Raw genomic sequence first — 125,547 nt, 5'->3', positions numbered from 1 at the left:
AGCCTGGGCGATATCCCGGAGCCGGGGGACCTGCAGCTGCTCCAGCCCGGGCCCCCAGAAAGAGCAGCGCTATCGGAAAGTGGTGCGGGACCAGCCTCAACACCGCGGCGGTGTGCAGCTGTTCGTGCTGCAGAGACCACCTGTATGAAACACTCCCGGTGTGTAACCGCTTTCACAAATCTTACCCAACACTTGCCAGAGGAATTTGCCAATATTGATCCTGTTCCTAGCCATGCCTAACCTACAGTGCTTGCTGCGCATTTAGCATTGAAAGATGCAATATTTCTATCGGTATTACCAAACTTACTTCCTCCCCACCTCCCCCGCCTTACTTCTCTTTTTTTTTTTTTAGCTTTCTTTGAATTATGGTGTAGTTGTGTCAGGCAAAAAAAAAAAAAATGAAGAGAGAACATTTTTTTGATTACAGGAAAAAATATCCTTGGAATGATATCCTTAATGGAAACAGTTCTTTGAAAATACTTTGAAAAGTCTCCAAAGGGTTCCACAGGGCAGGCTGGCTACACCTTGTGTCTGCTGCATGTTTTTAAGGAAGAATACTAAAGTCAGCAACTCAGAAATTTGGATCCAAAGATTTGCTGTCTTGAAAGCAGGCAAATTTTGTTTGTTGTGATTTTGCTCACTCTCACCTCACTATTTTTTCCCCAATAATTTTAAGGATACTGGATGACTGTATCAAATTATGTCTTAAATATAAATAGGTGAAAGTAGCAAAGTTGCTCCAATTTCTGATTTGAGTGTGTAAAAATGATTTAATTTTTGTGACGGATAGGAGCCCTCCTAGCTTCCCAAAAAAGGCACTTATCTGACAAAAAAAGATTTTAAAATTTAAGTCTTGCAAACCGCTATAAAACTCCAATGCAATACATAGAAACTAGTTTAAGATAAATGAGTACTTTGCCAGAGCAGGCTGTGCTGATACAATCTACCAATTAAAACAACATTAATGTAACCCTCTTTCAAGTTTGTGAAAACTGATCTCATTGTCAGGCTGCAGCTATTTCTCCAAGTCCTAAGAGCCTGTAGCCAGACCAAAGGCTCAGTTAATAATGATGATTATCATGGTTATGTGTAAAACACAAATTTGCAGAAATTTCTGCATGAGCACCAGACACACTTTCTAAGATATGCTGGTGACAAAATGCAGCCTTTCTTCGTTGCTGGTGGATTCTTTGAATAAAGCAAAGCCAGCACATGCAGTAAGTTTCTACTTAGAGGAGTGCAAGATAGCACACTCCCTCCCTGGTTGGTGTCTGGGGTACATCACCCAGCACTGCCAGATTAGACATGTGCTTCAGTGAAGAGTACTTCATCGGGGCTGCTTTAGGACTGACAGAGTGTTTCTTAACTAAATCACTGGAGGTTTTGTGTGCATATAGTGAACATGCTATTTTCGCAAAAGGTACGTAATGATTGTATGGTCTCAGTAGTGCTCAGCTGGATAATGACTGAGTAGGAGTGCTCTCTGACCCTGGAATGTAAATTGCAGCTTAGAACATTCCAAAACCCGATTTATGCTCAAAAAAAACCATGACCCTGCTCTTCTCATCATCTTGTCTCCAGTAGCTTTTGGGTTGCTATTAGAATTCCTAAATAGAGCTGGGTTCATACCACAGACTTTTTCATGATTACTGCCTGAATCAGAAGGCTTGGTTGCTGCATTGTAAACACTAAGAAATATAGGCAAGAAATACAGACTAATGCATTCAGAAAATGGGTTGTATAGATACAGATGTTTGCTTGACATTTATTTTCAATATTAGAAGAGACTGATTTTTGTGATCTGGTGAACTGGACAAGCACTACCTATAAGAAAGCATCAAATGTTTAAGAATTTGCATCTAAAGAATATGAGTATATTCTTCATATGGTGAGTCCTGAGCAGCAGGCCTAAGCTAGGACTGACTTACGATCCTGGGCACTGTGTGACTAATACCATCAGTATAATTTAGCTAAAAATAGATGACCAAGATGCTTATGCCAGCTGTTTAACACCAAACGGGCTGCTTTAGAAACTTTCCCATAATCTTGCGTAGTTATCTGCAAGAAATGTATCATTTTAAGAAACTTTCCCAACTGACATGAATAGAGGTTTGTTTATATGATATTTTAGGGAAAATCCAACCAGCTGAAACCTGGGCTCTGGCCCAGTGTGCCATCAGGTCCAGGTGTTTCTGCGCTAAAAATATAAACAAGTGACTTTGACTGGCTGATTTGGGCCCATAAAAACTGGACTCCCTTTCATGGCAAACTCAGAAACCTCACCTGTGGGTAGATGCATCGTGTAGGATTTTCCCAATTGTCAGGAAGAGTTCTCCAGGTCCTCTCTGCGAAATGGGGCTCACCAGCAATTGAAATTGCAGACTCTTTAGGTACTTGGTGATATATCTTTCTCAATCACTATTCTCTTTCTTGTATAGTAATGATTAAGTGCATTAGTTGCTTATTTTTGCTTGTTGTTAAAGCCAAGTTGTAAGCTTTTTGTTTTATTAAATGTATAATTTTACTTTTGTCTTGCCTTGCTATTCATAGTGAAATAAGACCATTCTCTCCATTGGTTTCTGTGTTCTTTAAGTTGCCCCTTCAACTGGCAAAACAGTTCTGCGTGAAGTGTTGAATCTGAAAGGAAAGATTCTTATCTCTGCATCGCCTCTCTTAGTTTTGCAGAACTAGGTGCTAAGTGGTTTCGTGCATTTTCAAAGATCAAGCAGCCAGGTGACCATGACAATGACCATGCTGGAAACAGGCACATAATGGCAGACCTCGAGCTGTCCCATGTTTTGTCCCACTATAGTAAAGGTAAGAGGGATGAGAATTGGGACCAGAATCTGAACACCCTTGCCACAGACACATATATATGATATATATGCATCTATTTCTCATACGTTTGCATTACTCCACTCGTTCTGTTAATCCTCTCCTCTTCCTCCATCATATGAAAAAATATAGGAATATAAGAAATCCCATCAATAGTCTTCTCTTTGGTAGCTAGGATATAGTCCCAGTTTGGGACTATTATTGTCAGTAATCCTGATAGCCTGTAGCTTTATGTCAATAAACTCCACTGCAGTGATTTAGTGGAGTTAGTATCATCCTTTATTTCTGAAGATTGCAGTCCTTGCAATGAACTTGCAGAATTGCATGTCTGCCTGCTGTGAGTACTAGGTGAGGAGTGAGAAAACATGATCATAGGTCGATTTTTTCCACTCTCTTTCCAAATAGTATTTGTGGGGAGGAAAACAAAAACAACGATGGCAAATTGCAAAAATAGGGCAAGAGGTACAGTAGCAGCAGTGATGTGAATCTACTTTGAGACTGTTACAAATTTAAAAGATCCAGTAGATTTTCTTACCAAGAAATTCACTGAGCAGCAATAAAATGGTATGAATGTGGTACAAACTGAGTATCATGGGTTTGGATAAACACAATATGATTTGCTGGAGATGCAGTGCTCTACTGCTGCTTCTTCACCTTAGAGGTATTAACATCATCTTCACTTCAGCATTATCTTCACTGAAAAAAATCCCATTTGCTATTAAATAACTAATGTGCTTGCCTATTCTACTGTGAAATCACATTGGAAACAAGACATTGCAGTTTATGTGGAAACTAAGAGCAAACGTGGGCAAAATCATCACCACTTTTCCCAGCTAATGCCTTGCCTTTAACTGAGACTGACAGATAAAAGTCTAGGTGTTTAAGAACAATATGTGTTATCTCTTTTTATTTTCCAGTCCTTTTAAAAACGAAAAGTAGCACTTTGGAGAAGCTAAAGCAGTGCCTCAGGGGCTGACCTTCAGGTGACTGTTTTGTCAACTGATACAACAGCCCAGAGTTGGCAGGATGAATATTCAGAGAATATTCCCATTGAATGCAAGATAAGGTAGAGATGAGTTTGTCTCTTTTTGTTGTTTGTAAAAATATCGGATTTTTGTACTTCCTGTGCCTATGTCTTTGGGGTTTTTTTCTTAAATGCTATTAAAAAAAAAACCAAAAAACAAACAACTTTTAAATGAATCAAGCTTTTGCTTTTTTCTTTTATATATCGATTATACCAATTTTTGACTGAAGATCCAGTGACTTGCATGACTTAAAACTAATTAACAAATCTATTTGAATAAGTGGTTTTAAATAATACAACAAGAGACAGAACAAGACACTTCCATGCCTGATCTTCTTGATGAGCCAATACAGAACCAGATGTTGAAAACTATGCATTGGAAAACAAAAGCTTGAAGTCCACCTATGGCTTGAGGGCTCAATTTCAACCTTACATCCACTGGCAAATATGCAAAATGTCATTCAAAAATGCAGACTATGTTGTTTTTTTTTTCACCAGACAGATTTCTGTAAAAAAATTATTTGAAACGTAAGCTGTTCAGTTCTACTAATATTTTGGTTTATTGCAATTTAAAAAAATACGTTGGAATTATTGTCTTATATAAGAGCTACAAATAGCAATTATCACCTGGTTTAAAAATTGTAAACGAGAGTTTAGCATGGAGAAGGAAATACCACTGGGACAAAAGTAAGTCTCATTTGAGAAAAGCCTTAATGTGAAAAAAGCTTCAGTATTTGGTTACTCAACTCTTTGAATTGACCAGACAAAACACTCAAAAGGTTTTCTGTTAGCATTGTGCAAAAAAAGGTTTATTTAAGCCGGTGTGTTAGTCACAAAGTCAAAGTCACATAGTATCGACTATTCAGGAACAATTATTTCCTAAACGAAGCGCAACAGCAAATATGCTAACAACTTGTTTTGCCACTGTATGTTCTAGCTAAGTGCTTAGTAATGATGAGAAAAGATCATGCATGCAGATAGTGTCTGTGGCTTCTACTATATTGTTTCTAAGTGAATTAGAGACCTAAGTGAAACAGAGTACTCCCTATTTGCATGGAACCGTGTAAATATTTCCTATGGAAACCTGAAATCACATGAAACTCCGGCGGTTTCACTTTGAAATAAACCAGTTCCATGTAAACAAATAAAGATAAATATTGGGATAGAGAATACACAGAAGTCTTACCTGTTAAGGGCAGGAATCTCTGAAGACCGTGTTTTAATTTATTTTCAAGGGTTTCAGAGAAACTGATGATATTTTAAAAAGTTGTGGGCTGAATCTTCAGCGCAAATCGCAGTGTTTGGTTTTGGGGTTTTTTGGTGGGGGGAGGAAGGTAACACTGGAAACCAAAATCCAAATTTAGAGCACTCGGGTCCTACTGGTGACTACTGGTCTGTGTAGAAAGTACATTTAGTAAATGTTTCTCTCTCGATAGAGGAGTTGCCAAGGAGGTACAGAGATACCTGAAAGCGTTCAGGGATTAAGCTCTTTTGAGGGAAGAACTGAACGCCGAGACTTCTGTGTAAGTTCTTCTTGAACAGCACGTAAGACAACGTGGCAAAGCAAATTTTCCCATGTATTTGCTTAAGTGTACAACGAAATTCGCAACTCTGTTGATTTTGATTCAGGGTGGAGTCCGCTTTACACCTGGATTTAGATAAAATCTGTTTGTCAGAGTCATTGCTGCCCTTTTCCCAGCCCTGAGTCTGAGGGGCCTGCCCTGCTGCACTCGATCCGAGGGAGTTACCGCACGGCTACTGATGACCGAGAGTCTGACATTATGGTGTGCTGGTGATTTTTAAAGACACCAGCCAACGTTTGGGAGTGTTGATGTGGAGCTGAGTGTTGATGCTCACGGCATGCAGAGCTCCCGGACCGCCGGTGCTGAGGGCTTTTCATTCACCCACGGTAGCGCTGGAGGCAGCCGTGCCCCCGGCCCATGCCGGGCCTTTAGCGCTGCTGCCCGCAGGACCTCGCTGTGCCCGGCGGGCACCCCAATGCCGCGGTGAGGCCGAGAGGCGCTGGGCTCCCGGGGCTCACGGTGCTGGCTCCCCGCAGCCGCCGCTCCCGGAGGAGGGAGGCCCGGGCGGGGCCGGCAGCTCCGCCTCCGTCCCGTGACGCGGCCGGGTCCTGCGCGGCCACCGTCGGGTAAGATGGCGGCGGAGAGCAGCGACAGCGAGGAGGAGGACTTGGTGAGCTATGGCAGCCCGCTGCAGCCGCTGCAGGAGGGTAAGGGACCCCCGGGAGGTTCGTCTGCTCTCCTCCGTCACTGTCCGTGCGTTGTGGCCAGCGCTGAAGAGCGGCCCGGCGTGAGGCGCTGGGGCCGGGGTATCCCGAAGGGCCTGCGCGGTCCGGTCCGGTTCGCGTCTGAACGCCGTCCAGCCTTTACTTTGGGGAGCTGTGGCGTGTGGGCGCACCTCAGACCTCCTTCCCCTTCCTCCTGCTGCCGCGGGGCCTTTCTCGGCAGTGCTGTGCTCGCCCAGCCCGGGGCGAGCCGCCTGGGAGCGGAGCGGGGAAAGGCCTTGGCGCTGCACCGGGTGGCGGCTGTGGCTGCGATATCCCGCGGGTTGCGGCGGCAGCTCTGCGTGCAAAGAATAAACTACCTGCTAATCTTTGCTTCTGTCCTTTCCCCTGTCCCCCAAAACACGTACAGCTCAAGTAGAACAGTTCAAGTGTACGCAGTCGTGCTAATCGCACCGCCCCATGCTTGTATTGATGAGATGGGCATCATTGAAGGGCTAATCTACAGTCGTGACTTCCAAATCTGTGCCACTTTATTCAAGAAATATTGTTAGAAGAGGGTAAATGTTTGTGTCAAAGTCTGTGTTTTTTGTGTTTTTTTTCAGTTTAGACACTTTCGATGTGTAATTTCTCAAGCAATTACTGAAGTGAAGAAATCCTGGCAGAGGTCTTACATACTTAAAAACTAAAAGTTTCACGAGAAAAAAATCCAGTGTTCTCAGAACTCAGTAGAATTAAGGATTCTGATGTGAACACTTCATGCTTTACCGATGTGCATCAGTGGTGTATCCAAATAGTTGCAATGAAGTGAAATAAATGTAACCTGCTGCTGCTGTCCACGGCAAGGGTGGCCAGTGTTTGATCCTGTTCTTACGTGCAAGGAAGAAACAGCTTCTGGAGAAAGTGGGAAGTCGCTTTTTCATGTCAAATTGTGTCTTACTTTCTGATTTATTTGATTGTAGGTGAACGAATTAAGAAGCCAGTTCCTCTTCAAGAACAGACTGTTAAAGATGCAAAGGGACGATACCAGCGTTTCCATGGCGCATTTACTGGTGGCTTTTCTGCTGGTTACTTTAACACTGTTGGTACAAAGGAAGGTTAGATATTTTGCTGTCTTCTGGGAATGGTTGAATTGAGAACTCTATTGTCATGTTAGTGACATTGTCATTAAGCATTTTTGTTCCTGCTATTCCTTATACTGTGAATAGTTGAAATAGTATTGCTGAAGTTATTTCTCCTTGGGTTTTTTTACTGTAATTTTACAAATATTCCGTTGATATATCCTTAAGATGTAAGGTTGAAATGTTTGAATTGTTTTTGACTACTATGTTGCCTTAAGTACCTTACTTAAATATCTATTTTCTTCAAAGGATGGACACCTTCAGCCTTTGTATCATCACGGCAGAAGAGAGCAGGTAGAACCGTTCTTGGACCAGAAGACTTCATGGATGAAGAGGTAAATTTAGAAAGGAATTTAAACCTTATGTAAATAGCTGTCATGACAGCAGAAATTGAAGTAACTTGAAATTACTTCTTGTATACAATGTTATCCTACTAGGTTCTAAAGACTATTTCGTAGGTTGACTTAAGAAGCTCCTGTATGTCAGTATTAAAAAATAAAACCAAACTCAACCTTTTCACTTTATCAGAAAAAGCAAGTACTTCTGAAACTGTTTTAGATATTTCCACTAAGGTTACTGCAAAAACAGCTGTATAAGTGGCTTCAGAAAATTAGCAAATACAAAGGTCATATGCCATTTTCATTACTTTACTATTACAGTAAGTAAGAATTTGAAAGATGTTTAAACGTTTTCATTTTGTGTATATTTCCAGGATCTTAGTGAATTTGGGATAGCACCAAAAGATATTACAACTACAGATGATTTTGCATCTAAAAGTAAAGACAGAATAAAGGAGAAGGCTAGACAGATTGCAGGAGTGGTTGCTCCCATTCCAGGAACCACTGCATTTGATGATTTAATAGGACCATCTAAGTAAGTAAATTTACATAAAACTTTGCCAAACCATTCCTTTCACTTAGAAGTGTTGTATTGCTTGGAAAAGTGATTTTTGACCACTGTAATTGTAAGACTGGGAGATCCTGCAGTGTTACATTTCCTAAGTGGCCTGCACCTGGATTTTGTTCTGAGTGTGCAGGCTTGTTCCAACCTGTATGTTTATAAACATTTATAAACTGGAAGGTAGTGTGTATGCAAATATTAGCACATTCAGATTCGATTTTAAAGTTGGATATAAAAACAGAAGTTCAAATATTATATATGTACATTATTTATCAACAAAACAAAAGGTGTGGTTTGAAGTAATTTTGGGTTTTGTTTCCTTTTGTTTTCTTTTTAGAATAACAATTGGGGTTGAACTGTTACGAAAAATGGGCTGGAAAGAAGGACAAGGAATTGGACCACGAGTCAAAAGAAAGCCATGCAGGCAGAAACCTGGTAAGTTCAGGGGAGTTCCTGAGCTAATCAACTTTCTTATTAGTAGGAAGTTAACATTCATAGACTGATTAGAAAGTTGATTTTAAACCCTCTTTTTATTAATGTAATACAATGTTATGATGTCTCTTACAGATCCTACAGTGAAAATATATGGCTGTGCATTACCACCTGGACTGTCCGAGGGTTCTGAGGTATTGAACAGGGGCAAAAGGGGTCTCTTATGTAAGAAAATGTGATAACAGATCAAAAAAACCAGAACAATTTCTTTAATGTCCTCAAACAGTATTTTAAAATGCAGTTTCAAATCTTAAAAGTGTTTATAAATACTTTCTATGCTTAATGTGAAGAAAGGTTTTAATATCTAAATTTATTCTTTTGCTACATAAGCAGGTATAGTTCATACAAATTCAAGAAATGCAAACTTGACTAGGCTCCTGTTAACTGGATGTTGTAAAAGATCAACATACAGAACTTTTAGTCATATTTGCTCTTAAATTTTTATTTTGTACAAGGATGAAGAGGATGAATACCAGCCAGAGAATGTGACATTTGCACCCAAAGATGTAATGCCTGTAGACTTAACTCCAAAAGAGAATGTCCATGGACTTGGCTATAAGGGTTTGGACCCCTCACAAGCTTTGTTTGGTGTATCTGGAAGAGAACACCTGAATCTTTTCACAGGTGGTTCTGAAGAAACAAGCAATTTACTTGGTGATCTGAGACACAGTAAAGGAAGAAAACTAGGTATTACAGGTCAGGTAAGGACAATTTTTAATAGTTTTATGATTAGTGCAGTAAAATCCACATAAGTTTTGTTTTTGCTTAAGTGAAAAGGTCCTAGTCATTGTAGTATTATTGTAAGAAATCTTTAAGTGAGGTTCGAGAATAGGATTATTTTAAAACTCATTTTGAAGATGTGGAAAAATCCTTAGAACTCTCAAGTGCTTTCACTTACTGAAAATGTAAAACACAGTTATAAAATCTACCTGACTCTGAGTAGTTAGATGGAAAAATGTCCCATGTTACTTTGATCCTGTGTTACTTTGAGATAAAGTTAATACTCAGTATGTTTTTACTTTGTATTTTTTGTCTATTGTACTTTATCTGTCAGCTAGGGAGGTTTTGTGTTGCTCCAGGGTATTTGTAATTCTTATCTAGAAGCACTGTCAGTTTATATTTTCTGGGAATTCCACTTGTTTAATTTCCCTGTTAACTGACATATTTTTCTCCTTTTGAGAACTTAACCTGCTCTTAGTCAGATTGCACATGTTACTTTGGTGGATCTAATCTGCTGTCCTTGTCTTGTACACACCAAACTTGCTGTCCCTTGCTTTTGTAATCACTGAGGTGTGGGGTTTTGTCCCACCTCAGTTTTTGTGGTGAAACTGTAGATTTTTCCCAGTGTGTATATATTTGTACTGTAGATTTTATATAGATTAATAGATATCTGTGTAGATGTGTTCTGATATGTGACTTAAAAGTATTTTTACACTTTCGAGCTCTCATTTAAAATATATTTTAGGCTTTTGGTGTAGGAGCTTTAGAGGAAGAAGATGATGATATTTATGCAACCGACACACTGTCAAAATATGATACAGTTCTAAAGGATGAGGAACCTGGAGATGGCTTGTATGGCTGGACAGCACCAAAACAGTATAAATCCAAACAAAGTAAGAACTGTGGCTCTCTTTAAAGAGTGAGTGTAATACAGGGGGAAAAAATAAGAAATGTAGTCTTTATTTGCTGTAAATTTTAATTTGCAGCCTTGATATCTGAAAATTCAACTAGTCCTCCTTCTATATTGAAGTGTTCAATTACAGAAATAATTTCCAAAGTCCTCCACTAATTGATCAGTGTAGCTAAAACCCTCAGAGTGTATTTTCAAGAGGACAATATGTGCAGCTTTGTGAGATACAGTGTTCAGTTTCATTGAAGAAAACAAATGATTGTGAATCATGGTTACAAAATATGACCCAGCACTTAAAAAGAGAACTTTTGTTTTAGATGAACTTCTGTTTTTTCAGATCATTTTTGTAAATTGTATCTTGGTACCCCACTTGATTTTTACTGCACTGTGTAAGTGCATGAAATACTGTCGTAATTTTGAGTACATGTTTATGTTGGTTGTACACATGAAGGGCACTGATGGTGTTAGCTGTGCACAGTACGGATACTGTTGCTTCACTATAAGCCATATTCAACCTGCAGCAATCAGTCTGGCAGTCTGGTATAATACTAATCCAGAATCAGAACCCTCTATTTTAAATGAAAGGTGGTGAAGATGAACTACAATTGTGGCTCATAATAGATAGTGATATATGGAAAATATTCAGGGGAAAAAAAAAATTTTGCCTAAACTGCATGTTTTAAATATTGACCAGCTCTGTGATCATTTTGTAGGGTCTGAAAGAGAATTTAAATATATAGGCAAAATCCTGGCTGGTTTTTCCTTGGCATCAAAATCATCAGCTCCAATCAAGGTAAGCAGATAGCAATATTTTATGTCTTAAGAATTAACATCATTCATCACATGAATTGTGCGGACTCTGCTGCTTCTTGGTGTTTTTCTCTTCTTAGAAATAAATGTTGTGGTCAGCAGGAAAAATTGCTGAATGAACAAAATTATAGCACTGGGAGTTGTTCGATAGAAACCTAAAATTTATTAGACTCCTGAAGGTATTTAAACTCTACCTGAGTACTGGCTTTGAAAAAATGCCTTCCACACTATTCACTGCTACTTGCCATTAAGTTGGGGGAATGGTTTAATTTAACTTAAAAAGAAAAAAACACCATATTTTGGTTCTAGATCTTTCATATGTACCCTTCAGTTTTCTGCAAAAGTCAAGTCTCATGCTTTATTCACTTTATTATTTTGGTGACCATTTAATTTCTTAGTCCTGTCTTCAGGTTTACATATTTAATGCCATATACGTTTGCATAAATGAGAATGACAAACAATAGTATGACAGGGTCCTCTTTCTAAGGAAGAATATTTTTGAGGTATATAAAATTGCATTGTATAGGGAGAACACACAAGATAACCTTTTAAGCCTTTTAAGTAACAGCTTGAATGAAGAACATGGGGAAAAGCACTTTGAAAGATGTTAAAATATGATAAGCACAGAGGTACTCAGTAGTCCAATTAATTGTTTAAATAATTTGACTTCAGTTTAAAAAAAATAGTAAGCAATATTAAGAGGTATTTTCTGAAATAAAAGCAGTGCATCCTAAGACTCTTGTTAATTTTTCTGTCACTTAATATGCATGTTTTCATATTTTTTCACAGTTGTAAATATATTATCAGTATATTTGTTCCCAGATTTTGTATTACAATTCCATTTACTGACTGGGTCTAAAGGAGTTGGTAGCTTGTACTATCTGTTTCTACTGGTAAGATGTAAATGGAGGAATTCTTAGGCTGAGCTGACTTTTTCTGAAACACATTTTTAAGTGTTGCATTCAAAGTTGTCTCTCTCTCTCAGTGGGCTTTTTGTTTTGTTGTCTCTTTCCCCTTCAGGTTTATCCACCACCTAGCCTGCCACGAAATTACAGACCAGTCCATTACTTTCGACCTGTGATAACAGCAGGGAATGAAAACTGCCACTTACAGAAGGCATTGGAGGAGTCAACTGGGAAACTTGAGAGTGATGCAGCACACCAAAGCAGGCATGCTTTGAATGCAGCTCAGAGGAGGGAGCAGCTAGGAGAGACTGAGCTGAAAGGTATTAAGATATTTGATCATATCTTTGCTTCTGTTTCAAGCATGTTTGTATGTTTATTTATAGAACAGTAAGAATTTGGTTGGGCCTTGAGTGTTTATTTTCTAACATAAATACATCAAATCTAGTTACCATTCCTAGTTACCATTTCATTGTTCAGTTTCATCTCAGCTGTTGAATTGTTGACATAACTGTCTGTATTTTCATTTACTTAAATATTTTAAAGACAAAAGGTATGTGTTGGATTGTTGGGGAGGTTTGTAGCTTTTTATAAATACAGTAGGCTGGGATGATTTTTTCTGTAAAATGATGTTTCACTGAAACACATTCAAATTACTAAAAAGATATTTGTAACTGTGGCTCACATTTGTATCTACAGTAGTAAACTTTATCAAGTTATAGATAAATAGCATAAAAGATGTAATAGTGGCCAAATTTTTATTTGCCATGTATGCCATTTTATTGTTAATTTTTGCTTAAGAGCGTTTTATCTCAATGTATGCACATGTGGTAGGGATTTTTCCTCTACTAAAGTGGAAGAAGTAGTTCTAGTAATTTTTCATTTCTCTTTATCTTTTACTGCATTTTTTTTCTGCTTTAGGTCCAGCTCCTTCTATTTTGGAATATCTGTCTGAAAAAGATAGAGAAAGACTCAAAGAAGTGAAACAAGCATCTGAACAAAAAATGAAAGCAAAAATAGTGTCTCAGCAGCCACCAAATAGCAGGTTCCAGTCAGCCTCCCCAGAAAATGCTGCTCACAAATGGCAAATGCTGCTGGGGGGCCAGTTAGCAAGTGCTGGAGAGCAGTTAGCAAATGCTGGTTCTAGTGACTTCAAACCATTTGCAAAAAATCCAGAAAAACAAAAAAGATATGAAAAATTTGTGAAAAGTCTTAAACAAGGAGAAAAAGGTAAAATACTTCTTGATTAATTTTTTTCTTCCCCTCTCCTCCCCCCCCCCTTTTTTTTTTATCCCAATTCATTTTATATTCACTATGAGTTTTCTTCCTGAATTCCACAGCATTTCTCCTTTTACTTCTTTCCAGGACCAATATTAAGAGAAATCTTTACTGATACTTAATCATGTTGGTTTCAGGAAAACTGCTCAGTTATTGAGTTTTCAGCAAGTCTTGATTCTAGGCATTGCTATGATGTAGCAGAAGTTCTACTTCATTTCCTGGATATCCCTTATTACATTTGCCAAGGTACACTTCAGCATTGGTCAGTGGAACAAGCCTTTTAATTTAGTTTGTTTCTCTTCAAGGATTTAAACTGACAGATCATATAAAGGCAGAAAGATGACTGGGTAACAGTAGAATCAAAAGAATCCCCATACCCTCTGCACCAGGGGAAGATAAGAACCCTAAATTGAGTGAAGTATTTCACACTTGCCAAAGCTTGTATTGTATGTCCTTTGGATACTCAAACTTCTGCTGTCAAGGTCTCCTCAGAAAAATTTATGACTGTAAAAACATAGCATTACATGCACAGCTCTTAGTCAAAAACAAGAAAAAAATCCAACCTCCTTCATCATCTATTTTCATGCTGTTTCAGTCTCTTTCCATTTTGTTTAGGTTTTTGCTATTAAATGATACTGTGGTGTATCTTAGATTAAACTAGGTACTTGCAATGCCCTGTGGTGAGTTCTCCTGTACTGTGATTTTTCTGTAAGGCTTAAAAAGCTGAAATTGATCTAGGGAGTTCATCATCAGCCCATGACTTTAAATTACCTTGAAATAAACTTAAAAAAAAAGTTGGGTTTTTTTCAAATTTTGAAGTACACAGGGACTATTGGATAAGAAGAAAATGGGCACCAGGGAAATTTGATAGAGGAAAGCATAAAGTGACAGGTAGAAAACTTGGGTTTGTTGTTTTAGTTGTGGTTTGGTTTTTTTTTAATTTTATTTTTTAAAGTCATTTTCATTATATAAAATAAATATTTTCTGGTCAGTAGCCTATTCTGGTTACCACGTTGGGACAGACTACTTGGGCTTTGAACCCATAGTTCCTCTGTTCAGGACTGGGGTTTTCCCTGGATGAAATTGAGTACTCTCAATTATGACTTTATTATGATTGTGTGTGTCTCCCTCATCATAATGATGGAAACATAGAAATGTATAAGTAACTGGAATGGTTAAAGGTCTGTTTTACTGTAAGTGTATTTGCTTGGCTGGTGTTATTTCCTCTTCCTTCTGGGAGAAAAAGTGAACCTGTTCCTGTAAACCTGTGTGCAAACTCTATTTATCAGTGGGCACTTTATAGACCATAAAGCAAGTTCCCAAAGCCTAGCCAGGCTTAAACTAATTCATTCTCTGTTTTAGTTATTTGATAAAACTTTGGGTTATACTTTTTGTTTAAATCACCTGTTAAATCCATTAAATATTTTGAACATTCTTTAAGAGGCAATGAGTAAAGAATTGGCTTTACAAGTAAAATTATTTAAAATACCAGTTTTGCATTTGGCAAATGCTGTCATTCTTGCTGTCTTGAAAAACTACTCCCATTTATCAGGGATTAACACAGTTGAGATTAATACTACCCTTAAACTAAATATTCATTAAATATTTGCAAGAACGTTTGCTTATTACCTTACTTGTTGTTTGATAAGTGTTGACCCAAAGTAAGCTGTCATCTCTGCTAAGCATTTCTCTCCTTCTCTTACAGCAGAGACATTGGAGCGTTTTTTAGACCCAAATATGACAGAATGGGAGCGGGGCAGAGAACAGGAGGAGTTCTTCCGTGCAGCAATGTTCTACAGATCCTCAAATTCAACGCTCTCATCCAGATTTACCCGGGCCAAGTACGAAGATGATGTTGACAAAGTTGAAGTTCCTCGAGACCAAGAGGTATATGCTGCCTACAGTCTTTTAATACATTGGTGCTGCAGTTGTTGCCTTAGCCCTGATTTTCTCTTTCTTTCAAACTCTTATGAAAATATGTCACCTTTTTGTTGCCCTTTTGTTTAGCAGCTTCTGAAAACACTCCATACATACAGAGTAGTGATTGGTTAAACAGCATTTAAATATTGATGGATTTGTCCTGTTCATGAATCTTACAGCAGTTCAATAAGTTGTTACTTATTTATCAGTTATAAATGTTTGACTTTTTCAGAATGATATTGATGATAAGGAAACAGCTGTGAAAATGAAGATGTTTGGCAAACTCACAAGAGACAACTTTGAATGGCATCCTGATAAGCTGCTGTGCAAAAGATTTAATGTTCGCGATCCATATCCTGAGTAAGATAATTGATACTTATATTTTTTAAAACTTTTTATACCTGAATTTTACATTTGCTTGTGGAAAATCTGGCTTGATGTTTTCTTGTGCCATAAGGTAATACAGAACTGCCCAAAGTTTTTATTTGCTTCATGAAATATGGTGACCTCTGATAAAATAGCATGCATTTGAAGGACTACTGTAGCTAATTTGAAGACTTTTCTGTGTTGAAAACAATAATCAGCAAACAATTTTATTTCCCTCTAGTTCTTCAATAGTGGGTTTACCTAAAGTGAAACGAGACAAGTATTCTGTTTTTAATTTCTTAACTGTGGCTGAGCCTACCACATCTGCATCTCAAGCAACAAATGAAAAGATTCAAGAGAGTAAGTGTCTCAACAGTAAGTTTGTTGTTACTTTATTAGTTTAACTATACATGAGATAATAGTACAGAGGAGGCATCTTTTTCATTGAGAACCTAGCCACATGATTTTTTTTTTAATTAAAAAAACCCAAACAAAGGAATTGAAAATAAAAATTCAGTGACATAAAAACCAAAGTGAGTGATATAATGCTAATTTCTTCCACCTAAAAGACATTTATAGGTCAAGTATTCATTAGATTTAAAAAATGTCAAACTGAAGAAGCAGAGTAGGCCATGAAATGCAGAACAATCTGGCACGTAGGTGATTTGAATATTTTGGATGTTTTAGAACCAAAGAAATCTTCAAGGTGGGATGTGTCAGATAAAGAGAAGGAGAAGAAAGATTCAATCAGTGAATTCATTAGTCTTGCTAGATCAAAAGCTGATGTTCAGAAGCAGCCACCACTTCCAGCAAAAGAAGAATGTGCAACTGGGACAACTGAAACTCTTCCCACTGTGGTGAGTTTACAACAGGGTTTCAACTTGAAGGGAATAGCTGTAAACCCTGACAACCCAGAAACAAGATGGGTTAATCCCTGAATTGTTGTAATACAGATCAGTTTGCACAAGAGCCAACTCAGGATGAGCAAAGGCATGAGATGGCACTTTGAAGAATTTTGAGGTTATAAGTCTGGGATGCAAGATGATTGCAGCTTAGCTCTGATTATACTTGAAGTAGAGCTCAAGAGAAGAAAAAATGTAGCTCAATAGTCTTGGAACTAAATTCAGTAATTTTACCACCACTCTGCTCACAGGCACAGAATATATTTATTTCTCCTTTCCATAGAAGAGAGTGCATATTTTGGGGAAAAAGGTGATGTTTTCCTTTTGGTTAAATTTAATATTATATAATTGAAGTTTCAATTAATGAATTAGAATTTATAATATCTGGGGATCTGTTTTCACAAACTGCACTACTCTTCATAGGACACTGGCTTAGCTCCTCAGTGTTTCAGAGCTTTACTGTTTGGGACTAAGATTGTTCATTTCACAGCTAGTGTGCTATCCAAATGTTTTGTAAATACCTGTCAGCTTGCTTGAAGTTACTCCTTACCAGAGAGAGATTGTTAGTTTTTTTAGTGTTTAAATATGGTTTGTTATGATGCCATTTAGGAGGTAGCTGATGAAGATAAGAATCAGGAGGAAGAAAGCAGACGACCACCCATGGACTTATTTAAAGCCATCTTTGTGAGCTCCTCAGATGAAAAATCATCTTCCTCTGAAGAAGAGAGTGATGAAGAACAGCAACCAACTACTTCAGAAAGAGAGTCAGAAACCACCAAGCAAGTTGATGTACCAGACAGTTCTTCCTCTAATTTACAAGGTAGTACTTAACGGAGGTTCATTTTTATGCAACATAAAATAAATACCTTGTAAAAGTTTAATTTTTGAATCACACATTTTTGGACTGTTAGGACAATGCTATGCTCCTGTGCAGATCATCTGAGGTTGGTGAAGCTGGTCATGTAAATGCAAATAATAGAAAAAGAAAAGCAAATGCAAATAATACAGCACTGAATAAGGCCTTGCATGTTACAGTGTCATTAGCATTGCCATTTACCTTTTGTGTAGATTTTACAAGCAAACTGCTGTATGGAGTATGTCTCTTATACAGTGAGGTGGAACAAAACATTTAGTGTAAGAACATACTTAAAATGAAAATACTTTGTTCACTTACTGTCACAGTTGGTTCTATTAACATTTAACTTTTAGTGTTTATTAACCTTATACATCTCATGGAGTTTTTTGTTCATTGTGAGTAATGGAAAAATAGTACTGATAGTACTGATGCACAAATGCACTGATAGTAATTTAATTAATAATTTTATAGTTTAAAAGGTGAATTTTGATTTAAAAGAAAAAAACCCCACAATATGTTGACACATTTCAGAATGTCAGCTACCCATTTGGCCAAAGCAGTTCATAAAGATGGAGGATGCTGATCAGTTTGCTTTCTTAAAGGTTTTTAGAAAGCCTCTTTGAACTTTCTTCAAAACTTCTTGGAAAACATATTGTCTTATTTTCCTTTCAAATATAGCAACTTTTGTTTTATTTTCATAGAGAGTGTGACTGCTACAACTGATTCTGCCATTTCTTCATTGCCTACTTCAAAGCAGGAGGTGGATACAGCAGAGGAATTTGGACCAAAGTTGCCACCATCTTTTTCTCCTGGTAGGTTCTGTAAGCATCTAGAGTGTAAATTCTGCATAGTGAAATTTTATATAAAATACATGATACCTCTCTTTTAAAAAAGCCTTTGTGAATAGGCCATCTATCTCTTAAATGTGTGGTATGTAAACACACAGGCATCAGCAAATGTTTTGTTGCCATGCTATGACCCACCAACAGGAACCTCTTTGCTTGTGTATCAGTTTTGTTTTAAGTCTATAGAGGTAATGATAAAAAATGGATGTGAAAATATAGGACAGCCTTGCAATTTCATTTTTTAACAGATTGCAAAGGCATTTAATTACAATAGGGATGTTGCAGGTATGAGTTTTAGACATGTAATTTCCTCTTCAAATTTAGGGGTTTTGTTTGTTTAACTATCAGGTTAAAAGTAATACAAAATGTAATAACCAAATGACCTTATTTTTGTTGGTTTTTTTTAATTCTTTATGCATTTGCTTTGTACTTCAGGCACTAATAGGCAACAACAAACAGTGGTGCCAGCAACTTTTCCTGGGCCTAGCAGGAAAGAAAAACATAGGAAAATCAGAGAGAGGCACAAGACTAAGAAAGAACGCAAACGCAAAAAGGAAAAGGTATTAAATATAAATACTGATTTTTTTACTTATTGATTCTTTGATCTGCCTTTCAAAATGTTTTATTATTTATGCTTGGTTGTCAAAAAAAATATATATACAGGGACTAGAATCTAAGCAACAGAATTTCTCTGATGTTTTGGAACAAGAAAATTATCCTGCTATGATGTTGCTTATTCCATATACATATATGTGACAACATCTACAATATTGTGGGTAATTTCATGTCCTATGTGGAAGATGTCAGACACATTCTGGGAATTGCATTCATGGCTTATATACAAATAACTGTAATGAAACGTCTATTTTAGGAAAACTGAGTGCTTGGATTAAATGAATTTTGGTTTATAATTTTTTTTAACCTTAGTCTGAGTAGTGGAAAAGAGCAAGTGATAAGTGTTCTGTTTCAGTTAAGCTTTGAGTCCATACTGGAATTAACTTTTTTCTTTTGTTGACATTCAGAAAAATCCAAGTCTGTCAAAAGGAGATAAAAGATTATGTTCTTTCTACAGAAAAAGAAGCATAAGAAGCAGAAAAACAAAGGAAAACACAAGAATAAAAAATCAGAAAAGGACAGCAGCAGCTCAGACACTACAGATAGCAGTGACAGCCTTAGTGATATGGATACCACAGGCTTGTCCCCTAAAGAACTTCTAAGAAGGTAAGCAGAAAGGTTACTTATGCCCTTGCACATTTTACAGTGAATAACTAAAACATCAATTTATGAGTTGTCATTCTAGTGAACCTACTTGCAGCAAATGTGAATAAGCCAGTTTCTTTATGAAGACAAAATATTTCCTCACTTTGGTGAGGAAAGAGTACAAATATTAGCGCTTTTAATCTAGTGGGTAATTAATTCTAGGATAGAAACCTATTAAGGTAAAGGTCACTAAACACACAGGCCTAGCAGGGCTAATGGACATTATAGTTAAAGATGACTGATATTTTTGGAAGGTATTTTGAATTGCAATTAAAAATTTAACTAGTGCAGGTGGAAATTCACATTTTCATTTATCTACTTCTCTTTATTTGGGAACATTGGAAGAAACATTGTCTGCCTGCTAAGACTGGAATGGGCAGGTATCAATTGGCATTTGAAAGGACTCTGCCTCCCATTCCTTTGGAACTGAGTGGCAGTTAAGTATTGGTGTTTTCATATTTAAAAAAACAAACTACTACTTGGATTTCTGAATAGCTAAAATGTTTTACGCATTGTGCACAAAATCGATTTCTTTGTACAAGCAGTTGTTTTGGAATCTTCACATTTTCATGTCTCTCATCATTGAGAAAATGTTTTTATCTAATACAACTCAGATCTCTCTCTGAAATGAAGGTTTAAGAAACTGCTCAAGTAATGAAATGTTCCAAATGTGGTATGTGACTGTTCAGTGTGACCTTTCTCCTTTTTTTTCTCCCTTTTAGATTAAAACAACTTCAGTATTGAAGAGCTCTCTTGCGTTCTTCAGTATTGTGTGACTTGATCTCAAATTTTTGATCTCCTCCATGATGGTAGATCAGTGGTGTATAATGTGAAGCACTATAGATACAGTATTCATATTGAATTTCTTTGAAAGTGAATGTGCATATGTTTATTTTATGATGGTTCATGAGTTCAAAATGTATAGATTATAGAACATTGAAAAGACCCCTTTCTGGGCATAATAAGCTGAAATACTGCAGGTTCTGTTGTAATTAATTAAACAAAACATTTTAATAAACTTTATTATTACAAATAAGTTTTGTATAGTGACAATTTTTTTATTCTTAGGACCTCTAAAACGCTGGAGAGTAAGTTTCAGTCTGAGTTAAGTTAGGAAGTTAAAACTAAAGCAATCTAAAATTTTTATTTGGTGCAAGTCTTTTTACTGAATCTAATGCAGAAATTCATATCTCAGTTTTCAAGTATCTGGCTGTTATTTTTGCCTGTCCAAATTGCATAACATTTACTACAGCAGCTCTAAACCAATAACCTTTGATAGAATCACAGAATATGCTGAGTTGGAAGGGACCCATCAGGATCAAGCCCAAGTCCTGGCCCTGCAGAGTTCATTTCACATAAATTATTCTGGCTAATGAGCTAAAAGATTATATATGATTTTAAACTGCCTCATTTTATGTAGTTACAAAGAAAACTGTTCATGCTTTTTGTCTGCAGTTGTCATATTGTAGAATAATTTAAATATGAGCAATGAAATAATACTGAGCTGCCTGGAGGTGGCGGGGGGCAGCTCTGGGGGCAGCTTGGAGCAGTCTGGGAAAGGCAAACAGGCTGGGCTGGGGGACTTATGGCAGCTGGTGTTAGCTCTGTTCACACAAACAAATGCTTGACAGTCATGAGCAAACTCCCAGATGAGGGAAGAAAAGACTTTTCAAAATATCTTTGCCAAAATTTGTGACAGTCTTGCTAAAACCTGTGGCCTAAGACCTGCATTTTGATGGGCCAAAATCAAAGAAACAAGTGTTTGAAAGACTTGGGAGACTTCATGAGATTTAAAGGTTTTTTTGAGAGAAAGAAGTTTGAAAATAAACCTCCAGAAAAATAAAAACACAATCCCCATCCATCAGCATCTGTTTTTTTTTTCAACCAGATTTGGTAAATCTGCTCCAAGGTAGTATGAAGGATGTGAACTTTGCTCAGTCAAGTGGAAGTGTGGAATTTAGGATACATTCTCCTGTGGTTCTTGCTTTGATAGTCCCCCTTGTGGACTAAACTGTCAGCTCATGTGAGCCCGTGAGAGCTTTGCAAGCAAATGACTGTTTCTGTGCTAAGCAGATTGCAGGCATTGAGATCTGGCATACATTGAGCTGTCCTGACTTAATGTAAGAATTGGTAATGAGTAGTAGTGCATTAATGTCATATTAATTCAGATGAAATAATTTAATAAAGTGTCTAAAATTTGATTTCCTGCTGTTCAGTGCTAGTTTTCTGCCACAACCAGAAGCTTTTCCAGGCATACTGAAAAGGCCCAAGAAGCCCAAAAGCATCAAAAGTCCAGACAAGGTTCAGCTTAGCAGCATTATGTTAGCCAGGAGCTGTGGATGGCTAGCTCAAAGAAACCAGGAAATGTAGAAGGAGAACTTCACATCTTGTAATGATGAGTAAATAAACACATAGCAACTGTAAGCATGTATTGTGGATTGGAGATATAAAAATAAGTGTCTCAGTGTGTTAGTCATGACATGTACAGTTTAATAACTGTCAGACTGACAGTTCCAAACTTTCCTGCTTTGTCTGAACTTGGAACTGGAATTTTTTCTGTCTGCAGCAAAATGCTATTCAGCTCTCTTACATATAAGTAAACTGAAATCAGGTCCAGAAAATAAGATAATCCATTAATTTTTTTTTTAAATATAGTAAATCTTTGAACATTCTTTCTACTGAAAAGGCTATATTGTGCCAATTGCCCAAAGTGTCTAATTTCTGTTTAAAAAAATTATCTCTGAAATTTTAATCTAAGTATTCTTTAACACTTGTAGAGCAATACTTATTTTTCAGAATCCATCTAAAAGTATTTGCCTGAGTATTGGGAACTTTCTGACAGCAATGTATAGGCAAGATTATATAACATATATTAAGATAAGCCTAATTTCCTCCCCTACAGGAACAGCTGAAGCAATTAGAATTCAGGAGAGTGTGGTGGATTTGGATCATGGGGGTCTGGGCCAGCCCTGACAATTTTCACTCAGGCATTTTCTTTCTTTCCCTCTGAAAAAGTAGATACCAAATGCCTAGCTGTACTGAGAAAGCATTTGAAGTTCTTCCTGACAGCAAACAGCATCTATGACCTGACAGTCCACATATCTTTTGGAAAACAAAGATTAATAGTGCATGCAGCAGACGAAGACTGGGTAAGTCTAGAAGGGCAGTTTTGACTGCAAGACTTTTTTGACTCGATAGAACAAGAACACACAGTAGCTTTGATCTTTTTTTTTCTTTGATCTTAGAGACATTCCTAATCATTCTGGTGTCAGTACATTGACATACACTGAGAAAATAAGTGAAAAAATAAAATATAAATTTACTTTCAAGTTTTGTCTGTTATCAAGAGCTGCCAAGTTAGCAGGATAGCTCTTTCCAGTGAAAGTCCTTGTGAGAGAGCAGCTCTAGATCTGACACTTGGTGGCATAAAGGGCAGTTATAGTCAGAGGTACAAGATTTTATTCTCATATTGAAGACAAACAATAGAACACATCATGAAGGGGGTTTATGTTCCCTATTTTGACTGATTCTAAAATCTCTTTGTACTTACACAAACAAAAATCTGATTGAAGTAACTGGGTTAATCATGGAAATGGAAGATGTTTTACCTCGGTGAAGGCATGATGACTGATCCTGTGGTACTCTGAAATGTGAGTTACTCTGCGTGTCAGCAGTCCTTATGGGTTTTTGTGGTAGATGCTTACAGTCAGGCAGGCACCATAACCCATTTGTAAATTTTGATTAATATTTGTATTTGTTTTACTAAAGAACTTCATAGGAACATAGAATTGTTTGGGTTGGAAGGAACCTTAAAGATCATCCGGTTCCAACCCCCCTGCCATGGGCAGGAACACCTTCCTCTATCCCAGGTTGCTCCAAGTGCTGTCCAGCCTGGCCTTGGACACTTCCAGGGATGTGGCAGCCACAGCTGCTCTGGGCAGCCTGTAAAAGCCTACAACTTTTACATCTCATTAATGCTGCTCTTGATTTTTAAAAAAACTTCTTATTAAAAAAAATAAAATTTTTGTTGTCTGTTTAATTCTATTTAGTTTGAAGATCCTTACTTGAGATAGGCAAAGAGACTCATCTATAAGACATTAAACCTACCATTCTTCAGCATACACTTATAAAAATGAGATAATGGGCCAAAGTTACACCAACAGTGATTGTTTTTTGAACAATAATTTTCCTTTTGAGGTAATTTTGCTACTGAGACCTCAGTTCTGTGAGGCTTCCACTCAGGTCAGTGAATTTGACATTCCTTAACAATTGGCTTCAGAATATATAAGCAGCCCTACAAATGTAGTTAGCTCCAGTGAATCAGAGCCTGATGATAATTCATTTAGATTTAAAAATAACAAGTGTTTCAAATGGATTGTACCAATTAGAATTCAGTGAGGTGAGTTCTTTTTTCCATATCATTTTTCCTCATGTGCTTTTGAAGAAAGCCATTCCCAGTGCCAGAAGCCTTGCTCAGTATGATCTCCTGAGCCTTCACCCAATAAGCTCACTTTGAAGTCAGCAACACAGGAAAACCATTATGTCAATTTAGGGCATTATTACCATTTTAAGAAGGAAGGATGCAACAACAGAGATGCCAAATCAACTGTTAAAAATATTGATGGCATTAAATAAACTCACCCAATTTAGCTTTGCATTCTTAAAGCAATAATCACAGAGAGTCTGCTACTAGACACGGTAATAAAATTGTCTTTAAGGAATTAGGAATTACTTTGGATGGGAAATTCAATCTGAAACACCACAAGGTTTCTTTTAAATTGCAGTGACTACAGCATTGTTTCCTGTAAGAGATGATCATAATCTTCCCCATCTGTAGATTTCAGGAAGCACTAGAGTTCTGGAACTTAGATTTCTTTTCTGACTGCTTGGAGAATTGGACTTTAATCTAGACATTTTTAATCTTTCCCCTCTGAATATTTGAGCTGAAGTTTATGCATAGAGATAGATGGATGTTTTTTATTTATGGGTAGGATTTTTTTTGCTTTTTATTTTTTTTTTTTAATCGTGTATTAAAATGCAGGTGGGTTGTAACTGCTGAACAATTTCCCATTAAGCTGCTTTTAACAGAGAAACCACCTGGTCATTTGTTCCTTAGTAACTTGGGCTGTCATGCAAAACGACCTCTCAATAAGGCTTTTAAGCCTGTACTGGCTATGGGATTGTAAGCAGCTCCAGAGAGTTCACAGAACTCTTTGTGTGATTAAAATTCAGAATATGCTTCTGATGCCTTGCTGGATGGAGACAGAGATGTCCAAGCTGCAGGATCCTCTTTGAGAGATTTGTAATGGTTACAAAAGCTCACTCTTGCTGTGTTCTTCATCTGTGTGTCAGGGGGCAGCAATGCTGTATCAGATTGCTGCTTTGCTGCTGATAGTCAGTACTTGTGCACAGCAACCTGGGACAAAAACTTAAAAATATGGGATATAAAGACAGGAGAATTTTAATGTTATAAACCTGTTTCCTCGAACCAAGCATTTGAGGCTTCTGCCAGTTCCTCTCTTTTTTGCCAAGATGGACAGGTATCTCTGTACTTGTGGGTGATGTATCTCAGCACCTATCTGGACATCTCAGATACACCATGAGTGACCACTCTAATCATGTAGGTAATTAATTCATCATTTTCAGGAAAACATATTTAATTATGAGACATTTCTGTCCCTCTAAATAAGTAAATTGAAGATGATGGTTTAGGTTCTGTCTTAATGAGGCAAGTTGAACACTTGCTTAATTGATACATCCATCAAGAAGTATACTAAGAGGAACATAATGGAGTAAAAGCACAGCACGTTAAAAGATTAATTTAGCACTCACAGGTATCCTCCTAATATTAATTGGTTAAAAAAACCTTCTCCTTCAGTAAATACTGTACTGATCTGTAATAATTAGGAAAATGTGTATGCATTTGTTAGTACCTATAGCCCAGACCACACATGGCAGTAATACATGCCTGAAAAATTTCACAGATATTCTCAGCTGCTTTGATGCAGCACATGAATATTTGAAGCAGACAATACTTAGGATTCTATAAGTACACAATGCAGCATCTGTAGCTTCATGTCTCTTTGATGCTTGGATGAATAAAGAGAAATAATCAGATTTCCCGGTTTACCTGTGTCTGAGTGGAAATAGTGGGGAGCTATTTCTTACTGCCCAGTGATTTCTTAATGCATCAGAGACAACTCTTGGTGCCTCCACAACATGAAATAAGTGTTCCTGCAGACCACTGCTGTTCTGGAACAGCTCCTCTTCACTGCGAGGGGCTCACATGAATTCTTACAATGTGATGTAGTTGGCTGTTTTCTTTTGCACCTTCAGATCTGAATGCTGTAATGAAGATGAATCCTGTACTGCTGCCACCAGATCAGTCTGGGGTCACACCCTCATGGTGCCTGTCGAGTTAGGTAACTCAAGTAACTAAATAGAATTTCTATGGGGAAAAAGGTACCTGTGGCTTGGAGACATACACAGATAGGCTTATGAGTATTCAACCTGAAAGTATGTTTTATTCTCCTTTGCTTTTATTCACAGTTGAACTAACAATTCTGCAAGTACCTGTATTTTAATTTTTAAACAACGCCTTAATTTTTTAAGTCAATAAAATTTTAATGTATTTTTTTCCTCTTTAGTTGTGTTGGAGCTTAGGATTTTTCCTGTACATTTTTTTTTCTCCTTTCATGGAATTTTCTCCCATTTGCTGCCTAAGAGATAAGAATGATACTTGGGAGACAAAAGATGTGGCTGGAAGGAGAAGGAGGAGGAGGAGGAGGAGGAGGAGGAAGGGCGCAGCTGAATGCAGTCTCTCGGCTGGGGATTTTCTTTGGCAAGTGCAGAGACACTGCGAGGTTTTGCCCGGGCCGGGCTCAGCTCCTCATCCTCTCGGGATCGGAGTGTCTGGGGGTGTTTTTGGTGCCGCTGCGGGTTTTTCATCCTGCCCCGATTCTCTTGCTGTGGGTGAGCCTCTGCTGGCAAGAGCAGCTGCTCAGCTGGGACCTTCTCCAGCCCCGGCCTCACCGAGCCCCAGCCCCTTCCCGGAGGGAGCGGCTGCGGCCTGCGGCAGCCCGGCTGCTCTTCTGCCGCTGCTTCTGGATTTCCGCTACATTTTAACGGGGCCCCCGCACGGCTCCGGAGCTTTTACCACATTTTAAAGCCGCCCGCGCCTTTCCGGCCGCGGCCATTTGGAGCCCGGAGCGGCGGGGCCCGGCTGCCCCTGCGGGTGTGCGGGGGCAGCCCCGTGTCCCGCCCGGCTGCCCCTGCGGGTGTGGGAGGGCAGCCCCGTGTCCCGCCCGGCTGCCCCTGCGGGTGTGCGGGGGCAGCCCCGTGTCCCTGTGGCGCGCCACAGCGCCCCCCGGCGGCGCGGGCGGAGCCGCAGCCGCAGCGGTGAAGGCCGGGGCAGTGTGGCCCGGGCCGGTTCTGCTCGCTGCCGCTGCCCTGCTGTGTTATAGATACATGTTCTGATAAAGAACTGCTGCTCCTGTCCCCGTATCTCTGCCTGAAAGCTCAGCGCTTTCACAGTTATAATAATTCGGAGGGAAGGGGGTCGTATTTTCCATTCCAAGGCAGCTCCCCACCTTCCCTCGCAGACACCCGTCTTTCAAACTGAGACACTGTGTCTGCTAAACGTATGTGTTAATATTTACAAAACTAAGAATATTAATAAGTATCTGAAAGCAACAACTGCTGTGTTGATAGGGCATGATTAATAGCTCGTGATTTAATTATTTTTTTTTATAAATTCTTGACTTCCTGTTGGAAGAACCCTTTTTTATTAGTCTGACAAATCAAAGCTAAAACATGGTGTTCAGAGTTTACATGTAAACATCACTTGTATCTGGCATATATGACAAAATCATAGCTTTTACATGGGATACAAATGCAGCAGGTTGTAAAAAGTTAACCTCAGAAGTACTGAGCTCTTACTTGGTCACTAGTTTGATGAAGAGATGCATAATGTATTGCTAGTTTTTAGAGCATTTCATTATCTTTTTAGATATAGCCAGGAATACATCCTGGATTTGTGTGATTTAATTTCCTAGAACAGTATATTCTTTGGCAATTAGCTATAAAGATATTATCATTATCAAGTCAGTTGTTAATAAGTTTTTACATGACTCTTTTGAGGAAGAAGTTCATTTAAGGATTCCATTGGATGGAATTGTAGCTATGTTTTAGGAGAGAGTTTCTATTCAGCAAGTAAAAAGAGCCTGGATAACACATGTATTCACTTTGCAATGCTAAACTGGTGTATCTGTATGTTTCCATCCTTCCTTCTCTCCACAGAAACAGAACATTAAAAAGCAAGCATGCAAAGAAAAAGGAAATACTGGTGTTGAAGTTGTCCAGCTTAGCCCAGTTCCCTAGGTTACCCTAGTGCTTTAAGTGACAGGGACATGGTACAGCACTTTCTCAGGTGGACAGTTCTGGAAATGAAGAAGTTACATTTAGTTATCCCTCTTTAGAGCTAGGCCTTCTCATTTCTTCTATAGCCATAGTAACACCACCCAGAATTTGAGATGGTAAGTAATACATACATTTAAAAAAGTCTGTGCTTCTCATGTTTTTTGGGTTTTTTTGAAGCAGATCACATAAAATATGCATGTTTCATAGATTAATTAATTTGGCTTTATTGTAGTTAGTAATACAGAAGTAATTTCTGTATGTTAGAAAAGATTATCCTAAATAATTCTCCTAAAATAATAATTAAATTAATAAATAAAATAATTTCTCTTGTATCAGAATTGGAAGTGTTGTTTCTTTCTTTATTCTTTTCAGATAAAAAAATTGGAGTTCCATTTTTCCCATTGAAACAGGAAAAAAAGCAGTATCTTTTTAGAGGTTTGGTTCATTTTGAATCAATGGTGGGACCAGTTTGAATGAATTCTCTATTTCCCAAATTGAGAAAAAACAGAGAAACGTTAATTCTTACATTCTGGTTTTAATAAAAGCAGGAAGTTTTATTTATTGCTGTTTTCTGTCCATTACCATCACCTGTTTAATGCCTGGGTGCTATATGAGTTTCTTTCAGCCCTCTCACCTGCAGCAGTGACCTCACATCTGTGTGCAGTGTAGGTTTGCTGCAGAATGTGATAATTATGCACAATTCATAAGATGGAGATTTATCTGCATTTCTTGCTGGCTTTTGTACCACTGTAGTTTGAATAATGAGAAAGCTGTAAGGCTGTTCTGGACTAAGCCAGGATGGCTGCTCTGCCCCTAGGAGTTATTTGGAGAATAACACCTCTAATTTGGCTATAATATGTCTTGGATGCCTGTTAAATTGCCACAGCAATCTGCACTTTGCAGGTTCTGATTACACTCCAAGTGAGTAATCACAGAATCACAGAATGGTTTGGGTTGGGAGGGACCTTAAAGCTCATCCCATTCCCACCCCAGCCATGGCAGGGACAGCTCCCAGTGTCCCAGGTGCTCCAGCCCCAATGTCCAGCCTGGCCTTGGGCACTGCCAGGGATCCAGGGGCAGCCCCAGCTGCTCTGGGCACCCTGTGCCAGGGCCTGCCCACCCTGCCAGGAAACAAGCTCTCCCTAATATCCAACCTAAATCTCTTTCAGATTGAAGGCATTACCCTCACCCTGTCACTACGTGCTGTTGTAAATTGTCTGTCTTTATTGCAGGCTCCCCTCAGGCACTGGAAAGCCACAGGTCTATTCCCGGCAGGATCCTTTCCCGATTCCCTGGGGTTGTGGCTGCCCCACCAGCTCTGAAGGAACAACCAATGCACATTTTCTGGGTATTTAGCTTGTATGAAGCTAAATAAGCTTGTACAAACGCACACTGTGCTGGTGTGTGCACACAGATTGTGAAAAACAAAGTTCACTCTCTAGAATTTTTAAAAGTTTAATAAAGGAATAAAAAGGGACAGCAGCAGATTAAAGTGTTATCTATATACTGTTACATTACTGAGGTACATGCATATTCATCTATTTCATACATTATTCAAACATTTTTGTGAGCTTTTTGATGTTTCAGGAGCTCTTTTCTTTGGTTTTACACTCTGACTTATCTACATGACATCCTGTGGGTTAAGTCCATATATTTTATTTCTTCTGGTGTTTTCATCCTGTTGCTTCACACTCCCTGATAAGGGGTTAGCAAGTTCTTCTCCAGCTCTTCTCTGGTGTTCTGGTTTGTGTCACTGTTATCACTTGGAAAGGTTTGTCACCAGATATGGGGGAAAACAACATAATTACACCATTCCCTTAGTTACATAGGAGCATTTCAACATTTTGTGTTTTGCCAAGGCATACATAGATATAAAATATTCATCACACCACTATTTCTACAAGCTATACGGTGCAAAACGAATAGATTGTGTTATACTAACAAACAGCTAAAAGGAGTTACAAATTGTACCATATCCAAATACTTACCATCGATAACAACATGTAAAAGCTAATACATAAATGCAAAAGCCAGTATTGTCATTTTTAACGCAGATCACGAAGCACATGGCAGGGTGTGCATGTTTTATATCGTGGTTTAATGTTTCATCATCACAGATGACTGCACAGTCTGAGACCCGACCTTCCCTTTGTATCCTGTGCTGTGAACCGCGGCCAGCCGAGGCACTGCGGGATGAGGCAGGCTATTAGTTTCACCTAGAAATGTCCGATTTTTCGGGCATATTTTCGTGTTTTCCTCCTCTCTCCAGGTGCGTTGTGCCGAGGCGGGTGTGTGTGTGCGGGGCAGGGCGGCGCTCGCTGCTCGCTTAATGGCGCTGTGCGGGGCCTGCTCCCGCACGGCGCCGTGGCTTAGTTGGTTAAAGCGCCTGTCTAGTAAACAGGAGATCCTGGGTTCGAATCCCAGCGGTGCCTGCGCCAGCGGGGCGTTCTTTTATCCCCGCGCTCTTTTACCGCCCGGGGATGCGGCCGAGGCTCGGGGAAGGAGCCGCTCCTGGGGTCCTTCCCGGAGCAGCGATACCGGCACACGACAGCACCCGGCAGCTGCGGGGGAGCGCTGCCCCCTGCTCCCCGGCCGGGGAAGCGTTTTCCCAGCAGCTTTTATTCGCACAGAGTCAGGAAAATGCCTCTCACTTCTTTTTTTTCTTCTTATTGCCACATCTTCAATAGCCCCTAGGGTAAACAAAGCTATTATTGCCTGTTTTCCTTCCTCTGCCTGCTGACGCAGTGTTTGCTGCTGTGGATTTTTGTTGTCCATCAGCACTGAGACCTGCCTTTCACCTCTGATCTGCTGCTGTCACATTAAGCCTGGCTTTTCCAAGTGAAAGTTGCAATAAGCACGTCATGAGTGACACAACAGAGGGACAAAGGGTTTTCCTAGAAATCCTGAAGAATCAAAAGCCAAACCTTGCTCTGTTAGGCTTGGGAATTAGGTTCAGCAAAAATATTCCAAATTTGTGTTACTCTAAAGAAAGGCAGAATCCATCCCTAAACCTAAAGATAAAAAAGGCTTTAAATCCATTAGTACGAGTTCCAACCTAAAACCGTATCCTCAAGTGCTTTTTTGGTGCTCACACAGCAGTGATGGGAGTAAATGGATTGACAGCCACATTTGGGGGTCAGGTTTTCAGGACTCAGATCAGCACCCAAATCACAGTTGTTGGTAGCCTCAAATGTAATGTATAAAGCTTAATGTGTAGGATGAACATTTTGGTTTACCTGCAGGAATAATTTCTTTGAGTAGCAGTTACTGTAAAAATGCAGGCTAGGTAGTATCTGATATGTCATAAATAAAAGTAAACCATAATTGCAAACTGTTATATATATCTTTTTAAAAAATAGAAGTAGCTTGGGACTAACCTCCCATAGATTGATAGTATCAAAAAGCAAACAAGAAGAGCTAGACAAATGGAAAGTGAAAATTAAAGAAGATTTGGGAAAAGAAAGTGGATGCAACCAATGAAACAGACTTGTTCTCAGCTCTTGCGCAGAAGAGAGAGAGTTTACTTAGGCATCTTTTACTTTGAATATTTGTACCTGCTGTTACTCTGCTAGTTTCCAGCTAGGTTCTGTTCTTTGGCTTGCAGATGAGAACCACCAATATAAGGATTTCTAGGCATTTGTATAAAAATTGTTAATGCTCTTTAGTAATGCATCAGCAGGAATGGCATGATGAGCCAGCCAAGATGGCACTGGAAGGGGCTTGTCTCTTTCTGTGTTAACACAGCCACCCTAAAACAAGCCTGAAAGCTCAAACTTGACTCCCTTGAGGGAGACCTCAACAAATTAGAGGAATTAGAGAGCAATCCCCAGCGTGTGAAGCTGAGCAGGGCAGTGCTGGATTCTGCACCTGGCACGGGGCAGCCCTGGCTGTGGCCATGGGCTGGGCAATGAGAGGCTGGAGAGCAGCTGCAGGAAGGGGCCTGGGGGTCCTGCTCAGTGGAGCTGGATCTGAGCCAGCAGGGCCCCGGCAGCCAGGAGGGACATCCCTGTCCTGGGGATGGCACTGCCAGCAGGGCCCTGGCAGCCAGGAGGGACATCCCTGTCCTGGGGCATCAGGGGAAGGGTCACAGTTCCAAACCTGTCATGGCTCAAGAAGTGTTTGGACAATCCTCTCAAGCACAGGGTGGGATTGTTGGGGTGTCTGTGCAGGGCCAAAACTTGGAGTCAGTGGTCCTGATGGGTCCTTTCCAGCTCAGCATATTCTATGATTCTATGATTCTATGATTCTATGATCCTATGATTCTATGATTCTATGATTCTATTATTATGTTTGAAGAAGAAGGGCAAAGTCAGAATCTAAATTGGCTTATGAGCACAGACCTGATTTTTCTGGATTTTGCAAGACTCTGTTTTTATAGATTAGTCAGAAATATGTAGCCCCAGCTTCTGTGAAGCCCCAACTTCTGAAATCCCCAAATTTCAAAGATGATATCTATACCTACATGGGAATTAATCCTATAAGACAATATTAAAGTAAATTGAATAAACTGAGGCATATATTTCTTTTTTTTCCCCTAGATTGAAGGATGTATAAAAACATCATCCAGTTGCTTGTTTTGGCTCAACCTTGGAAGATTTAAGTATGTATTTATGAAATCCCTTTATCTGAGCACTGAGCTTTTTCTGCCTGCCCAGAGTGTGTGGTCAAAGGCCTGCTGGGCTGAGCGATTTGCTGTATCTCTTATTTAGCAATCAACACTAATAAGAAATGTGACACTCACTTCACTGTGCCTGTTCTGCTGTAACAACATTTCTGTGTGCAGTTATTGCTGAGATTCATTACCAGCCTTTTCCTTGGAGGCAGAAAGGATCATTTCAAACTGCAATATGTCTGCCTAAAAAGGTGTGAGTCCATCTGCTTTTTCATTCATCTTTTCCAGTGTTTTACACTGCCTTTGTGCAAATGGTGAGGAGGAAGGGTAAGTGCTGTCTAATGAATGGCAAAATTCCATTCTCTCCAAGAAGGTTGGGTGTTTTTGAGTATTCTGAAATGGGAAATATGGGCAGATTGCAATTTGCAAATGGAAACTGTGTCTATGCTTATTGAACTTGGTCTTGATTTTAGCTGACACTACACCACTCACTCATTCTCCTTGCCAAAGCAGGCAACTGGACTATTCAGTCCATCCAGCCAACCTCAGTGAAACTATTCCCTGACAGATTTTTTTCTTTTTCCCCAGGATTAAAGCATCAGGTGTCCTTCTGTTACAGGTAATATTTAGTTGCTAAGATGAGAGTAGAGGGAGCAACCCAAGGCAAATACTCACCAATGGGATTGTGTAAAGTGCTTTAATGCATATGATAAAAAAAAAAAAAAACTCTGTTAAAACATCAAAATACTAATCATGCCAAAAATATTTGGTATTGTTTATCCTTTGACTTTTTACAAATTTTTTTAAGGTACAACTGCTAAACAAATCACTGACTCTTAAGCTAAATGTATATGTTGAGTGTATATGGGGATTTTTGTTTCTTTTGCATTTATATTTGGGAATAGACCAGAAGAGGGCTGCTTAACTCTAAAGTGGGATTGTAGTAACAAATTTGTGAATATTGTAAAAACTGTGTTAAAGCTTGTACATGGTGTGCCAGGTAGCAGGCAGTAACAGCTGTCTGCATAAATATTTGCTTTTTCATTTTTAATGTGAGCTGAATAAGCTTCCTTCTCCCACTCCTCACCCAAATGCTTTGTCAACACATCAATATCCAGTGAGGTAAAGCAGTTGTACTCTCTATATAATTATATTATCAATTGCTCTAAAACACAGCATGTTATAGGCCCCCTGGTCCTTATGCTACTGGTATTTTGCAAAGTTTGTATTTGAAAATCCATATATCCTCAACTGTGATCTATTTAATTTCCAAAGAGCAGGAGCCCCTGGTCAGAGTAGCCCTGTCCTTGCTCCTCAGCTGTTCTTTGGCTCTGCACACACTGCTCTTAATTTTTCATCTCTTTTGCCATCTGCAAAATTACAATAATACCTCCTGCTCTCACAGAGTTGCTGGGAGAGTTAATGAATGTAGTATGAAGCACTCTGAGCTTTCAGATAAAATCAGTGTTATTAAAATAATGTTTTTGTTTTTCTCCTCAGTGACTTCAGGTCATGCTGGGACGAAGCCTTTTCAATAATGCTGGCAGCATTCACAGATGCATTTAGACTGTTTCTGAGAAATTCTCATTGATGAGATAGAAAATCAACTTGCAAATAAAACTTTTGAAATTATTAAACAGGGGAGTTAATTGGAAACATAGCATGTAGGAGTGTTTTAGCATTCTTGTTGAAGGTGCTTATTAACTGTTAAGATTATTTCATGTTTATCCACTGAAATATATGTAATGCATGTTTTTACAGGCCAGTATTTTTCTGATGAAATTCTTCTCCTACTTTAATCTCTCAAACATTTTACATGAAGATGTGTGATTATGGCATCAATATATGATTGATATTACCTGAGAAGGGTTAAGTGTAACATGCAGGTTATGATGAATATTTAAGAAATATTTTAGAATCTTTCCAATTGTAACTTTTATTGATGCCAAATGTAAACCACATGGCCACATTTGAAAGAAAGTAGGGTGAACACCCAATTTCTTATGACATGTTCCCATTATGACTGCCTCCTTCAAATGGAAGCTTAAAATGCTCTCCATTATCCATTAGTTGTGGCTCCCCAGGGAGGTCCCAGAGGACTGGAGGTGCCCGTGTGATGCCAATCCAACAAGAAGGGCTGGAGGGAGGCTCTGGGAAACTCCAGACCTGTCAGCCAGACCTCAGTGCCCTGCAGGATCATGGAATGGATCATCCTGAGTGTGATCAGAACCTGCAGGATGGTCAGGGGATCAGAATCCTGCAGGACTCCTGCAGCATCTTTCCATTTCCAGTGCATCTCTGACACAGCAGTGAAGAGATCACTTCTCCTTTTCTGGTAGCTGATTGTATGGTGGGGCCTCCTCAGCACGTCACCTTCTCCTCCTCTCATGATGGTCTTGTCCTGAATTAGTCTAATAAAATATTTTCTATCTGGAATAGAAAACACCACAATTCCAATCGTTCATGAAACCCATACAAATTAACTTGGGAAGAATAAATAAAAGTTATTTTTAAGTATGTAATTGGAAGAGAATTTTGTGTTCTAGCAGCTTTTCATTTATCCTAATGGTGGCAAATTTATTGAGATGAGAAAGAGAGAAGCAAGGAATCTGCCTGCCTATACATTTCCTCTTGTTGTCCAACAGCAGCTGCTTCACTGGAAAATGTGTTCTAATGAGAATATTTATTTTTTCAATAGGAGACTAAACTGCTTTATAGAGTTCTGGATTGAGCCAAATGACTTTTAAAGCCCAGAAATTAAATTATGCAATGTGTCAATTTATATTCTAGCTTTGTTTCCAGCTGCTTCTGGTTTTCTCTTTTGGTGTCTAACTGACACACCATGTGAACATTTAATAAATAAGTTGCACATAAGGTGATGGAAAAAGATTATATATTGCCATATTTTCTTTGACTTAACCACAGCCTATGCAGTACCTCTAAGGATCTGTAGGGAATAAACTTAAGTTATCCTGATAGGTATATTTTTAATAAGCTTTTACCCTAGACAGTTGCCAGAATGGGATCTGTATCTGTTCCTGGTTAATAGCTGAATTAGGAGCACAAAACTAACTGTTCTTGAGAATCAGCTCCTGGGACTCTAGCAAGCTGCTATGGAAGAATAACATGTGAAATAATATATTAGCAGCTTAGTATTTATATAAAAATATGAAGTGGTGAAATAGAAAGCCAGCATCTGGAAATTTAGAGAATTCTTAAAGTGCCAGAATTGCTGCAGAAGAAATTCTGCAGAAGAAATTCTGCAGATCTCTCCTGTGCTGTTGTGCTTAATAATTTTCTTAGGCATTTCATAGCCAGCTTGCTCTGTGAAATTGTATCCAGAACTCACCGCAATAACAGTTTAATTGTTACTTAACCTAAGAAAATATCCAGGCTCAAATGAATCAGACTGACAGTGTATCTGGCCCAGTGTCCTCTCTAATAACCGTGGCCACAGCACATGTCTAGGGCAGAACATAAGCACAGGGCAAACAGGCAGCAATATTTTGCCAGAATACTCTACCAGCCTCTGGTGATTTCCAGCTTGGGGTCTTGAACTTTCAAATACAGACCTGATCAAACTGAATTTTTCATTCCTCCATGTCTGTGAATAGGAAGAAGTGAAGTGACTCCTGAAGGCAGATTTGCTTACTGGAGATATCTTTTATCAAAGTGGCAGTTGCCTAAAGAAGGGAAGTATTAGAGGCTGCCAAATGTTTAGTGGCTGTTTATTGCAACACTGACTGTAGGCTTGGGGGAAGATATTTCCAGTTTGCCTGGGAGCTGGCATTGCTGCCTGCACATTATTCACAAAGATTTGGGTGAGAACATTTGATAAAAACATCAAGTGATGCCACATTGCCTGTTAACCCCAGTTTGTTGGAGTGCTTTGTTGTCTTTCCTGACATGCTGTGCTGTGATGTGTCATTCTTCAGTAGGCATGTTCAGCTACACAGTGTCATGGCTGTAAAATGTGATGTATGTATCTTGGAAGGATTTGCCACAGTGTCAGCTCTGAATTTTGGGGGAGATGGAGGGGGAGAACTGTTTGGGATACTGAAGTCTGCATATTGGAAAACAAAGACATTTCCCAGTTATACCTTTGCAGCTTGTAGAAAATATTGATATGGATGGTTTAATTTATAAGCAATTTGCAGAACTTATACATGTTGCTTGTAGGGTCATTTTAAGGTTTTCATTATCTGTTCTTACAAAGTAAGCAATGACATCAGAGTGTCCTATTGAGAAAAAAGTGATTTGCCTCCATCACCCAGCAAGCTAGCAAAAACAAACAAAAAAAAATAAACCAAAAAAGGGAACAAGCTAGCAAAAAACTGAATCCAACAAATTGAACAATGTAGTGTCCCAGTCCGTGCCTCTGGAGTACCCGGAGAGAGGATTTGAGCAGAGCCTGCCCTGGGGTCTCAGGCTCCAGCCCTGTACCCTGGTTCTCCTTGAAGCTGCAGCAGCCCTTCTGGGCATAAAGCAGATGCTTGGGGAATAGAGTTCCATCATAAAGTCACCCCAAAACAAGGGGACACACCGTGAGGTGACCTGTGGTTTTACTTGGATGATCACGGAGAGGACTGAGGAAGTGGGATGGAAACACAACCTCTGCCCTGGAGCACAGGTGTGGGAGTTGAGAGGAGGAACAACCACCACAGGAAATTCAAGGATGCTGTAGGAGCAGAATCCATCTGTTTCTGGGCTGGCAGGGGTGTCCCCACAGTGACTGGACTGGAAACTCAAGTGAGCCTGACTGGGAACAAATGGCAAAACCCCCCATCATGACTGGTCCAGAGGCCCTGTGCGTATCCTTGGTGTGGATTTCCTCAGGAGAGGACATTTCAAGGACACAAAAGGACATCACTGGGCTTTGGGAGAGCTGCTGTGGAGACAGAGGAAATTAAACAGCTGAATGCTTTGAGTGCTACGGGACTGCTGAGGCTGGAAAAGCAGCAGGTACCGATGGGCACCCCAAGAGTGCCCTGTCAGCAATTGGCACTGAGCGGGATTTTGGGACACCACACGTGGGGTGATCCATGAACTGGAGAGCTGGGAGTGCTCAGCAAGACCTGCTCACCCTTCAGCAGCCCCACTGGCCTGTGCATGAGCCCAGTGGAGACTGGCAGTGGGCTGTGGTGGCCACAATGAGGTCACACCGTGGCTGAGAGCTGCAGGGCTGGACATGCTGGAGTTTCAGTATGAGCTGGGGTCAGAGGCAGCCAAGTGGTGTCACCATCAGTGTCACCAAGGTGGCTGTTCCATTCCCCTGGCAGCAGAGTGCAGCCACACTTTGCTCTCACCTGGAGGGTGTGCAGTGCACCTGGAGCTGAGTGCCCCAGGGGTGGGAACACAGCCCCACTGTTTGCCACAGACTGATTCCCACTGCACTGGAAAAGGGCTCCAGAACATCTGAAGTACAGTGATGACATCATTGTATGGGGAACACGGCACAGGAGCTTTTTGGGAAAGGAGAAAAGACAATTCAAATCCTCCTGAAGGCTGGTTTTGCCATAAACCAAAGTGAGGTTAAGGAACCTGGCCAGGAAATTCAGTTTCTAGGAATGAAGGGGCGAGATGGACGTCATCAGATTCCAATGGACACGATTAACAAAATATCAGTTATGTCCCCACAAAGCAGCAGGAAGGAAATGCAGGCTGTCCTGGGTGCTGTGGGATTTTGGAGGATGCATATTCCAGGTTACAGTCAGATTGTCAGCCCTCTTCTCTGCCATGAGACCTGGAAGAAGAATGCTTTCAAGGGAGGTCCTGAATATCAACAAGCTTTTGAACAAATTAAACAGGAGATTGTTCATGCAATAGCCCTTGGGCTGGTCAGGACAGGACAGGGGAAATCTTGCTGTGCACTGCAGCCAAGGAGAATGGTCCTTCCTGCAGCCTCTGGCCAAAAGTACCTGGGGAGACTCGAGAATGATCTCTGGGGTTCTGGAGCTGGGGATACAAAGGCTCTGAGACCTGCTACACTCCAGCTGAGAAGGAGATCCTGGCACCTTTTGAAGGGCCGATCAGAAGGGACTGGCACTGAGGCACAGCCTCTCCTGGCACCCTGACTGCCTGTGCTGGGCTGGATGTTCAGAGGAGAAGTCCCTTCCACACATCCTGGCCCCGAGGCCGTGGGGAGTAAGGGGATCACTCTGATCACACAGCAACCTTGAACAGGAAACCCCAATGCCCAGGGAGCTTGAAAGTTACCACAAACTGGCCTGAAGGTGAAAATTTCAGATTACCATGATGAGAGGAGGAGAAGGTGATGTGCTGAGGAAGCCCCACCATACAATCAGCCACCAGAAGAGGAAAAGCGATGTGCTCTCTTCACTGCTGTGTCAGAGATACTCTGAAAATGGAAAGCTGCTGCATGGAGCACCATGGGTCACAAAAGCTCCTGAGGGACAAGGTGGATCAAGTCAGCTTGCAGAGCTGAAAGGCTCTTGGATGTGGCTGAAAGAGAGAAATGGCCAACACCAGCTCTGCAGTGCCCTGTGGATGGTGGCAAATGCCCTGTGGGGGTGGCTGGAGGGATGGGAAAGGAGCAGTCGGCAGCACAGAGGGGAAACCCAGCAGGGCTGCTGAGCTGTGGCAAAACATCCGTGCCTGCTCGAGAACGTGGCTGTCAAAGTCCTTCATGTGGGGCTGCCAAAGGACATCCCAACAACAGACAGCTGGATTGGGCTGCCAGATTAAAGTGTCTCAGCTGGATCTGCACTGCCAACACTGGGCTGAGTTATTCCTGGCTTGATGGGCCCATGACACTTCAGGTCATCAGGGAAAAGATGCAACATGCAGATGGGTGTGTGATAGAGGGGTGGCTTTAACCACAGGTACCATCTCCTGGGTTATCTGTGACTGAAACATGCACCACAGTCCAGCAGGGCCAAATGGGTAAAGCCTCTGTGCTGTGGGGGCAGTGGTGGAAATATAAATAAGGGGAGGCCTGGCAAATTGATGATGTCAAGCTCCTGCCAGACCTGCCAAGGCAGTGCTGACAATGGTGGAAACAACCCTGGCTGGAGATGAATCCTTTGTCTCACACCACTGTCTGAGGCACAGCCTTGAGAAACAAGTCCCGTGGTGACATGGCACCCCAGAAAGAGCTGAGTGAGACAGTAGGACTGATTTCTGAAATAGACTCATGGAGACCTTGGCCAGAGAGCACAGGACTGAGTGGGTGTTTCACATTCCCTGTCATGGACCTGCCTCTGGGAAAGCTGAACGCTGCAATGGACTGTTAAAAACCACATTGAAAGCAATGGGTGGTGGGACCTTTGGACATTGGGATCTACACTGAGCAAAGGCCAGCTGGTTTGTTTTCACTAGAGGCTCTGCTGATGGAGCTGGCCCTGGTCAGTCAAAAGCTCCATGGGGAACAGCAGGGGATAAAGTCCCTGTGATGTGTATGAGAAATGTGTTAGGAAAGGCAGTGTGGATTCATCCCACCCCAGGGAAAGGCAAACCCATGTGTGGGATTGCTTTTGCTCAGGGACCTGGGTACACTTGGTGGGTGATGCAGAGGGATGGGGAACCATGATATTCACCTTGAGGGGATTTGATTTTTGAGTGAGAACAGTTTGTAATGTTGAAATGTATAATAATGGTTGCTGAATGATGCTGATCAATACCACAGACAGTGAGTCTGGATTGCAGCACACTCCAGCTGTGAGCTCCGGGTGCAAGTGGCAACCACTGGACAGCACATATTCTCCCCCCCTTCTCTCCTTCCCACTCTCCTTCTCCCCACATATATATGCATGTAAATATATAACTGCACACACACACACACACACATATATGCAGTTGGAAGGTGGAGCATCTGGGCATGATGTAGATGCTGTAGAAAATGTCCTGGCTCCAGGCAGGATGGCTCAACATCTTGCAGCAGCCAGGAGGAGCATGGCCAGGACCCTGGGGTTATCCAATACCACCTCACACCGTCTGCAGTGGTGTTGTGTCTTTCTGGTTTTCTGGAGGGTGTGGTTGGGTGGCACAAGGTTCTGCATGGTAACTGCATGTGAACAGTTCATCTGCTTGCTACATGCTCTTATTGGTATTCTTGTTTCTGTACATTTTCTTATGTCATTGCTTTTTCCAGTAAATAGTTCTTGTGATCTTTACATTTCTGTGCCTCCAGTTCTCCTCACTGTCCCACTGCAGGGGGAGGGAGAAGTGAGGGAGTGCCATGTAGTTTGGGGTGTTTCATTTGGAACATTAAATCACTCCCAAACCATGACATAGGGCCTCCTACATGTGGCATTACTGTTTGGCCAAATAACCTTTCAATCCACAGATGAGTTTAAATTTAGTATATTTTGAAGGCATTTATTAATGGCTACAATCTCTCTGCAGTCTCTGTACATTTATTTCATTATGACAGAGAGGTGCAGACTAGACTTGTGGAACCTGCAGCACAACTCTTGCAGGTTTAGGGCTCTTTTCTAACCCTGGAGATGTGAGATTGCACAGATTGCATGGGTGTACATGTGCTGCTAGAGTGGTTGTGGGGAGCTGTTTCACATCCTGTAAGGACCAGGGTGCATTTACCATGCATTCAGCAGCGATCAGCAAGCCAGCAGCTCCTCTCTGTTTTACATCATTTCAAACATGACACCTGGGGGAGACATCTGGCTTTTTTTTCTTTTTGCAACTTTTCTTTCTCTCAAAAAACTAATTGATGATTAAGGTTTAAATATACAAGGTTATTTTTAATATTATTTGGAGAGGTAATCAAGCAGTGACCTCACTTGACGTCGATGGCAAAATTCCCACTGACTGTGCTGTAGTGAGGTTTTCATTCAATAAAAAAGCAATAAAGAATCTGATTCATAATGAAGGGAGGAAAAGATGAATCAATTCAAGCTGAGTGGGTAGTTCTTTCCTGTGCTGTTAACTGTGCAGTGCCATCAAAACAACAAGGTCTGTCCTTATCTCCTGTTGTATTTATGGTTATTCTTTAGTTACAAATGACTAAACACAATTAGCCCCTATAATTAGCTGTTTGTTGTCTATGGAAACTGTTGAGTGATGGCTTTTTCTGAAAAAGCCCTTGTTAATACTTTAACATGAGAAATATTTTGAAATTGTCTGAATTGCAGCCTTTTAAAAATGATGTAAGGGTTGACCAGCTATTTTTTGTAGACATTTTTTTAAAATAAATGTGGGTTTTAGTATGTATACTATATACATCTGAAGTCTTTCTCTATTTTTGTCCAGTGATAAAATAAGTTAAAAATATCGTAATAGTTATAACTATCAGAAGAGCAAATAATATGACCATTTATACATATTATTTCATTTGACATATCTTGCTGCATGAATATGCTAGAAGGTCATAGCTCAGAAAGAATTTATTATAGTGTCCCTAATTACTATGAGTATGGTTTAATACTTGAAAAAATTATTGATATCAACTATTCAATGAACTCTGAATGTTTATTTCTGATTAATTATACTATGTATAATTAAAATAAATTTAATTACATTAATTTATTTAATTTATTTAATTAATTATTAAATTATTAAAATATTTTAATTCTATTAAAATAAATACTTACTGTCAGTAACAAAAATTGTCAAATAATATGCTGACTCAGGTCTGTTTGGCCAGCCCTGAGTGGTTATTTTTTTCAGTACTAGACTTAAATTTTTCTTAATTTAACATTTTAATTTGCATGTCATTTTCAGGCAGAACAGAATCACTGGGGTTTTTTTCCTTCTTATGGGTTATGCTCTTTTATTTTGTGCTTCTCCAGGTCATTTGAGTTATCTTTATGTAATAAACATAACATTTTATTTATTGATGCACTATCTTAGTTGATCAGGGTACCAATATCCTATTATTTCCCTACCTTTAAAGCAAAGCAAACCAAATCCTTATTCTGTGTTATCTACACTGGCTGAGTATATAAAGTTTGTATATTGAATGAAAAAAAAACCCTCAAGACTTTTACTTCTTGACTCTAACCAGCTGAAAAGATATGCAGATCTCTGGTCTGCAGTTCTTTGACTGCAATTTTTGAAAACTAAAGCATGAGGTGACTATTTAATGGGGGACACCTGATTAAAATGAGTAAACTGCCTTGGTTGCCATGGCCAGAACCTAAGAACAGGATGAGCTTCATGTGCTCCTCAGCATTATTCCCCATGAGGTCAGTTGTGATTTCTTCTGGCATTCTCTCTGGCTGTGTTCTGTGGAAACAAAACCCAGAAGATTCAGGGAGAATTAATGAATTAGTAGTTGCAAACACAAACTGCAATTATTGGAGCCCAAGGCTGTTATGAGACAGCACATCTCTCAAAGAAGGTGCTAGTAAGACCCATAATGTTGTTGTTTAGATATTGTGGTCCAAATTCAGTGTCACTTGTCACTATAATTAAGAGAAGGATTTAGTCACTTCTTTTGATACTGTCTTGTTGAATGCCTGACTTAATAGTTTCCAAATGTTTTCACATAAACTGATTATGCAGCTGCTGCTGGTTTCTATATTTCAGCAGTTTTCAATATGAGGCCCTTAGGAGAGAACAGAAATAAATTTGGGGCTGCCTTGGCACTATTGTTTTTAGGCCTGCCTGACAGTGATGGTATCTAATGTGGCTGCAGAGCTCGTGGGTGGTACTGTACAATCTGAAATTGATCCACATATATTCCATATATTTGCTCTGCATCTGCTCCTCCCTGTGAAGAACTTTAGGAAGAATATTAGTAATCACCATGGGAGTGGAAATTGCCCAAAAGGAAGAAGAGCATACGTTATGCAGTAAATGCAAATATTTCTGAAACAAAGTTACATTGTGGGAATATTAAGATGGCAAATGCTTGCACATCAAGGTTTACACATCACTGATGGGTTTTGTGTTAACTTTTTGTGCCCTGGACTATGGACAGAGCTTTGCAGAAATCTGAGCCCTTCTGTGCTGGGATGCATCAAGTAAATTACCAGCAAAAACAGTGAGGTTGGTGCCAAGCTAAATGTGGGCACTGCAATGAATATTTGTAATTGTTTCCAACTGGGATTAATTTCAGTAGATGTATAGACACAGGATGAAATATTTAAAATTGCTTGGCAGTTAAATATTTGCTAGGGTCTTGCTTTTGAGAAGTAGGAAGCCTTTGTGATTTTTCCTTTTGTAATCAATGGACACTGCTTTGGCATTGACTTCAGCAAATGTAGGACTGAGAATGAATTAACTCATCACTATACACCAGTTCTTTACAATAGGGGAAGCAAGAAGAGTTGAATTTGTGATTGCTGCACCTGTGGCCATGGAAATGGATCAATGCCATGTTGGCTAATGAAATAATGGTATTAAATATTATCTCTTGGAATCACTATCTTTGTCTGAGTTAGTACAATGCCATTTTTATGGACGTAATTACTATTATTTTTTCGTAGTTAGAGCAGAAGAGCATGGAATAAGTAAGATTAAAAAATAACAACTGTTGTAATTACTGTCATTTATGAAAGCTGGCAAATTACTATAGTAAAGGAATATCTTAAAAAGAGTAGGTTTTCCTAAGTTACATGACAATTATACGTGAGCTGCCATATTTTTGGTAGTCAAAAAGACAAATGCATACACATATTTTTGTTCATTTGTTCCAAGAGGGTCTGTGAATAATGATAGATTCATAAAAGCTAATTATGGTTAACTCCCAAAACAACTGGTTGTGTGAGATAGCAACTGAAAAATCTATAAACATCTCAAAGGTCTATAAGCGAGTCTGACAATGTGAATACAAATTAAAGTATAAATGAATGCTTGGGTATTTTATTCAGATAGGTTTTAAAACTGGTTTAATCTTTACAGCACCTCCCCTGACATGGACAAAATAAACACTGTGCTGCCATGGGAAAAAGTGTTCTGATGAAGGGTATTTGAACACTGATAGCTGTAGATGTATACACCAGTCTGGGGATCAGGGGATTTTCTGTGCTATGTGTACTGCTTTACCCTGGCATCCTATCAAATCTGTACAACATCAAAGAACTTTTCTGTTAGCTACTTCTAATTTAGAATTTGTGACCCCATTGGTTCTATCAGCTTGACTGCTTTCTGTTTAAAAGAATTCATAAATGTATAATATATATATAGAGCAACATATGGAAGAATGCATGTATAAATTGATTTTATTATTGTTGCCTGCTGCAGGATTCTCCCCTATGCCCTCTGAAATACGATTGGCTCTGAGATTTCCCAGAGTGAGAACTCTGTACAGAAATTACTTCTTTAGAAAAGTTGTAGTTACCTTCACGTAATTCTGATTTTAAGAAGGTGCCCTTTTGCTACATTCCTGTTCATCTGCCACTACAGGCCCTGGTGGATATTAATAAGTGGTTCTACTGCAGTTTTCTTTATTTCCTAATTTTTATTAAAATAATATTTTTCATTAATTTAGTTAGTTTCCTATCTGGCACCTTTACCAGAGGAGATAATTGGATTGACAGGCACATGGATATTCTGGGAGGGGATGGCCTCTTAGGGAGTACTGCACACAGCCATCTCCTGCTGCCCTCAAGGATAAATGAATGAATGAGTGAATGTCGGCTCAGAGGAGCACCACTGATCCCATGTGAGAGGTTGATGTGGATGAAGGAGGATCTCAGATGACTCAACCTCCAAAAAACATCAAAGTGCAAGAGCAGAAATTTTCTTGATTTTGTCTTTCAGTTTTTGACAAGTATCTCACTGCCTCAGGCATTTGGTTTACATATGATGTTGTATCCTAACAATATGTATGGTTAAAGCTTTGTGAAAACAAAGTGCTCTCCTAAAACAGTTTTGATCATCTAAATCACTGATTATCCTCATAGTCACCTTTTTTTTTTGCCCCTTCTCTCTAGGCATACTTACAGCCTATGTGTGTATGAATCCACAGTGCTGCCAGTCTCGTTCAATTGTTAAAATTAATTTCCCTTCTTCTTCAACCCATATATCACAGGCTCTCCTTTTATTTTCATGCTTTGGTTGGAATGTACAACTAGGATCCACAGCTCTGCTGCACAGACTGTGTCATAGTTAAAGGGTATATTGGATTACAGGGTTTTCTTTATGCATAAGAAAATTTGACTTTTCATGGGTTTAAACTCCATTGAATGTTGAAGCAGCTCTGATTATTCTACAAATCTCTGACAGTAGTTTTGTCCCTGGTTTATGCTTATCCTTTTTTTTTCCCCCTTACTGTAATGTGGTCTGAATTAGCATGCTGATTTGTGAAAATATTACTGGGTTTTCTATTAAACAGACTTCACTTAAACACTTTAGACAGATTTTACTTTTTAGAAATTAAATTTTAGAAATATTGTACAATGTGCAATAATAAAAACAGCCCAAGCAGCATGGAACAGATGAAAACATTAAACCTTCAGGGTAGGTATAATTTCCTATCCCTAGCTTCCCACCATCCTTGATGACATGCTACCAGGTTTTTACCATTCTAGCTGTTACTGTCAATAGCTGGCAGGATCATTGACAATCCAGAAACACAGTGTTTGTTTATCCAGTGTGACACACCAACGAAAGCAGAGCTTTCTGTGTCATGGAAATCCACCTCATGACTTAGTAGTGATGGACTTGACATGTTCTGTGTCCCCCTCCTGGTTGGCTCAGAGCCTCTGTACAGGTCTGACACCCACACTAGCACAGGTTACATTTTGTCTTTCCTAGTGCTTTAAACTTATTTTGTCTTTAGTGAAATTAGCTAAACAGATTATTGTCCTGATGCACCAATACATCGTAATTGTTGTCCTTTTCAATACAATACAATACAATTTCAATACAATACTAAGAGTAATACTAAGGACTTTTTTAGGCAAGTTATGTGTTCATTTTTCACTCTTTCTGTGGAACAGTTTCACTGAGACACAGTTCCAAATTCTTGCTGTGTTATCAGTCTACTCATGTTAAGAAGAGCTTTGGAAAATAAGCTGTAATTTGCTCTTTTATGAACACAAAAACCACTGTGCAATGAATATGTATTGAGAACATCGAGAAGAAAATTTAGAATTGTCAGTAATAACTATTCTAGTTGATTTTGAGCATACTTTCATACTGTAAAATCATTAGGACTTTTAAAACTATGTGAGGTATTGCAGTGAATAAGAAGTGCAACACTTCATGCAGAATGAGTGTAAGAGAAATTTATACTCTAAAACATACCATTGGAATTTTAAAAATATAACTATAGTAGACAAATAAGGGAAACAAAGCCATACATCAATCTTAGTGACAATCCTTGACAAAAATTACATTTTCTAGAACCAAATAAAACCCTTAAGGAAGTATCTGGGCCAAATTTTAATGAAGACTAGCAAGAGATGCTACATTTTAGTTATTGGTAACACAAGTAGTAGGAAATAAAAAAAAGAAAAAATATTTAATTGTTGATGAATCAGGAGAAGCCTGGTTATCCTTACCCTCTACTGTGCTTTTCCTGCTGAACTGGCAATTGGGTGCAAGTATATAATATATGTATATACTGTGTAGTATATAGACTATTACAGACTGTAACTATTATTCAGTTTACAGTGGAATTGCTGCAGTGCATGCAGTCTGGTTCAGAAGTGTACTGTCAGTATTGCTGTGATTTTTAACCCAGTGCTTTTTGGTGAAATGGCAGAACACCAGCTCGGAGTTACTTGCTGCACCATTCCTCAGCTTGCTGAACAGCGTGCTCTGGCTAACTTGTCTTTGCACAAGTTTCCCAGTTGTAAGAATGGATGGAAGACAGCTCTAAAAATTATTATTGTTCCCGTGGAATGGGTAACATTACACTAGAGAGCATTTTCTGGGCTGGTAGGGGGAACACTACAGGGCAGTGTGACAGGGGAGCTGCTCTGCAGCCTCTGCATCTGCACTGCAGTAGTTTACAACCCTTCTCCACAGTGCAAAAACCAGTCACTGAACTAATTTGAAGGTGTCTCTTCAGTCCTAATTACATGTTTTGCTTTTCTGTGCATGCTCCATTTCAGATAAGCCTGATTGTATGTAACACTTTAATTAATTTCTAATTTTTTCCCCTTCTTTTTAACAGAATTGGAGGCTGGGAGCACATTGCTGAGCAACCTCAGGTGGCTATTTTCATCTGCTCTGATAACAATATGCATTCCCAGCAAAGATATTTGTTCTCTCCCTTGGAGATAGCCTTAATGCGCATTCACTCTGTTCATTCTGTGTTAGAGAAGCTTTCATGCTTCTAATTCCAATCTGTTTGATCTCCTACTTAAATTCTAAAATAAGTCTAGTAACTCATGCAGCTAGTATAAATTGACTAAGAATGTATTGATAGTTTGTTCCATTTCCTTCTGTAGAAAAGAAGTAAAGTAATAAAGACAACCTCAGGCCCCGCTGAGCCTGTTATTTCTCAGAATTTTTGCAGGTGAAGTAGAATCTGAAAACAGATTAATTCACCTAAAATATGATCCAGCCTTATTTTGGTACTGCTCTTCTATCATTTACAAGCAGAAGAGACTTCCTGAGTTACTTTAGCCCTCATTTACCAAACATTTTGTATGTCAAGGAGAATAGCAAATCCTTTAAGACTCTAGCTACCAGAGAGAGCCCTTAATATAACCAAAGCACAAAAGGATTTATCATAAACTAAATGAAATCATCCAAACTCATCTCATCAAAAGATTTGAAGGAACAGGCAGAAGAGAGAAATCAGTTTAGCATCTTAGTAGATACGAAGTCTCACTATTGTCTCACAGTGCTTTTCTACTGTGTAGATAATAAAACCCAGCATCACCACAGTTTAAATCAATCCAGATACAGTTATTAAAAGATAAAGTCACCAGGGAGGTAGGAGATGTGGTGTGGTGTTGAAATAGCCTTTCACTGTGGCGTCACAAGTGAAATCAACGTGCAGGAGCTGCTGTCCTTGTGTAAACTGCAGAATCCCTGCGCTGTGCAGTGGGACTGGGAAGGTGCTCAGAAGATTCCAGGGCACAAGAGCTGAGGAGAGTGCTGCAGGGAATGAGTGTGTGTGTGTTGGCCTGTGATGGATGGCAGCCTCCTGAAACAGCTGACATAACTGCTGACATAAAGCACCAACTTGAGATTATACTTTAAAGACCAATTCACACTAAAAATATTTAAAGCCAAAAAGAAGAGAGAAATAAAACAGTGCTGCTTGTGGCCTGGCTTTTTCTTTCAGGTGTCTGGAATAACTTGTGGAGCTCATTGATAAAGTGCAGCTTAAAAAATTTGTTAAGGAACCCTGGTAAACTTTGTCCAATTATTTCTGTAAGTACTTGAAATGCAGACAGTTCTAAACATCTTCTGTAATTATGCTGCATATTTCAAAAATCTGATCTCAATAACACAATTAAACAAAAACGAGACATAATTTACTTAATGGAGCAGGTCGTGTGGACCTTCATTTTTGTTAAGAGAGCTAAGTCACAAGTATAAAAAAACCTAATATGCAATTAATGCTGCCTTGATAGTACTTACAAAGACAACTGCACCCTTTCAAGAGAGAATAATTTTATTTTGTTTTTCAAGCAATTACCCTAATGTAATTGCTGCTCAAAATCTGGTCTGCTTGATACAAACTCAGGATTTCATACAACGTTCAGAGTGTCATAGAGGGATATCACAGCTTTGCACTCTCTTTGGAAAAATGCTTATACATTGATGATGTTCTTATAGTATTTCTCCATCAAACAATTTGAATTTGCCTTGCTGTAATACCAAATTGTTCATATTTATTCTCATCACATTTCATAAAATGAATGTGAAATACAACAGGGTTTTTTCAGCACTGCACAGAACTCATGAATAACAAATTCCTAAAGAAGAGGAAGGAAAACAGATCACTGTGAAGTTTAGTAATGATCTATAATGGATCAAGGCAGAAATAGTCTTGAAGTTGGCGCAGCGAAGTACCCTTGAGAATTTTCTTCTCTTTCAGGGAGAGTGTAGTTGTCACTAAATGTAAACCTTATTAAATGCAGCTAGATAGTGCTGTGCAGTGATGCAATAAAACTAGAGATGAACAGTGTGAGGCTGAGACAAATAATGTCTTACCACACCTAGTATTTTCTACCCAACTTTTCTTTAATGCTGGCTGTCAAAAGAGAACAATGGGAGTTATATGGGATCGCAGTCTTGCAGATTTGCACAAATCTGTACATGCACTGAAACTGATACATGCTGAAAAGGAGATAAATGCACATAAATTACTTGTGAAACTGTTAAAATTATAGTCTTAGTCTAAAGAAGTCTCAACCAAATTAATCCATAGATAGAGAGGCTCATAACAGAAGCATAAGCTTTTTATAGTTAAAAAAATTGGTTACAGGGGGAACTGATGTGAATAAATAAAATGACATGTAATCAGAATGAGACAGGTATTACACACATGGACAGGCTAAGGTTCCAAGTTATTTCAATATTTTTAGTACTAATATTGACAGAATCCATAATCTTTGTCAACATTCCTGTATCATTCTACGTTTTCATTTTTCTACTGCATATTTAAAAAAAATGTAGTATCATTTCATTACACTCAGTAAAAAAAAACTTTATCAAAACTTTATTTTGGTGGTGTTCCATGACTTTTTTGTGATCTAGTTCTGTCAAAAGCATTAAAATTAATGAAAGAACCTATATAGCTCCAGTATATATAATGTATAATGTCTACTCCTAGAGCTGTATTACAGGTTTTGAAATGGAATATGAAGGCTTGACACTTGGCTTGAGCAATGGTTTAGTTTGGCTTTTAAAGTGATTTTAAAATAATCTGCAAATCACCCTGAAGTAGAGCACTTAGGATGGGTTCTGCTGGTTATGTTTTCAAAGTGGATGTTGTGATAATTAATTCCCCATGGTCAATAGATGCTGGAGCATACACATATGCACCTTCATATACAGTTTTCTAATATATACATATATTTATGTGAACACAAAAGTGTGTGACTGAAAATCAGGTCTCAAAATTTTAAGTTAGTCCTACATGAACATCAAAGTATAACTCCAAACTGAGTGGATTTTATTTTATTTATGTTAGTGGCACAGACACAATCTGTTAAAAAAAGAGTCTCCATCCATCATTTTGCTTTCAACCTTATAAAGTCTACTGTTTTGGTGAGATGCAAGGGTGTTATTTAATGGAAATGAGGGATGTAATTTACTCATAATTATCATAAAATGGGTTAATGCAGAATATAGAGGTGACTAGACATGTTTTTTAAATTACAATAATAGACTCACCGAGGAAAAATTATTTTATGAAACATTTCATTATTGCTTTCACAGACCCATAATTTGAGGATTACTGCTCAAAAACCCAGATGAAGTGATTTTACAATCATGGGTCCATTAAAGGTTTAAGAATTGTCTGGTTAGATTAAAAAATGGTGAAGAAATGTTGTGTGATTTATTATGCTGTTTAAAATTGCATAGATACATGTGAAATAGACTCTGTCTGCAGAACAGGCATGTCACCACTGTGCTGATCTCACCTACAGGTAAACTTTGTTTGTACTGACCCACTTATCTCTGCATCTTTAGCAGAGTAGAAGTATTTGTCTCCATTTCTCTCATTCCAAGCATCCCCAACATGATACTATTGCTCCTCAGGCCAATCATCCATTAGGCATTCATTAAGAGGCAGTGATAGGCAAATGCGAATTGCAATTATAATAATTCCAACAAAGAAATTGATAAGAAAAAGATAAGGCACAGGTCTGTAGCTGAGTGAGGGTAGGGATCTCCTCAACCCCTGAAGTAATACTACAGCCACACCTTATACTGTTGAAATAAAAAGGCCTAAAGCACTGGTTCTGGTTCTCAGGGGCAGTATTGGAGCATCTCCAAATGGCAAAACAAGGAAAAGTTCAGCAAACATATGAAGTAGAACTGGTTCACTGCAGCTGTTTAGGGCAGCCTGAGCAGGGGTACCTGTCACCTTGCACTGTTTTGCAATTCTCTTCATGAAGTTCCCAGTTAACTTCTGTCGTCTTGCTGCTTGTAAACACATTGAACTTTGTCCATTTTCAGTGAGACAGGATGGGTTTACGTCGTTAACTAAAAATATATTTGCGAATCGGCTGCCTTGCTGTGGATACATCACCTGTTTGATGACCGGATGACTTGTTTCACAGTCGGCAGGGCCTGGAAGCGTCCGGGCCTGGGTCCCAACACTTGCTAGGGGTGAAGGGGCTGTGAGCTCTGAGGGCAATCGGGTTCCTGGGGAGGCCTTTCTCCCTGCGCCCATCACCGATCACAGCGTTCGCTCTCGGGAGCTGCAGCGGAGCCAACTCAGCGTAGCTCCGGAGGAAACTGCAGGGAAAAGGCATCCGGGTGACCCGCCGGGCCGAGGCAGCTCCCGGCTGGGGGGCCGGCGGCGGCAGCGCTGGGCGCGGCCTCCCGCCGTGGGGCCGCGGCTCCCGCAGCCGGCCGGCAGCGGGGCGGCCCCCGCGGGGCGCTGCGCCGGGCCCGGCCCGCCGGGCTGCGCCATGGCCGCGGGCGCAGGGGCGCGGCGAGAGCGGGGAGAGCCGTGCCTGACAGGAAGCCCGGCAGCCGCCGCTGCGCGGGCGGGCTCGGCCCTCGCCTTCCCTTCCGTCCCCGGCCGCGCTCCGCCCGCCCGCTGGCGGCGGCCCCTCAGGTGTGCGCGGAGCGGAGCGGGGCGGCGCTGCGCTCCCCTCGCCGTCTGGCCCGGCCGCCGCAGCCGCTCGGCGGGCCTGTCACGTGGGGCCGCGGCGCTGCGGTCTGTTCTCTGCCACCTGCCCCGGAGCGGGAGCCCGGGCCGGCCATGGGGCCGCCGCGGCCGCCCGCGCCACTCCCGGCTCCCCGGCGGGCGGGGGCACCGCGGGCCGGCGGCGCCGCAGGCTGCTGCGGCTCGGCGTAGCGGCTCGGCGGGTGCGGAGCCGCCGCGGTTCCCCCCGCGCTGAAGGGCAGGCGACAGCGACCCGCCATGGAGAAGGCAGCGGCCGCGGAGCTCCGTCAGGGCGCGCTGGCGCCGCTCACTGCCATCTGCCTGGGTGAGTGCGGCCCGGCCGCTCCCTGGCGGCGGGGCACGTCCGGGCACGGCGGGCATCGCCTGTGGGGACTGCTGGGCCCCCTCCTCCCCTGCGGGAAGTGACCGTGGGCGGGGGACGCGGGATGGGACGAGGCTGCAACACACTGAATGGTGCCGGCGGAGCCCCCTCCCGTCAGCCCGCTTCCGAACGGGGCGCGGGGCGGCGCGGCCGCGGGGCGCTCCGGCACCTTCCCGGGCTGCCGTGCCCGGCGGTGCGGGGCCGCGCACAGCGCTGCCGGATCCAGCGGAACCCATCGCCTTGTCCTTGGCTCTGGAAGAGCCGCTATAACCTTGCGTAACCCTGAAAAAAAAAGTTCAGGAGGCATCAGCGGCTCTTCCCTGGGCTGTGAGCTCGTGCGGGGCGCGGTGCGGGCAGCGGCGCCGGGGCTCACTTAGGGACTGCCCGGCGCTTCTCATGAGCGGCAGCGGCAAGAAGCGTTTTGTCTCCCTCCACATCTCTGCCATGTTCTGCTCTCTTCCTTCCCTTCTGCTTGAAGCCGTTGCTCTCCGCTCTGCTTCCCAGCAGGTGTTGAGTTATGGCAACGAGATGAAGCGTATTGCTGGTTTCCAGCCTGTCAGCCCGTTCAGCCGGGGGAGATGGTTTTTGTTAGGGAGAAGCGCTGGCGCCCAGCTGTGACTGGAACGAGCGAACGACAGGCCCCGCGTATTTAGCAGGGACACATGGAGAAGTTAGGAGCTCCCAGAGCTGAGGGCTCCCTCCCTCTGCCCTGCCAGAGGGTTCTGCTGGGGCTGCACTGAGCCCTCCACACACTTAACTTGGTAAACTGTCACAGCTCCTTCATCCAGAATGGTTTAACCCACATCTCTTTGCTAATGAAGTGGATTACAGTTAATATTTAATAATCCTAAGTGACAGTTACTGTTCGTTATGTAAACAATCAGAAAGGGATATCTGTGGTTAAACTGCTTGTTTTGTTTTTGTAACAGTGCTTCCTTAACATCAGTGCTTACCTAGAAAAATGTAGAAAGTTGAAGTTGAAACGTTGCTGTGGTTATTACAAATGTGTCTATTTTAATTAATGTAACTACAGTACTAAAAGCTAGCTGAACTACAAAACAGTTTGAACATCCAGGTCATACAACTCTTGTTTTTTGCAGAGTCTTAACAGGATTTCAGTGATGTGCACAGCATGAGGACAATGCCTGTTTATTTAAAATTAGAGAAAGATACATATTTTCCCTGTATTTCTAAATTTCTTACTGTATTTTTGGGAGGGGTGTTTTGGGTTTTTTAGTTTTGTTTAGGGGTTTTGTTTTTTGTTTTGTTTTGTGGCCCATTCAGATCTTTGTTAAATCTTTTATTAGTTGACATGAATAGTATGGTTATTGTTAAAATGAGTAATGAGATAATAAAAGATTATGTAAACTCCAGAGCTGAAGTGAGAACACTCCTTGTGTTTAGGTGTGGGTGATGTCAGGTTGAAAGTTTAGTAGATTTCTGCTTTCTATGACTTCTAGAATTTCACTGTCTGGCTCTTCTTTTCAGCTGGAATGTTTTATTCCTATTCCTTGCACAACTGACAGTAGTGGAAGTTGAGAAACATGAGAGGTGGGAAGCTTGTAAGGTATTTTGCTTCAGTGAACCCATAAGAATATAATGCTGCTTCTTTAACTATTTTTGTGTTTTACTTCCTGCTTGTCCTTTCCTTTCATCCTTCTTTTTGCCATTCTTTTCTTGTTTTCCCATGGCCTGTGTGTGGGTGTTTGGTGTCTGTATCAATGTACTGCCACTGACCATTGCTGTGTGACCTCATCTGTAAATTGCTGCTCCAAAGACTGGAATTGGGTTTGTTTCAACTGTTCTTTTGTGAAGCCATTTTGTTTATCATTCTTAAGAAATTCTGGAGGACATAGAAAGTTATTAAATAAGAAGGGATCTGTGAAGCTGATGTCTCTCCTTCTGGCTGTGGGGAAAGCCTGGTAGCTGTCATTTGGTTTGGAGGTGCCAAGATGTAAATTTCCCTTTTGATCCAAATAGCCACTTTCCAAGCTGAAAACCTCACCCTGAGCATTATTTAGCAATCCAAATGAGTGGCACAGTAAGTTTCCTACATGGAGTTCAAGCCAACTGAACCACTTCTGGGATTTCTTTCTGGCTTTCCCATAGCTGCTCAACAGTTAAGAAAAAAGGCATCTAGAAAACTTTCTGATACTCTAGTCTCTCACCTCTTTTTATTTTGACAAGGTTTTGATTTGACAAGACAAGAAAATCTGCAGGGAATGACTATTCTTTCTTATGGGCCTTTGACAGTTTAGAGAGCAGGGTGCTGGTTTAACAGTGCTCTTGTGGTTTGATGGGTTTGAGTGAGTGAAGTGGATATTGGAAACTATATGCTTATTCAGTTGCTTGGGAAAGTATCTGGTGTGAGACTTAGGTTTTATTTTAAAGAACTATTTTTGCTGACTTCTTGGTGTGAAAGGGTTTGAAAATGAGAACGAAGAATTTGCAACTGCAGCTGATAGAAGTTTTTTGCAGAGATAAATATTTTTGGGGGTTCTCTTTCTTAGGTATCTGCCAGGTGAGGTGTGCAAGGCTGCCTATAACTGCACTTGTGGTAGTAAACCAGGGCTCTCTGTTTAACAGTCCTCAGTAATGTCCCTCTGAGTTGGCTGATTCCACTCTATTATGCCCCTTGTCTTTACCCTACTTATTTCCATTTAAAGGGCATGGGGGGCTTCTTATAAGCCATGTGAAACAATCTCTGTTTTAGAGCTTGTTTCTCTTACGGCTGTTGGGACTATTCAGATAGGAAACATAAAGAAAGATTACAATGGTAGTACAGACCCAGACTCTTCCATACAATGTATCTTCAAACACTGCTTTCAGTTGTGCTGATACTAGTTAGGCATGTACTTTCTTTGGAGCAAAACCAAGTATTTTAATTCTCATGAATATAAATTTGTGACATAATCACAGATTAATTTAATCTCAGTCTTTAGGGCTGTATTACTATGGTTACAGAAATAGTGGCACTTTAATGTTGTATGAGGAAATGTTGTGTTGCTGTTACTGCTGTGATCCAGAGTTTGTCACAAACGGATGTGCTGCTTTGCCAGAGTTAACAGAGCCATGTTGTTTCCTGGTACAGGGTTGTTGCTCCTAGGTAGGCTTACTCACCTAACGGAGCAAGCCAGCAAAGAAGAAATAATTACATGGCACACTGTTATTATCGTATAACAAATGTTACTAATCATAGCTAATTATATAATAAAATCAGTGCTGTTAGGGTCCTTTGAACATCATAATAATGCTTATTGACACAAATATTTCAAATGCAATTTAACACAAATTCTTCTCAAGCTGTAGCATTACATATACAGCCATTTAGTTGCTCTCCTTGTTTTGTGTATTCCTGAAAGCTCAGTCCCAAGACTACTTAGAAGGAGGGGAGGTCACTGCCCCTGTCCCTATGGTAGAGCCCTGAAGTCTGTGAGGAGTGAGGCCATGAGCAGTCTTTGTCTCTGTTTTGCAGGGCCTGCCCTCAGCCTGAGGTCTGTAGCAGTCCTCCCAAAAGGAGAAAATCCAGCTGTGGATAGCCAGGTATAAGTCAGGGAGGGACAGCTGTAGGCAGCTGGGCTGCTGCAGTGTGACAGCTGAAAAACCTGACTGGGCCTGAGCTGGGAAGCTAAAGGATTGTTTTTTATTTCAGCCCCCTTTAGTATCTAGTTCTTTTTGTGCCTCTTGTGCTGGCTGAAGTTATAACAGAAGGTAGTCAGGGAAAGGGTCATTGTTTTGTGATGTGTTTAGACAGTGTAGAAGACAATGGGGGCCCACACTCTGAGCCATAAATAGTGTTAATTGCCAGCTGCTTCCTAAGACTGTTGGGAACAGGGATGGTTTCTCTTCCTCTCTTCTCCTATTGTTGATTTTTTAAATGATGTTTTTCATTTTTGCAAGAGGTTACCCATTAAAAGATTTAGGACTTAACATATGTAAAATAAAGCCTAAGTGAGTGCTTGGCTGGCATGTTGTAAATCAAGTTTTTGATAATATTTTAAACCTTTCTAATTCTTTAAAACATTTGTCATTTTACTAACAGGTTATCTTTGTAGATTACAGATTACTGTTGAAATGAGAGCAGTCAGTGGAACATGCTGTAATTTTTAAATAAGTGACTTAAAGAATGTGTGGGGAAACTAATAGGGAGCTGCATGTTAATGCTGACTTCTGGAGCAACAATGACACAGGACAAATTTTCTTTGGCAATAACTTCTCTTTCCAGATTACTTTAATAGTATACACTGTGAGAGGAGACTTTTGAGAAAGTGAAGAGTCTTTGGAACTTAATTTGCAAGTCAGATATATATTGCAAGTACTGCCTCATCCTGTTTTGATTGTATTAGTGGACCTTGTTGAAAACTTCAATGCTTGTGCTTAGTCAAGGCAATCATGTTAGCTTTAGCAGCTGATTTTCAAGGTGACATTTACCTGAGGGGAACAAACTTTGCTTTATTAAGAGGAGAAGTATTTAAGAATAATAATCACATTAGTTATCCAGCATTTAAGTGGGTACAGTCAGTAGCCATGATGATAAATGTTTTAGTGTGATTGTTCTTCTGTGTTCCTCAATTAAAATTAATCCTATGGAAGATAATTTAGAATAGATTGGCAGTTGTTTCTTTTGGTAGTGTGTTTCAGAGATACTGAACTTACATTGTGTATTGACTTGTTTTAGCTACAGTGAAGGACAGTAGTTGATTACATGACTTGCCTGTGCAGATAAGCAAAGTTCTTGTTGGAAAACTGTAATGCATTTATGCTAACACCCCAGCAAACACCTAGGAATGGTTAACTATTGACTTCCACCCTGTACCGCTAGAACTTGTCTGAACATTATCTTTCTGTCTTTACACAGTGAATCTCTTCCTGACTGGGAAAATAGAAAGTGCTGTTACCTCATTAGGTAAGACAAACTTTTCTTACCTGTATTTACTGTTCATTTAAACTGTTACTGTTTCTTCCCCATACAAAAAGATGCTCTAATGAAAGAGTAACTTTTGTAATGATGCTTGTTTGAGACAGACTAACAATGACATCTTAGGAAGTTTAGGACTTTTAAGTCTTCCTGAGCTTTGTCCTGGTGCCAGCCAAGGCCAGAGATTGCTGTCCCCAAGCCAGGAGGAGCTGGGGCTGGAGCTGTGTGGGCACAGCGGTGGGGACAGGATGAAGGTGCTGTGTGAAGGTCGTGCCACCATTTCTGTCCCTTCTGGTCCTGTCCTGGGGCAGGATGAACAGAGCCATTTCTGTCCCTTCTGGTCCTGTCCTGGGGCAGGATGAACAGAGCCATTTCTGTCCCTTCTGGTCCTGTCCTGGGGCAGGATGAACAGAGCCATTTCTGTCCCTTCTGGTCCTGTCCCAGGGCAGGATGAACAGAGCCATTTCTGTCCCTTCTGGTCCTGTCCTGGGGCAGGATGAACAGAGCCATTTCTGTCCCTTCTGGTCCTGTCCTGGGGCAGGATGAACAGAGCCATTTCTGTCCCTTCTGGTCCTGTTCCACTCTGTTGTCATTGGTGTTGCTGCTGTCACTGTTTATTTTCTTAGCTGGTTGCTGTTAAATTGTAAATTGTTACAGTAACAGTAAATTGTTATCTCAACCTGTAATCTGTATTTTGTCTCTCTCAGCTGAGGGGGGGTGGGGGGACAGGACTGGCTGCATTTGTCTTATTTTCCAGTTGAGTTTAAACCACAACAGGATTATGGACTGCATCATTGTCATTGTGATAGATAAAAATTGTCAGCTTGAGGCTAAGGTCGTAGTGCATGCTGATATGTTTAGGGGAAAACTGTGTTTAGGAAGTGTGCCTGGCAGCATCAAGTCAGGGAGAGTGGCTCATTCCTGAAGAAGTTAAAACAAGAATATTAAAAATGTCTCATGAATGTCAGCCTGGAAATGCAACCAGAATTGCAGCACTTAGTGTAATTTCTTTCTCTCTAGCAGTGCTGTGACTTACTGACATTGTGGGAATATTGCAGTCAGGGTTCTCCTAGTGATAAGGACCCTCTTGTGGCTGTCAATCCACCATCATATGTATAGATGTACTTTACTCCCAAAGAGGTTGCAATTTATGTTAAAACCAGAAATGGCAAATAAGGGAGATGGGAGGAAACTGGAAAACAGAAAAATAATTCTAGGACAGTGGATCAAATAATGTGGGAGCTTGAGTGTTCAAGTCAAAATTAAGGGTTGAGAAGGTTTAAATCAGGAGAAAGTAGTAATTTTATGATTAGGTAACCTGCTTAAATTAAGCTTAGAGGAAGTGTGGATAAACAATGTGTTGTTTGCAGCAGACTATTTTCCATTCTTTCATTGGAAAAAATACAGAGTGTCATTTATGACCTAATATGTTCTGCCTGGATGGTTCTTTAGTTTTTGATGGAGTTTGGCAGCTGTTTGGTGTATGATATGTGAGTTTACAAACTGTAAATGCAGTAATTACACAGTTGCTTACTTAGACTGGTGATACTGCCTCATCCTAAAATATATAGAGCTTCTTCAGTTGGCTCTGCTGCTTTCTAACACATTTTTTTACTAGCAATAGAGTTGTAACACCCAGCTTTTATTCCACAAGCATGCTGAAAACCTCAGAGTATCGTAGCCTTCATGTTTTCTTGTCTTCATACAGTTTTGAGTTACCTTGTCCCCCAGTAGTGTAACTGGAGCTGGGACAAAAACGATTATCAAAGGTTATTTCAACAGAGGGATCCATGTATAGCTTCTCTTACCTGTGCTTGCAGAAAGTTAGCTTGGCTGTTGATCAAGCAGCACGAGCTGAGATTTGGCACATCTGTAAGTGCAACCCTTGGACTGTGCCTTTGCTGGTTCTGATTGGAGCCAGAAGCCAGCTGGAGCCTGGGCAAAGCAAAGGGGAGCCTTAAGTTTTCTTTTACCACAGGCATGAGGGATCTGCATTAAAAAATGGGTGCAGGCCCTCCTTGAGGGAGCATTGTGAGAACTTGGGGAGAGTTTCCTGCTGACTATGAGACAGCTACTTGAGGAAATGTATATTGCCAAGCATTTGGTTTTGAGAGGAGGTTCCTTGTTGCAAGTGCAAAACGTCTTTTATCCTGGAGCAGATGGTTGGGATCAGTTCCTTGTGACTGGGACAGGCCCTGGTGCAGAAGAATGTGAAGCTCCAGGATTAATTTTCATCTGGGATTGTTTGAAAATTTATTCCAGCACAGCATAGTACCCTTAGTGCTGTCCTTTTGTGAAGCTCAATGTCTGTTTTATTACAGTTGCTCTTGCAAAAATAAGAGTAACATTATTCATGTAAAGTTTTTGGAAATGTCATTTGTGTATTTGTGGCGTATTTAACAGGCAGAGGGAATCTACTGCTATTTACAGTAGAAGAAATCCATTTGATTGTCACAGAAAGCCTCATTAAGATTTATGCCCTCTTGACAGAAACTCTCTGAACTCAAATATCTTCTGGCATTTGTTTAAAGTTTGGGGTTTTATTTTTCTCTGCTTATTTCTTTGTTGTTTAGGGTTTTCTTTTTAACTGTGGAAGATTTATTATGGTGTCTTTATAATTTATCTTTTCTTTAAAAGCACCATCTCAGTAAGATTTTTGGTGGGTTGGTTTGCCAATCCAGGAACTGGTAATTTGATGTTTTTTCAGTAATGCTAAATGTGGGAAACTGAAGCAGTTTGGAGTTTTTAGTGAATTAGGATTTCACTTTTTTCCTAGGTTTGTGCAGAAAAGTTGTGGAAAGACACAGAATTGTTGAAAACGTTATCGCTGCTATTGTTAAGTGTTGTCACTGATGATAAGGTCTTCAGAATTCAGGACTGTACCTTTCTATTTAGGAACTTCCGTTTCCTTGAGATGCTTTGGCAATTTGAACAGGCTTTTGTTTATTTTCCTTAAGGAATCACAGTGTCATGCTGTACTCAACTTAATAGCACAGTACTTAGGCATGTGTGCAATTCTGCAGACTTCATGGCCAGGAGCTGAGGAGAGAAGTGGGACCCTTTTATTGATATTGAAGCTGCAACAGTATAAAATTCTGCCCTTGTGTGGTTTTACCGTTTTGTTGTCAGCACTGAAGGCTGTGTTTAGTCAAGGTTTTTCTTTCAAGATTTATGTGTGTGAAAATAGAGCTGCTGGAAGCTGTGCTTGGGTACTTCACCTTTTCTGCCTTGCAGTAATCAGTGGCAAGGAGTGGAGAGGCAGGCGGCTGCTCTGGGAACGAGGTCCATTGATGTTTGAAAAATTCTGTAATAAATTCTATCATAATGAGTGTTGGTTGGGAAAAAATAAAAAAGACATCAAAAACACGAGGCAGCTAAGTGAGGCTTTTTGTTTGGGGTCTCTTTGTTTCTGACTGTTGCTATTCTGCTTGTTAGTAAAGGGTTATTTTTTCCCTTATCTACTCACACTCATTACTTCCTTGGACCCCTGAAGGAGATGGCTAGACCTAGAGGCTTCTGCTTTAAATTGTCTTATACCAGAGTAAATATTAATTCAGATTTGTGGTTCATTCAAAGCAGGACCCTTTGCAGGAGGCAAACAGTTGTCCATTTGATTCTGAGTAGGACAAGTCTGAAATGCTTGAAGTGTGTCAGAGTGGATAAGGCCATGGTAAAGTATTGGCAACAACAGCCATTGTCAGATGAACTGCCAAAAATGGCATAGAGTGTCAGTGCAGCCCTTACCTCACCATGTCCTTAGATTTGCACAGCTACAGTTCTTCTGGTTAGAAGAAAAAAATCTGTTTCTTTTGTTGCTTGTTTTTTCTTGCCTCACATTTATATCAGATGTGCAGTGTTAATAAGAAAAAGCATTTCTCATTGAAGACCTGAACTGTGATGTTACAGCAGATCCTCTACATTATGAAATTACATTATTCCAAAAGGGAAAAATGTAGTGATATTACTTCTAAAAAGCTGGGATACTTAAGTAACTATTGCTCAGTCTTTGTAATTACTTCCTAAAACTGAGAAACAAGTATTTGGGAGAATAATAGCTCTGCTAACAACACTGATGAATGTGTGAATGGAAGTGCTGATGTGGAGCCATGAGCCTGTCAGTGGGACTTCCTCAGGACGGAAAGGAAATAAGTTCTGTTCTATTGCAAATACTATAAATAAGGGATATTAATCTAGAACATAATTTGGTACAAGGGCAGCAGAAACAGGTGTTAGTGGAAGCCTCTGGATAGTGCTGTCTGCTGTATTTATTCTTTCACTTAGTGCATTGTTTCCTTCCCATTTTGAAGTGTTATTAACCTGACAGTTAGGAAATGCATCCTTTGCTGCTCCTTTATGTGTTTGCTAGGTCTTGCTCCACTTGTGCTGCTGTGATACGTTGGTGCAGTAATAGGTATGTGGAGGAGCACAGTTATAAACCTAAAGAAACTGAGAATTGGAGTTGAAAAGTCCTGTGGATCTTACATTTCCTTTTATAATTCTGTAATTGCAACTGCGTCTCAGTATTTTCCAGCATCTGTCTTGAAGCCCCGCACTGGTTTTAGAAATATGATAACAAAAATGTTCTTGTAACTTTATTACTGCAAAATATTTGTTTGGAAACAGATGTTTTTATGTATTTATGTATTCTGTATGTTTTTGTGGCCTTTGAAACTAGTAGGAATTATATAGATGTATTTCAGTGGAATGTTCTACCTGGAGAGTGAAAATAATAGTATTTTTATGTTTTGCCTCAGGTAAGTTACTCACCTTATGCTTTTTGTATTCCTGTGGCTCTCACTTCAAAAGTGCTCACTGTGAACAAACAGAATAGTGCCAGGCCTGGGTCCCCTGGAGGGGACGTGCTGCAGCCCAGCCCCAAGCAGGAGCTCTTGACTGCAGCCAAGTAGCTTTGCTGGTACTCCTTCCATCCTTCCATCCCTCCAGTATCCTGACTGGGAATTGAAAATGGTGTATTTATGTGGCTGGATTTCAAGCCATACTGTAAATCTCTCATTTCTAGTGCAGTGTATTTGGATGCATATGTGTATGAGGTTGACAAGGTATAGTCAACCTTTCTTTTCCTTTGCTTCGTTTTTCAGCTACAGGAATGTAAGCTTATGTCAAAAACTGAAATATTCAGCTGCAGTCCACAAGTCATGCTCTAAATAGTAATTTGTTTTAAAAATAGTTTAAATAATATTTTTGGAGAATGTTCAGAATAGCTATTGCATTACAGAGAATTTTCCCTCTTGTACTCTGCTTGGAGTATGTTTTTCTATCAGAACAGCTTTTCAACTTGTCCTTGGAACATTTAATTTTCATTTTTGAATTGCTTAATTACAAATTATAAGTATTTGATGTAGCCTGCTGTCTTCCATAGGAAGAACTAAATGTACTTTGAAAATTCTGAGCCTTATTTGGTGGCCTTGCTTGCTCCTTTCCCTGTCTTGAAAATTTTTCCCACCTATGTGGGTTCAGAGGGAATTTGGAGTACTTCAGTAATGTCCAGTGAAAATATTTAACATTGATCTTCAGTTTACTTTTTTGTGGGAGGGGTGGGGGTGTGGTGGGTGGTGGTATTCTTTTAACCCTTACAGACTCTTCATATGGTTAAGAGAATAAACAACATATCCAGGAACATGCTACAGCAAAATGAACTACTAGCTACTTTACAGTTAATACAGATCTCCTTTTGCTGGGTGACCTACCTAGGCTTTGGGAAGCTGGTAAGAAGGATTCCTGTATTACATCCTCTTGGCAGATCCATGCAGTAATATTGATTGTAGCCTGTGGTAGATTCATACAAGATTATTGATTGGTCCTGCATTGAAATGCAGGTTATGCTTACCTACACTTGGTGTGGGTGTCTTAATTAAAAAACAGGGCAGGGAAGAAAGCAGTAAGAGGATAAAACTGTTGACTCTTGTATGTCTGCAGTCTCCAGGAACTGATGAAAGCTCTTGAAGCTATTATGAACTGTTATGAGGCAAAGCATTAACACTATTGTTTTTGTCCCCTTATTAACAGCTGCTTGCAGTGGGGAGCTGGAACAGCACACAGAGAGACGGGGAGTCATCTACAGTCCTTCTTGGCCATCAAACTATCCTCCAGCCATAAACTGCAGCTGGTACATACAGGGAGATCATGGAGATATGATAACAATTAGGTATGGTTTGTTATTTGTGGAGGTAAAGGATTGCTTTGCTGAAATAAAACAAAATGTGAGTTTACCTTATACACCAATGTGAGGCTGTCTTCAGAGAAAGCCAATATTGGTGACACTGGAACATGGTTCCAGGTTGGGCACCTCTCTCTTTTTAAAAATGCTTCACTGTGTCTTGCTTCTGTAGGCTGCTTCTGACATCCATTATTACAGAAGTCAGTTGTGGTCCTGTATTGTATTTATCTTCACAATGCCTGCATGATATTTTGTATACCCTTGACAGACGAGGCAGTGGGAAACAGCAATATATTTACTCACATTAAATAGTCCCCTTTCCCTTCATTGCTTATAAATAAGGGTTGGTGAAGGCTATAAAACCTGGAACAGCTTCAGTGGGCATGTAAAATTCTTAGAGCAAAAACAGCATTTTCAGTAATGTCTTGAAATGGTGCTATGTTTAATAGACAGTTGAAGATAATTATTGGTTATTGTTACTTGTTTACCAAGAGATACATGCTTTTCTGCTTAGTATTTATTTCCAACAAATCAAATAATAGTTAGCATTTGTGGTACAATTTCAGCTCAATTCTAGAAAAATGTTGTTCAATAAAGACTAAAATATACTGGAAATGGTTTGTTAAGAATGTTTAGGGTACAATATGAACATACTTGAATGTGCTTAATTTGTCTTGGCTAATGGTAGGATCCTTCACGAACCAAGAATTTCTTACTTAAAAAATAAAACATAGGAAAAGTTTTTTTTTTGGGAGGGGGTTTGGTACTGTTACATTTGACACCATCTGCTCATTCTTTGCTCAGCTGCTTAAAAGGACTGCAAAAAAAACTGCAAAAACCTCTTCAACTGCAGATGCTCAGAAATTGAAAACAAATCTGCCACAGATGGAATAATAGGAAGGCTCCATCATCCATACTTCAAAATAGGAACTACTCACCAAAAGTAGTGAAGTAAATACCTGCCAACATTTGAAATTCATAAATAGAAACATGCTTTTAAACCCCATTACATTACATTGGACGTGGGGAATTTGTCTCAAAGCAGAGATTGTTGGAAGCTGAGAAAGCATACAAATGAGACACAGACTTGACTCTGGAGAATAATCCTGCAGTTTATGCTATGGAAATGTCTCAGAGCTCCAGCTAGAGTTAGGACTCTCTTCTGCAAGTGTGAGTGTAACAGAGGCTAAAGAAGCAGAGGAACATGAGGTGTGGCAACTGGTAATAATGTGTGTACAGTTTAGATGCATGCACTGCAATATGACTTGAAAAATTTCTTCTTAATGGGTTTGTTTTCTATCACTGAATACACAACCATATCCTGCCCTCCTCTGCAGATGCAAACAATAGAAACTATGTGTTTACATCCCAGGGACTAGTGTTGTGGTGTTATGTTTCTGACTATAAATGTACTTGGAATGACTCACTCCACTGTGTGAATGCAAAATGTTACAGCATCTGAGGATTTCTTTACAAGGTTGTTGCCCTTGCAGTGCCAAGGATGTGAAAGAAGGAGCTGACTTGCCTAGGCTAGGAGGTTTCAAATGCAAACATGTTTTCTGCTTTCCAGCTGGATATGCTGCTTCTTCTAACAATGTGTTGGTAAGGGCATAAGAGTAGCTTTTAAAATTTTCCTAGGAAAATCAAACACAGTTCTTGCGCTAACATCTGGAGTTTGAAAGGTTTCAAAAAACTCCATCTCCTTTGTGTTGTGTTACACAGTATGCACTTCCTTTGATCTTGCATTCTCATTGATAATAAGACAGCAGTGTTATGTAAGAGATCTATATATAATGAGATACAGCAGGAATCATTAAGGGATAGAATTGCAATTGAAAGTATTTTTTATTTCTAAACTGTTTGCACTTGGTGGTTATTTTTTATAAACCTAATTTTCAGCAGCTTACTTGTAGAGCTGTGACCAGGTAAGGAAGATGTTGGCTTCTGTGGCCATCTCCTTAAGAAGCTATATCCTAATGTCTGTCTTTCATGTGTATATTGATTTTCTTCATATCCTCACATTTCCATGCTAATTGTTTTGTTTTATAGTTTACTTTTTAGAAATCCTTGAGGGGGCTTTCCATGAACAGGAAATATGTGTTCTTTGTGCTTATACCACTCTATATGCATATTTCAGTACTTTCTTTCAAGTTTGTGTGTCTGATGGAATGGTTCTATTGAGACCTGTGAACAAGTCTGTAGTCACTGTTTTCCAGGACTCAGTTATGTCTCTTTAAATTCAGGTAATCAGTTGCTAGTTATTGTTTTGGAAACTACTTGATTTGTCCATCCATTTTCTCTATTTTTATGCTTCTTCTCAGAGAGGATTGCGTAAAATCATGTAAGATCAGACAAGGATGTCATATGCAGTAACTGCCTTTGTACCATTTTTTATGGGCTTTATAGGTTTATGTTTCCTCATATCTAAGAAAAAGATGAAAAAAAATTTTGTTTACCAGTTGCTGTTACTTGATGGTTGTAATTAACCCTGGTGTGGGTGGAGTATAAATTTACTATTTTATTGTTGGAATTTAGGGGACTGTGAGTAAAATGTTCTCCATGTTCAGAATTCAAGCTAAGGGTATTGGAAAGAGATCTACTTAGTGACCCACTCAAGCTTTCTCTTACTAATTGAGGTGGGGGGATCACCTTCATTGGCTTTCACTTCGGTGATTCATAACATTAGCTTTGAAAAAATAAATTGTCAGGTACCATTTGAGTTTCAATTTCTGCATAAGATTACTATAAAATTAGGGTCTGCTCATATATTCTTGCTGGTCTGTAATTGTGTGAGGAGTTAAAGGAACTGCTTCAGTTTATTTTCCAAACTCATTGTATTTCAGAACTTGACATTAATTGGAAAAAACCTCAAAATAGCCATTTAGTTGCTCAGCTTTTGAAGAAATAGTCCCAATGTCTCTTGCCCAAGGTTATGCAGTTAGCTGGTGCTTGGGAGCTGGGAGTAGAATAGAGCTTTCCTGACTTCAGGTCCTTGTGCTTCAGTGGTTAAGCAGAAGTTTTTAATGAGCCAATTAAGTCATCAGTTGTTCACAGTCTACACTTTCTGTGAGAAGTTGGCAAATAGAAGTAACTTTCCTTGCTTAATTGGTCGGTTGGTTTTATTTTGGGACTGTGCTTTACTGACCTATCCATAATATTTATTCTGCAATTTTTAAAATCAGTTTAGAGAGCCAAATTGGACATTTACTTTCTTATTTATTTACTAATAGCTTTCATTCAGATTTTGCATCCCATGTTTGTCCTTTTGCAGTTACTAAGAAAGCTTTCTTTTTCTTTAATCAGTAGTCCCTCGTGCCTAAATTACTGAAAGGGTTGTAGAGAGTTCCCCACGTTATTTATAGAAGTACTTTTATTTCCTAGCTGCTACTGTTCCTTTCAGTACAGATGGCAAAAAACAGAGCTCTGCTAAGCATTAGTTTTGCAGGAAGCACATTTTTCCTCATATATATAGAGTATTAATGTGTGTTTATGATAGTCTGGTTTAATGAAGCAACATGAAAATACTTGTCAGATAATAGAAAGAAGCCATTGTAGGCTGTTACTTCATGTGAGTACATAGGTGAGAACTGATATATATGACTAACCCTGTGATGTTCTGTAAACTCCTGGAGTTCTGCTCACCATTGGAGGTAACCTCTTTTTTCAGTATCATGCCACTGGAAGAGGAATCAGATGAGTTTACTGATTTCTACAGAATTCAGTAAAAACAAGACTTAGTGCTGCATTTCTCAGTTCACATTGAGTTGTTCTGGTTTTAAATTCTGAATACTTTCAGTGTTTAATAGGCTATTGATGTAAATTTTCTGTAAAAATTTGGAAAAGACATTCCAAGAGCAAGACAATAGCATCTTTCAGGAGAAAGAAAACCTGCAAAACTTGGTCCAATGGTTTTGATCTTGTACACCAGTCTTGTTCCATATTCCTGTATTGTTTTGGAGATCCACAGGTAGCAGTGAGAACAGCCTAAGGGCCAGGCCATCTTATAGGTTGTTCTGTGATGGGTGTTGTATTTTGTTGACATTGTAGTTCTAGTGTTGGAAATACCAATGTCTGACTGCTCTTCCTCTCCCTGCCCTGTGAGCTAGGGCTGTGTGCTCTGGTTGTGGAGAGGAAAAAGCCTGGAGGAAAGCCAGGTTCTCCTTCCCTTTATCACAAAGTGCCAAGATGCCAAAGCAGGGGAGCATTGCTGTGGGAGTGAAGCTCTTGGGGGAAGGAGGATGTCTGGAGCAGGTGGGGTGCAGGGGATAAGGAGTGCAAGGGCTGGAGTTTAGCACCTGTGTACTGCAGCTTACGTGGTAGGATGGATCTCTGGGTCCCATTCCACTCCTGCAGAACTGTCAGAGGGCTTTGCTGGAGAGGATTAGTGACTGAGCAAACCTGTCTTTTACTTTTCCTCTCAAATCCTGTGCTTCCCTCCCCAAGATGTTTAAAAGTACCACAGTACTGTCTGGTGCTTCATGAGATATGGATGACATTATACAGGAGTATTCTCTCTTTCACTATGGCTCCTCTTTCTTGTTTTAGTCACAAAAAATGATGTAGTTTTCTGATACAAAAGGTCTGAGACTTCCCTCAAGAAGAGTAACTACAGACTTCAGTGCTTTTCCAAAGACTGTAAAGTGTCTGTGTAATCCTACAAGCAGTACAAGCATAAATCTTTGTCCCATATTTTCACTGTGTACCAATACTCATTCAATCACTGGACTTATCCTTTTGGTAGAAAAATTTGCATTCCAGTTTGAGAAAGCTCAGCTGAATAAATAAATGTTTTGTGGGTAGCAGGATTAAGTTATTCTTCAGAGGACTATAACAGAGCAGCTCTAGATCAAATTAGAGATGATGAAGGAAGTAAAGCAGTAGAGGCTGACTTCACTATCCAGGACTCTTGGCTAAAATAAATCAGTTGGTCACTTAATGTCAGAGTAGAATGGCAGAAACTTATAACACATAACCTTGTTGTCACAAATGCATTATAAAGTGAAGCCAGATTTTATATACTTACAAGTGCAAACATATGGGTTCATATTGTTTCCATGTTTCTTTAGAAGGTAGTGGTTTTTGTGATGAGGGCTTGCTCAAGTGTATCATCCTTCTGGTCTTGTGTAAAATCACCATCATTGTAAATAAGGTAAAATTTGCTTCTAGTAGGGGCAATATAACTTAAAAGGTTGCTGAAATAGAGTGGCAATGCCTTAATCAAAGGAAAATTTGTTGAAAATACATCTGATTAGTTTGCATAAGGGGGAACATAATTGTTTTGACTTGGCTTTGGCTCTTAGCCAAAGAAATTTTATAACTGCTGTGGTATCTATTACACATAAAACTTCACATTAGAACTAGAACATACACAGGAAAATTGTGTTTGAAACTTCTAGGCACTTGGGATTAAGATGTTTGTTTCTGTAAAACAGTTTGTTCTTGTGAATACCCTGTATTGCCCTTTTTGAATACCAAGGCATTTTTTTCAGTAGCTTGTGTATCTCCAAGAGTGTTTTTAGGGAATCTATTAAACTCAGTATTTCCTTGCAAGTCTGTTCTGCCTCATCATCCTTGTACTCTGTGCCTGAAGTTTGGATTTATTAGTGAAGAGGTATGGGATTCTACTCTGAATCTGTCTGAGATCCACAAGTGACACTCAGGAAAATCAGCCTCTGTATGCCTGGGCTTCTGCATTGGAAGCTGGAACTAAAGGTTCTTTCTCTTCCACAACCAAAAAAAATTGGTTATTAGCAGTGTACAACACTAGACTTTCAAGGTGCAAGTAAAAGATACTAATTGTACACAAATGCAGGCTCTTGAGAGGTATTGCTGTCATCTGCAAAGGAGTTTGTAAACAAGGTATCTGCATGTAGCTGATATTTCTGTACTCTTCCTTTTATGAATCTTAAAAGTGTTAAATGTTTTTCTATTTTTTTTTTTCTAGAAAGAAACACACTTTAAAGTGAGTTATAGACAGCTTATTGTATAGGCAAATACTCCCCAGAGTTTGTGCAGTCTGTGTTGTGTAACCATGTTATGGCTGAATTATTTATTTGATAGATAAAAGTAGCTCTTTTCAGCAGAGTGAGGAAAATGACTGGCTGTGGGACCCAGTTGGAGCAGTGGGAGTGCTGGGAGCTGGGTAAGAGAGGAGAACAATTTGTTTGCCTCTTTAAGGTTGATCCTGGTACATCTAAAATAATTACAAAATATCAAAAGATTTAGTAAATTAACTTGTTTGTATCATACAAACACATTTTTTTTAGTCATTCCCACCCCCCATCCCAGTTTTGAATTTCCTTTTCTTGATTTAGTGACTGTTCCCTTTTCTTAAAACCTGTTGTTGTTGGGCAGATAGTTATTTCTAACACTTAGCCAAAAAGTTTTCATTAAAAAATTCCTATGAACAATCCTCCAAGTAGATGATAGAAACCCTACATGATGTGTTGTGCCAAAATGAGTTACAGAGAGCAAAACTGATGTGCAAGCTCAGTAATGCTGTCTCACATCTGATGTAACCAACAAGCTTTATGTGAGTACCTGTAGCTTCCCTGATACTTTGGATAATTCCTTTCCATGATGCAGTGGCTGTTTACTTTCTTGGTCATTAAAACATTTTATGCAGAATACCTGTAGCAGAAATACTTTGAATGGCTGAGTACTTAAATCTTTTTATTTTGGCTGCATAGTCATCTAAAACTTCCTTGGCAAAACATGCTAGTTTCAGAAGCTTGATGAGATTCCTTAGAGCAAAGAATTGAGTGCTGTGGGAATATTTCTTCACAGCTGGGAAGATACACAGAGGTTGGTGGGAGAAGAAGAGTTAGAAGAGGAAGGACATTTCTGGGTGGATTGTCCTTGCACATATGTTGTCATCTCTTAATTTCCATTTTAACTTATCACTTTCAGTGCTCTCTTACATCTCATGCTCTTGATGATAAATTTATTTTGGAGAGTTATTTAAGCCAATGTGTTTGACAGAACCTACAGGTGTGGGTAGGCTGAGTCTCCTATTTAAATTAATTAGCTAGTTTACATAGTTGCTGTTCTTTCCCTTTCAACTTCAAAGGTCAAGATCTGGCAGACATTGACAGCCTCTTGTAAATACACACTGATACCAGAAAATTTATCTTTCCATTTATCTTTTTCAAAGAGTTTGTCTTTGCTGTTTGTGAAAAATCCTTTAGAGAAAGAGTTGTGTATTTTGCAGGAGCTTTCTGAAAATTCTGTCTAGAGAATTTTGCACAACTTCTACCAAGTTAATTTGGTGTCGCTGAGTTACATAAAAAAAGGACCAAAATTAATTTCTAAGTGTTCTGAACAGTGTGCCCTTTCCTAATGAGTATGCTTTTCTGTGCAGTCTGCAATCTGCTATTGTCATTGCAGATGGCTGAATACAAGTGCAATCTGTTTCATCAGAGAACAAATGCCACATATGGTTCCTGAGCCCAGGTTAGGGAGCATTATCCAGTTGTGTTCAGAGTTCTGCAAACAGGGAACCTCTCTGCACTAGATAAGCTACTACTGAATAATCACTTGGCTTGTGTCAGCAGAAGGGCTAGAAATTTGTAAAAGGTTATAGTCTTGTTTGCTCTGCATTTGCACTCCCAGAAAGGGACTATTTTAATCTTTGAATTAAAAGATAATGGTGTTAGATTTTAGGTCCATTTCCACCCCTATTCTCTTCTTGATCTCTCCTTGCCCATCCATGGCTCCAAGAGTGGATTTGTGTCTGTCATACTTAGCCCTTTAGGGTTCTTTGTACCACATCCTATTATTCTTTTTCCAAGACAGTAGTCAACCCTGTCATCCCTAGTTTCATAGCTTTTATGGTTGGAAATGACTACTGAAATTAATCTATTTTCTGTATAACGTATTCCAGAATTTTGCTTTTCTTTACATCTGTATTTTAGGAAGCAGTTTTATTTAAGGACTGAGTGAAAGAGGAATCATTCTTTCAGCTTTTGGAGCTACTTTGATATGATGTTTATGCCTGTGAGATGGGTGCTTTTCCACACTGGGGAATGTGCTTTGCTTTAGTATACAGAAGGTAGATGTTTCATTACCTTTGAATGCAATACCTGTATGTCAGCACTGCGTGATGCACAAAGTCAGCCATTAGAGTCTGTTCTTTCTCTGTTAGGCTTTGTTCCAGACACGTCCTCTTTTGTAACTCGTGCTTTCTTTTGATCTTAACAGTTTTAAGAACTTTGATTTGGAAGACTCTCAGAAGTGTGCAGTAGACTGGTTGATGATTGGCCCGTCTTCCAAGAGGGAGGAGTACAAAGTGTGTGGATCTTCCATACCTCCATCTTTCATCTCTGCAAGGGACCATGTGTGGATATTTTTTCATTCAGATGCATCAAGCTCAGGACAGGCTCAGGGATTTCGCCTTTCCTATATTAGAGGTAAAATCTTATGGGTTTGTTGCTTCACTTTATGCTCTCTCTGACAAAACTTGGAAGACAGTAGTACTTTTTTACAAGACAGGCTTTTTTTACAAGAATTTTTTACAAGACAGTGCTTTTACAAGACAGGTGATGGCCATTGGTGACTGTAAAGTATTGGTGTGGTAACCCTGATATTATCTGCATGTGGCTTTTTAACAGTATTGCTGAAGGGTACTGGGCTGACTCATTAGCTTGTGACATGCATGGCAGTAGATGTTGAAAAGTGATATCTCATAGTTCTAAAAGTTTGATACTGATTTTTTCTCTGCTGGTTCTCTTTCACAGGAAAGATAGGTCAGTCTGTGTGCCAGTCAGATGAATTCCGTTGTGCAAATGGGAAGTGTATTCCCAGTACTTGGAAGTGTAATTCCATGGATGAGTGTGGTGATAACTCAGATGAGAAGAACTGCACTGTCCCTCCAACAGACCCTCCATCCAGCATCTGTCCCTCAGGAATGTTTCAGTGCAGCGCAGCCCACTCCACCAAGTGCTTGATGAACGAGCTGAGATGTAACTCTGTTAAAGACTGTGGTGATGGTTCAGACGAAGACAATTGTCCTGATCTTTCCTGTGGCAAAAGGCTGGGTAATTTTTACGGATCTTTTGCTTCCCCAGACTTGTTCCGTGCTGATCACAGCAGGTCAGACCTTCGTTGCACGTGGTATGTGGACACGCAGGATAACCGGCACGTTCTGCTGCAGCTGGATTTGCAGTTAGGCTACAATGACTATGTAAAGGTGTATGATGGCATTGGAGAGAGAGGTGATAAATTAATGCAGACGTTCTCACACCACAACAATCGGCATTCGGTGAGTGTGGAGTCGTCAAAGGGCCAGCTCACTGTCTCCTATCATGCCCGCTCCAAGAGCACCGGCCACGGATTCAATGCAACCTATCAGGTGAAAGGCTACTGCCTTCCTTGGGAACACCCTTGTGGAAGTGATGAGGAGTGTTTCACTGATAAGCAGCATTGTGATGGCTGGTGGCATTGTCCAAATGGCAAGGATGAGGAGAACTGTCCTGCTTGCCAGAAGAACGAATACCCATGTGAAGGAAACAGTGGGCTTTGTTACTCAGTACTTGACCGCTGTAATAACCAGAAGAACTGTCCAGATGGCTCAGATGAAAAGAACTGCTTTACTTGCCAGCCAGGAAATTTCCATTGTGGGACAAATCTGTGCATCTTTGAGACTTGGCGCTGTGATGGCCAAGAAGACTGCCAGGATGGAAGTGATGAGCGTAACTGCCTGGTGATTGTTCCCAGGAAGGTCATCACAGCTGCTCTGATTGGGAGTCTCGTGTGTGGCTTGCTGCTAGTGATAGCACTGGGTTGTGCATTTAAATTATATTCTCTGAGGACCAGGGAATACAGGTAAGAGTCTTCCTTTGCTGATGCTTTCACAGCTGTGCTGTTTTTTTCCATTTTGTTAAAAGGAAAAAAAAAAAGTTGATTCTTAACCGGAGAATTTGCGAAATACTGTGAAATCAAATCCAGGGACCTGATGACAGCTGAATTAGGCTAAGAGAAGATTTCTGGGAGTAGTGAACGGAAATATCAGCTCTTCTGTGGTCTGTGAGAAGTACAAGTTCATTGTGCAGTTTGGCAGAATCTGCATCTAGCCTAACCTGTCTTGAGCAGTTTCCTTTTCCTTCTCATCCCCTTGCAAGAAACCCCTTGCCCCTGCCAAAAACTGAATGCTGAAATGCTACAGTGAAATCTTCACTGAATCTGCGTTAAATAACCCTTCACCCCTCCCCAAATACTCCAGTTCTCAGTTCTGTTAAAAGTGATATCTGGCTATAGTGGGGCCTGTTCTGAGCAGGAGTTGTTCATGGTGTGCCCCTTTCCCCTGGTTCTGTATGCCTCATTTTAGGTGTAGTGTGTGTGATTCTTTGCCTGTGTGTTACATGTATGTGCAAGTGGGGCTCTGCCTTGTAGGAGAGAGTCAGAGGGGAATTTCTGGTTCCCATCTCCTCCTGTGCTGCTGACCCCGTGTTTCAAACAGGGTGCTTTACATTCTCTCCTGATCAAGTCTGTGTGATTAAGGACCTGCAGAGGAGCTGCTGTGCTAAGGTGGGAACTTCAGTGCCTCTGTTCTGGCAGGACTGGCAAACCTCTCTGCAACTGCAAGCTGCCCCTGTTGTGTGATTGTTTCCAGTTCTTAATGTCTTCTCCAGAAATAACCTTTGGGCCCTTGCTGGACAAGTTACTGCTGTTACTGGTTCAGCAGTTACTGGCCACTTGAAAAAACTTCATTTGCCACAGTGTCCAGCCTGAGCCTGCACCAGACAGTGTGCTGGTTTGATTCATTCATGTTTATACCCTGTTCTCTTAGTCCTTTTGTTTAATTTAGCATCCTGATATGATTTTCATAGCGCTTAGTGGAAGGTTTGTGGTTTTACTCCTGCCATGATCCCTTTGGCAGTGTTTTTTACACATTAGTGTCGGGGAGGCAGGACAAACTGTTACTTCTCTTCCATGTTTTCTCTCTGGTTCCATTTCCAGAGCATTTGAGACTCAGATGACGCGACTGGAGGCAGAGTTTGTGCGGCGGGAAGCTCCACCTTCCTATGGACAGCTGATTGCACAAGGACTTATTCCCCCAGTTGAAGATTTCCCCGTGTACAACGCATCACAAGTATGCAGACAAGTGCCAGTGAATATTTCAGCAGCCAAACTACTATAAATTAGATAAAATCTATCTGGAACTGTATTTCAGTGGCTGTGCTAATTATATGGAAGTAATATAAAAATGTGTATGCATTACATGGAGCTGAAGAAGCATAGTTCCACTGGTGCTGTGGGTGGTTTTGAGCATATGAAATGTATTTGTTGGGGAACAGCAGTGAGATAAGCACTTTTGCTGTACATCAAGACAGAATGAATAGAGACAGAGAGAAAGGTTAGAAAGTAAATGGGAAAACAAGACTTTTCAAGCTGAAACTGTAAATGCACCTGAAATAATAAGAAAATAAAATCTATAGCAGTATTTTTGGAAAATTTAGAATTTTCCAAAATGATTGTTTTTCATTTGCATATTCATTTACAAGCAAGCCATTAAGTCATTCTATTTCATTGCTGGGTCTCAGAAAACTCCTGTACCCTGTCAGAAGTATCCAACTGAGATACAGTTCCTGATGTGATAAAGTATTTTGATAATGTATTGTGATAATGTATTTTGTTATTCCAGTGGAAAATGAACATCCTAGGTGGACAAGTAGAGCTTAAACTCATAAAGGAAACACTGTAAGGGACAGAAGCTGTGGCTGCCCTTCCCTGGCAGTGTTCAAGGCCAGTTTGGATGGGGCATTGACCAGCCTGGTCCAGTGGGAGGTGTTCACTGCAGGGAATTTGGAATTGGATGATCTTTAAGATCATTTGCAAGCCAAACCATTCCATGAGTCTGTGAGAGTCTTTGGTGCAGGCAGAGCTGTCTTTGGTGTTCTCACATGGTTTGTTATGAAATGGGGCATTTAAGGAGGAAGCACAGGGATCAGAAATCTTTTGAGTACATGTGAAATGCTGGTTTTAATGTTTGTTCCCTCTGTGTTCCAGGCTTCTGTGCTGCAGAACATTCGAACAGCCATGAGGAGGCAGATGAGGCGGCACTCGTCAAGGCGGAGCTCGTCCCGGCGGCGCTTGGGCAGGCTCTGGAACAGACTCTTCCACAGACCTCGGGTGAGAGGACAGATCCCCCTCCTGACACCTGCCCGCACCTCACAGACTACACTGGGTGATGGGATCATCAGCAGTGCTGGTGGCACTGCTCAGAGTCCTCCACCCTCCCCTGAAGGACCCAGTTCAGAGGCAAATGGCCAAGCCAGGGGCCCACAAGAAGCTGGGTGTAGCAGCCTGCAGCCAGAGACTGAAGTTACAGAGCCATCGCCTTCCAGCATCTTCCAGCCAAATACTTGCACAGCAGCACATGCAGAGCCTGAGGCTGGACACACTGATAAATCTTCAAGTGCTGACTCTGACAGAGAGCTTAAGCAGTCCAGTAAAGTAGATACAGGAAAGGCTTTCAGAGATCCTTTATCTGAAAGTGTTACAGAAACGATCCATGGAGGGTCAGTATCCAGGAGGACTGTCCAAGAGGACAGTAGTTTAAGTGGAAGTCATCCACTGAGTGAAGATCCATGTAGATTACCCTTAAAAAAGTGGGAATCTGGTTATCCAGACAGCCCTATGAATGTTCATATCCAAGTGAATGGACAAAACCAATGTTGCCCTAACACATACCAGGAGGAGCCTTTGGGTGTTCATGCAGCTTGTTGCCATTCTGTGGAAGTGCCAATGTTACAGTCATCTACTTCCCTCTCTGAAAACAATACCAGTGATGATGAATCTTTACTTGTTTGCTAATAAAAATTTTTGTTTTGTCCATGTAAATTTTGTAACTTCATTGTTTTTGTGGCAGTGCACTTTGATGCTAGGTGGTATGTCTGAGTGTGCTTTAATCCCACAGTGAGTGCAGCACAAGACTAAATGGGACAAGTTTATGTCACCATTGCTATTCCTGGAACTGCAGTGGGGCACAAGTAGGCCAGTATGTGATGTTAGGGGCTAGGAGAACAGGAATGTGTCACTGCAGTTTGGAGGCATCTCCATCCTCTGGTATTTCTTTTGTACTTTCACTCACTCTGCATTGAGTTTTTTTTGCCTTTCAGTGGTCTTACTGAACTAGAGAACTCTGTTGGAACCCAGGGCAGACACCAGTCATTGTAACTCTGAGCACTGAGCTACCAATAACATTGTTGTCTTTTTAGGCATAATAATTGAATTAAAAGTTAATAATTTCAATTAAACATGCATAGGAGGAATTAATATCTCTTGTAACTTCCTCTTTTATAGAGTCTGCTCACTTCTTTTGCTCCCTTCAGAAATGTTTTGATGATATGTACTTTTAAGCATCCACTAAATCCAGTTTCTGTATGGAATACCAGAAGGAAACCTTGGTGTCTTAGCCACTGAAGCTTTGTAAGAGGGTGTAGCAGTGCTCAGTATAAGCAGAGTGCATTGAATCCTAGTTGCAGCAATATTTCTTTTTTTGCATTGTCATGTGTTGCATTTTCTTCATAGTGATGTTGTGAGTGTTGCAGAATTGTTTCCTCCTTTTCTACCATTTGTCCTCTCCTCCCTTGTGTTTCCAGGGACTCTCCTGATACCTTGAGTGTGCCTGAAGGACACTGAGGCTTTACAGCTCCTTGGGGCTGCACACAGCACTCAGTCAGCATCAAACATCTGTTTTATTTTGAAATAAAATCTGTCTCAAAAGTTTGCTTGTAAATCTGCTACACAAGTGCAGATGTATAAGCCATTAATTTTATTTATCTTTTATTTTTAGAGAATGTTATTTTGTTTTTTATTTTTATTTGTGTTTTTCTTTGAAGAACTGAAATACATCAGTGCCATTTTTAAAGCCAACACTGTGTAGATTGTACACACTTAAATGTAAACTGGTGCCTTTTTGGTTTTTGAGAGTGTGATTAAAAATAAGCAAGTTATTTACCTGTAAGAAGGTGGCATTGCTTAACGAGGGGTCCCTGCAGAATGACAGAACTCTGCTGTGTGAGAGCTTGGTCCTGCTGTGATGGGGGCCAGACTCTACTCCAGAGCTCTGCTTCAATTCCCCCATCACACAGTGGCAAACAAAAATACTTTATAACGTATAAAACATATAACAATACTTTTTAACAAGGAAGTTGATGCTGCTGCTCTGGAAACATCTGAGTGCTCCAAAACCTGTTTGTTGTTGTGAGAATTCATGTTGTCCAGAGTTATTAGCTGAACTTGTGAAATTGGGGTCTGTGGGTCTGAGTTCTGCTGCTCACAGGACTTTCCTGGCTGTAAAGGCAAAACAGACTTCTGCAGTGAAGAGTTAACTTTATATCAGTGTCAAAGGTTTTTTTCCTTTAAATGGGGAGTATTTTGCCCTGGATCTTTCACTAGGACTCCCTTTTGGGGGGGAATGCCTTGAAAAAAACCAAGGAATAAGACTTTGGCCTACTAAAATGTAATATGGAAGAATTCAATAGAAGTGATTTATTTTTTTTCCTCTTCTACTGCAAATCAGTTTCATGCTGTTCATTCCAGAGTTAGAAGATTCAAATTCTTAAGGGCATTAATACTGAGAAGGGCTTGTGGCAAAATGCATTACAAGATTGTAGTTGCATTAAATAAATACTGCTCAGTAATCTTTTCCAGGTTCTTCTGGGATCAGTATTCATTTCATCAAAGAAAATATAGTTTTGAAAGAGATGTTGCTTTCCTGGCATTTGTGAACATTTTGGGTACATTCCACCTTTGCAAAGCCGTGTATTGTTGTCATTGCACTGCCAGAGTAGTTATTTCCATCAAAGGCTGCAGGTTTTAGTGTCTTTATTTTTTTTATATCTATATTTTTATTTTTTGTTTTGTCTAAAGGTAACTTTAAATCCATAGACTTGTATGTGTAAGGTAGTTAAGTGTAGTTAAGGGAAAGATTAAAGTTTTATATTGTGTGGATATGAAGTACCTTAGAAATACACGTGTATTTATTTCTGTTACAGAAAAATATTTCTATAATAAAATAATGCTGATCATGCCATGCCTTAAACCATCATCACAAGGTTCATAAAGTTGAAATATGTGCTTTGGATTACTGCTGTATTTTGGGAAGAGCCCTGAACAGCTAACACTATTTAAGATGTGCCTGTATATCACACATATTTTGTGTACTGATTCATTTGGCAACTCGGTGATGATTTCACCAGGAGCATTTTGCTTTTAGAAACTTTAAAAAAAATCCAGGTTAATGAAACTTTGGTGTTGAAGCATACAGAATGGTTCACAGCCTTCATCACTGGATTATACAGCCTTGCATCAATGAGAAATAGAAGCCTGGTGCTCTTTGTAGGCACCGAGTTCTGTATGCTGCAGGGAGGGCACTTTGCTCTCAGAGCTCACCCCTTGGAAGGGAAGAGCCACAATTTCATTATTAATTTTACAGAAGAAATCCCTGTGTTTGCACAAAGAGGTGAATTGCAGTGGCCTGGAATGTCAATACCTGCATAAATCACAAAGTCTGCCCTTCTGCCATCCCTTGGAAGTGTTAAACAGGAAATCAACCATCCTTTAGGGCACCTCACTTCTGATTCATATCAACTGCCTCCTTGTATTCAAAACTTCTTAAAATTAGAAAAAAGGAAAAAAAGTGGAAATACAACACTTTAAAGACTATATAACCTTGAGTTAATTAACTAGTAAACTTGTTAAATTTTTAGTTACTTTAATAATGTTTTTCTACACTCTTTAAAGATTTTTGAAGACAGGAAACAATGTGTTTGTTTGGTTTTGGTTTTTTAAGATACAAAATTCCCCTGTCCAAGCAAGCCAAAAAAACAAAAACCAAACCCCTTCTACAAAACATCTCTGAATAGAGAAGAATACCTACTGGTTTAAAAGGAATGCAAGTTCATAGGCAGCATAAAGGGGAAAAGTGATTCCCTTAATATTTTCTTTACTGCTATTAAAGCAGGAAATATCTCTGTCAGAAATTCTGTTACCTTCCAGATGTTCTTATTAACCTGCAACATCCCTTGAATGAACTTGCTCTCTATTTCTGTTCTATGCTTTTTGGCTTTTTAAATTTGTGTTGTAGATATTAATTTAGTTACAGCATTTTACCCCAGGGTGTGTGCAGGCCTGTGATTCAGGTGTGGCATCACGTTCACCTGCTGCTGCTTCCTGACTGAGCAAGATACTGAGCAGGAAAGATGCTGGGCATCATCTTACTTTGCCTTGATTTGGATCTCTTAATTTGTAATTTTCACATGCCCAGAGCCTGTGGGTTTCTGACTGTCACTCTGGACACCTAAGCTTGAGGATTCCTAAACTCTACTCCCACAGTCTGACTCAGACTCGTAGGTGTCAACCCATGTCTCCATGTGTTGACATGAATTTGGGGAGGGTAGGGTGTATTTTGGTTTGGTTTTGTACCTCTGAGGCATTTTCATCATCTGCTTTTCTGGTAGCTGAAGCTGTTGAAGGAGATATCACTTTTTAAATAATACATGTGAAATCTTGCTACCAGGAAATTCCCTGTTGTCTACAGCTGCCTTTAATATGCATGTATGCATCTATCCCAGCTACAAAAAAAGAAGTCCTGAAGTGTATGACTGTTAGGGTGGTTAAAAAAACCCACCAATTTCTGAAGTACAGCCCCTGCCATTTCTGAGGCCACTGCTTGTTCTGCTGATGCTTCTCCTTCCCCATCTCTTTGAGGTACTGCTGGCTCTGTCCTGCTCTTTTTCAGAAGTTGAAGGCTGAGTTATTTTGTGTTGACTGCATTCTGCACACTTGGAAATCTTTATCTGTATTGAAGAGAATTGCACAGACTTCACGGTGATGCCAGGTTTATCTGTAGCCATGAGGGATAATAAATACCTTCCAGCCTAGCAGAAAGGCTTGGCTTTGCCATGAAATGCTCATTCAGCTACAGTGGCAGAAGCATTAATGTTTCAAACATCACACCCTGATGTGAGGCTGGAACAAGAACAACCAGAGTAGTAAATGGTACCTGAGTGTTTGCAGGTCTTTTGACAGCCTCTGCAGTACAATGGATACATCTTAGAACAAGCCAAGGGGCAAACTTGAGAAGCCTGAAGAGAATTGGGTACTTTTTAATCAGACCTCTCTCTGTGCTTTTGCTCATTTAAGATTTTTGGACTTGGCTGGAAGTTGAGTTTTAATCTCCCAGGCAATTGCTAGGATTTAAAATCCAGTACAAACAGCTGTATGAAGCTGAGCCCTGCAGGCAGCACACCTCGTGTCCTGTCCTTTGTCACCCTTGAAAACAGTTCAGTGAGCTGTTCTTCCTCTTCACATTCTGCTTCTTCCCTCTTCACATTCTGCTTCTTTCCTCTTCACATTCTGGTTCTTTCCTCTTCACATTCTGGTTCTTTCCTCTTCACATTCTGGTTCTTTCCTCTTCACATTCTGGTTCTTTCCTCTTCACATTCTGCTTCTTCCCTCTTCACATTCTGCTTCTTCCCTCTTCACATTCTGCTTCTTCCCTCTTCACATTCTGCTTCTTTCCTCTTCACATTCTGCTTTTTCCCTCTTCACATTCTGGTTCCTCCCTCTTCACATTCTGGTTCTTCCCATCTTCACATTCTGGCTCTTGGGTTCTTGGCTGCAGGGATTAAATGGTTGCAAGGCTGAGGTGAGTGGTGGAGGTTTGCTCCCTCTTCATTTTATATTTCATTTTATTATTCATTTTATTCCCTTTCTATGTGTTCCCTGCTTCATGGTGCCTTCTGGATCTCCCTCCCTTCTATCGCTGTAGGACTTGAAGACAAATTTGCTGGCCTCTCAACATCTTCTTACTCACTTTCTAATCCTTTTTCTTGGATTTTCCTTTTCCATTTTCCAAGTGCAGAAGTTTCTCATTGAAGGTTGAGCACTGGTGAGGGGAGTTAAGGACCAAGGAGAGGAGTTTAAAAACCAGAGTTTGGTTTGCCTGTACTCACAGCTGGAGGTGGAGACATGACACAACTCTCCGAGCTCTAAAGCTTTAGGAAAAGACAAATTCTAAGCAAAGTTTACCTTTCATTTTTCTTTCAATACCTCTCATAGAACTCCTCAGCAGGTGAATAACTGCCAGCAATTTCTGATTTGGTTCTTAGTACAAAGGGGCTGGAAACCCAATGATTTTTTTCCAGGGTTAAACAGTAAGTGAAACATGAGAAATACCTTGACAAAGGCTTCTGAATATGAAACGTGGGACAGCATGTCTGTTGGGGGTTGGTTATTCATTTGTTGCCTTTCCTTTGAAGATGAGTTATTTTGTTCAGCTCTTCAGCACGTTTCTCTTGCAGCATGAGCTTGTTTGGAGCTGGGCTGTGGCAGTGGCTCTGTCCTGGCTCCCCAGCTCTCCCCAGCAGCTCTCCAGGCAAAGCTGCTGCTGTCCTGGGCCACCTTTGCAAAGCCTTTCATGTATGTGATGCTGGGAGCAGAGATGAAGCTGTTGCTGAAAATGAAACATTGTGGAACACTTTTTGGGGATTGGTATGTAATTCAAAGATGAGGTCTGGTAAATCCAGGTGCTGTCCTGGGCCACCAGCCCCGAGCCTTCATCAGGGCTGTGCTTTCACAAGGGCTGCAGTGTGGCTAATGAAATCTTCCCTGCCTATTTTTGGGTACATGTTTTGTAAAGTCACTTCCAAGTGCAGTGTATTATTAAATATGCAGGCACTCATCTGTCCTTGAGCTGGAGGAAGGCTCTGAGCTGAAGCAGCCCAAGGATCCATCCCCATGGGCCAATTTCCTTAGGGCTGGATTCGATGTTCCTTGTGGATCCAACTCAGAATATTCTGTGGTTCTGTGAGTCTCACCCCTTGATCCTTCTGAGATCAAACTCTCCTGGTTTATGTACCAGCACGAATGGAAAACAATCAATTCCTTTATCAAGCTGGTGAAAATGCTCGAGGGTGGCCAAGCCAGCAGCAGCAGCAGCTCTGCCTCGTTCTCTCTGTGCTTCCCAACAGTGCCCACTCAACTCCTGGAATTTTATCTTCTCACTTCTGTCTTGCACAGCTTGTAGCACACTGATGATGTATCTGTTGCTGCTTTTCTCAGTCCTCTGATAAATCAGGAACAAATAATCCAATCCATTTTTTATTGACTTTGCCTTAGGCTGACTTAACAGGTGATACTCCTCAGAGTATTTTTCTGCGTTACAAGCCTCTAATATTTTATGCTACATAAATATAATAGCACATAATAAATATATAGGCTTATATAGTATTGCATTGCTATTCAAGCTTTATTTAAACTCCTTTCTGTTGGAAACAGCTTGCCTTTCTGTATCAAGTATCACAGTGCTCTCAACATGCTGATAGTGTCAGCTGTTTCACGGGTTTTTTGTGGGCTTTAAAATACTAGTAATTATGTCTCCTTTGGGGCTAGTTGCTTTGTCTTTAGGAAAAATCTCTCTTACATGGATTGAGTGTGCTGCTAAATTTCATTTAGCATATGAATTTATATTTCTAATTTTGTACATTGATTTCTATGGTTAGGAATTCTACACATTAGGCACTAACCTTTGCAAAGCCTTTAATGTATGTGATGCTGGGAGCAGAGATGAAGCTGTTGCTGAAAATGAAACATTGTGGAACACTTTTTGGGGATTGGTATGTAATTCAAAGATGAGGTCTGGTAAATCATTCTGTTCCAAATTAAACCTTCTGATTTAAGGCCACATGTTGTTACTTTTAAAACATGTCAGTATAATCAGGGAAAAGTTGAGCCAAACTCAATTAACAATTACGAGGAATTTGTTCTTTAATTTTGCTTTTGATTTCCTTATGTAATAGCCAAGAAAAGCCTTGGTAGCTGTTGCAGCATTACTATTATTATTATTATTATTATTATTATTACCTTTCTCATTACCATACAGACTTGTCTCAAGAGCTGCAAAATTTCCTTGCTGGCTGTTTTCCATACCTTAATTGTTTAAACAAACAAAAATAAACCCACACCAAAACTTAGCAGTTCTGAAAGCAATCAGTATTTCTGATGCTGGAATACATTTCATTTTCCCACTAGCTAGTAAAGGTACTGAAAGAATTAATCTGTTGAAAATTATACCTCAGAAAGTGGATTTTGAGCTATGGAAAAGGAGACGTAGTCATGAGAGCCTCTGACAGTACTTAAAGGTTCAGGTGCTGCTTAGCCACAGGGAGCTCTGCTCTGAACTTTTTTTAAAAGCAAGCTGATTATTTATGATTTCTATTTGCAAACTACATATTCATTCTATTATTTAAAATGTGAAATCTTTCTGTACCTGTGTGCACACAAAACCACACCTTTTTTCCTAGCTAAATATATATTTTAATCTCTTATAGTTTACAGGTTTATACAAAGAATGTTTCTTTTTAGTGTCTACCATCTGAAAGTTTGGAGAGAGATGAATAGGATTTTAATATATAGATATTATTATTATTATACTACAAAAGTATTTCTGAATAATTAACTAAGAGATAACAAATCCATAATTTTTGTGCCAGGGCCATGGAAAGATACTTTTAAAATTACATTCAGATGGCTGTTACCAAGGCTACTGAATGTGATAGGTTTTGTTTTCAAATACTGCCAAAGAAAAGTAGCTCAGAGCTGTTCTCACATTTTGCATTTTCAGAAGATTCCCTGGTGTGAAAGTGGCCATATTGCTACAGCAGCAAATCTCTATATATTAATTGAATGAGATTTTTTTTTTCCTAGTGTACAAATAAAATATGCAAAACACTTTCTAAGGAGCATCTGATGTGTGAGTGGTTTAGGCTTGGTTGAGCAGAGCTGAGCTGGGGGATTGGTCTCTGAAGCACCTGACACATCCAGACAGGAGATCAGGCTCCTTTCCTGTGTTTCCTCTGAGCTCCACTGCTGAGCCTGCTCAAACCTCTCCGTGTCTCCCTCCATCCTCCCCAGCTGGCACCTGGATCATGCTGAGCCTCATGCAGGAGTTCCTCAGGGTGCAGGAACCCCCTCCACCTGCACAGCAGAGCTTGAAAACTGAGATACTTGAGATTTAGATCACTACAAACCTGAGATACTTGAGATTCACATCACTACAAACCTGAGATACTTGAAATTTAGATCACTACAAACCTGAGATACTTGAGATTTAGATCACTACAAACCTGAGATACTTGAGATTTAGATCACTATAAAACAGAGATACTTGAGATTTAGATCACTACAAACCTGAGATACTTGAGAATTATATCACTCCAAACCTGAGATACTTGAGATTCACATCACTACAAACCTGAGATAGTTGAGATTTAGATCACTATAAACCTGAGATACTTGAGATTTAGATCACTATAAAACAGAGATACTTGAGGTTCAGATCACTACAGACCTGAGACAGTTGAAGTTCAGATCACTACAGACCTGAGATCCTGAAGATTTAGATCACTACAAATCTGAGATACTTGAGGTTTAGCTCACTATAAAACTGAGGTGCTTGAGGTTCAGATCACTACTTGAGTGTCTGTTTTCCTGCATCATCACAGAATGTCTCTGGAGTGGTGCAGATGATTGTTGGTGTTGCAGCTGTCTCTGGTCTGTGCTCACCCTGCCCCGGCTCCTCCAGGCGTGTGAAGGGCTGATCCTGTGGGTTGTGACTTCCATGCCTCGTGTTTTGTGTCCCACCCAGGGACAGCAAGAGGTCTCCTCGCTTTCTCTTGATTTCTGTTTTGTGTTGGGAACTGCCCTAGTTTTGAAATGCTTAAACTTGTATGTCTCTGGTGGACCCTCATGGTGACTAAAATCAGTATTCTGGAGCTGTGTCTGTGCTGCTTTCCCCTGCTGAGCAAGAACACTGCCAGAAAAAAACCCAACCAGCGCCTTATTTTAAGTTTTATTTCTTTTTTTTCCTTTCTTTTTTTTGTTTTTTTTCTTTTTTTTTCTTTTCTTAGGGAATAACTAAAAGCTACAGAGGCCATAAAGGATGTAGCTCATTTTACGGGCTTCGCTATTGGTGCTCTAAAACAATTTTTTTTTTTTTCCAGAGAAACTTTTTTTTTTTTCAAAAATCAGCATGTAAACAAGAAGCCACTTCAGCCTCCAAGGCCACGCTGCTGTTATTTCCTCACTGCTGTGTCGCTCACCAGCCGCCAGGAGTGGGCTGAGGACGCCTCCTCCTCAGCACTTGCACACTGAGGGTACACCACAAAGCACAGCTTCTGCCCCCAGCACGTCATGGACTCTGCAAGGAGAACATGCCAGGGGTTAATGGGGATGCTCCAGCTCTTCTGAGCAAATGTGGGGAGCTGGAGCGAGTGCACAGCCCTGCCCCAGAGCCCCAGGGATCACACTGTGCCTGCAGCCGGGGCACAGCACGCTGGGAAAGGTTTAGGGATACATTCCCCAGCCCCCAGAGAGCTGCCAGTGCTGCCATGGCAGGCTGAGGGGATTGGGGTGGGGTGGGGATGGGATGGGAATGGGGATGGATGGGGATGGATGGGGATGGATGGATGGGGATGGATGGATGGGGATGGGGATGGATGGGGATGGATGGGGATGGATGGATGGAGATGGGGATGGATGGGTGGGGATGGGGATGGATGGAGATGGGGATGGATGGATGGAGATGGGGATGGATGGATGGGGATGGATGGATGGATGGGGATGGATGGATGGATGGGGATGGGGATGGATGGGGATGGATGGATGGGGATGGATGGATGGGGATGGATGGATGGGGATGGATGGATGGATACGGATGGATGGATATGGATGGATGGAGATGGATGGATGGAGATGGATGGATGGAGATGGGGATAGGGATGGATGGGGATGGATGGATGGGGATGGGGATGGATGGATGGGGATGGGGATGGATGGATGGAGATGGGGATGGGGATGGATGGATGGATGGATGGAGATGGGGATGGATGGATAGATGGAGATGGGGATGGATGGATGGAGATGGGGATGGGGATGGATGGAGATGGGGATGGATGGATGGAGATGGATGGATGGAGATGGATGGATGGGGATAGGGATGGATGATGGATGGATGGATGGAGATGGATATGGATGGATGGATGGATGGATGGAGATGGGGATGGATGATGGATGGATGGAGATGGGGATGGATGGATGGAGATGGGGATGGATGGAGATGGGGATGGATGGATGGAGATGGATGGATGGGGATAGGGATGGATGATGGATGGATGGATGGAGATGGATATGGATGGATGGATGGATGGATGGATGTCAGCCTGGCTGCAATGACCACTGGCTGTGGGGAGCTGCTGGCAGCAGAGCCAATTGCAGCTGATGGAAACCCTCCAGTCAGAGCAGAGGGCTGCACTGTGCTTGTTTGAACGTCCTCACCTTGGAGCAAAGTGATCAAAAATCAAATACAACCAAAACATAAAAGACTATTTGCAGTTTTAATTTTACACGAGGGATAATGTAAGGCTTTATAAGAAACTTGAGTTTGAGCTAGTTCACAGGGCTTGGTGCACAGTGGAGGAAGGCAGGACAAAGGACAGACAAACTCCTCAGTCCCTTTGTGATTGCTCATTTAGCCTCCCCGTGTGTAAAGTGACCCCGGGGTGTTTGCCACAGGACAGGCTGCTGTGAGCAAGCCGAGTGGATGGGCACAGAGGCATCAGAGGAGGCAAACTCACCCAGGAGTGAGCAAAACATCAGCCCAAAGAAAAGCACTGCCCAGCCACTTTGTGTCCAGGGGCTGCCCCGGGCTGGGAGTGGTGGCCAGCCTCATCCAGGTGTTTTTCTGGCTGTTCTGGGGCCAGTGTGTCAGAGCTGGGAGGGCAGGGAGGCACATGGTGCTGCCTTACCTATTAGCCTATTTACACACTTTGGTTTATTTCTCCAGTAGACTCCGAGGAAAAACACTGGCACTCCGGTTAAAATGATAATTAGTCCAACCCCACAGACCACCGGCTCAGAGTACAAGCTGAAGATCAGCAGAAATGCCCAAAACGCCAGGTAAGTGATGGGGATGAGGAGGTTCACCTAGAGGAGAGAGCAGAGCAGGACTGTGCAGAGCAGGAGCAGTGGCTGCCAGGTTGAGATGGGCTGCAGGGACTGCAGGCTCCAGCCCCCCCAGGCTGTGCCCCCCTTCCCTCCTCCCTGCCCATCCCAAATTCACCAGAGATCTGCCTCTGTGTCCTTCCTTTGCACTAATGACCCTTGGGGACATGGCTCAGGAGCTGTTCCCATCCCACCCTTTGCATCACTACTGCAGCCACGAAATTTAGCTTTAACAGTATCACCTTGATAGGTCTGAAGATTTTGGGTTTCTTCCAGCGTAAAACAATCAGGCCTATAATGGTCACTCCATAGCAGAGGTAGTTAATAAATGACACGTAGTTGATTAGTGTGTATGTGTCTCCAACAAGCATGATGATGAGTGTGGCCAAACACTGCAAAGAGAGGAGCATAGCCTTCTTCAGCCATTACCAGAAAAGGTAGCTTAGAAACAACAAAACACAGCAAAGATCCCATTAAAGCATTAAAAATCCTTTTGTTTATGGCAGCTGCTGGGCATGTGCTGCCTCCTGTGGCTCTGTTCCTTATCCCCAGGCTGTGCCACCAGGGCTGGGGCTAAATGGGGATTTAGGGTGATTTGGGGCATGCTGAAAACAGAGACTAGAGGGTCTGTTTATAAATACCTGGGGTGCTGGCACAGGTGTCTCTGCTGCCCATGACTGGGCAGGGAAGGCTGGCAAATCTCCCACTCCACCCTTTTCTGTTAAATGTTTTAAAAGCTACTGAACCTTATGGTGAGGACTCCAGGTGAAAGGGTTTCTTAGACTTAACATGTTGTGTTTCAGGTGCTCTGTATATTATAAAGAATTAGAGGTTTGCCCTTTCTCCTGCTGGCTCATGTCACAGCTGATCAGCATCATCAATCTTATGAGCATTACTAATGTTTGGAAATTGGCAGGTGGATGGTGGAAATTTCCATGCTTTTGCTTGCTTTTTTGAACTCTGTGTCTGCCTAATACTGATAAGGAATTGATTTTCACCTTTTTTGCTTTTATATACTCTCTGTATTCTGTACACATGTATTTGTAGCACTGTAGCCTGGTATAGCATTCATAGCAAGCTTTCTACCTACTCTGTTAGACAGAAAGACAAAATAAATTCCCCAGTGGCTCCAAGGTGGGGGTCCAGGTTTAGATTATCTGGGAAGCCAAGGTTGAAATTCGCTTTCTGAGACACTTTTTCATTAACAAGTTTAGTTCCTATCTAAGAGTAGGGGGGTAGGGGGAATTCTGAAAGGGTTTAACTGAGGGGGAATTACCTCATCATTTATGCCTCTAATTGGGGATTCTTGTCAGTTATGCTAATTTGCCACAATATAAAAATTGTACACACTTTATGTTACATGTGCATCTTTGTTGCTTTCCACCTAGCGAGTTGTGCACCTAAGGGTCCTCATAAAGGACTTTTTATCACCTAACAGTGTTTAGCTTTTGGTTTTAGGAGCAGTAAAAAGGCATCAATACTGTAGAGCCAGGAGAGCTGACTTGGGGACCAGGGCACTGCTCCTCGAGTCCCCACCCCATCTTTGGTACCACAGGGGCTGAGCACTCACCTGCACAAATACCAGTGAACACTGCCTGCTGGAGCCCAGAGCCTCAGGGAAACTAAATATCCAAATCTCTTCAGAGAGTGCTCAAGATTTTGGTTTGTGTTGATCCAGGCTCTCTTTGTGCTTATGTCCTTTTCTCTTAGCTGTTTCAACAGTAAATTCCACCCAGGAGGGAAGGTTTCTGCACCTCCAGCACCAGGAATTAAGCACCAGCACAAGCAAACACCCTGTTGGTCCCTGTGTTCCCCTATCCAAAGCCTTGCAGGCTTGGCAGGGGCATTTCAACACCTTGAACTGTCTCACCACAAAATGGATTTAAAGTTGAGCACCATCTCGTATTGCTCCGGTATAACACAGTCACTGCTCTCCCCTGCAGTGTGTCATGTGTGTGTACAGCTCTCTACTGCCACTGAGGACCTTTTTTGTCACTTGGAGTGGCAGGATTCCATGTGTGGGTGACACTGATGTGTCAGATCTACTGTGGCTCGTGGCTGGAGAGGGGGTGCTGCCCTCCTGATGGCCTGGGGAGCCAGCTGCTCCCTCCCACCTTGCAAAAAACCTGCAGTCTAAATTCTGCATTTAGCTTGGCCCCTTGATTATTGGAAGTAAAATAGAAAATCAGTAAAAATAAAGGTCTCACTGGTAGTGTTGAAATAAGCATTCTTCATGTACAAACAAACTTCTCTCCATGCAGAGAGCTAGGTGTGATTCAGCAGAAGAGAAAAGGAACCTGATGTATTCATTAGGTTTGCCCAAAGTGTGGCCCTGTTTGCTGTTGTAGCTGCCTACACTGTAGTATTATTATCTTTCTATTTCTTCAGAAATAAATATTTCCCAGAAGCATTTGATGTGCACTGAGCTGCACTAGAACACCTTCCAATGATGAATTAATAACCATGCTCGTTCTGTGACCTGCACTGTGATTCAGGGGGGGACAGATGCCACTGATATCAAAACCATGAGGGCCATCCCACCATGGCTGCCCAGCGCAGTTTACCCTAAACCTTCAATGTCTGTGATGGGGCACTGAGCCCCAGGAACGCTGTAAAACCTCAGCAAGGTGCATATTTTGTTATGAAAGTGGAATCAGCAGGAGGTTTATTTGGAAATTTTTTATGGGTGTATTGTGCCAGAATTGCTGTTAGAGCTGGGAGATGTGTCAACATGCATCTTTCTGGTGCATCTGGGGTCAAACCCTCGTGGTTTTGATATCAGTGGCAAATCTGCAGTTGGCAGCTATTGGTGCAGCCAAGATTTCCAGCAAAAGCCCTTTGGGGAATTCCTTTGTTTGGGCCCTGTGGCCATGGACAGCAGCAGTGCGAATCATTTTCCTCTTTATCATCTTCTCTGCCACTGTAAAAGCCATCACACATTCTAGTTTCACTATTGGTAAAAGCACATGAAGCTCTGTTTCAAATAATAACTTCCCAAAGTCATTAGTAGTGTGGGAATTTATGCTGTCTAAAGAGTGAGGGGAATCTTTTTCCCTGGGAAAGCACACGGGAGCACACCATGCAGCAGGACCAGCCCCCCTCCCTCCCAGCAGCTGGAGAGTTGGGGTCTGGTCTTTGCAGGTGACCTCTTGTCTGCCTGATGTTCCCTTCAGCAGATGCTTTACTCAGGGCCACTGCAGTCGTTGTCCCTACTTAATTTTTTGGTCTGTGGAAAGGAATATCTGTGGTGCTCAGAGATCTGCCTGGCTACCCCTCACGAGATGTCCTGGCTGTTGAAAGTAATTTTAGGAGCACTTTGTCCTTTCCCTGGGACTCACCATACCCCTGGCTTGGGTGGCAGGACCTAAAGCAGCCTTGCCTGAGTGGGATCAGCAGCGATGCTGGAGATTTCCAAATGCCAGTGGGAAACAATTGGCCCAAGGAACTTGTCTTTCCTTAAAGGAAGTATCTCTGATTCAAAAGCCAGCCCCTGTCTCTTGCTGCAGGACAGGAGTTGATGAGCTTACACTGTAGCTCAGGTCATGAGGGGAACCCTTCAGGTGTCAGGGGGGTTGGAAAAGCAGGAATTATTTCCGAGGCTGGAGGCTGCTTCTCTCTGGGGCATTTGGAGCTGCTCAGCTGGCACCTAGCAGCTGCACCTCAGGGTGACCCAGTGCTCCTCTTCTGGGGTAAAAACACATCTCAAGGGTTTTTCCAGCTCATCTCTCAGTGGTTTAGTGTTTGTGACAGCAGGTTAGGTGGTGGCACAGCAGGGATAACTTACACAGATGAGAAGGGCAGGAATGGGCGTGCAGTGCTTGACGTGGATCATGGCGAGCAAACTTGGCAAATGGCCCTCTCGAGCACCAGAGAAACACAGCCTGGAAATAAGAAGGGTCATGATGAATCCACTGGGTGTGCAACAGCCTCTCCAGTCCCTATCATACAACACCTCTTATCTCAACCACCTGCTCTGGCCTTCTCATGGAGGGGAGCTGTGGCTGCAGCTGCAGGGACAGCCAGAGACTGTCCCCTGGGGAAAGGTATTTAAACTAAAGCCTCCAGTATACAGGGCCTTTAACAGCTGATATCACCTGGGAAAAGACCTGCTCTGAGATGCCAAAATACCTCTGAGGACTATCTGCTGGCCAGTGTTGTCTCTTTACCCAGTGAGGGATGAATGCTCTGAAGGTTGTGTGGGTATTTACAGTGCCAAAAGGGGCTTGGGTAAGGTTTGACACTCCTTAGCATTTCACTTCCAAGTGTACAGCCTGTTACAGATGCACTCTGATTTATTGCATTTCATCATGCCCGTGAAAGGGCTGGCATAAATAACTTTCCCAAGGTACTTCAGCCCTTTCCTCAAAAAACTTTATATCTTCTAAACTAAATTCAGACAGGTCAGTTATTTTAAACAGACTTTATTGATTACAGTCATACAGACTTTACAGATTCTGGCCCAGCTATCAGCAGTGTGCATGCAAAGCATCTTGCTTGAAAGGTGATTTTCCAGCATGGGTGTGAAAATGCCTGAGTTCAGCACCAGGCCCTAAAACTCCTCTCTGAGCAAAGCACAGTTTAGCTGTGAGCTACTGGAACTTTATTGATATAAAATTACTTTGGTTCCATGCTAAAGCTGTGTTTGGCTCTTACTGTGAATTATTCCACATCTTCAAACACTTTCAATAACTCCTGAGGATTAATTTGCAAGAAATTCCATGAATCAATATTACATTTGCTGATTTGAAACAGAATAATTCGTAACTGATTGTATCAACACACCCAACAACAAACTCATGCTCTACAACATCCAAAATGTCTAGCTAGCATTTCTCTAGCAAATGCAATTAAAACAGCCCCTCCCCAAATTAGATAATGTTCATAAAATTGTACTCCATCTAACCTTGATGAGGTAAAAAGGTATCCATTTATTCCTCCAAATGTAGATAGGGCCACTGAGACTGGCATAACCCAGGAAAAATAGCCCAGTAACTTTTCACCAAATGTCTAAAGCAACAGAAGGCAGAGAAACTGAAATACACTGCAAAGCACAGTACCGAAATCAAAGTGTATTTTGTACATCCAGGGAATGGTTTTACTTACTACCGCCACAGCGTTGGAGGACAAGAGCTCTTGGGGTGACATGGCAGTGAAATATGCAATGTTGGTGAACGTATACACAAATGTCACCAATGGGATGGATATGAATATGGCACGAGGTAGGTTCCTAATAAAAGAATTAGGAGGGTAGATAAGAAATTACAATCATGCACAGCAAGACCACAATAACTGTACGGCCTGGGGATGGTCACTTTGTCTGGAGGGAAGCTTCCCTCAGCTCTCTGCTCCCCTGCATGTTCAAAAGCCCTGGGAAATGTGTCTGCAGCCTGGGAGCAGGACACCACCAGCTCCCTTTGGGCTCTTGGCTGGGATTGGGACACAGAGTTACTGAAACATGAAACATCCCTTTCCCAAAAGCCCTGGCTGCTGGCAATGGGGTGGAATAAAATGTCTTGCTTTGCTTTGCCTTCCCCTGCTCTGAAAAGGGGGAAGCTGCTCTGTTGTTCAGCTGCTGCCCTGGCCCATTGTGCACCACAAACCTGCTGTGGTCACACAACACATGTGTACAACATCCTGGCAGCTCACAGGATACAGATGGACTTGGTCTCCAATCCAGAGACCTTCTCAGAGGTGGACACCTGAACTGGTCTTTATCTAACATCATGCATTTTTCTCTGTGTGTCAGATTTGGAATAAAGAGCTTTTAGAAAGTGTGTTTAACCTTGTGAATTTGAATAAATTTAATAAAGGTAGGAAGTGGTTTTGGTTATCCACTTTTTTTTTAATACTTTAATTTCTCCACTAAGGCTGCATTAAAAAAATCCATTAAATTTAATCAATTGCATAAAAAAGTGCCATTTGCTCCATTCTCTCTTTCTTTCTCAACTAAGGCCATATATACTTTATTTAACTAACAACTTTTTCTTATTATTCAGCTTTGAAACCGTGATGGTCCATTAAAATATTGTTGAGATTTCTGGAAATACCCTTTGCCACTCACTGGTGTGCACAGGTGCTCATAAGGCTGTAGCTTTAAGTCATTCTCATCCAAGCTTACCTTTATTTATTACATCCAATGTAATAGCTTACATTTCTTCTTGTTTAATTGCTGTGTGCATTGGATGCCCAGAAGTAAATAATGCTCCAAGAGCTGCTCTTGACATTTGTCATTCCACTTTATTAACTCAGAAATGTTGAAACATTTGAGCTGTGCTGAACTAAAATTCCCTTTCCCTCCAGCCTGCTTGTGATAAATCCTTTCCAAGCCCTTCCCACACCCAGGTCAGCAGTGAAAATTGCCTTGGCAGGCTGGTGTCCACAGCTGTGCTGGGGCAGAGTGCCACCCTCACTGCACAACTCATCTCTTTCAGAGCTCTGTGCGAGACCTTGGGATGAAAAAGCAAAGCAGCTTCCAGGATAATTCAACTCTTTAATGACAAAGAAGACTCTTCCTGTAGACACTTGTGTGGTGTCTCATCCATGGTTAATTGAATATGATTGAATAGTCACATAGAGATACTGCCTTGTCTATAAGCTGCTTTGATTCAGTGCAATATTTTCATTTCAGTGTTTCTGTAACTTGCCTGCTATCTGTTCTAAACAAAACTCCAGTCCCACAGCCACAGAATGACATTGCAGCATCCTGTGAAAGGAGTGATACAACCAGACAGCTGCAGCGTCTCAGCACTTCAAGAAGAGCATCATGGAAATGGGTACTTGCCTGCGGGGATCAACCAGCTCTTCTGTTACGTAGTTCAAGAAGTTCCAGCCACTGAATGCAAAGGACCCTTGAAGAAAAGCTAATGCTAGATGCCCCACGGATGGAGTCATCCAAAATTTGAAGGCACTGCTTGGTGTCAGCTCTTTGTAGTTTCCTGCACAGAGAGCGCAAGCCAGATGTTAGGCCATGCCTTCCTACCTCACACACTTTAAAAGAGGTAAATTTCTGCTTTTTATTCTTTATTGGAACTGAGAGCTCATGCTGTTCACCTCACCATGGGCTGACATAGCAGTGTCCTGGTGAGGCAATCTGCAGGTGCCCTTCACCACCTCTGTATCTCTCATGAGACCCCTTGGCAACCTGCACTGTCTGAGGGTGGATCCTTGGCACTGTAAATCCCTGCCTGCTCTTATTGTGATTTTCTTTTACAAGAGTTTGGTGTTGTTTAGTAGAAATCCTTGAAAATAAAGTGTCTATGGGCCTGAAAGATTTGTTAAGACTGTAGGACTAGTACCACTGAAAAACCAAGTTTTCTGCTCTTTGTAAATGTCGTATTTCTTTGTCCTTTATATGACTCATCCTACACATGATAAAAATATTATAAATATTTGGTGCTTTTGGCTTTCCAGTAACTGGTGAATTGGTGAGACATTTTTCACCTATGTTTAATCTTATAAGTGACTTTTTGTAGGAAAGTGGACTAGTGCCTGAAATGAAGCAGATATCTTCCTGCCCTAGGCAAAGCACTGCTTATTCATTTTACATCCAGAGCACTTCAAATTCAAGGAATGCACAACAGATTAAAAAATTTTAAGTAACTATTCCAAAACTTTGTGAGCTGCTCTCCTTTATTCTATCAAATCCTACAAGGTGGGCTGGAAAGGGACTTTTCTAAGGGGACACAGCTGATTTCTCCTTTGTGCCACGCTTTCCACAGCTGTGTCAGTATGCAATTGCACAGCTTGGCAAATCCCAGCACACCTTCAGGTCAGTTTGCAAGGAGGAAACATTGAAGTAAGTGGGAAAAATCAAGTCTCTCAACAGTACCATACCAATGTTAGAGCTGTCTCACAGAGTACCTTTAAAGATCTGTATGAAGCCCACAATAATGATAAGGGTCAGGGCTAAGAGCTTTCCTGCTGTAAATATATCCTGAATGCGCGTTGCCCATCGCACACTGGAGCTGTTCACCCAGGTCAGGAGGACTGGAGAGCAAAAGACTGAATTCAGTGAAATGAAATTATGTTTATTTAAGAGCATACAGTCAAGATATTGAAAAACACACGCATGTTCCTGCAGGGAGCTCTAGGGTGGCCAGTAACGAGGGTGAAGAGGAGCATTGCCTTTCCCAAGGAGACTCCCAGCTGCAGGGGCACCCCTGGCAGCCACAGCCCCAGGAACTGTTCCTGAACAGTGCCCAGTGTGCAAGGATCATTGCCTCCCCACAGAAACTGTGGAAGTCTTCAGTCCTGGAGCTCAGGTTTGCTTCTGCTGGCTCCAGAGGTGACTGATGCAGAGCTGGCTGCACGCTGCCCTCTGCACACTCACGTTTGTCAGTGTGCAGGAAGAGCAAGAAGAGCAGGAAGGGCTCAGAGGGTGCTGGGTCACCTGTGCCAGGTGCCCTTGGTTCTGCAGGGAGCACAGCACTGTCCCATCCCACCTGCTCACCTGCCACCACCCTCCCTGGACCTGCAGGGATTGGGGTGCCTTTGTGCCTCCCTCCAGACCACTGCACTGGATGCAGGCAGGTGGAAAGGGCCAGAATATCCCACACCAGTCACATTTCCTTTCCTGGGACCTCCCCACTGGCCTCTGGAGCTGTGGCCCTGACCCCAGCCTGCCTGGAGTGGCCCCTCAAGTGGTCCCTCGTAAAACCAGGGCAAGATTTGTGTGTGTGCAGGAAGCAAATACTCACGTAAACACACCATGGAGAGGATCCTAGAGGCATTATAGGGAGGAATGCAGTTAGGGAAGACGGGCTGCAGGACATAGTTTGAGAAGGTCAGGGCAATGACAGCCAGGCTAGTCGGGTACATGATGAGCACTGCGCTCCACAGCAGCAGAAACCTGGGAAGACAAGGAAAAGCACAGGAAAGCAGTGCTGGTGCTGTGCTGGAGGAGACAACACACACTCAGCTGTGCATAACACACCAGGGCTGAGCACCTTCATCCTGGGCACACAGAGCTCTCTCCTCATCCCTTTCCCCACATTCCCAGCACAATCTGCATGTTAAATGAAACACTGTAAAGCAAAGCATGCTTTAGGGATGTGTGGAAGAGCGAGGATTATGACCAGCAGGCAGGTTTTGATTTAACTGTGTGTCTAGATGGAAGGAGCTCTGTTGGGTTAGGACAGCAGTCCCTAACTCTTGGGGCTGCTACAGCTCCCTGCTGCTCAGTGTGAGGGTTTCTTGTCACTGCTGGTGCTGGCTCTGTGACCCAGAGCAGGGCAGAGCAGTGCTGCAGTATTTTGTGATGGATCTGCTTAAGGTGACTGCACCCAACAAGGTATTGTGCCAACAGAAAGTGTGAGATAATTTGGGTTTTCATTCTGTGCAAAGGAAAAAGAAAAGTTAAAAAGGCAGCAGTGGATCAGGTTAGTCTTCAAAGATATTTGAAGTATTATTATTTCTATAGTGAGAAGCAATCATTGCAAGAAAGTGAAGGTTTTTTTGCCATGTATATCCACACACAGATACACACACAGCCATTCATTCACACCCATGCACAAATGTGCAGGGATGAGTGACACAAATGAGGATTTGAAGTGATATTTCTAAATAAAACAGTATAATCTATGGGTTGCTCTTTAGGGGGTGTGTTCCCTGCTTCCAGCCCTGTAAATCTGGCCCAGTTGGGAACCTCTCTTTGTGTCATTAACCTGGGGCTGCTGTTTGCTGGCTGCTCCTCTGCTGAGGTGGCAAATGTCTCACAGTCCCATCCTTCACTTTGCCTTCTTGTTGGGTACCTTCCCAACTGGTACTGTAGGTTTTTACAATAAACTCAGAAGATTTTGTCTTTCACTTGATTTTGATTTTTGTTTTGTTTTGTTTGTTTTTATATTTCTCAATTTCTAATGTTTTTCATTGTTGTTCAGAGCAGTTTTCCCCAGTGATTGCTTTGTGCTATTTGGTGTTATTGATGATGTACCCAGCTTGGGAAAGCTCTGCAGGTCCTGCTTGCTGAGTTAACTCAGCTGGTCCACACTGAAGAATAAATAGGACCTAAAGACTACAGTAACAATTTGCTGAGTGTGCTTGGGATACTGATGGTGCTGCCTGGGGTCAAGATGTTTGGTTTGGCTGTTGACTGGCAGGGCCTTTGGGGATTCCAGTTTTTCCCTGTCATGTTTATCCTCACCCACACAAATTATGTAGGCTGAGAATTGTGTAAAACTTGCAGTGGGGAGAATAAAAATGCTGTTTTGGGCAAAATTTGTTTCTGTGCTGTAATATGGAGTGTGGTATAGCTGCTATTGGGTAGAATTATGGTTTAATGGGAATGGATTATTTATGACAGTCACTGAATTGAAATGCAGGATTGGTAATGCAAATTAAAGCAAATGCATAATTTTAGCAGAGGGGGGACAAAGTTGCACTGTCAAATGTGAAGCCCAAGAGAGAGATGGCAATAAAACAAGAAGGAAGCTTGCCTAAGGTGTAGGCCCATTTTTATCGTGTTTCCACAGATAAGTTTTAATCAAAACCTGTTTCTGAGGAAAAGATCTCTGCACCGGTCACTCAGATAACATTCACATCCCTAAACAGCCAGCTGTGGGGACCAGGGTACAATGCTGGCCATGTGCTCACAGTGCCAGCAGCTGCCATGGGTGGGCAGGATGAGCACCTGGAGGCTCAGCTGCCTGGGAATGGCTGTCCCTGACTAAAATGGTTTCTGCAAGATGATGGGTGATGTTTGCTTGAGGCAGGGAGATGACACAGCATGGCAAACCTGGAATTACTTTGTTCTTCAGATGGCAAGTGGCAGAATTATTGCCCTGAGGGCTCAGCTATGGCACTGGAGATAGAACTCCACCCTTCAGCCTTCCACAGTTACTCAGTGGCTGTGATTACAAAAACAAGAGAAGTTCAATCTTCTCTTGTTGCTGAGTGAGAAGTGATCAGATCTTTAGAACAGGCTTGAGACAGCTGAATGAACAGAAAAAGGAAGATGTGGCTGGTTGTTTCAGATGGGTTTGGTTGGGTTTGTTTGTTTTCTGAACATGAGTTTGCATGAGCAATGTGAGCTCCTGCAGGTGCTGGTGGTGAAAGGGCTGGTGAAACAACCTCTCTGCCTGTATTCTAGCTACTGGCTGGGTGGCCTCTGCTGTGACTGGCTGTGGAGCCTGATCCAAAATTCATTGAAGGTGATGGCACACACTCCCATCAGCGTGCATACAGTGAGATATTGTCTACTCAGAGCCCATCCCCATCTTAGGAGCAGGCCAGAGTGAGTGGTGCCACGTGCTACCCTTGGGAAGCTGTGCCATTCATGTGGAGTGCCAGTCATCCCTGGACCAAAACTGAATTTTTTTGCATACTAATTTCCTCACCAGTGGAAAGAAATAAACATCTCATCTGGTTTCATCTGGGTCCTAAACAGTCTAGTGAACTTGGTGAAACTGGTTCTCAAATATCTGTCTGGGATGTGCCTATACTCCCACGAGGATCTCACATTAGGTATGTTATGGATTCAAAGCAGCCTGTGAAAATACAAAATTCCAGTGTACCCTCCTTGTGCATCATTAGCAAAAGAAAACAGTTTGAAACAGGTGCTAAAGTACGACTCACCTTAGTACAGGTCAGGAAAAACTGAACTGGTTTAAGCTGGGGCCAGTTTGAATACTATTAATGCCACCCTACATTGCTGAAAGATTAATGCCTTTGGAAAATTCAAACATTTTGCAATAACAAAAAAGAAACACAGAAGTGTATTTATAGTATTAAGTGTATTTAGAAGCATGTTATGCTTGCAGTTTAGAGTGACACTTATCAAAGCTTTGGGTGAAAACTTTCTGCAGATTGATTTTGATGAGGACATGTGTCCAGTCACCAGCATTCAGCTGTATTGATCAGAAACACACTGCAGGGTTTTTCATGAAGATGAATTTATTCATTGTCTTCTGCAAGAATACCTATTAAGCCTTTTATTTATCATTTGGGGTAATGTTCTTTTCATGACTTGAGAAGACTTGCTGGCCCATATGCATGTGAGGAGAGCTGTGCTCAGATGGCTCCTGCAGCACAGCCTGTGACACATTCCCTGCACTTTGTGTGCTCACACACAAAACCTATTTAAAACCAAAATTATTTCTAAATAGCGATGAAAGCAGGAGTTTTTCATTAGTACCAGATCAGAGCCTAGTAATACTGGAGCCCTTCCTCAGCTCTTCCTTTTCCCCTGGCCAGAGGAGCTGGGGAGTGTCTCTGTTCAGGGCTGTCTCCTGCCAAGGTTTGCCATCACCAGCACTTTTCACTTTTCAGCAGTGTTTCCTGCTGTCCTTGAGCTGTCCCAGAGCAAGGCTGCTGCTCTGCAGCCACAGCTCCTGCCAGCCCAGATGTCCTGCCTCTGTGATTCCATTCACCTGCTTACATCACACCTAGCAATGTGGCTTTTTAAATAAAAATTATATATAAATACTGCCAGACACAGGAGCTGGGGCATGTAGTACTCCAGTGGCTGCTACAACCAAATCAATATTTCTTTGTGCCTCATATCTATGCAGGAAAACATAATAAATGGGAGGATTTTGGGAACCAGGGACAAGACAACACCAGCAGAGTTGTTGTGGTGGGTACAGCGTGTGCTCTCATAACAAACACTGAATGCACCAAACCACCCGACTGCTCATGGGGAAAGGCAGATGCACCAAAACTTGGAGCACTGAGTTTGATGTGCTGGGCTGTGGAAGGATGAAATCAAAAGAGAGAAGCAGTGGTTTTACCTCAGGGGAGGCACAGTGCAGGCTCCTTTCAGCTCAGAGCGCCTGTGCAATTGCCAATGGTGACTGCACACCCCCTGTGTGGGAAGCTGGAGGTGCTTGAGAGGGCTTTACTGGAAAATATGACCAAATCCATCCTTTTTTACATCAAAACCTACCTGATGGCTTTTACCTAATGCAGCCCTTTGCCATAATAGTGGGATTATTTCTTGGGAGAAGAGCTAAAGTCTCTACACAGGAAGAATGGGAGCACTGCTTCCCTTTGGGTGACAGGCTGTGCTTTTTTGGTATTGCTTGTGCATTACAAGCCTGGACACCATGAAAGTGCTGCCCAAGAAGAATTTCCTGCCTTGGGAGGTGAGGCTGGGTAGTGATCCATCAGCTGGCATGTGGTTTGTTACAGCAGCTGCATAGCTTGGTGTTTGCAGGGACCAGGCAAGTTCTCTGAATGTGGCAGAGGGAGCTGAAGAACAATTTAAAGCCAGGTTTAGTTGTACTTGATTTCTAAGTAGTTTCATCCTCCCCCCCTAGAAAGCACAGTTGTTTTGGTTTTGTGGAAATCCCTTTCACAGTGATGTTCCAGGGATGGGATGTGCCATGGTCTGTGGGGTTCTGTGCTCTCAGTTCCCTGTCCCTGCTGCAGACACTGCTCCTGTGAGCAGGCAAGAGGGAAGGAAGCTGCTGCCTGCCTGCTGCAGTGCCCTGGAGAAGCAGGAGCTCCCCCTTGAGAGAACAAACCTCACTGGAGCTGAAATTAGGTTAACCAAGCCAATGTTGTTGTTGCCTCAGTCTGTTCTGTGATGCCAGTGTGGTTTTCCATGGAAAGCATGACATGGGACATGGATTTCCATGGGACAGCAGTCAGAGGAGAGGTTCCATCAACTAAGGGAACACAGACTTCATGAACCAGCATAAGGCAATGGCTTAAGTTGGACAAGCATCAGAAATGTCCCTTGTGACCAGGCATGTCTGTGATGCTGGCTCATTTTATAAGCTCATTTTCCATCTCACATGAGAAGGAATACTCTGGTTTGATGGGGGTTTTCTCCTTACTCTTTCTCTAGTTTTCTGTACTGGTGCTTATTTTTCTTAACCAAACTACCAGCATGTGGTATGGCCTCTCTACTCACAGTGAGAGAGCTGGTCAGAACATTCTGGTGCTTCTCTAGTAGTCTGTGAGTACAGGCTGACAGCTTAATTTATTGTGTTGAATTACATGAAAAAGTGCACACTCAAATAAAAATGATAACCCCCTCTCACTTGTCCCTTCCTCACTTGGCCACACTAATCCATCAGTAGTATTTTCAAAGAGAAATCCTTCCCTGAGTTAGCATTCCCCCACTCTCTGTATTTACACTGCTTGGTTATTCTGTGCAGCTGCAGCAAGTGAAGCAGCTTTGCTTTATTTCTGGAAAGTAGCTCCAGCCTGGCCTCCCTGATGGGTAAAGCTCTTCAGCACAAGGCACTGATCATTCACCACTCACACACAGATCACCTGGACACAGCATCACTCTTTTCTGCCATGGACTTGGAGGCAGTGAGGGAAGTGAAAGGATCTGTCACCTTCCCTTGGAGAGCAGCATTGTGTAGGGGCAATTTGGTATTTCTAACAGAGAACAGAAAGATTGATTTTGCTAAAGCATTTTTATTGACAAACACGATCTCTTCCAAGTCAGATGGCTTTCCCACACCAACCACACGACATAAATGTGTTTTCAAATTATAGAGATAGGGTACTTACCCAGCTAACCCACCAAAAATCTCTGTGACATAGGAATAATCCCCTCCCGATTTGGGGATGGTGACTCCCAGTTCAGCGTAACATAGCGAGCCCAGGGCAGCCACACCGCCACCAAGCACCCAAATAATGAGCGCCAGTCCCACCGAGCCAGCATGCTCCAACACTCCTTTCGGTGAAATAAAGATCCCAGAACCAATGATGTTACCTGGAAAGGACAATATGTTAGCAGTGAGGTAAAAGAAAAGAAACAGTTTGCTTTTATTTATTCATGAGAGGAATGATGGATTTGTCTTTACAAGCTGGTAGATAAAAGTAGCACTGAGAGATAAAAGAAACTATGGGAAGGATTCCACTGATTGATAAATGGAAAAAAAAGATATTTGCCTTTACAAGCAAACTGTAGGTTTGCTGATAAATGAAATTGGATATTGAAAGTTGCAAGAGACAATGGGGAAACACCATAAGCTCCTAAGAATTAAAAATTAGAGGGGAGGGTTGTACATTAGAGGGGAATCTTAGGTATCAGGCACTCCAGGAAGTCTGTACCTCTCAAGTACCTCAGCCGCTGGGGAAGGAGAGAGGGACATGTGGACAGGAAATTGGGATAAAAAGGAGGCTGCATCCTCCAAAAATTTGATAAATCCCAGGGAAATGCCCCATGGCCTCTCCCTTTATTCAAATAAAGTTACAGGAGTCCTCTGTCTCCTTTTTGGACATAAACCTCTGGTGTTTGTGGATTAATTTTCCTGACATTCAAAAGAAGGTGAACAAGCCCATAGCCCCCACTCAAACAAAAGACAAAGCTGTGCCATCCCTGCACCCCCCTGTTCAGATTTTGCATGACTGCACTATTTCTGATTGTGCCCTGGCTGAAGTGTTGCCATTTTTCAGCAATCAAAGACAGTAAATGTGTGCTCAGCTCTGCTGAAGCACGATCAGTCTGAGCTGAGGACCGGTGAGTTTTCTGGCATGAGCTTCCTCAGCTTGCATGACTGCCTGCTCTCACCTGCCATGCCAAATGTATTATTGAAAAGAGTTAGAAGGGACTTTGTAATGAAGATTTTTCATCCACTCCTAAGAGGAATTTGAACAAGTTAAGGCTCATTTCCAGTGAGTTTGGGAGGTCAAAAAAGAAGCATTGTCTATAATGATGGGCCCAAAAGGCGTGCTTGCCACCAAGGATGGATTTAAGATTCTGCTTGAAAAAGTAATCTCAAAGTCTGAAATACTAAAAATCAGTAAGCATTTTGTACTTGCAATACCTGTGCTGCTTATCATCATAACATTGAAAGTTATAATGTGGCATGACTAAAATATTGGATAATATGAGACAATTGAGAGGGTGTGAGTTGGAAGCAGTGCTGGGTATAGAAAAGGAGTGCTGGAGATCTTTTCTGGTGCTCTTTTCTCCTGTGGGGCCAGCGTGTGTCACCTGATGGGTGAGCAGGGTCGGGCACAGAGGGTGACAGTGCCTGGGGTGACACCAGCCTGGGGCCTGGCAGCAGTGGGGCTCTGCAGGGCTCCATCCTCAGCCCTGTGCTTTCAACACCTTCATTAATGACTGGGACCCAGGGCTCCGGGCAGCACGGAGGAAGTTTGCTGCTGACACCGAATGAGGAGGAGCTGGTGGCTCCTCTGAGGGCAGAGAGGCCCTGCAGAGAGACCCAGCCAAAGGAGAGAGATGGGCAATCCCCAGCGTGTGAAGCTGAGCAGGGCAGTGCTGGATTCTGCACCTGGCACAGGGCAGCCCTGACTGTGGCCATGGGCTGGGCAATGAGAGGCTGGAGAGCAGCTGCAGGAAGGGGCCTGGGGGTCCTGCTCAGTGGAGCTGGATCTGAGCCAGCAGGGCCCTGGCAGCCAGGAGGGACATCCCTGTCCTGGGGATGGCACTGCCAGCAGGGCCCTGGCAGCCAGGAGGGACATCCCTGTCCTGGGGATGGCACTGCCAGCCGGGCCAGGGAGGGATTGTTCCGCTCTGCTCTGGGCTGGGGGCAGTTTTGGGCACCACAGCATAAAAAAGACATGAAACCATTGCAGAGTGCCCAGAGGAGGCCACGAGGATGGGGAAGGGTCTGGAAGGGAAGCCCTCAGTGAGTCTTTGGAACTGCTGTGTGCCACAGTTTTAAGTTGTGCTCATGCATATGGAGAAAGGCTTTCAGTTATAAAAGCCCCTTAAAAATGATCTGCTACCTGCCAGCATACACACCTGTGGATCTGCATTTTCCACGCTGTACCCAAAAACACTGCACTTTTGCGAGGACTGGTGGTATTTTGGGGAGCATGTTAAAGTTCAGACATCATGTTTTTTACCAAAATAGATCTGGAGGTTTCCATTGCCTCTTTGGGATGTAACCATATTCCTTTCTGGACACTCCAGTACTGAACAAATGCCCAAAGACAGAATAAACCCTAAATGTGTCTGCTGGCTCCTCTCATGCCATCTCCTCCTGCTCACTACCCTTGTTGACTTTAGCTCAGGTTTGTTTTGGCAGCAGAGAGCAGATGCAGATGCTCATCCTTCAGCAGGCTCTCAGTTTCCACCAGCCCATGTTGTGGTGACCTCTCAGGGCAGAGAGAGCCGAGTCCTGGTGAGGTGTAACTGCAGAGAGAAGATCTGGCACGGCAGTGAAAGAGTGCAGTCTAAATAAACAGTGCCTGCTGTGGTTATTGAATTGCTTGCACTGGGCAGTGCCAAAGCTCAGAATCTCTCTGTGTTTCATGTTTGTGCCTCCAGGAAGGGGCATGGCTGGTCCCTGGCAGCCTGGGTGATGGGCAGTGAGGAGCACTGGCAGCAGGGCTCCTTCTCACACTGATGGCCTCCTGTTGTGGTAAGACTGCCAAAGCAATCCTCCTCATCTGCAGCTCTGTCTGAGCTGGAAACAGCCAGAATGTTCTTTGTTTAAGGAGAATAATTTCTGCCTGCAACTATCTGAACGAGCAGGATGAGGACCAGACAGCCTTCTGGATAGTTCTTTCTACTATTGTTTTTGTTATAATAGTATTAGTATTGTACTACTAATTATTTTTTGTAGATTAAGCAGCAAATCATATTAAAAAAAAAAAAGTAATATCCTTAATGAATGAATAAAGAATGAGGCAAAATTACCTTCCAAATTCATTATGGATTTTGTATTACTTTGCACTCACAACATGTGCAGAAGCCGTAGCAGTAGGAGTGGAAGTGCTACACTCCTGATAACAGAATGTTCTTATGAAAATCTGCCATCAGTGTGGTAAATGTGCCCAAAAAGTACCTTCACTTCACTTGGCGTAGGACATGTTTAAAAATAGGTATGGTGGAGATACTGAAATGCTCCAGAAAATAAGATTTCAGAAATTGCCTGATGAGAAGCAGTTTTCAGGAGGTCTTGGCCAGCAGGAACTGGAAGGAATTTGGTGAGCTGCTTTAGAGGTGAGAAAATGCAATATGCACTCTTTCTCATACCTAGCATGATGTTTTGTCATCTCTTGTTTCTTGGTGTTTGTTGCCTTTTTTTTTCCTTTTCACAATAATATGGAATAGTTGGTATAAAAATACCATGACAGCTTTTGTTTAAAAATTATGTTACTAACCCTTATGAGTCAGAAGGCAAGCAAAATATCCTGAAATATATATATATCACTTCTGAGATCTTATCCAGTGTCATGATTATTTTTTTTTTCTTTAGACAATGTTGAGAGCAATTTCCACATCCTAGAAAAATAGGAAATGAGGGAAGTGGAATAAAAAATAAATAAATTAAGAAATGTCTGTGTCTTTTTATCTCTCCAGTCAAGTAACACATCCAGCAGTGCTGGTAGTAAAATTAGTAGAATGTTTGCATGGAAGAACCATCCAGAAGGCTGTCTGGTCCTTGTCCTGCTGCTTCAGATAGTTGCACCCAGAAAGTATTTTTCTTAAACAAAGAAAGTTCTGGCTGTTTCCAGCTCAGAGTTGCAGATGAGGAGCCCAGCCTGTCCTCTGTGAGCTGCACACTCAGCCCAAGTGGCCAAACTTGCTGGGTCCTGGGTTGGGAACCCAAACCAGCTGCTGCAATCTGGGTGTGAAATGGGTCCAGCCTCTCCCATCAGCCCTGCTCCGCCTCTGAATTAGTGGAAATGGGTCCCAAATTTTTTTCTGTGAAGAAAATGTCAAATCTTGTATTTATCTGCAGCACACAATCCACACAGACTATAAAAATAATGGATCTTGCAGCCTGATGAAAGTATCCATCAGTTCTGTAAGAAGGGATTTACTATATGTAGAGAACATATTTGGTCTTGCTTGGATAAAACCAAGCAATTTCCTGTATAGTTAGCAAAGAAAAGTATCACTCATGCCTTTTTATTGCATGCACATTTCTTTAAAGATCTGTTGTACATCTGAAATTCTGAATGGATCAGTAATTCATCTAAGCAGCTTTTTCCCCTACAAAGTATTAACAACAAAGAAATTCTGTGCCTTTATTTTTGGCCACAGTCAAGATAAATCAGTTTGTGACCAGTTGTTCAGTGAAGGATTATGGCAGGCAGCATTGCTAGAAAAACAATTGGTATTGGTATATTGTTTTCAGGCAGTTTTCACTGAGAATAGAATAATGATCAAAAAGTTCTCCCATCCTCTCATGACTCTAGGTAGACATTGCTCAGGCCAACAGGATGACAGTCTGTGCCATTGCTTTAAAAAGTTCTCTTATAAACAAATGCTGAAGCTTTGCATCCTGCCTAGGAATTATAAATAAATATATATTTTTTTTCAGTACTAAATATTGTAAAGAATTGAGAATCCTGTTTGGCAACAGCAACAAAAAGCTTAATCAAAAGGAATTGTGCTTTGCAAACTGTTGAAATCCAAATTAAATATGAGGTGGGTCATGTCAGTAATGGTGATAATGTAACTCATTGTGGATAGTTTTTTATGTATGTATTTAGCAGAAATCTCTAAATGAAGCTTCTGGTGCAGCTAATTGCCAGTTAATTGGCTCCCAGGAGTTAAACACTCCCAACTCAGGATGTTAGTGACCAGTGACTGCCACTGCCTGTTTGTGAACTCAGTGCATCACACAGCTACAAAACCAGTCAAGAGGTAAAATGCACAGCTCATAATTTTGGTGCAAACTGGAAATTTCATGGCAGCACAGACAGTCCCAATGACTCTTGTTTATTCACAGTAAATAAACTTGCTGCTCTCCTGCCCTGGCTGAGCTCAAGCTCAAGAGATTAGAAGTGTCCCCTCCTCCCCTATTAAAATACAAAGACTAAATGAAATTCTGAATCAAGGAAATAGGTCCAAAAAATTACTAGGCTGTAGGGGCTCAACAGAATTAAAACTATCAAACACTTCAAGTGCATTTTCTTAACCTCTAATCAAATGTGAATTTAGGCTATGTGGCAGTTAAGGTATTTAATGCAATTTCCTGGAGTTTTTTGCTTTTAAATAGCATTCAGAAAACTCTTAATGAAAAACAGATGAAGAATAACAGGATCTATAAAGCCTGGCATTAAAATAACAGCCATTTAACTTCATATGCAAGTGAAAAAATGGAACTTCTGTATCAGCAGAAAATGAATTATGGCTGCTCAGCTAATATGCTTGCAGGAAAAAACCCTCAAAAACGGCTGTAAAAATAACAGTGATAATTTAATGTCTACAGGGATTAGTATTTAACAAAATTAAACAAACTTAAAACCTGACTTCAAATATTTATGTTAAAATTCCTAGCAAGCAAGAACATGACCAGCCATTATAAACTGCTATTCCAGCATTCCAACTGGATTTTACTGTGTTAAGAATTTATAATCTGATTATACTACACACAACTTTAACGATTTTAAAAATAAGGCTGCTTCAAATACTAACAAAAGTGTTTTCCTTAACTTCTGATAGATGTATAAAGAAGATTATTTGCCTTCTGAGCACTAATAGGCAGGTGTAGTCCATGAGGACTTGAAGAACCAAAGTTTTCTAACAATGAAGGCATGGATAGAAAACTGAGTTAAGGAAAGTAAATATTTCAGGTATAATTTCACTAGTAATACCTGATGCAGTCTGTTCCACTGATAAGGGTTAGATTTTGCTATTGCACGAGGTACTGTGGAGATCTGTAAATAGTTTAAATTTCTATATATTACAAATCAGTACCTGTGCCCTGCCCAGCTGCACAAAGGACAGGGAAAAAGCAGACTTGCCCATGCAGTGGGAAATGGGCTGGAAATATTTGTTATCTGGCAAACCTGAAGAGCTGTGGCAAGGATGGAATATCAATCTTATCCTGAATTTTAGTTAATGTTACTGTGGGTGCCAAATTTTTGGTTTGTTGCTCTCCCCAGTAATCAAGCAGTCTGCAGGATGATGGCATATATCCTTCCCCACAGAGAGAAAAACCTCTGCCTTCTTGTCTTTATTTTAAGACAATGTAAGACTTTTTAAACTGATAAAACTAGCAAGTGGATACAACCTGTACATGCCAGCTGCACTGTTGTGATTTTGGGAATGTGTCAGTCAACTGTGCTGCAATTAGATGAAAAAATCACAATCTAGAGAAGAGCAATCAAGGCAGATTTGTGCTAACCTCAGTCTTCACAGGACCTTCAGTGTACCTGGGGCCATTTGAATAGTTCTTTACAAGTAGTAAACTGCACATTTGGCTCTGGCTTAAGGTATATAAACTGCTTAATGATGGTGGTTTGTTTGGATTCCCTTCCCACCAGTAGAGGAAGGCACTTAAAGGACAGCAGTACTCTAATCCTGCAAGACACATTTATGGGACTGCAGGGCTTTGCTGCTCAGCTGAAGCCAGCTGCTGCCCACAGGAGCCTGACCATGCTCAGCCTATTCATAATCCAACCTCTGCCAAAGTACCCAACAGCTTAAATCCCCCCCAAAACATGGTGGTTTAAAATTTCTACCTTTTTTATAAAATTAGTCATAATTTGTCAATTACTTTTCTTCTACAGGAGCAGGTTAACCAAGAGAAACGTCATCAAGAAAGCTTTTAAACCTCTGTTTTGGTGACATGGTGTTCACAAAATAATCTGCTGCTCCAACAGCATTCAAAGGAGGTTCCTTTGGCATGTGTTGACTGCTTGTAGGAAGGTCACATCTGTACCATAAAGACCTCACTAAAGGAGATATGATGTGGTGATATTCTCATTACAGTACTTGAGTCAAATGCAAAGGTTCCAATAAGCAAAGCCAGCACTGGAACCTCTGATCCAGTTCTCTGGCCTGCAGGCATCATGCTCTCCTGAGTATGTATGTGGGCATACACTAGGTGTGACAGATGAATTTACAAATCCTTTTGTCCAAAATTGCAGGGCCTAACTGAGAAGGAAACCTGGCTGTCCCTATCAGTCAGTGCCAGTCCTGAGCTGCTGGAGACCAAACATTTCAGTGATGTGTGCAGGGGACAGGTCTGCACCAAGGCACATAAATGGCCAGGAGGTGCTAGGGATCAGGCCTCTTAGGAGCATGTGAAATAATAAAGATGACAGATGTCTGCTAGTACATTGTTTTATTCAGTTTTATTTGAGTAACATTGTTACAGTGTGTTTATTTCAAAGAAGAAGTTAAAGTCTGTATGATAGGATTTTGTTTTTGTTCTAAACTGAAACTCCTTTTATTTTGCTAATCCTTTCACAGGCTGCAAGCTCTGTCTCCTCTTTTCAGGCACACAGTCCACTGCTTTATTTTCCTGCTCCTCTGTTCTGACTCTTGTACTTGGTCTGACTTCTCTACTTCCTTAACTTCTGACTTGTTCTCCTCTTCTCTTGCCAGCGTTGGGATATGTGGGCTGCATTTCATTACCATGAAGAGGAAACCTCAGCCTCCCTTGCCCTTCTCTGTGTGCTGCAACGATAAGGCAGAAATATCAGGAGAAGCCTTTTCCCAGGGACTAGGTGACATTTTCAGTGGGATATTCTCAAGGTGAGCTCCAGGTGCTGCCACACTCCGAGCAGCACAGCTGTGTCCAGGAGGGGATTACACCCTGCTGCTTTTGCTGAGCTCCACACTGCACCTTCCTCTTCTGCCTTGACACCAGGGGCCTTGAGCAGGGTGTGTGACAGGGCAGTGCTGCCCAGTGAGGATGAGGGAAGCCCACAGACAGCTGCAGAGCAGTCCTTTTTGGGGCTCCCACTGCATCCCCACTGGCACCAGTACATGGATGTCTGGGGAACAGAGACTCACTTGCCCCCTGACTGTGGGACCTCAGCACATAAAGCAGCTACTGTGACCCTTGAAGCAAAGGAGAGGAGGCTTCAACCATCCTAATAATTTTCAAAGAGAAACTGAATGCCCAACCTACCTTGATGATGTGAGAGGGATGTGGAGGAAACCCCTGTGATGTTCCTAAAATGCCTGGGCTGCCCTAGTAAGAAAGTGCAGCACTGCACACTGACTGCTCTCTATAAATAGTGCAGCTTTATGTCATTTTGGCCCTTGTTATCTGCCCAACATCTTGTTTCTGTGCTCTTTGTTATCTGCCCAACATCTTGTTTCTGTGCTCTTTGTTATCTGCCCAACATCTTGTTTCTGTGCTCTCTAGATCTCAGTATCTTGACTTGGAATTTTACCTGCAAAAGGCAGAAATGTGTTGTTAAATCCCCTGATGTAGAAATGGGCAGTGTGTAAAGCTCTGCCCTGCAAGCATGCTGGAGGACATGGGGGTCCTCTCTAGGACACTGTGGGACTGATTACTAACTGATAAATTCTGGTTTTAAGGAAAGCACTGATAGTGGAGATGGGTCCTTTCTGTAGGGGCTTAGAGGGCAGATGCCAGCCCATTCAGCTGATTTAATGTTTGTCCCTTGGCTGAGAAATCCCACAAGTGATAGCCACATCTCTGGGAGTGCTCCACACCTGAAATGATTTTCAGTATTTACCAAGAAGAAAAGCAGCTACAAAATGTTGCTGTAAAGCTCACCAACTCAGCTATAAAAGCAGCCAAAGAGTTCAGCTGTGTTGGGGAGTGCTGTGGCTCAGACAAGGACAATATGACAGATACAGCTTTTTAGCAGCACACTCTTCAGCCCTACTCATGCCAATGGTAATGACCCCTGCACCATCTTTGAAGTATAATTTGTTTTATGGAAAATGATGGATTTTTTCTCTTTTTTTCTCCCCCTAACTCTATTCTTTTTGCTCATTGTGACTGATCACGGTGAACAGATTATTCAGTCTGGAAAATTCATCAGCAGCTGCTGCCCAGTGGGAAAGCCTCTTGCTATCCATCCTTGAAAGCTGTCAGTCCTCATGGATGTGCCATTACCCAAATCACAAAGATTAAATAAAACCTCAGTATGCAATTTTGAGAGTTACACAGCACACAGAAGGATTTCTTTTGCTAGACAAGTCTAGGCTCTAGCAGAAGAAACCAGCCTGGAAGTTGGCCCATCTCTCTGACCCCACACTACACCACACTCCCTGCTTACCGCACACAGCATCTCTGCAGCTTTTTGCTGTGAAAAATGTTCTTCCTTGCGAACTGAGAACTTTGTTTGCATGTATTGGTGTCCTTACAACCCTCAGCTATGGCTACCAAAACCCTACATGTGCTCTGCACCAGCCAAGGGACAGTGTGGGGACTCACAGAGCAGCGTTACAGCAATGAGCAGGTCTGGAGAAAAGACACAGCTTGAACTTGATTGCTCAACTGCAAATAAAGCAAAACCTAATTCCCACTCTTGCCTCTGACTTTCTCTCTAATTATTGGGTTTTATGTCTTCTGCTCTGATCCCACAAAGATGAGCCCTGCAAAAGTGTCCTCAGACTCAGGCTAGTTGGTAGATTTTTGACTGTGCTTACACAGCTTCTGCAAACTTGGGACTCATTAAGAGCATCTCTAAATTAGGCATCACTTAATCCTTGATTTCTGAAGGGGTATAATGGGAACTTCAGTATGCTAAACTTTTAAGGTAAAATTTATTCTTCAATATTACCCTGAAAAGCTAAAATGTTCTAAGTGCCTTCCTGAATTGAAATTCCTGGCAATACATATTTAAAACAAAGCTATATGAGAATGGCAGTAACAAATCATCCAAATACACCAACTGTTGTGTTATAATTCAGGTTACTGAGAAGAAAGATGGATTTAGAATCTTCTATAAGGGCTACTGCCATTGCTTAGGATCTTACACAGCCTTATTTTGGATGCAGATGTGAACATGAACTTCTTAGCAAAGCTTGGGGTTATTGCAGGTTTCACACCTCCTTGAACAGAAATCATTCAGTCTCTCAAGTTTACATTTTTCTGGCTGTAAATCTGTGATAGCATAATCTGTGTAGTTAGTTTTACCTCTTAGCATGGTAATCTCATCATCTACATCTCATTTACACCTCTCAGTGGCTTTATCTCTGTTTTATCAAAGAATACAGAGATAGGCTATGGTCAATGAACTAAGGTGGTATTTAAAAGCAAAAAAAAAAGGTATTTATGCTTACTGGAGTGTGTACAATGATATCTGACTTCAAACTTGCACTTAACTCAAAGTGCACTTTGGTAAACAGCTCAGCCTGAGTTTAAATGAGATTTACAAACACTTACCAGCTCAGTATACACTTTGACAGACACCACTTATGATGCTGTATGTAGTTCTCATGTATTTAGAAGCAGTGCTGACTTGTATCTTGACTTTATTTTTAACTATATAATTTATTTTAAAGAACATGTTTAGACAATTTTACTGAAGAGAACTAGAAACTCCTGGATTTCCAAAAGAAATGGCAGCTTTTCTTGCAGTTCTTAAATATCTATGATCTGTGAATTTAAGGACCTGCTGTAATATGTTCAAGAGTTAGCAATATTGCTATATGATATTCTTATGCATGTATGAATCTAGTATTTAAACATATAACAACCGTCTTTTGAAATGAATCTTCAGAATTATGAGACTTCATGTTGCTCACTGATGTCTTTATATACCAGGTTTATCTGAGCAGTTGACCAGCTATATAAAAAAATTCATCAAAAAGACGTCTCACCTGCTGCCAAATAGAAACACTTGTTCATAGAAAAAAGTCCACAGAAACATGAAATTACATCAGCTATTCTTGTAAAACAGACATTAACACAGACTTGAACACCCCTGCCATCACAGTGTATAGGACCCTGGTTAAAATCCACATTTTCTGTTCTAGTTTTTCAAGAGATTGGAGATCTGTCTTGTTTTCTTCTTCCCTAGTTTCTTAAAGTAACAGACTTATGTTTGAAGCACGCTCTTTACAAATGTCACTTTACAGAAATCTCCTCCTTGGTTTGGAGTTTTTCAGTTCTAGTGCTTCTGAGCTGCTAAATCTCAGCCAAGAATTCCTCAGGCTGTTTTGGAAGGCTTCACAGGGAAACAAAGGGGTTTCACCAGATGAAATACTCACAGACCTGTCTTCAGGGAGGTTCTGTGAGTTGATGGCTAAAAGTGAATTTGCTCCTTTTGGCCTTTGTGTGCCCCTTTCCCTGTCTGAAATATAGAGGATGATCCCCACCTGCTGCAAACGGCAGCCAGGATGCTGCTCCTGTCCCCTGTTTGGGCAATGACAAGTGTGTTCATTTTTAGATTTGTGGTAAAATGAGTGAGTGGGACTGGCCCCTGTAACTTCAATTAATGAGAACAGATTACACTTGCTGTGCAAGCTGAACACAGCAAGTTCATTCTCAACTGTGACTGCCAACCTTGCTCAGGTATGGGGGCAATAAAGGATTTGTGTGCTTTGCACCTAGCTGCTTTAATTTCATTTAAAGCCTGATCCTATGAGGCAATGAAGTCCTCCACTCTTGTTGCCTTCAGCAGGATTTGAAGGACTTGGGACCAGTTAAGAAAAGGGTCTTTAATTTTCTGCCAGGACCATGAGCATGTGAAGGAGAGCTACTCCTTCTGTATGCACTTGTAATATGTACAGGATTGGGCACCTTTTGTAATAGTCTGCTTAAATCTTACTGTGTTGCTAGGGAACTGGCCCTGTCCACAACCAAAAAACATGGAGACATTGTGTCCCACTGGTTTCTGGCAGAGTTTACCATAAGAAATGGCTTAATTGCAACAAGATCTACTAGCAGGAGTACAAAAAATGTGATTTGTCAGCTTTTTCATCAGCTTTTTTTTAATTACAAATATTTTAATTCTATCACACACACGGAAATCCCTTTCAAGCTGAAGGCTAGGCATGTGAGGACACCACCAGAATCAAACACTTCTTTCCTTTATTCTTTAAAATACTGATTCAGCTATTTTTAAATTTACTTGAGTCAAAATACAGTGTTTGGAAGCTTAACAAGCTTGGATACTCTCTGCACTTTTGTACTAACTAAGGCTATTACTATTTTCAAGACTCTTATAAAAAGACTTGTTTATGTTTCCAAAATGTATGGCTTTTCAAGTTTTCAGACTGCATTTAAGTGTCAGAAAAAAGAAACCTGTATTTATGGACCTAGAATGACACTTCTGATACAATTTCTTATCCCCTTCAAGACATCAGAACTGTCTGTGTTGTTTTAAATTAGTGATAAAACAAGACTTGAAACCCTAGATACCAAAGAATAAGTCTGCTATCAAAACAGGACAAAATCTGGGCAGAGAATAAAATAAGCCATGGGGAAATCGAAATGAAATATAGTCTGAGGTGACCTTTCTTAAAACAAACAAGTAAATCCTGTCCTATTAAGCTCTTAGGAGATCTGCTAAAGAATTTTGAAATAATCCAGACAAGGAACTCAACCCCACATTTTCATTCTTGTCAGTCCTTTCCTTGCAACTCCCTAAGAAAAAATGATCCCTTGTGTGTTTTGTACAAAAGGATGAATTTTTACGATATAAAAGCACACACTTTAAAGCTGTAAGTCCTCATTCCTTGGCAGTCATTATCTTCAGGTTTATGGAGAAACACATATTGATCCTTTCCAAGGCATAGGTGGGCAGGGAGGAAAGAAACACTCTTGTGGAATCATCAGCCTTCTTTGTGGTGCCTGACCAGGAGCAATCTCACAGCACAGTTGTATGAAAAACCATAATATGGCACCTGTTAATAGTTTTTCTCCTTCTCTGAGGATGGTTGCACAATTTAACAGCAAAAAGATGGAAAACACTGAGGACCCTGGAGACTAGCCAAGTAAGGATGTTTTTTCTTGTCAGACCTGTAGCTTATAATGTCATGCACGTGTCCACAAGTGCAATGGCCTTTTCACAGAACTCCCTGTGTTACAGAGAAGGTTTCAATATTCAGACCTCAACTTTTGTCCTCCACTGTCTGGAAGCATCTCTGTAAGAGAGCAGCTTTTTATACCAACTGCCCATTCCTGCACGATTTTCTAACCCAGGGTTCATGTCCAGTAATTAATGTGCCTGTGTGTTGACCAGTGCTACAAGGGAATTAGAAATTTTGTGATGGGCAGCCTTGTGACATTTCATTGCCACAGATCACATTACTATTGTGGATTTTAGCTCTCTGACCCAGTGTATTCAATGAGATTCTTCCTTCACTTGATTTCTCCTGGTATTTGTGGATGTAAATAAGGCCCTTATATTGTACAAACGTATTTTTTTTGTGGTATACTATATTAAGATGTTTTGCCTGATCTAGATTAAGCAGCTTCATATAACTGATGAAAGAGCTATTGTTTTTCACAGTAGAAAAGCCACTCATCCAGATCACTGACCTATTTCTTGGAGTTAGAAGTAACCTTTCTGAAGTTTTACTGATTTTGAATGGTATGTTTTACACTATTGATATTTTAGTCCCACATCTGAAGTGTGATTACACCATTATTTAAGGATCAGATAAAAAAAAATTCAAATTGATTTTCAGATGCAAAAAAAATTTAGTTTTCTGTAAGTTTTGGTACTATTCTAAAGAAAGTGTTAAATGAATCAGAACAATTCAGCTCAGAGGGTTATTCCATTACTCAATGATACAGAAATTCCTCAGGCTTAAACATCACCAGTATAGTCCTTGCCACTTTTCTAGCTCTGAGATCCAGTGGAATTTGTCTCTATTGCCTGAAAGTGATGAACCACGTCTAGGAGCAAGAATTTAAACAGCTCACCCCAACACTAGATGTGTTTGTACATTACCCTGCAATCAGAAAAACAGCATCTACAAGTTCCTGAAGATGGGAACAACCTCTAGACAGTCACTCTTCAAATCTTGCTTTTCACTCCTGACTTGCAAAGGCTAGTGCCAGAAAAAAACATTAGGAGAATAAACTAATACTGCATAAAGAGATTTTGTGGAGGCTGACATGAATAAATGTATTTACCACTACACATGTCTTTCCTCTGCATGACAATAGGGCTTGCATATTCTCTATGCTTTCTCACTATACAGAGAAGGATACAAGCATTTAAAGAAGAATTAGGGTGTTGAGGTGCTCAGTCAATGTTGGATTGCTGGCTCCCTTCTCTATGTCATGGAACATCTGCTAAAGAACTCTTTGGGAGACTTCTGGATTTTTAAGGACCAGCAGAATAACACAACACTGTTAGGATGTTTTTTATTTGGGACACTTCAGCACTGACAAATGCCTTCTCATTTTATCATGCTGCAATTAAGATGACAAAAAAAAAGTGTGGTGGCTAGTAGAAACTCCCCCCCACAGTACAACAAAAAACAGGGTCTCAAAAGGAAAAGTTTGGCACATGAAAAGCTGCAAAAAAAAAAAAGCTAAACCTCCACCAAACCATTTCTGCTTGTTGTGAGCCTGCCAAAGCAGAACAGACTTTCTCAACAGAAAAGGCTACATTATGCTAGAAGGAAATGAGCTGCAAGGCACAGGAAAAGGGAACACGAGTGGAGATTTATGGCACTGCTGAAAGCAGGCACTGTACTGCCAGATCAGGAGTGAGACACTTCCCAAAGGATGCTACCTTTGTTAGTTCATCTGTCGAGGAAGGAGTTTGTGTTGCAGGGTATCTGAACTACTGGCACCCACTGCACAGAGCTCATCGCCCCAGCCTTGTGATCAGTCACTGTGTCTCACCCAGAATCTTCTACTTGTTTTAGAAAGGTAAACCCCTCCCAAAACTAGCAAAACTCACCCAAACTAAACCCACTCAAACCAAAACCATCAATCAAGGAATACTTGATAACTAATGACTTGGAAACAGAATTCTGTGTGGCACTTGTTGCAGAAAAGTACAAATGTAGCTGCTTTTTTGATTTTTTTTTCTCTTCATATTGTACATGTGGGACTTGACATGCTGCATTCTCCTTGACACAGACTGCAGCAGAAAGGCACATCAGTGGAAAAATAAACCCCTTTCCTTTCTCCAGAAATATTCAGTAAAGAAAAATATAAAGTTAAGGCTTTTAAGGCTCTTTCCCATCCTCCACTCCTATGCCAGGAATTTCTAATTACAGCTCCTTTTTAGACTTCCTCTGTAAGTAAGTTTAGTCTCAGAGGTAAGCTGCTAGCCCAGAGAAGCTGCAGAATCTCCCTGAATTTTTACCAAGCTTAATTTGAACTTTGCCATGGTTTTTACTTTCAAGTGAAACTGCAGCTTGTTTTCAGCTCCCTACACTCAAGTGAAAGGCTACCCCAAACAATTCTGAAGGAGAACTGTATGTTGTTACAATCTTGAAGAATGTGGGAACATGGTATCACCCCTAAAAGATCATGCCAAAATGCAAGAAACTTGCAAGAAACAGACAGTGGTGGAGTCACCATCCCTGGATGTTTAAAAAAGGACTGGATGTGGCACTCAGTGCCATGGTCTAGTTGAGGTGTTAGGGCTGGGTTGGACTCGATGATCTTGAAGGTCTCCTCCATCCTGATGATTCCTGTGATTCTGTGACCTCTAGCTTTCTTTTTTTCCAAATGCAGGATTAGATCTCTCTCAGTAGTATGAACCTATTTTCCTATTGGGTACCATAACAAATTATGGATACTTATCAGCTTAAAAGTACATATGGAACTTGCACATGTAATTTTCAGTAGTTTTGAATCTGAGCCTAAGCCTCTGGGCTATATGGAAAAAACATTCACAAGTCCCTCAAAAATGTGTGGTTTCTCGCTAGTAAGGTACATGTGCCATTTATCTTGAACAAAGATTGACTGCTGACTTTACTAAACCATAATTTGCATTTAAGAGAGGACAACATACTGAATTACAGTCCTGTACAGTCCAGAGCTAGATCCTGAACTATCACTCTGAAAAAAACCAAACAAACAGCTGTGCATTTGTAAATACTTTGTGTGTTACATCAGTAAGTGCCATGTGGAACTAAATGCTCAAAATATTAGCAAGATGGGTAACACATAAGGAAGGTTGACTCCTTTCTAAAGTGTTTAGAAGCTTTTTTTTGGAGAGAGAGAACCACTGAAGTGTAATCTGTATTACTCTCACAAGTCACCAAACAAAAGTGTGTCCTGAAACTTCAGTTAGCTATAAAAGTGAAATGCTCTCACACATATTGAGAGAGGGAGAAAATTCTTGCTGCAACAACACTGTCTTCTGTGACTCCAGGCAGGATCACAGAAATCAGGAAAAATCATCCAGTGATGTGGGCGGTGGTTTTCTGCTGGTTTTTTCATACATCTTTCTGCTGCGGTCCTGTAATCTGGACTGTAAACTTCCAGTGAAGTCCATCGGGTCTGACTAGGAATGATCTCCTAATGATTTGCTATGTAACTTTATTAACAGATGGATCTGATTCAATGACCAAAACTCAGTCCACTTAAAAGCAGTGGTGGCACATGGAACATTACCAGGGAGGATACAGCAAGCATTGTGCATTAATACCTATCCATTTCCACCTGGAAAAGAGGAATGTGAAGGCTATTCCCATTCCAGGTGTTCTCTTTCCCCAGTGTTAAGCTAGCAGCTTCCTGGATCCTGGACTAGGTTTCTGCTAATAACAATGATCTGTGGGATTTTAAGGGATGTTAGAGTGGCAAGAGGCATTGTAAGGAGACAGCTGACTGACAGGCTGGTAAATGTGGTTTTTTGTTACTTGTTTAAAATGTTGTTTTTTTTGTTGACAAGGAAGAAAAATCACACTGGAGTGCTGCACTTGGAAGTGATATTTATGCAAATAAGAACTTCCATGTATATGCATATGCAATTATTTGTGTGTAAGTACGATGACAGGCAGATATAATGACAACCAAGGCAACTCAGTTGTTCCCTTGATGGATTATCATGATGTGGGCAGTAAACTGCACTACATACCAGGACTAAGGAAGCATCTCTGATGGAAGGAGGCTTTCCAGTAGGCATTCTGCTGAGACCATCCACTGGGTGGCTGAGAGATGTCAGCTATGGATGAAAGTAAGCATGTGCTGCTGTCTGGGCAGTGTGGACAGATAAATAAACTGCAGAAAGTTACTTTCAGAACTAGCAAAAACTGAACATATTGCTCACTGGTCAGCTGAACATAGATTTTTTACTATCATTGGACCTGAATCAGGAACCAGTTTATAAGGATCTCACATCAAATTCGTGTGTGAGTAGAGTAAGTACTGCAAGCATTTTTTAAGCAGTGCCAAGTCAGCTGATGCAGATAATTTGCCTGCCTGTGCTCAGCAAAATAAGGAGATGTATTTAGTTTTAGCTGACATATTTTAATGTAGTTGAATTTGTAAGTCTTCTAGTGGGTCTTATATAATCTGATATTAAATCATTCAGGGGTATACGACAGATTTTGTCATAATGCTAGTATGACCCTGTGGCTACTTTCATGCAGTTTTACAACCACATAAATTAAGGTTTTAAGAGATGTTTAACTGTTTGTTTTATATACTGTTACTTGATCTGTATTAAACAGTCAATCAACCCTTTATATATGCAATTTGTGTATGCAGTTAAATATACATTTCTAATGTAAGAATGGTGGATTTTGTTATTCAGACCCAAAGAATGGTATCAGACATTAATCAGTCTATACTTTCCAGTTCTAGTACTTTTCTAATGAACTATGGAATGTGGTAGAAATTACACAGAGACAAGTCATGGAACTTCTTACTGAGCTTTTTATCTACACAGGCAAAACTCCAAGGAAGGCACTGTATAGCTGCCTGTGCTCAAAGAAAATACACACGCAATAATCTTAATTACATACACAGTTCTACAAATGAGATGTAAAGCCAGCTTTGTGTATGTGCATAAAATAACTGTTCAATTAAAAACAGCATTGATTTCTGTTCCTGCTAAATAAAATGAAGTATGGATTTCAAACAATTGTATACAACTATCTATAAGTTATTATCTAGGAGACAATAACACATGTATGTCACTACTTTTTAAGCTGTATCACTTCATCTAAGTATTGACAAGCTTGATTTGCACTGCACTTGAGTGCATTAGATTATTGATGTCTGGAGCCCATGAGAGATTTGTTTTCACTACATGTAACCACATTTGAGACAGAGCAGTTTGGGTGCTTCTACAGCATGTCTCAGGCACTTTCCAAAAGTGCTCCTTCTGTGAGAGAGATGAATTGCCAGAAAGATTTGTTACTACTACTAAATACTGTTCAGTTTTACAGTCATTAACTACCGGTCTCTTTTTAGAGTTAAAAGGTTTTGTACTTAGTACCTGCATTTACATTAGGATACTCAAAAGAGCTGTCTTGTGCCTCAGTGTGAAATAAACTTTGGAAATAGCCTTCTTCTCTAATCAGGCTTGTTTGTAAACAAATTAAAAAATATAAATGAAGTAATGAAGGATAGACTTATGTTGTACGAAAACTAGGCTGCTGGAAAAGATCAGGAGACTGTTCTGTGGGGTAGATATATGAAAGACATATTCCTGATGGGTTTTTTTTCTGCATAGTTTTTGTTAGATGAACTGGTATTTCTTATGGCAAAACCTTTCAGACCTCTATAAAAGGAGGATAAAAATTCGAAAGGATGAGTTTTGTGAGTGCATTAAGACAGCACAGCAATTTATTGTGTTGATGAATACCTTGGTTGTAAAAGCAGTAAGAAAATTGCCCTACAATTCAAAACATGGCAAGAAGATTGAGCAGGAAGATCTATTTTCCAGGGAATTAGCACAGGATATGGGAGCTTCAGGACAACTGGCAAGATCCAGGCTGTCTGTGCCCTCCCTGCTCCCTGAACCAATATGAGCCCTCCTTAGCTCTAACAGCCAGAGGCACGGCATGTTTAACCTGGATGAGGTGATGTACCTGCAGAGGTTGTTTTTATTCTCTTGGTTGCAACTGTGATGGAATGCTAACAGACTACAAAATATGGAGAGATCCTGCCATTATTGCAATACTCTCAAATAGGGTATAATGGTGACCAAGGTGCTCCCACCCCCAAGGCTTCCCTTTCACTTCATGTCCTTGCTTTCTGTGTTAGCTCCCTAGCACAGTCTGACTCCTCAGCTCTGCAACTCATATAATGCCTTATTTTAAACAAGCAGATTTAGAGTATAGAAGGCAACCACAAATTTATTAATCACATACTTATAAATTCGTATTTACAGTATTTTTCAAATACTCCCTCATGTTTCCTCTTAATTACTAGAAGATTATAATTCTCTATATCATTCCTGTAGCTGATTAAAATTGCAGAACAGTCAGCTAAACCAGAACAAAGCTAGACTATATTCCTACTACATACCACTTTGTTACAGACAACTTTGATACGTGATGTAATTTCATGCATCTGCACACAAACAAATTAAACTAAAAAATAGGATCCTATGGCTGTGTTTCAAATGTCTTCTATGAAAATAGGGGGGAATCTCCAGAAGAATTTTTAGGCTTTATGTGGCAAAGTAGATAACCTTCTCTAATACTTAAAGCACTTGAGAATACTACAGTTTATCATAAATGTCAGTGCTTTTTCCCTGCTCACATATCCTTGATTAGATGAGGGGCTATTTCACAAGATTTATTTTGGACAGGCATGACATACATGAATTCTGCTTGTAAGATCTTGCAAATAAGGTTGATGAAAGGCTGAATGAGAGAAAAGGGTAGCAGTCTCAAGATATCATTCTCTAATACCTAACAAATGATACTGATGCCATAAATCTTCTCTATGGCCAATAGCAATTCAGGGAATACCTAACCCTGGAAATGCCTTACCTACAGCAATGTGCAGCACTCAATACTTCACTCTAACACAAGGTCATCTGTGCTCCACTGAGATCCAGAACCTAGATTTTCCCCCTTAAATATGCTGAGGAATTCAAAATAAAGGTATCTTTTATATGTAGAAGACATCGTCCCACAAACAGATACAGATTTTAGTGTTTCACTATGGGAATGGACTGAAATATTTTCCTTTCATATAACAGCCATCAGACATAAAGGCATACATGACTAAGAGCATAAAATTGCAGTAGGGCATTGTGACCACCTATAGGAAGCATGCAGTGATGTCCTCTTCCTCAAGCTTGTGACATCAATCACAGAGACACACTGGGGTGTCCCAGCCAATTCTGCTACTGAGCAGTGTATTCCCATGGATGTGGCAGATCCTGCTGTGCTCGCTGTTACCTCTCTGTGCTGGACCTTGACAAATGTCACTGCCAGTCTTGTCCACAGGTCTCAGTGGTAACAGCTGGGTCTTTGAGGCTCACTGGGTTAGTACAGTCTGCTTTTACTCACCTGGGCAAATCCTCTGTGAAAAATGAGGGTCACATATTTTTTATATAGAATTTAGAAAGTTTAATAGAAAGAAAATTAGGAGATAGAAATAAAGTAAAATGTACAAATACGGTCGGGTGTCTGCATTCAGCCGAGAGCACACCTTAATAACAAAGGATTGTCCCTTAAAAACAGAACCCTATTACATATTCATAAACTCTCATACATAATTCAAACATTTCTCTTAAGTTTTAGATGTTTCTTTGTTTAGTTTTAACTTGCCCCCTCTCTAATAGATCAGTCTTCTCAGCTCCATTCAGTCTCACACTCTCCAATAACAGAGGTGCAATAAATTCCTCCCCTGGAACACCGGTCACCACTGTCTTCATCTGGATAAGATAATCTAAGAATGCAGGGGGAGTTTCTATCTTTTCAGTCTCTGGATTATATAAACAAAAGTAGTTTTTGCTTTAATATCATGTTATAGCCTAACATATATATTATACCACTATTCCTAAGTTTCACCAATAACAGAAATAGAAGGAGCTATATTAATACAACAAAGTTTTCTAACCTTTTACATATAACATTCATTTCAATATTTGCGAAAAGCCAATAATGTAATATGCATTATAACATCCTCCTTGCCCACGCTTGTCCCCACATGTGCAGCCCCGCAGTGATGGAGCACCCCGAGGGCTGAGCCCTGCCTGCCCCAGTTTCCCGTTCTGGCCGTCCCGGGGGGCAGCGATGGCAGCGGGGAGCGGACAGAGAGCACCGCTGCCAACTGCGGCCGGACACGGCTCTCAGAGCGCCGCTGACAGCCCAGGCTGCGAGCGCGCTGAGAGCTGAGAGCCCCGACCGCAGATAAACCAATCTAGCTCATTCAGACACACAACTCAGCGCCGCAGAAGCCTCAACAGCTCACCGGCCATCAGGAAAAGACTTTAGAAAACTTCAGGATTTTGCGTTCAGCTGAAGGGCTGTGCAGAGGGAGCTCACCCCAAGCGGCACCTCAGCACAGACCGTGTGCTACACCGAGCCGAGCCGTGCCACAGCGCGCTGTCACCTGCCCGGCAGCGCGCACCTGTCCGCGCACCGCCACACCGCCGCCTGTCCCGGGCCCCCTCCCCGGCAGCAGAGAGGGGAAGGGGCTGTCGGCGGGACGCGGCGCCCTTACCGATGATGATGGCACAGGCGCTCACCAGCCCGATCTCCTTCTTCAGCGCCACCCGCTCGGGAGCGCCGGGCGCGCGCTGCTCCCCGCCGGCCATCGCTGCCCGCGCTGCTCTGCCCCGCCGCCCCGCGCATGCGCACCCCGCGGGCCGCCGGGCGGGGGCGCCGAGCCGGCCGTGCCGGGGGCGGGGGGCACGGGGACCCCTCACGGTGGCGGTGCCTGAGGGCCGCCCTCAGACACCCGCGGGGTGTCCCCAGGAGCCGCAGGGACAGCGGGGCCACCGCCGTGCGGGGAGGGCTGAACGCCGAGCGCTGCGCTCAGGATCTCGGCGTGTCGGGCAGCGGGTGCTGCCCGGCACCACGAGCCAGCCTGGCGCCGTGCCGGGGCCCCCTCACACAGCCGGCCCCGCGCCGGCTCCGCGGCCACCGCCTCCCGCTGGGCTCTGTCGGTGGAGATAGTGCGATAACGGAAAGAATAAACATTTTATTGCTTGTCATCGGTCCCGCCAGAGTTAAAACCAAGACGGTGATGCCCAAGATTGGCTGAGTTCCGTACTTTTCCCGTTAGTTTCCCCGCTCCTCCTTCCCACGCCTCTGAAGGGATCCAGCTCCAGCCCGTGCCTGCACCGGTTCCTCCGCACCCGCGGCGCTGAGGGGCTGAAGGGCTGAGGGGCTGAGGGGCTGAAGGGCTGAGGGGCTGAGGGGTTGAAGGGCTGAGGGGCTGAGCGGCTGAAGGGCTGAAGGGCTGAGGGGCTGAGCGGCTGAAGGGCTGAGGGGTTGAGGGGCTGAGGGGCTGAAGGGCTGAGGGGCTGAGCGGCTGAAGGGCTGAGGGGCTGAAGGGCTGAGCGGCTGAAGGGCTGAGGGGCTGAGCGGCTGAAGGGCTGAGCGGCTGAGGGGCTGAGGGGCTGAAGGGCTGAGGGGCTGAGGGGCTGAGGGGCTGAGGGGCTGAGCGGCTGAAGGGCTGAGGGGCTGAAGGGCTGAGCGGCTGAAGGGCTGAGGGGCTGAGCGGCTGAAGGGCTGAGCGGCTGAGGGGCTGAGGGGCTGAAGGGCTGAGGGGCTGAGGGGCTGAAGGGCTGAGCGGCTGAGGGGCTGAAGGGCTGAGGGGCTGAAGGGCTGAGGGGCTGAGGGGCTGAGGGGCTGAGGGGCTGAAGGGCTGAGGGGCTGAGCGGCTGAGGGGCTGAGCGGCTGAGCAGCTGAAGGGCGAGGGGCTGAAGGGCTGAGCGGCTGAAGGGCTGAGGGGCTGAGCGGCTGAAGGGCTGAGGGGCTGAGCGGCTGAGCAGCTGAAGGGCTGAAGGGCTGAGGGGCTGCCCCTGTGGCCCCCGCGGATCGCTGGGCCGGCTCGCTGCTGACAGCTGCGGGTATCCGCCAGGGAGCTTAAGGAAATAAATGTGTTCTTTTCTCACACAGGGGATGGAGTTTAAATGCTGGGATCTGTGTCTGTTTGCAAATCATCTGTTCTGTGAACAAACTGCCATCACAAGAATGTCAATGAATGAGGTGTCCTCTGCTCTCACATCATTCGCAGGAAAGCGGTCACAGCTTCGTGGCTCAAGAAGTGTTTGGACAATCCTCTCAAGCACAGGGTGGGATTGTTGGGGTGTCTGTGCAGGGCCAAAAGCTGGGGTCAATGGTCCTGATGGGTCCCTTCCAGCTCGGCGTATTCTACAATTCTGTATGACATCAAAAAGCTAAATCGTAGCTTGGGAACCTGGGCTTTTCCCTCAGGTTGTAACAGCCAAGGGTTTATTGATGGAAATGCCCAGCTCGTTACTTGTTTATAAGAGAACACCTTCCTGAGACCTTTTCTGTGTTCAGAGAAGACCCCTG

The 125,547-nt window shown here is 41.5% G+C and overlaps 3 protein-coding genes and 1 non-coding gene across 7 annotated transcripts; 3 read left to right on the top strand and 1 right to left on the bottom strand.

Moving 5' to 3' along the window:
* The first annotated feature begins 5,955 nt into the window (after positions 1-5,955).
* Positions 5,956-21,530, top strand: GPATCH1 (G-patch domain containing 1). Of its 2 annotated transcripts, none has more exons than XM_058846136.1 (20): positions 5,956-6,089; positions 7,064-7,198; positions 7,472-7,557; positions 7,935-8,095; positions 8,460-8,557; positions 8,690-8,748; positions 9,070-9,315; positions 10,080-10,227; positions 10,958-11,037; positions 12,075-12,279; positions 12,878-13,186; positions 14,940-15,121; positions 15,387-15,514; positions 15,762-15,880; positions 16,208-16,377; positions 17,035-17,242; positions 17,980-18,090; positions 18,559-18,683; positions 19,196-19,344; positions 20,106-21,530. In XM_058846136.1, the coding sequence occupies exons 1-20, from the start codon at positions 6,014-6,016 to the stop codon at positions 20,125-20,127; spliced, it is 2,817 nt and encodes a 938-aa protein (XP_058702119.1). In that variant the 5' UTR covers positions 5,956-6,013; the 3' UTR covers positions 20,128-21,530. The 2 variants fall into 2 exon arrangements, with proteins under 2 accessions (XP_058702119.1, XP_058702117.1); XM_058846134.1 differs by having other exon boundaries at positions 17,032-17,242; positions 20,106-21,528.
* An 8,629-nt stretch (positions 21,531-30,159) lies between these two features.
* Positions 30,160-30,233, top strand: TRNAT-AGU (transfer RNA threonine (anticodon AGU)). The gene has a single exon. It is a non-coding gene; the product is annotated as a tRNA-Thr (tRNA).
* Positions 30,234-51,934: 21,701 nt separating this feature from the next.
* LRP3 (LDL receptor related protein 3) lies at positions 51,935-76,406 on the top strand. 3 transcript variants are annotated; one of them, XM_058845782.1, is made up of 8 exons: positions 51,935-52,413; positions 53,959-54,021; positions 57,329-57,376; positions 63,416-63,554; positions 71,766-71,974; positions 72,302-73,388; positions 74,523-74,655; positions 75,573-76,406. In XM_058845782.1, the coding sequence occupies exons 2-8, from the start codon at positions 54,015-54,017 to the stop codon at positions 76,377-76,379; spliced, it is 2,430 nt and encodes an 809-aa protein (XP_058701765.1). In that variant the 5' UTR covers positions 51,935-52,413; positions 53,959-54,014; the 3' UTR covers positions 76,380-76,406. The 3 variants fall into 3 exon arrangements, with proteins under 3 accessions (XP_058701765.1, XP_058701766.1, XP_058701764.1); XM_058845783.1 differs by having other exon boundaries at positions 51,936-52,413; positions 53,959-54,037; XM_058845781.1 differs by lacking the exon at positions 53,959-54,021 and having other exon boundaries at positions 51,936-52,413.
* A 9,239-nt stretch (positions 76,407-85,645) lies between these two features.
* Positions 85,646-123,818, bottom strand: SLC7A10 (solute carrier family 7 member 10). Its single transcript, XM_058846226.1, has 11 exons — positions 123,725-123,818; positions 102,036-102,240; positions 96,269-96,420; positions 95,433-95,558; positions 94,354-94,507; positions 92,676-92,799; positions 92,476-92,579; positions 91,357-91,453; positions 87,815-87,964; positions 87,377-87,554; positions 85,646-85,770 (listed from the first exon to the last, which is right to left on the bottom strand). Exons 1-11 carry the CDS (start codon positions 123,816-123,818, stop codon positions 85,646-85,648), a joined length of 1,509 nt encoding a protein of 502 aa, XP_058702209.1.
* Positions 123,819-125,547: the final 1,729 nt, after the last annotated feature.

This window comes from Poecile atricapillus, chromosome 10 (genome assembly GCF_030490865.1).
Source record: "Poecile atricapillus isolate bPoeAtr1 chromosome 10, bPoeAtr1.hap1, whole genome shotgun sequence".
NCBI classification, from domain to species: Eukaryota; Metazoa; Chordata; class Aves; order Passeriformes; family Paridae; genus Poecile; species Poecile atricapillus.
This window is presented reverse-complemented; position numbering and strand designations above follow the sequence as displayed.

Excerpts from the sequence above, each read along its gene's own strand:
- SLC7A10 (XM_058846226.1), bottom strand. The coding sequence starts at position 123,818 with ATGGCCGGCGGGGAGCAGCGCGCGCCCGGCGCTCCCGAGCGGGTGGCG. Across the intron at positions 102,241-123,724 it reads CGCCTGTGCCATCATCATCG|GTAACATCATTGGTTCTGGG; the intron begins GTAAGGGCGCCG and ends TGTCCTTTCCAG. Across the intron at positions 92,800-94,353 it reads GAGCTGGTTGATCCCCGCAG|GAACCTACCTCGTGCCATAT; the intron begins GCAAGTACCCAT and ends TTCTTTTATTAG.
- LRP3 (XM_058845781.1), top strand. The coding sequence starts at position 52,347 with ATGGAGAAGGCAGCGGCCGCGGAGCTCCGTCAGGGCGCGCTGGCGCCG. Across the intron at positions 52,414-57,328 it reads GCTCACTGCCATCTGCCTGG|TGAATCTCTTCCTGACTGGG; the intron begins GTGAGTGCGGCC and ends GTCTTTACACAG. Across the intron at positions 71,975-72,301 it reads TCGCCTTTCCTATATTAGAG|GAAAGATAGGTCAGTCTGTG; the intron begins GTAAAATCTTAT and ends TCTCTTTCACAG.
- GPATCH1 (XM_058846134.1), top strand. The coding sequence starts at position 6,014 with ATGGCGGCGGAGAGCAGCGACAGCGAGGAGGAGGACTTGGTGAGCTAT. Across the intron at positions 10,228-10,957 it reads ACAGTATAAATCCAAACAAA|GGTCTGAAAGAGAATTTAAA; the intron begins GTAAGAACTGTG and ends ATCATTTTGTAG. Across the intron at positions 12,280-12,877 it reads AGGAGAGACTGAGCTGAAAG|GTCCAGCTCCTTCTATTTTG; the intron begins GTATTAAGATAT and ends TTTCTGCTTTAG.